Raw genomic sequence first — 142,626 nt, 5'->3', positions numbered from 1 at the left:
GATGTGTGGACAACATGCCTGGAGCAGCACAGAAGGACCACCCTGAAACCATTTTCAAATGTTTTCTCTGCAAGGAGGGAGGAGGTGGGGGCGCCCCCCATTGTCTTTTCCTTCACAAATCCCGTCTTAAGGGTATGGCTGTGTATGAATAAGGTGAGCATGTGACCTGGCTCAGGAACTAAGTGTGTATCATTACAAAAGACTGGCCAGGCTCCCCAGGCAAGTGAGCATTAACAGGTAACCTGCCAGACAGGAGGCAAACAACCACAGGAGATAAACAACGCACTCAGATTTCTGCTGTAGACCGCCCTTTCTGTGATGTAGGTATGATGTATGGAGGGATGGTCTTGAGCTCCAGGGCAGGGAATTTAAAATGTCTATATAAGGCCTTGTGTGCCATTGTTCTGGGTTCCTCCTCCCTCCTGCGTGGGGTCAGTGAGGACCCTGTTGCAACAGTTCAATAAAGATCAGGCTTACCAGCTGCTTTGCTTCTCCGTATTCTCTGCTTGGCCTCTGTTATTTCCTCCGACCGATGGAGAACCTGCAAAGGACTCCACAAGGGCTCTTGTGCCCCATAAGGGAATAAGGGCAGATTTGTGTTTATTAGAGAATGCAGCCACCGCTAGTCCCAATAACAGCTTCTGCCAACTGCACCTCCAGATTCCCATCCAGAAAGCCTTCAGAAAGTCCAAGCTTGGTTGATGGAGAGTAAGTCTGTTACGGAATGACAGACTTGCAGGGTTGGGAGGGGCCCCGAGGGGCATCTAGTCCAACCCCCTGCGATCCAGGAATCTTTTGCCCCCCGGGGCTCCAGCCCACAGCCCTGAGTTTCTAGATCCTCAGGCTCTGACAGCTGATCTGTCGCTCTCTTTCTCTCTCTCTCACCTTCTGGTCTTCTGAGGACGGTGGAGGGCAGAGTGAGACCGTCATGGTTGTGCACTCAGGTTTTTCTCCGTGCCGTCGTGCAGGGGGAGAGCACTTCCTCTGCAGGCAGAAGGTCCCGGGTTCAAGCGCCACATCTGCAGAGAGGGCTAGGAGAGACTCCCTCTCGTGGAATCCTGGAGAGTCACAGCTGCCAGTCAGTGTAGACAATACACTAGTGGAGGGATGGACTAACTCAGTATGAAGCCTCTTCCTCTGGTCCCCTGGCTGGTGGTGCGTCAGGAGGCAGCTGGGCCATCACAGAGTGCACTCCTCCTTTCCATAGAATCCTAGAAGGGACCCCAGGGGTCATCTAGTCCAACCCCATGAAGCACAGCCAATCCTCCTCCCAAGCTGAGGTGATGGTGTTAACGGAGAAATCCGAGGGCTCCCTTGGACAAAAAACAAGGCCACCAGCCAGGAATCCCAGAGCAAAACAGCAGCCAGTAGGCTTGGTCTTGATTGAAGGCTGTCGCCACAGGACTCCCACCTGCCACCAGGTGGAACAAGATGGAAGCCCCAAACAAAAGAGAACCCAAACTTGTATTAGCTGCTAATCCCCATGTTTTGGCGTTTCCGTGCGCTGCTCTGGTTCACCAGAAGCGGCTTAGTCCTGCTGGCCACATGACCCGGAAGCTGTACGCCAGCTCCCTCGGCCAGTAAAGCGAGATGAGTGCCGCAACCTCAGAGTCGGCCATGAATGAACCTAACGGTTAGGGGTCCCTTTACCTTTACCTTTACCCTTTACCTTTACCTAATCCCCATGTTAAAGGTCCAGTCAAACTACATCACACATACTTCATGGTTACATCATGAAAGGGGAGGTCTGGTGGCAGGAATCTGAGCATCCTGGACCCTGCCCCATGGTTCTCCTTGCCCTCCAACAAACACCCATCAAGTGGAACAAAAGAGATATTCACACCCTTTTGTCTTCATCTGGGTTTGTTCTTTCTGGAATGGCTACCTGTCTGGCACTCAGGTATCAGGAGGCCAGGGATTATCCCTCAGGCAGAGGGGCTGCTGAGGAGCTGAGCTCACATGTCTATATGAATTTCTGTAGTTTTCCCCGTGAGCCAGTACAGAGATACATTGATCAGTGAATTCTTACATTTGGTATCGTGGAGCAAAGGCCCTTTGAACAGATAGGAAGAAACTGCAATGAAGTGTTTTGTGGGGACAAGTCACAAAAGTCACAAAAGCGATTGTGCTGATTTTGGTAGTGGGCTGCATGTGCATGATATCTGCTGGAGGGGCAACCCCCCCATACATAAATTCCTGCAACAATGGCGTGTAGAGGCACCCAAAAACATTGGCAGGAAATCCTGCATGTGCCTCTCCTGCCCCTGCTTCTCCCTGGCAGTAAAAAACCCACAACAATAAATTAAGCAGCGCACACTTTGCTGCCTGAGAGTGTTGCCTAATGGTTAGAGCAACCCCGAGAAGCAGGCAAGAGAGGGCTGTCTGGGGCAGCCACAGCCGTTTGCCTGACTGTTGCCACGAGGCCGTTCCTCAGTGCTCCTTGGTGGATCCCATTTGGAGATCCCACAAGCAGGGAAAGTTCTGTGGACAGGAGCAGACTTGCTGCACCAGGTGAGCTTCCACCTGACTTTCCGCAGGCCTGCCTGGGAGCTGCCTGCCTGTCTGCGCTCTGCCTCCCCGGCTCCCTCGCATTTGGGTGACTAACGATGATGAGCCCCGTTGTGTCATCATTAATCATTTGCTAACTAAATAGCCCACAGATTATTTGCTGACACAGACCCCAGCTTAGTCATGGGAGAGGCTGATAACATCTCCTGCAAGGAAGCCAGAGCCCAGGGGCCCAGCCACCCACCTCCTGCCTCCCTGGGGCTTTGCAGGAAACAAGCAGCTGGAGGGGAGGGCGGCAGGGTGCCAGGGAGGGGCTCAGAAGGCCATTCACAAAGGGGGGGGTATTGTTTTGCTGTTTAATTTTAACTATTTGCTTGTCTTTTGACCTTGCATTGTGTCCTGTGAACTGCCCTGAAATCTTGTGATGGAGGGCAGTACCGAAATATAAAGCAGAATAACAATAATAATAATAATTCTGGCCACAGCAGAGAGCATAGGATCAGGCATAGGATCAGGCTAGTGACCTATCTGGACCATCTGTCCTGGTTGCTTTAGCTGAGATTCCTGCATTGCAGAGGGTTGGACTAGATGACTCTTGGGATCCCTTCCAACTTCTAGGATTCTGTGACCAGTATCCTGTTCTTCCCATGGCCCAAGCTAACAGAATGGATTTCCATAAGGACAAATGTCAGGTTCTGCACTGAGGCTGGAATGACCAGATGCACAAATATAGGTTGGGGGGACACCAGGCTTACTAGCTGTCCATGCAAAAAGCATCTCGGGGTCTTGGTGGACCACAAGCTGAGCATGAGTCAACCATGTGATGCAGCAGCAAAAAGGACTAATGCTATTCTAGGCTGCATCAACAGAAGTCTAGTGTCCAGATCAAGCAAAGTCATAGTCCCTCTCTATTCTGCCTTGGTCAGACCACACCTGGAATACTGTGTCCAGTTCTGGGCACCACAATTTAAGAGGGATGTTGACAAGCTGGAAGGTGTGCAGAGGAGGTCAACCAAGATGATCAAGGGTCTGGAAACCAAGCCTGATGAGGAGTGGTTGAAGTAGCTGGGTATGCTTAGCCTGGAAAAGAGGAGACTGAGAGGAGATAGGAGAGCCATCTTCAAATATCTCAAGGGCTGTCCAGTGGAAGATGGAGCAAGCTTGTTTTCTCCTGCTCTGGAGGGTAGGACTCGAACTCATGGCTTCAAGTGACAAGGAAGGAGATTCAGACTAAACATTCGGAATGTAGCAGGAACCCCCCCCCCACCCCAATCATTCTGTTTGTACAAACTTCACACACACACACACACACTCACACACTACATACGCCACATTTCTGTTATAAATTCATAGAAAATCAACCATACATCGGATTTGCACTGTTCCATTTTATTTTACTCCATATGACAAGAACTATCAAAGGGGGGTGGCTTGGTCCTGGTCAGCCATAATCCCTTCACCGTCTCAGCACATCCACAGGAGCCCTGCCCAGTTGCTATGCCAACCCTGATGATCCCAGACAGAAGACAATCAAGATCACAAAGAACTTGCATATGGGAGTGGATTCAGCATGGACTGAAACAAAGGACAATGATCAGATCTTCCCTCTGGGGGCAGGAAACTGCAAACTCCCCTTTGTCTCCTGGAAGTGACTCATGGGGAGGGGGGAAAGGAGGAACCAGCCAGGTGACAAGACACTCAGGTTACCACCAACTCCTCCCTCAACCCCTCCTTTCTGTAATGTATGCATGATGTTTTTGGGGGTGGGCTTGACCTAGAGGAGGGGAATTTCAAAAAGTTTTTATAAGACCTTGCACACTATTTTTCGGGGTCTTTCCTCTCTCCTGCAAGTGAGGGGAACTTTTGTCCAAGGGAGCCCTCGGATTTTTCCGGCAACAGGAAAAACCTTTCTGACAATAAGAACTGTTCAGCAGTGGAACAGACTCCCTCGGAAGGTTGTTGGACTCTCCTTCCTTGGAAGTCTTTAAGCAGAGGCTGGGTGGCTATATGTCTTGGATGCTTTAGCTGAGATTCCTGCATTGCAGGGGGCTGGACTGGATGACCTTTGGGGGTCCCTTCTAACTCCACAATTCTCTGATTCTCGGGTTTAGATTTGACTGGGCAGAGGGAGAGAGAAGTGGCTTCTCCCAGCCCAGCTGCGCTCCTCCTGTGACATTGGGGTGTGGCTGTGTTGTCCCCCTTGTGCAGATGCTGGAGGGGGGGGCAAGGGCAATGGTGAGAGTGGCAGTTGTGTTGCTCTTGGCTGAAAGGCCAGCCTGAATAGGCTTCAGAAGTAGATCAACGCTGACCCTGATCCTTCCTCCAGTCTGTTCTGTGTCATTGGCACAGGATTGGCATGGAGCAACCTCCCAGTGCAGAGAAGAAACTCCACTGGAGCACAGCGCCCCCATGGCATTTGGAGCCTTGTTTTAGAGTCCCGCCCCCAACCAATCTCATGGCCCCCCCTCTCCTGCATCATGCACTTCTATCCTGTTTGAACTCAGAGATACTCCGTCCTGGAGATTTTTCTGTCCATCTCCTGTTCTCTGGCCAGTCAGCTCTCTGCTCCCCGCAGCCAATCCCTATCCAAAAATCTTCCTGTGTCCTGGAGGCCCCTCCCACCTGAAAACCCCTCCCTTTGCCATGGGGCCAATCCAGCCAAAGTACAGAACTATAGCTGGGCTCCTGCTGTGGTCGGCCAACAGCCTGGTAGACCTCTCAGAATCATGCCTCTATTCTGAGCATGCTCAGAGCGGTTTCCTTAAAGGCTCCACCTATGCAGAGCTCCACACCTTCCAGAGGCACCACCTTCTTAAGCACCTTGGGGCAGCGGCGTAGCGTGGGTTGTCAGCACCTGGGGCAAGGCAAGTAATTTGCACCCCCTAACCCCTAACCATGATCACTGCAGATGGTGACAGCAGCCACGAAATTAAAAGACGCCTGCTTCTTGGGAGAAGGGCAATGACAGGCCTAGACAGCATCTTGAGAAGTAGAGACGTCACCTTGCCAATAAAGGTCCGTATAGTTAAAGCCATGGTTTTCCCAGTAGTGATGTATGGAAGTGAGAGCTGGACCATAAAGAAGGCTGATCGCCGAAGAATTGATGCTTTTGAATTCTGGTGCTGGAGGAGACTCTTGAGAGTCCCATGGACTGCAAGAAGATCAAACCTATCCATTCTGAAGGAAATCAGCCCTGAGTGCTCACTGGAAGGACAGATCCTGAAGCTGAGGCTGCAAGACTTTGGCCACCTCATGAGAAGACTCCCTGGAGAAGACACTGATGCTGGGAAAGATGGAGGGCACAAGGAGAAGGGGATGACAGAGGATGAGACGGTTGGACAGTGTTCTCGAAGCTACCAGCATGAGTTTGACCAAACTGCGGGAGGCAGTGGAAGACAGAAGTGCCTGGCGTGCTCTGGTCCAGGGGGTCACGAAGAGGCGGACACGACTAAACGACTAAACAACAACAACAACAACAACCCCTAACCTGCCGCCGCTGCCAGCTTCTTCTTGCTGCTGCCTGCTCTGGTCTGGTGTGGTTCTCTCCCGCGCTCAGCGCTGCGCTGGGCGGCCGCTGCACTGTCCCTCCCCCAGATAGTCCCTCGCTCTCTCTCCGCACCGCACACCTGGCACCCACCCCCTCCACAGTGGGCGGCGACCCGGCGGCTCGGCTCGGATTCGCACAGCCAGCACTGCAGTGAGAGAGAGTGAGTGAGCCAGGTAGGGGCAGAGAGCTGCGAGTGCGAGCGCCCCCCCCAGATGTTGCGCCCGGTGCCGCCGGCCCCCCCCTGCACCCCCCACGCTACGCCACTGCCTTGGGGAGCCCAGATGTCCTGATGTCGCAATCTCGTGTGACGTTCTGATGTTGCCCTATGCCCGGCCTCAGCGATGGGGGGTCGGCACCAGGTGGGCAGCAGGAAGTGCTTTCTACTTTGAGCCTTGTAATTGTTCTGTGATCTTGTGTGAGAGGGAGGGAGATGCCACATAGAGTAGATGAGTTGAATACAGCAGCTTTGATGAGGTTCCCAGGAATGCAGAGGCTCCCCAGAAACTTGGCAGAGCAGATTGAAAGCATTTTTTGGGGGGGTGGGGGCTCAGCTCTGGAACAAAGGAAGAAAGACCATTATGCAGTTATTTCAATCTAGCCAGTTCTCAGAAGAAACTGAAGGCAGATAGAAAATGAAACTGCACGCAATATTAAAATACATTGTACTTCCCATTCTTAACCCCAGACAGAAAGTTAATGTAAAAAGAGCGGGAGGAAAATAATCTACAGCTGTCAAACTAAATGAAGAAGAGTCGTAAGTTAGGGGAATATTTTGTCAAAAACTTTAGACTCCTTCCTTCCTTCCTTCCTTCCTTCCTTCCTTCCTTCCTTCCTTCCTTTCCAGGTGCCTGAAACATAAAGGGATGGGGGCCCTGCACACCTCGACTGGACGGGGACCACCACCACAACAGAAAAAGCCCTGGGCCATGACACTTGCCAGCCACGCTGGGTGGAGTTCAAGGGTCCATCAAATATAAAGGCTGGTTATTGGAGTCTACGGGGAGGGTCACCTCCAGGAAGCTGCTCTTACTGGTTCCCAGCAGGGCCTGAGACATAGAGGGCTTTGATGTCAGCCGCGTGATGCAGCAGCAAAAAAGCAAATGCAATTCTCAGCTGCATCAACAGAAGTCTAGCGTCCAGGACCAGGGAAGTCATAGTAGAGTGGCGCCTTGGTTCTCAAACGCCTTGGTATTCAAACAATTTAGAACCCAAACACTGCAAACCCAGAAGTAAGTGTTTCCATTTGCGAACTTTTTTTGGAAGCCGAACATGCTCCGTTTTGAGTGTCACGCTGAGGTCTGTCTGTCTGTGCTATTTATTTTGTGTTTTTGTGGCTCTTTTGTTTGTGTGACTGTGTGGAACCCAGTTGAGCTACTGACTGACTGATTGTGTGACTGCACTACATTGTTTATTGCTTTCATCTTATGGATCAATGGTCTCGTTAGATCGTAAAATTCATGTTAAATGGCTGTTTTAGGGGTTGTTTTCAAAAGTGTGGAATGGATTAATCCATTTTGCGTTACTTTCTATGGGAAAGTGTGCCTTGGTTTTGGAACTGACTTCCGGAACAGATTAAGTTTGAGAACATTGTACACAGGTTGTACATTGACAATAAAGGTACTATTATTATTATTATTATTATTATTATTATTATTATTATTCTGCCTTGGTCAGACCTTGCCTGGAGTTCCATATCTCTTCTGGGCTCCCAGTTTAAGATAAGGTTACCAGATTTTTTCCAATGAATCTGAGGACACTTATTGTTTGCTACGTACATGTGAATGCTGAGAAAGCAGTCAGTCCAGGGACTGTCCCCGGGAAACGGGGACGTCTGGTAACCTTAGCTTAAGAAGGATGTTGAGAGGCTAGAAGGGGTGCAGAGGAGGGGGGCCAAGATGATCAAGGGTCTGGAAACTAAGCCGTGTGAGGAATAGTTGAGGGGGGGCCCTGTCCTTTCCAGGTCTGAGTCCTCTTTTTTTCCACCTGGGAGCTTTAAAGCACAGACCTGTGTCTGGAAAGTGTGGATCAGCCATGCCTGGAGTTTGGGATGTTTAGCCTGGAGGAGAGGAGACTGCAAGAAGATATGATGGGCATCTTCAACTATCTGAAGGGCCATCTCATGGAAGAGGGAGCAAGCGCCAGAGGGTAGGACCTTGAGAGCCAGTGTGGAGTAGTGGTTAAGAGCGGTGGACTCGTAATCTGGTGAACCGGGTTCGCTTCCCTGCTCCTCCACATGCAGCTGCTGGGTGACCCTGGGCCAGTCACACTTCTCGAAGTCTCTCAGCCCCACTCACCTCACAGAGTGTTTGTTGTGGGGGAGGAAGGGAAAGGAGAATGTCAGCCGCTTTGAGACCCCTTAGGGGAGTGATAAAGCGGGATATCAAATCCAAACTCCTCCTCCCCCCAGCTTTTCAATTCTATGATTTGAACTGAGCTTGAAAATGAATGGGCATCGTAAGGTAGGAATACCCAGCTCTGGTCAGCTGCACCGCAGCTGCTGCTGCTGCTTGCACTCTTTGCCGTTTCTGGACACTTTTCAAGGGCAGCCCCACAGAGAGGTGTTCTGATAGTTTAATCTGGGAGTCACTGGGGGACGCATAACAGAAGGGTCATCGCGAACCAGGTGAAGTCAGAAAAAGACGCCACCTGTTCATCTAGCCAGATCTCTGGATCAAGGATCCCCCTGAGAGATCTGAATCCGATCTTTTGGGACTGAGTGGATCCTCAGCTAAGACACCCACCTGGAGAGATCAAATAGTTCCAGGGCAGACACAGAGTGCATTCCTCTCCTCTCGCTGCCCATCAGGTTATTGTTGTTGCTTCCTAACAGAGAGCCTGCACTAGTTTTATTTTTAAGAAAAGTCACTTTGGGTGGGATTTGGGTGGCAGAGAGAAGCTGTGGCTGCTGGGGGGGGGCAGGGAGGCTCTCCAAGCAGTTTTTCTTACCCAAAAATAAAGGCGTGGGAGACTCGGTGACACATGCTGGCACATAACGCATGGTTAGCCTTTAAGAAACTGCCTTGAAGTGCCCACACAGGAGGAGGAGGGGTCCGGATCAAAGGATGACATTTGTGGGCAGCTGGGACACCAGCCCCTCTTTCCGGGAGGCGTGAGGACGGGGCCGGAGTCCTCTGAACGCAGCTTTTGCTGCCACGGGGCTCAGAGCGAGGCAGCCACTGTTTTTGGAGCAGGGGAAACGGACCAGACCTGAGAGCACCAGATGCAGCCTCACTGGCTCAAAAACGCTGGGACCTGAAGACATTCAGTGAAGATTCGAGAGAGATGAATGAAAGTCCTCCGTCACGAATGCATAGTTCAGCTGTGGAACTCCCTCCCACATGGCCACCAACCTGGATAGCTTTAAAAGACAAATTCATGGAGGAGAAGGATCTCAATGTCTCTGCTCTGCCTCCATGGTCAGAAAACCGCAGGAAACCGCATGACGGCAGTGGAAGCTTTTCAGAGCAGCAGGTGTTGCATTTCTTTGAGCCAAAGGGGAGCAGGGCTTTTTTTGAACCTCTCTTGCAAAAACCGTCTTGGACTTGGGAAGAGACAGGGGCCTGCTAGCCGAGTGGCCCTTCTGCTAGCTCTGCATGTATTATCTCAGCTCTGATGCCTCTCAGAAGGCCTGCCCCCCCCCCCCGTCCAAGCCCTGCCCCACTTTGCTGTGATGACTTCCCAGAGGCCCTGCGTTTGCCCGACAGTTTAGCCCCATAAGCCAGAGGCTGCATTCCTGCGCCATCAATCATTAATGGGCTGCGCCAGGAGGGAGGGTCCCAAGGTGGGAAAGGGAGGGGGGCAGGTCACCCGCACAGCCTGAAAGTGAAGGGAGAATTCATTTTATGGTGATGGATGGGAGCCCAGGGAGCAGACGCCACAACGCCTAGCCCTGAATGGGGCGGACAAGGAAGAGGCTCATTAGCGCTGACCTGGGTCCCAGAGGGCACTGGGGGGGCTGTCATGGTCCGCATGGCATGGCAGGGGCGAAGGGGCAGCCAGGCGGTGCTCTGGGTGTCCGACCAATTACTGGGCATGGAGGGGAAGCCAACATAGGACTCCCTCTAAGCCAGGAGACTTGGCAGCAGGCCTTGATGCCCTCTGTATTATATTGGGGGCCCCCAGACACCCCCTTTCCCCTCTGTTAGAGCACGGGGTCTCGCCCTGGACATGAGATTCTGCAAGTGGTCATGGTGACATTTTGGGAGGAGTGGGACTTGGGGCCACTAGCTGGGATGGGGGCAGAGAATGCGGGCAGGATGTTCTGCTGGTGCCACCTGCAAGCTGACTGTCGCCCAGAACAAGGCAGAGGGATGGGCGAGGGGAGGAGAGCAAGTCCTGGGTGCCCAGGGTTTGGGGAGGGGGGAGAACATACAGTCACACCTCATGTTACGTTTGCTTCAGGTTGAGCATTTTCAGGTTGCGTCCTGTGGCGACCCAGAAGTACTGGAAAGGGTTGCTTCCGGGTTTCACCGCTTGCGCATGCGCAGACGTGCAAAATGACATCACGCGCATGCGCAGAAGCGGTGAATCGCGACTTGCTCACGCGCAGTACGTTCTGCTCATGTTGCGAACGGGCCTCCAGAACGGATCCCGTTCGCAACCAGAGGTACCACTTTACAGTGGTACCTCGGGTTACAAACTTAATTTGTTCTGGAAGTCTGTTCTTAACCTGAAACTGTTCTTAACCTGAGACACCACTTTAGCTAATGGGGCCTCCCGCTGCTGCCGTGCTGCCGGCACACGATTTCCGTTCTCATCCTGGGGCAATGTTCTCAACCTGAGGTAACTACTTCTGGGTTAGCAGAGTTTGTAACCTGAAGTGTTTGTAACCTGAAGTGTTTGTCACCTGAAGTACCACTGCACTGGGAGGGAGCCCAGAGTCACAAAGAAGTCACTCAGGGTCTTTCTTGCCGCTGAGAAAATACAGTGGACGCTCGGGTTGTGAATGTGATCCATGTGGGATGCATGTTTGCAACCTGCAGCGTTCGCAACCCGTGTCTGCGCATGCACAGGTTGCAATTCGGTGCTAGTGCGCATGCGCAAAGCGCGATTTAGCGCTTCTGAGCATGCACGACTGCCGAAACCTGGAAGTAACCCATTCCGGTACGTCCGGGTTTCGGCAGTCAGCAACCCGAAAAAACGCAACCTGAAGCAGACACATTGTGAGGTATGACTGTAGATGGATCCTACCCCAGAGATGGAAAGAAGAAAAAGTACTGACCAGAGAAGAGCGTCAGACCAAGCTGGAGGAATATGCCAAAATGGCAAGACTGACGGGAAAGATCAGAAACCGGGAAGATCAAGTATTTCTAAAAGGCTGGAATAATTTTTTAACATGTTTGAGAGAAACTCTGAACATTTGAAAACATTGGCAGGAATAGAAAGACACTTGTAAAAATAGAAGCCACAGAGAGAAGGAAGGAGGTTTCAAGGTTTGAAAGAAGCGCTTTTTATTTTTGGAAATGTTATGTTTGTTGTGTATAACTTTTATGTAAAACCAATACAAAATTATTATTTTTTTAAAGAAAGAAAAGAGTTGGATCAGCTCACTTCCTCTCTGCACCTGAAGGCAGGCTGCTGTTCTCACGGAAGGAAAGTCAACAGGTGCCTTTGGTAAATAGGAGACGTATTCTGTGGCTCAGTAAACAGAGAGGAGACCCTCTTCCGACAGAGAAGGTGAAGGAAAGCAAGGAGGGCGCCTGGGGGGCATCTTCTGGGAAAGAGGTCTGGGAGGAGGCCACAGATTCTTCCTCCCTTTGGGTACCCAACACAGGGGCCAGAGAGAGAGAAAACTCCTGTTGGCACCACCACGAGGGGGGGGGGATTAAAAGGGGAAGGGGGGCACCTCTAAGGAAGGCTGGGAGGTCAGGGGTTCACAATGCAGAGGAGTGGGCAGGCTGAGGAGGAGGTAGCAGATGCCACCCGTCAGGGGGCAGAGCCCACCATCACCCACCCAGGACTAGGGACACTCTTCATCCTCAGTGCTGGGGGGGGGTCCAGCCCCTAGGAAAGGTCACCACTTCTGTTGGGGGCAGCTCTTGACTGTGACCCCTGACCTCTGGTGTCAAAGGGCATTAGGCAATTGTTTCCCCCCCTCTGTGGGGAGGGGGGCCATCACCTACTTTCAATTACCGATTCCCACATTGCAGGGGGTTGGACTGGAGGACCCTGGGGGGGGGAGTCTCTTCCAAAAATTCATCTCTGGTTGGAAGGTGGAGCACTCTCATCCCATCACCCTACAAAGGGGGTCTCCCTTGGTAGTTTTTAAGGGGGGGTTGGAGGGCCACCTGTCAGGGTTCCTTGAGTGTGGCCCCAGCATTGCAAGGGGTCAGACTAGATGGGCTTTGGGGGTCCCTTCCAGCTCTACAATTCTATGGTTCTAGGAGAAATGGGGAGAAGGGAGAGGCCCACATCTGTGGGATCAGCAGGTGGGTTTTCTGTTGGTTGGCATTGCAAACAAAGGGGTACCCTGAGTAGGGTCCAGTCAGTGCCCCATTGAAAGCAGAATGCTGGGGGTGGACATGAAACAGTTTTGGGAACAGGTTTATAATGAATGGAAAAAGATATTTAAATACACTTTCCCAAAAAAGCCGGAAGCTTTCTTGCTAGGCTTGATGGGAGAGGAAATAGAAAAGGCAGTTCAAAGGTTATTTATGTATGCTACAACTGCTGCCAGAACTTTGTGAGCCCCAAAATGGAAAGTACCAGAATTACGAAAAGTACCAGACGAAGAGGGTGGATTATGCAGAATTAGCAAAACTGACCTGTAGAATCCGAAATCAGGAGGAAGCAAAATTCCAAAAAGATTGGAGTAAATTTATGGAGTACATAAATAATAACTGTAGAAATTTGAAGACTCTGGCAGGACTGAAATAAATCTTACGATGTAGATAGGATTGGGTACAATAAGAAACTGTGGAAAAGTAACTGACATAAGAAAACCTGTTGAAGGGAGGGAAGGAAGTCAATGCTCAGCAGAGTGTGGGGAAAAAATGTGGGTAAATGATGGTTGAATTTTACTGTATTTTGTTTGTTTGTATTAAATGAAACTTTTTTGAATTCTGGTGCTGGAGGAGACTCTTGAGAGTCCCATGAACTGCAAGAAGATCAAACCTCTCCATTCTGAAGGAAATCAGCCCTGAGTGCTCACTGGAAGGACAGATCGTGAAACTTTTGGCAACCTCATGAGAAGACTCCCTGGAAAAGACCCTGATGTTGGGAAAGATGGAGGGCACAAGGAGAAGGGGACGACAGAGGACGAGATGGCGGGACAGTGTTCTCGAAGCTACCAGCATGAGTTAGACCAAATTGCGGGAGGCAGTGGAAGACAGGAGTGCCTGGCGTGCTCTGGTCCAGGGGGTCACGAAGAGGTGGACATGACTAAACGACTAAACAACAACAACAACATTAAATGAAACACCAATAAAAAGCTTTAAAAGAAAGAAAAGAAAGCAGAATACTGGGGTGGGGGCACAGACCCCCCCAGTCGGTGCCCCAGGCAGAGGGGATCCTGCATCCACACTGCACCCCCCTTCCAACTCCGCTCCTGCCAGACCAGATTGGCAGCGTGGCGAGTTTGCCCCTTGAAGAGAGGATCTGGATGTGCCAGGCCTCTGGCCTCGCGCTCCGCCTGCCCCCTCTGACATGCCCCCCTCCCGGCTCCCTTTTGCCATTGATTGCGGTGCCCTCCCTGCGAAGGGTTAAATGACCCAGCAAGGGGAAGGATGCCCCCCTCCCTCCCGCTTCCTGCTGGCAAGAGAGTGAGCCCCCAGGGGACCTTGTGGGGTCATTAAGCTCCCTTTGGGGAAGGGGCCATCTGATGGGGTCTTCAATAGGGGCTGATCCCTGCTCCTTTGGGTTGGGGGTAATTGGGTTTAAGCACCAAACTAATGAGGTGTGAAAACATTTGCACACACAGAATAAACAGAGGGGGCGAGGAAGCCCCGGAAGGAGGGGGGAAGGAAGGAGCAGGCACTCCTGGGAGGAGGAGGAACCTAAGAACAGCCTGCAGAATCAGGTCCAGTGGCCCATCTAGTCCAGACTCCTGTTCAAACACCAGCAATCAGGATTCGAACACAAGAGCCATTTCCCCTCCTGCAACTGGGATTCAGAAACATTGCATTGCTGCCTCTGACTGTGGAGGCAAAGCAGAGCTATCTCGCCTTTTGCATGAATTGGCCTCATTCTCTTTAAACGCACCCAAGTTGGTGGCCCTCGCTGTCTCCTGTGGGAGGGAGTTCCGCAGGCAATGTGCTGCATGATGAAGGACTTCCTTTGTCCCAAATCTTCCATCGTTCAGCTTCTTTTTTAAAAATACATTTTTATTAGTTTTTAACATATGAATTAACATTCATACAACAAAGCTTCACATCTTATACAAGATTTTTTGGACTTCCGTCAACACCTCTGATGATTTTCCGTCCTTATCACTTATTATGCATTTCTTAATTTCATATTACCTTTAATTATCTTTAACTAACAATTCTCCTCATTGTCTTTTTTGCAATATTCCAAATAATTCACCTTACCAAACCGCTTGAAAACCTACTGGCGTGATCCGTTCATCACAATTACTTTTCAAATAGTCCGTAAATTAACTCCAGTCTTCTGAGAATCTCTGATCCCGCAGGTTTCGAATCCTTCCTGTTAGTTTACCTAATTCTGCATAGTCCACTTCCATCGTTCAGCTTCATGGGATGCCCACAAGTTCCTCAGGCCCCCTGGCCCAGCCCTGCCGCCCAGTTTCTCCACCTCAGCCCAGTCAGGCTCAGCTGGGGGCCCCTCTCCCAGCTGGACCATTCAGGGGGCCTCCTGCGTTGCCACCTGACTTCGCTCACCCCACTTTCCTCAGCCGGACTCTGCACCCCTTTTCCTGATTCACACAACCACTTTGAAAAAGTGGAGGGGAGGTGGCAAACAGAGATCAGTGCCCACCCTAGTTTTCTGACTGCATTTTGTTTTAACCAGTTGCAATGTTGTGTTTTTATATTGTTATAACAAGCCCCGGGACCTCATGGCGAGAGGCAGGGAAGGAATTTGATAATAAATAAGATGAAATAAATCAGGCTAGGAATTCAACACCTGCAGGAGGGCAGGAGGTTGTCTTAGGAGACCATTTTGGGAAAAGGCTGTAGCTCACCGGAAGAGCATCTGCCTGGCCTGCAGGGGGTCCCGGGTTCAATCCTGCTGGCCTCTCCAGGCAGGGCTGGGAGAGACTGCTGCCTGGAACCCCAGATGGACAAAGGATCTGACTCAGGAGAAGGCAGTTCCTAATTCTCACCTATGCCCTTGTTCTTCTTCTGCGCACCTGGAGCGATCCAGGCAGGGGAAGGTGGCTCAGGTGCAAGAGACGTTGGGAGGCAGTTGCTGCCCATTTCCCCTCACGCAGCATCTGCTGCTGCCTTGAGCTCCTCCTGCCTGGGATTATTTAATTGCAATTCCTGCACTGCAGGGGGGGTTGGCTAGAGGACCCTTGGGGTGCCTTTCAACTCCACAGTTTTCAATAATAATAATTTATGCCCCACTCATCTGGGTGGCTCCCAATAGAACATTAAAACACAATAAAACATCAAACATTGAAAGCTTCCCTAAAGAGGGCCACCTTCAGATGTCTTCTAAAAGTCTGGTAGTTGTTTATCTTTTTGACATCTGATGGGAGGGCGTTCCACAGGGCGGGTGCCACTACCGAGAAGGCCCTCTGCCTGGTTCCAGGTAACTTGGCTTCTTGCAGCGAGGGAACCGCCAGAAGGCCCTCAGCGCTGGACCCTGGTGTCTGGGGCGGAGAGGCTCCTTCAGGTCTACTGGGCCTTTGAGGCTGTTTAGGGCTTTCAAGGTCAGCACCAACACTTTGAACTGTGCTCAGAAACGTCCAATGGGAGAAAGGCAGGGAAAGCAACATCATAAACAAACACACCTTTAAGCCAACTAACTAACTAATGGGAGTTCCCCGCTTCTGCATGGTCCGCCTGTGCTGAGACTTCCAGGGCATCAGTTGCCAGCAGACACAAAGTGCCAGGAAGAGGGACTGCAGATCCGAATTTGGCACGGCAAATCCATGGGCTCAGTCGTGGGGCAAAGCCCTCATGCCCCAGCCCAGGCGGGGTTGGCACCACGCAGAGCTGCCCTCTCTGACCTTTGACCCGGGAGCCGCCGCCAAATCCGCTCAGATTAGCGACAGGTTGCCCTTTGACCTCCCCGTTTGCTGGCCTGCTGTTCCTGGCCCCAACAGGCCAGGGGGACCGCCAGGCTGTTGCTTGCTTCCCGGGGCTGCTAATGACAGCTAATAGCTCCACTATTCTGGACTCCGCCGGCAGCATAGCTGGACCCCGCCAGCAGCGATCCTACCCAGCCACCTGGGCCTGCAGCGTGAAGCCCTTGGGCTCCCTGTGGCTGCAGTTACAGCTGTCTCCAAAAGGCAAAAGCTGGGCAGGATAGAGCTGGAAGGGACCCCAGCGGTCATCTAGTCCAGCCCCCTGCAATGCAGGAATCCCAACTAAATCATCCGGGACAGAGGAAGCCTCAAAGCAGTTCTTCCTGGGGATTTGTAAACAGCAGGACCACCAGCCCAAGCAGTGGGGCTCCTCTCCCAAAAGGGGGCCAGCAGGGATGGCTGCTTCAGACATGGCTGAGATCAACAGCCTCCACTCGCTGACCCAACCTGGCTCTTGGTGGCATCATCCTTTCAGAGGCAGCAGGGATGTTCCGTGGCACAACGGCAGGGCCCTGCCAGATCATAACAGCCTGCTGGACCCCCTCACACAGCTTTCTTTTGCCTTTGGAAGTCCTTGTTTATTCAGTGCGTAGTTAAACTGTGGAACTCACCGCTGGAGGAGGCAGGAATGGCTTGGAAAGAGGATGAGACAAATTCATGTGGTTTCCCACCACTGGCATTCAACAGCTTCAAAGCCCAGCAAGAGCATTTCCTGCGTAAAAAGGGACCCTACCGGCTGCCAGGCAAAGTCTCCACCTGCCTTCCCAAACCCGTCTGGCTGATTGAGGCTGGAGTCCCAAAGGGAGCCACACTGAGGAAGGCTGGAGCAAGAGTGGGAGAGGTGGGGCAGGGGAGATGGGCCATGGCTGGTGGGCTCCTCCTGGCATCTCATCGCCCGTCTTCATCAGGGCCAGACCCCTGGTCCTCTCTGCCTGTTGGGTGGTGAAGTGGATGCTACATGTGGACATCAGAGAAGTGGCCAAACCCTGGAGACACTCCCCCACCTGCCGAGGCTTGAGGTGCCACTTCGATTTTGAAAAATCCCAGAGACCAACCCAAATGTCACAAATTGTCATTTTGCTCACCAGGGCAAGACGGTTTGAGAATATTATACCGATCCTGGACCGGCTGCACTGGCTGCCAATTAGCTTCTGGGCCCAATCCAAAGTGCTGGTTTTGACCTACAAAGCCTTAAACAGTTCAGGACCACAAAACCTCAAGGACCACCTCTTTCTATATGAACCTACCCAGACCCTGAGATAATCTTCTGAGGCCTTTCTTTGAGTGTCTCCTCCATGAGAGGTCCGGAGGGTGACAACACAAGAACGGGGCCTTTTCTGCAGTGGCTCCATCTGTGGAATGCTCTCCCCAGGGAGTCTCAGTTGGTACCTTCATTATTCACCTTTAGGCACCAGACAAAAGCATTCCTCTTCTACCAGGCCTTTGGCTGTCAAACACTTGATGGCCTTTAAAATGTGTGTGTGGGGGGGAAGTTGCCTTTTTTATTATTATGTTATGCATTTTGTGTTTTTATGTTGTAAACTGCCCTGTGATATTTGAATGAAAGCAGTATATAAATTGATGCTGCTGCTGTTGTTGTTAATAATAACAATAACAGTAACAGTAATAATAAGAGTGTTATGAGTTTGGCTATGTGTATGCCAGCCCCCTCTAATCCCTGGATCCAGCAAGTGTTAAAAGCTAATCAAGCCTTCTAATTCCTGGAATAGCCAAGCTGGCTTGCTGGTGAGGTGATGGGGATTAAGGGTCTGGGTGTGAGATGCCAAATGGGTGGAGCCCCTCCCTCAACAGGCAAACCAGAGCTGAGAGCAGAGAGTAGCAGTGAGGTGAGCTAGAGGAAAAACAGCAAGCTGGAGAGGGAGTCAGAGCAACATTTGATTTCTGTTGGAAGCCAAGGCTATGGTTATGGGAGAAAGAAGACCCTTTTGGGGGTGTTGATGCTGTGAAGCCCTCCATCGTAGACTCAGGTTGTATATGTGTAAATAAGCCATATATTACCTTCCCGCCAGAGCGGTACCTATTTATCTACTTGCACTTTGACATGCTTTCGAACTGCCAGGTTGGCAGGAGCTGGGACCGAGCAACGGGAGCTCACCACATCGCGGGGATTCGAACCAAAGACCTTCTGATCGGCAAGCCCAAGAGGCTCAGTGGTTTAACGCACAGCGCCACCCACATCACCTTGAGACTCCTTAGGTAAAGGTAAAGAGACCCCTGACCATTAGGTCCAGTCATGGCCGACTCTGGGGTTGTGGCGCTCATCTCGCTTTATTGGTCAAGGGAGCCGGCGTACAGCTTCCGGGTCATGTGGCCAGCAGGACTAAGCCGCTTCTGGTGAGGTGAACCAGAGCAGCACCCGGAAACACCATTTACCTTCCTACCGGAGTGGTACCTATTTATCTACTTGTACTTTGACGTGCTTTCAAACTGCTAGGTGGGCAGGAGCAGGGACCGAGCAACGGGAAGCTCACCCCGTCATGGGGATTCGAACCGCCGACCTTCTGATCGGCAAGCCCAAGAGGCTCTGTGGTTTAGACCACAGCGCCACCCACGTCCCCAGGTATAAAGTACATGCCTATAAAATTGCTCTCATGGGGGGGGAGAGGTCCCTACATTCTCCCTGCCTTGCCCCAGACGCACCAGGACTGGATGGCAACCTGTGGCAGGAAGGGCAGGCCAGCCCCCTCTCCTCCTCTCGGACCAGATGGGGCTCTAGAATTAATACCCCCACCCCCATTTGTCCATCTCCAGAGGTAGCCTGACCCCTTCACCTTCCCTGCTCCCTGCTGACCCCAGCGCCCCAGGAGGAGCCCAGGCCTCCCTTGACCCTCCGAGTCGGCCGCCAGCCTCATTAGGTGCCGACACACACAGGCTCAATGACTCCGCGGGGGATCTTTGTGGCGTCCCTCATTATCCGGCCAGGACAAACAGGGCTCTGGGCCTTGGCTTTTTCGGGGGTCTGGAGAGGAGCTGCCTGGAGCCAGAAAGGGGAAGAGGAGGAGGAGGAGAGCAGGAGAGGCAGCACAAGGTGTACCAGGGAGCCAGCGGCTGCCCACCGGCTGAGGCCTCTTCCCAGCGGAAGCAGCCAAGGAAGGGGCAGGCAAAGGGGGCTTTGTGCCCCTGGGGCTTCGCTCGGATCACCTGCCTGGTCCCACCGGAAATTCAGGGCACACACCAAGTGAGATGGACGGGACCTGTTTTATTAAATATTTGGCAGATGAGAGAACGTGGCTTCCAGTTTACAGCTTGCAATTAGACGTGTTCCCAACATGTACAGAATCTCCCAGGTATTTCAACCTTTTCTTTTGTAACATGAAAACACTCATGCCCAGGACTCACATTCGTACATTCAAGTGTGTGCTCCCACGCGCACACAGACAGGCAGACACACAGACATGAAAAGCGGGGAAGTGGTTGTAAACTGGAATTCTTACAAGGGTCCTCACACTGGCCTTCAACTAGCACCCGGACAGATTTGGGTGTGCGGACAAGGAAGCGTCTGTCGTCTGTTGCAGTCCTAGTGATCGCTTGAGATCTAGCCTGGGCTGGAAAACACAGGCCCCCCGTGGCCTCTCCAATGTGCTCACAACTGAGGCCCTGGCAGGAACTCAGGGCTCTGGAAGGGCACAGATCCCCAATGCCCTGCACAGCCCAGCCCTCCCTCACAGCCTGGCTAACTCAGGGGAGCCCCAGCGGCATGGCACAAGCCCTAGCTACCCAGTCTGGCAAGCAGCACCTGAGATCAGGAACATGCCCGCCATGAGCGTCCATGGCCTAGACCCCCTTGATCGCTTTCTGCTTATCATGGCCCCCACTTGCCATCTGGCTGATTCGCCTCCCACCTGGGAGGAAACTCACTCTCCTCTGGTCTCCCTCCTGCAGTTCCAGCAACTAATATCCAGAGGCCTCTGACAGGCATTGCAAAATGAGACCGTTCCTTTTCACTAGCCAGGTATCTGCAGAGCGCAGGCCTGAGGGGTTGCATAGCTGGCAACCTTGGACAGGTGGAACTGGGTCCATGCACAACTGATGACAGCAGCAGCAGCAGCTCCTCTCGGCCACCCCAGCCCCAGAGCCCTGGCACAGTTGCTGCCCTCTAAGCTCCCGCTGCCTCGACTTCCTTTCCGGTCACCTTCCCCACACCTGTTTGCACTTGGCAAAGCTCCCCAGGCCTCGAGTCACTGTGATGAAAGCCCCCGGGCGAAGGGCAGGCTGCCACCAGGGGCCCTGGGCTGGCACAGGCGCCAAGTTTGCCTGCCAAGGCCTTCTCCACCTGGCTGCTGGGTGACTTTGAAAACGCAGGAGGCATCTGCAAGGGGGTCCCTGCTCAGACACTTTGCTTTCTCCCCCAGGAGCCCACCCAAAGCCCACCACCCCCAGACTCCAGGGGCTTGGGGGGCCTGGCACAGTTGCCACCCCTGCTTCGCAAAAAGATCCAGGACGTAGCTTTGCACATGGATGCTTGTTCTGAGGGAAGGTCAGATTCAGGGGCAACAGATGCCGCTGGAGACAGAGTCCAATTGCAGTTCTGGGGGGACGTGATGTGGGAAGATATGAACAGGCAGCTGACCCCCCCCCCAAAAAACAGCAGCTCTGTTGCTGATCCCCAGAAGCAAGAGAATTGGGGGAGCCACTGACCCACCTGGAACGAAAACACAACCAGCCCCTCCTTCCCTTCACCCACGTGGCACCTTCCCTAGAATAGCTCAGTCTGTAGAGCCTGAATCTCACGGTTGTGGGTTCGAGCCTCACAATGGGGGTTGGGCTAGATGACCCGACTCTGCAATTTTATGATCCAGGGTTTCCCTGTTGCTTCCAGGAGCCCAGAGGTGCCCCTGCAGAGGTTAAGGGAAAACTAGTCGCTGTTGGTGTGAGGAATGAAAGGCAAGGAGCAGGAAGACGGGGGTCATAATGGCCGGCCGGCCTGGCCGCCAACACCGTCAACCAATCCCCCCCCCCCCAGCTGGAGCCCCCCAGCCAGAGAGAGCCTTCTGGGATCCCCACTTTGAGCCCCAGTAAGGCATGGAGGCCTTGGCAATGCAGCGGTGAGGCCTGCAGTCCCGGATGGTGGAGGCAGCCCTTGGGTAGCTCCTGCAAAGGAGGCCCCGGCCGACGGGCGGCAGCAAGCGAAGGGTGCCTTGGAAAGAGGCTTCATGCCCAAGCCCCACTTTCAGACCGCAAGGAGATCCTGCTGGACCAAAGGGATCCGGCCAGCATCTTGCTCTCACAGGGGCCAACCAGATACCCACAAACTCACAAGCAGGAGAACCCTCCCCCCTCCTGGTAATTGGTAGCATTATTTATTGGCTACAGGGAGCAATCAATGGTCTTTTAAACTGGTGTGTGTGTTTTGCTTGCTACTATGGTACATATTTTTGAGTTTTTCTATTGTACACCGCCCTGTGATCCTTTGTTATTATTAATAACAATCTTAGGGTGGTGTCCCAAGGCGGGTGTGGGGACGTCCGGCAGGCTGGGACAAATCCCTCTCTTTTAGCCCAAGCTGGAACCCCGGCAGCCGGAGGCTGTTTTGCCAGAACTGCAAGAGCAGAAGCTTTGCACCTGGAGAAGAGGCAGAAACCAGGGGAGCCTCCGAGGTCCAGGCAGAGCAGGAGGCAGTGCTGGGAAACCCCCCAGCAAGCCTGACAAGGGAGCTCTGGCAGAGCTCCAACTCCTGTGACAGGCAGAAGATGGTTGCAGGAGCTTCCTGGCCTCTCCCCAACAGCCCCTGCAGGGAGAAGGGCTCGGCCCCCTTCTCCCACTCGCCTCCCCAGCCCCCTTTTCTCACGGCCAGGGGGATTTCCACAACCGGAAGCAGCCCCGGCTGTCACAGGGGAAGCGAGAGATGCAGAGGCTGTGCAGGCGGCCCTGGAAAACCCTGGCTCAGCCCCACAGAGCTTCCGCCAGGCTGAGACCAGTTGAGGCCTCGGAGGGCTCAAAATGGCAGGCGGCCGTGGGGCTGGCCGACAACCCCCCTTGCCCGCGGCTGCTGGGGAGGCAGAGAGGGTCTACAGCCCCATGGCCACCAACTGCCTCTCCATCTCCTGCCACTCTCAGGAAGACTAAGAGCAGCCTCTGGTAGGCTGAAGCGTCGGCCAGAGCACTTGGTGGCTAAAATGTGCAGTTTTCAAGGTATCGGGGGCGGGGGGCGAAGGGACCACGGAGCACGGCATAGAAGTCACTTTCCACACAGGCTGGCAGCAAGAGGAAGTCCCAGGAGAGTTGAGGGACAGGGACTTGGTCACCATCCCGGGCATCACCGACTGGTGTCTTGGAGTGGGTAATGGGGGGCAGAGGAGGGGGCTCCTCCGGGGGCCAGTCCAAGATGAAACGGTTAAATCTGCTATGATTAAATGGGCACAGGATGTTGGACATAACATTATGTTTGCTGACTGGGAACAGTTGTGGACCACAGGTATGAAATTTACGGCATGTAATGCCCTAAGAGAGAATATTATGAAAATGGTATACAGGTGGTACATGACACCAGTCAAGCTTGCAAAAATCTATCATTTGCCTGACAATAAATGTTGGAAATGCAAAGAAACTGAAGGTACATTCTTTCACCTTTGGTGGACGTGCCCAAAGATTAAGGCTTTCTGGGAGATGATCTATAATGAAATGAAAAAGGTATTTAAATATACCTTCCTCAAGAAACCAGAGGCCTTTCTCCTGGGCGTAGTCGGCCAATTGGTGCTAAAGAAGGATAGAATTTTTTTTATGTATGCAACAACAGCAGCAAGAATACTGATTGCAAAGTATTGGAAGACACAGGATTTACCCACCCTGGAAGAATGGCAGATGTAAGTGATGGACTACATGGAATTGGCAGAAATGACTGGCAGAATCCGTGACCAGGGAGAAGAGTCGGTGGAAGAAGATTGGAAGAAATTTAAAGTCTATTTGCAGAAATACTGTAAAATTAATGAATGTTAAATTGATGTTGGATTAAAATTAAGTGGTATTGGTAAAAAAATTATTAAGAATATGCAAATATGGAGTGATAATGGTTGAAAATACATAGTTATAATAGGTTTAAGATATTGAGTAAAGACAAATGATGGAGGGTAAGGATTTGCTGAAAGGATTTTTAAACGGGAATACAAAAGGGGAGGTGTGAGGAGGTCAAAGAAATAAGGAAATGAGCTGAAAGCTTATTGAAAGATGGATTTAACTTTTAATCTTTTTTCTTCCTTTTTTATTATGTGTGGTTTTTTTCTTTTTTGGTATGTTAAGTTTTGTTTTAAATCTTTTCTATTTTGTAAAACTCTACTTTGTAAACTTTTGTTTTGTGTAAACTTATGTTTTGTGTAAAACCTTAATAAATATTTCATAAAAACAAAGGTGGGAGTGGGCCCAGAGTGACAGGAGGGGCTCTCACCTGGGGGAGGATTCACCTTTGGTGACAATCCTCTCAGCTGCTGCTGTGAAAGGCTATTGCAGGGGCACAATCGGGCTGAAATGAGGGGAGTGGCAAGGGATGGGGCTGGTGGGTTTCCTTTGCTGTCTTTTGCCTCTTTTGCCACCTTTTGCGAGGTGGAGGGTGTCTGGTCTGAGCCAAGCAAGGCCTTTCCTGTGTTTGGCAACATGTCAGAATGCCCCGGGGAAAACCCCTGCTCCGAAACCCCTCCTTTCTGCTGCGTTCACGAAAACCAAAGAAATGCCGCCCTAGACAGTTCTCTGCAGTCAGAGAGACCACCTCCAATGCCCAGGGTGCAGAGAAGCAGACCTGCCCCCCCAAAACCAGCCCAAAGGGGCGGATTGAGCCCAGCAGCCCTCCTTCAAGCGCTGAGGCCTGAACCTTTCAGCACCACCAACCGGGATTTGTGCTTTGCCCAGAAGTTTCCCTTGCAGCTCTTCCTTCCCCAGACACCTCACCAGCCGGAGTCCAGCACGCGGCTCGTCACCAAACCAAAGGACGGCCAGGAGCCCTTTGGGTCAGGGATGCTTTAGCTGTATTTGATGCACTGCAGGGGGTTGCACTAGATGCCCTTTGGAGGGCCCTCCCAACTTGACAGTTCTGTGATTCTCGCTTTGAGCAAAGAACCCAGCAGGTTATTATCACTCCTTTCCTTGCTTGACAGCCCATTCACAATATTTTGGTTGGACTGTATCGCCAGCAAACATGGCTGTTTTCCCCCCTCTCTCTCTGGAACATGGAGAGACATGCAGGGATCCCCTTCCCCACTCCCAGAGAGCCAGGGCCACCGGGCACCTCACTCTGTGCCAACTGGGCTCCAGGGATTATTGCTCTGCCTTCCTTCGCTGCCCCCCCATCCATTTACGCCTTTGGCCCATCCACCAAGAGCCACTTTCCAAACCCCAAACAAGGCCAGTAGTAGAGAGACTGGCTTCTGGTGCCAAGCACCCAAGTGGGCCAGGGTCTTCTTTGTTCAAAGACCAGCTGCTTTTTATGAGTCCTGCAATTCAGGGGGTGGACTAGATGCCCCTTGTGGGTCCCTTCAACTGAGTGAGCTGCGCTGCTGCTGCTGCTGCCCCACCACTTGAAGATTCCGCACAGGGCGGCCTCCAGAGGCTGGGTCTCCCTCCGCCCCACTCCTCTCCTCTTGGCACTGAGCCGGCACAAGACCTTCGGGGACTCCGGGGGGAAGAGCCAAATGGCAGCGCATCCCGTCCCCTGAACATGGGGCACATTCCTCCAGGGTGCTCCCTGTGCAACCACTGTTGAAAGAAGTGGGGGCTGTGCTGCCACATTCATCCCAGTGGGCTTTGTGTGGGCCAGAACTGCCCACCACCCAGGGAGCCATCCATCCCACTTGCCTCCCAGCCTGTCCTGCGTGAACTGCACCCGCCAACGGCCCAGGGAACCCGACATCCATGTCATGTGGGGAAGGCCAGAGGGGCTTCCGCATTCCGCAACAGAGCATTCCGCCCACACTTTGCACAAGGAAACTCGGCCACATGGAATAAGAAGTCTGCTTTTTCTGGGGACCACGCGGGGGGTGGTGGCCTGTGGGTGGTGAGGCGACCGCTCTGCCGGGGAGGGAAGAGGATGCTTCGTGGGAGACATGGCCGGTCTCTGCCTGGAAGCGGCTCTCGACAACGTCTTCTCGTCCAAACTTGAGATGAGGTGCTGCCCAATTAAGCACGGGGGGGGAGACGGATGGAAACAGGACATGCAAACCAAAGGAGATGCCCCCGCCCTCCCCACCCCCCAGGAAGGCCGCCACGCGGTCCGTTGGAAAGAGGCGGCTTCCCTGCGAGTTGCAGTCCTTGCAACTTGACAATGGCAGATGTGTCGGCTGGCGCATGCCTCGTCGGAAGGATGTGGAAACGTCTTGAGAAGAGGAGCTCGCGCCTCTTTACCTGCGCCACAGACACAGAGCAGCCAGTGAGGCAGAGCGGGAGACCCCCCAGTGCCCCTCCAAAGCCCCCCCCCCGCAATGAGCCCTGGGAATTGGAGGGGCTTGTGGCTGGTTTGAGAGCGCAGAGGATTTTCTCAGGCTTGCCTGTTCATGTCACTTCCAACAGTCCCTGAGGTTCCTTGGCGGAGACCCAAGAGCTGTCAAAGATGGTTTCAAACCAGGGGACATTTGCACCGTTGGGAGGGCATGTTCGTGTCCTTCGAAAGCTACGCGCACCTGAGATCCCTTCCAGAGCAGAGCCACAGTCGGGGGCCCTTTCAGCTCCAGGTGGAGAAGGAAAGCTCCGAGAAGCCCTTTTGGACGGGAGGGAGCTCTGCTGGAATTGATTAGGTGGTCACAGGAGTTAAGAGCAAAGATGGCTCTTGGGATCCCTTCCAAATCTATGCTTCCAAGATCTGAAGTTGGGAGCCTCTCCTTCTGCTAGGCGCCAGGAACAGGGAGGGCGGGACTCCCAATACTGAGGGGTCCCCCACATCAAACAACAAATTCATCACCAATGGCTTGGACACCACCTGCACTCAGTTGGGGGAAGCTATGCACCTGTGCACTGGGCAGCCACAAAGGGTCTCTGCTTGGCCCCACAGGGTAAAAAACGCAGCACTGGAAGAAGCCCCTTGGCTACAGCTGTCAGGCTCAGAGCACCATGGTTGTTCTGAGGGGGATGTTCGAAAGTCTCTGAGACCCGAAAGCGGGGTCTCCCTGCCTGTCCTGCCTGGGACCCTGCCTACTGGGGGGCCAGCGTGGCTGGCAGGCAGGCAGTCCTGCAATCTGCCTTCTATCCCTCTGTAAACACAACTGTGCCTACACCTTACCTGGAAAAGAAAAGGGCGTCTGCTCACCTGAATGGCTGGCCAGGGCGGAGTCTTCCGCTTAACCTGCGGGACAAGACAAAGGGCCGGCTGAGAAAGCCAGGAACAAGTTGCGATGGTGGCAGCAGCCGCAAAACCCCACCCAGGCAAGGTTTTATGTTTTTATCTTGAAAGTTCTATACCATGCCTTTGAAGAAAGCACCTGCAGTGGTTTATGTCCAAAAGCATTTTTAAAGAATTATGAATAATAATAACAACAACAAAAGTCATTTTATTATTTATACCCTGGCCATCTGGCTGGCTTGCCCCAGCCACTCTGGGCGGCTTCCAACACATATGAAAACATAATAAAACATCACACGTTAAAAGCTCCCTGGTACGGGGCTGTCTTCAGGTGTCTTCTAAAAGCTGTCTAGTTAATTTATCTCCTTGACATCTGATGGGAAGACAACGTGGACCTCCAAAGACAACTGGGAGCAGAGGGCACATGCTTTTGTGTACATGGGGAACCCTTGGAATCAACCCCTCCCTGCTGTCGGATGCGACTGTACTGCAGCTGGGAAGAACTGGCCAGCCCCCTCGCTCCACCAGGGACCTCCACAAAGACCTGGTGGAAGAAAGAGCCTAAGGGGCAGGAGATGGTGCTGTGAAGCTTCTGCTTCTACATCCCACCCCTGGGGGGGGGGCGCTAACACAAACCTTGCTCTGCACCACCATCTAACGGGGTGAGGCGGGGTGGGTGCTCAGAGGGCAGAGGGAGCTTGTTGCAGCTGCCACCCCCTGGAAACATAAGAAGGCCCGTCATCCTGCCCCATGGCTTGTGAAGAGCGGCGCTTGGGCGTTCTGCACCAACGGAGGCTTTTTCCTGCTCCACACGGAGGGAAGCACCCGTCGTGCCAAGGTGGCATTACCCAACCGCCTTGGCCTGCCCCGCCAACAGGCCAGGGGATTTCCCTCCCCCCCTGATCTTACCTCGGTCCTTCCCGTTCTGGATCTTGTCTTCCTCCTCCTCCTCACCTCCTTCCTCACCTTTTAAAACAAAACAAAGAACCAGCAGTGAGGGTTTGGGCCAAAGGGAGAGTCTCCAGGGAGGGGTCTGCAGGTCAGGCTGCCAGGGCTGTGGGCAAGAGTGATTCTGCTGCCCCTTTCAGGAGACCGGAGGAGAGGGAGTCCTTCTTATGGGGCAGACTCCTTGCTCCCAAGTCCTTGGGTCACGGATGTGGGCCCAAGATGATAAGAACTGGAGCTCAGACGCCAAGCAAGGACATCAAAACATTCTCCCAGGAGGAAAGATGAGAGGACACGGGGGGGGGGGCAACTCTGGCAGGAGATCCAAGCATCCACAGCCCTCCCCAGGGCTGCTCAGGGTGGTCAGCATCAAAGAAGCACGATTGCAAAAGAGGAAATGTCCACATTAAACAGGCCAGGTCCCCCTATAAAAGGCATGCAGTGTCTCAGTCCGTTTCTTAAAGGGCCAGCGAGGGAGTGTGTTGTTGTGTGTGTTCCCTCAGACACCCAGGAAGCAGACTGGGGGGTGGGTGGGTGATGAGGGGCATGAGCAGAAAAGAAGAGGAAGGCAAAAGAAAGAGGAAAATGTCCCAGTAGGTGAAAAGGAGCGACAACTCTGGGGGGAGTGGAATCTGCCTGCCTGGACTCCCAAGGAGGACGGGGCTGGGGGAAGTGCTGGGGAAGATCCACGCCCCCCTGAACCCCCCAGCTGTGCTTGGCAGCCCCAAAGCTGCCCCACCAACAGGCCATCCATTGGGGATCTCCATCGAGCCTCCCAGAGACAAGATGGCAGGCAGCCTCGCTTCCGGAGGGGGGTGCAGAGGACGCAGCCGGGGCCCCCACCTGCTTGCTTGCTGGAATCGAGGCGCCCTGGCGCACCCTGCTCTGATTCCCACCAGGGCACAACGCCTCTTCCCAGGGGTCGGGAAGCTGCGGCCCAAGGCCCTGCCTGCCTGGGCACGGACGCCCGGCTCCAACCAGACTCCTTCTGGCAGAGGTTGCTGCGGCCGGGCTCCCGGCTCCAGCTGTTTCCATGGATTTACGCAAATGAGATCCTTCCAGACACTTTCCAGGGTCCCCTGGCCTGCATCTTATCAAAGCGGGAGCCTGCAGTCTGTTTCATCTGTCATCTCCCCGCACAGCCCAAGAGCTCAGCGCAGCAGCCGCCGGCAGAACAAGCCCTGCTTTGTTGCCGAATGTTATTGCCCAAGAGGCTGCCTTTTCCCTGAGCGAGGAAGGGAGGGAAGCAGGCAGCCTTGCTAAGCCCCCACCCTGATGGGAAGATGCAGGGCTCCATCTTGCCACAGCCGACATCGGCAGCCTCTAGCTCAGCCCAAAGGCACCAAGCGCCCCAGAGGAGACTGCTCCAGCAAAGGACTGGGGAGCAGAGGACTCATCACTGGCCCAGAGGTCATCTTTGCCACAGGCCTGGGCATTTTCCTCACATAGGAAGGCTCCTTCCAGGCCGAGAAAGGCCACAGGGAAGGCAGGGGGTGGGCTTGCAGCCCTTCCCCCTGTTAAGCTGCGCTCCAGAAGGACCAGGAGGGAAGAGAACTTGGGAAGGTGGTGGACTCTCCTTCCTTGGAGGTTTCTAAGCAGAGGTTGGGCGATTCTTTCGCTGAGATTCTAGCATTGTAGGGGGTTGGACTAGATGACCCTCAGGGTCCCTTCTAACTCTACAGCTCTGTGCTTCTATGAATCAGACCTGGGAGGGGCTCCGCAGACACCCAACCTCCCTGCTAAAGCGCATCGGGTAGATAAGCTACTCTTGTATGTATGACCAGAACTTCTCTAGCCCAAGGCCCTTCCAACCTGCTCAGAAGAGTTTCCCCAGCACACCCAGGCAACTTGCTTCTCCATTCTGACAGCAGAGGATTTCTCTTAAATCCAGGAAAGTCTTGGCAGCCACACACAATGAGGCCTGCACAATCGCACGCAATCAAGAGCTGGTTTGGGATGGACCTTTTCCTGCCGGTCCTTGTGGGCAAATGAAACTTCCAGCACAGCCTGACCTGGGCTCCCTCTTTCCTCGCCTCCCCCATCTTTAGTGAGGGCAATGGAAAGGCTTCATCTGCCCTTAGGGACACTGTCAGGTAGAGCTACCCAACTGGCCATGCAATTCTGTGGTTTAATTAGTTTAGCTCCACAGCCTCACCTGGATGGCACTGCTCACTGGAGGGGCCTGAAGGAAGGAAGGAAGGAAGGAAGGAAGGTCAAAGAAGCGGCTGGCTGGGGAGGAGCAGGGCTGTGAACAGGCATGGAAAATTGAGCAAAAAGTAGTGGCTTTTCCATAACTATCTTTGCCCCCCACTTAACAGCCATTTCCCCTGCAAAACCTGAACCCTGCAAAAATTGAGTGGAGCACTAATTAACTGCCTCCATTGCAAGTACATCGTCTCTCCCCGGTTTTGTTCCCCAGAAGCAGCGCAGAGGCATCACGTTCACCCCCTCAGGTCCCAAACCCACCAGCCGGTCAGTCTGCAGGGAAAGCTGGATGGAGGCAGGTGGACCAGAGGCCTCCTTTGCTATATACCTGTTGCAATGCGGAAAGTGGCTGCCTGAGGGTCACAGGTGTTTCTTGGCTATTAGCTGTTTGGTAGCTGGAGAATATGGGGCTCGTTCCAGTGGAGCTCAAAACTAGAGAACAGAAGAACTGCCCCCAGTTCCCAAACAGGGCATTCCAAACTGGAAGCGTCTGCTTGCCCCCCACTCTCCCACTTACCCGAATGAAGCTCCTTCACCAACGATGACATTGTGTTCGTGATCGAATCGGCTGCTACCAGCAAATCGTTACGGAGGTTTCGCCGGGTCCCTGGGGAAGAAATGGAGGTGGTAAGGAACGTGAGGAGCCACACAGGGGCCCCTCTGCCTTGCCCGTGATGTGGAGTCTGAGAGTCTGGACCGGAAATGCCCCTTGCCCTGAGAGACGGTTGGCCTTTCGATGCGGCAGCCAATAAATCCTTGAGGGGAACAGTCTGCACCCACAAAGTCAGGCTCCCCTGGAAGCGGTGCCAGGGGATCCTATCTCTAGCCGCTGCTATTCAGGCTCCTGATTTATTTCTATCCCATCTTTTCCTTCACGGAGCTCAAGGTGGCAGATATAATAATAATAATAATAATAATAATAATAATAATAATAATTAATAATAATAATATATTTATATCCCGCCCTCCCCAGCCGAAGCCGGGCTCAGAGCGGCTAACAACAATAAAAGTAATACAGCATTCTAAAACCATTTCATTTCAAAATCAATTCAAATCAATGGCAACCATTGGGCTAGAGTTCTGTGAGGATTACCGAAGGAGGGGGTCAGACTGCGCCTTGGCCAAAGGCCTGGTGGAACAGCTCTGTCTTGCAGGCCCTGCGGAAAGATGTCAAGTCCTGAGGCCCTAGTCTCTTGGGACAGAGCGTTCCACCAGATCGGGGCCATGGCCGAAAAAGCCCTGGCTCTGGTTGAGGCCAGCCTAACCTCCCTGTGGCCTGGGATCTCCAAGATGTTTTTGTTTGAAGACCGCTGTGGTTCTCTTCTTCCTCATAGAATCCCCACAAAACAGCTTAGGCTGAGAGGGAGTGACCAGCCCAAGGCCACATCAGTGAGCTTTGTGGCCAAGTGGGGATTCGAACCCTGGTCTCTCCCAGTTCTGGAGTCCCGGCACTCTAACCAGACACCACACTGGCTGTCTTTGTGATGCTCAGTGAGGGGGAGGGAGGGCTTGAGGGGGAGGCATTGGAGAAGCCCCTTTAGGATGCAAGGACCAGCAGTGCTTCTCAGACTCAAGATCTTGCACATTTATTTTGGAAAATACATTAGGTTCCCAGGAAGGAAAGGCACAGGAAGCTGTTGTTGCTTTAAAACATTTGATTTCCAAAATGCAAATGGAAAAAATGCATCATGCAATTACTAACAGAAGGTAACGTGTTTAACACATTCCCCCCTTTTATGCGTAGGTAGGCATATATGTAAGGTTAATTGACAACTCACCCAAAATTCCTCTTAGCACTGAGGGGGCTTCCCAAGCGGGGCTGTTTAGGTCCTATTTTTCTGCCTGTGCATTTGGCAGGCGAGAACCCAACACCCAAATTTGCGGAGGACAATGGGAGGGGTAGCTCTCGCTGCAGAATCGGGATTCAAGATGACCTTAACTGATGGGCGAACTGGGCCCAAACTCATGAAACGAATTTGTCTGCACACTATATAAAGGTAAAGGTAAAGGGACCCCTGACCATTAGGTCCAGTCGTGGACGACTCTGGGGTTGCGGTGCTCATCTCGCTTTATTGGCCAAGGGAGCCGGCGTACAGCTTCCAGGTCATGTGGCCAGCAGGACTAAGCTGCTTCTGGCGAACCAGAGCAGCGCATAGAGACGCCGTTTACCTTCCTGCCGGAGCGGTACCTATTTATCTACTTGCACTTCAACGTGCTTCCGAACCGCTAGGTTGGCAGGAGCAGGGACCGAGCAACGGGAGCTCACCCCGTCGCGGGGATTCGAACCACCGACCTTCTGATCAGCAAGTCTAGGCTCTGTGGTTTAACCCACAGCGCCACCCGCGCCCTGCGCACTATATACAAAGGCACAAAATTTCACGCACACAGCTATCAAGTGCCGCAGGGTTCTCAAAACACTCACCTTGTGCAAACGCTTCCTGGACGTCTCCTCCGACACCCGCTAGGGAATCTTGGGGCACGTGAGTTGGAGTGGAGCCAGCGGAGGTGGACCGGACTGGCATGGGCATGGAGCGCCCTGTCCCGTGGCCGGGGGAGGTCGGAGGAGACCCTGCGGCCTGAGCCTGAAACAAGAGATGGAGACCCGTTGAGTCTGTTATCTCCTTCTGAACAGCTTTTCCAAAAGCAGAAGGCGGGCGCCAACCTCAGGAACGCCAAACTCTTAGCTTAGGCAAAAGGACATGCAAGGGGTGCTTTAGCTGAGATTCCTGCATTGCAGGGGGGTGGGCTAGAGGACCCTTGGAGTTCCCTTCCAGCTCTACAATTCTATGATTCTAAATCAAATCGCCCCCAAAAGCCACATTCCCTGGTGGCATCAAACCAACTTGTCTGCAAAACGTGTTCCTAGTTTAAAGCTTGTAGTATTTCCTGTTCCTCAAGTTTTATGCTGGATCATGATTTTTTAAGCGTTTTATGGTTGGGGCTCCTGTTGTAAACCTTTTTATTCTCGCTCTAAGGCCACCAGGTAACCTTTAGTTATGGAGCAGCCCAAATAATAAATAAAAGCAAGTAACAAAAATAGTGTAAGCTGAGTTCTTGGAGAGCAAAATACCAAGATTTTAAGGAATGAAGTGATGCCGGAGACGGCTCTTGGTCCCCAAAGCCCGGCCTGAAATTCAGCGCATTTGCAGCGGGCGTTCAGTGATGCGAAGACAAGAGCCCACAGGGCATCCCTGGGGAGATGTGGGTGCTGAGCTGGTGGCCCACATGGAACAGACACCAGAGAAGGAAATCTTGGGCTGGAGTGGAAAAGGACAGGGTGGGAGGCTCTGGAAAAGTCACAGGCCTGGTGCCCTTCAGATGATCTGCAGAAAAGGGCAGCTCAGGAAATTATGCCTGGCAAGAAGGAAGCGACAGAAGCAAGTGTGCCCTCTCATATAACATTGGAACTCATGGACACCCAAGGAAGGTGGATGTTGGGAGACTGAGGGCAGGTGGAATACAGTCCTTCCTGCAGCACAGCGTTAAACTATGGAACTCTCTCCCACAGGAGGCAGGCATGGCCCCCAATTTGGATGGCTCTGAAAGAGGAAGAGACAAATTCATGGAGAAGGAGGCTACAAGAGCCAGGATGGAACCCACATGAGGAGAAAAGGCTGCTCTGGTGCTCCGGTTCTGGTTTGCAGGTTTCCCAGAGAACAGGATGCTGGCCGGATCCAGAAAGCTCTTCTTATGTTCTGAAGGACTGCAACCTCAATCAGCCCCGGCCAAGGCTTGTCCACAACATCCAGAAGGAACAAGACTGGGGAAGGCATGAGGTCCAGGGGGACGTCTGGGGCCCAGATACATCAATAAACTGGCCGGCACTGTTGTCTCCACGCTGGTCCAATAAGGGACACAAAAGAGAAACCATCTGGACAGGATGGCACCATTGCCATGAAGGTGCAGAAACAATGGAACCAGACGGTGGAGGCTTAATAATCCAAAAGGCGGCACAGCAGCCTGACTGCCTTATTCCTCCTAGGAGAAGCCCTAGAGACAGAAGGGCCTCATGCAGCCCAGCCCTCTTAGGGTCCCTTCCAAGGCTAGGATTCTAGGATTCTATAAAGTTGTGGGGCTTTCCTCTGCTCCTGCCACCCTTTGGACCCTGACCCAAGTCTCCCAGAACCCCCAGTGCCTCCACCTCTACTACATTTACACTCCATTTTCCCTCCAAAGAGCTCCAGTTTGTGCTCTTCTCCCCCCCATTCCACCCTCCCCACAAGCCTTTGAGGTTCGCCCAGAGGGGCCACGACCAAGTGGGAGGGTGGGGATTCAAACCCCCGTCTCCCAGGTCCTGGTCTCAAACTCGATCCACTGCCCCACGCTGGCCTCGGCCAGGCGGCCCCAGGAGCCAGAGGGGAGCGCTCCCTCTCCGTCTTGGTGCCATGCCTAATTTGACATGTGACGGTAGCACTTTGACTCTGTCCCCCTCTCTATGCGCTGAGCTGCACACCGTGTCACACAGACGGCCGGAAGGGCTCATGGCTGTCGAGGCCTCAATGCTTGTGACTAATGCCATAATTACCCCATTAACATTTTACAGGCCCAACACATCCTCTCTCCTTCAGCTTCTGCTCTTGTTTCATCTGGTCTTTATCCTCTTTTACATTCTTTTCTTAAAGAAACAGCCCCCTACCTTTGAACCACATTTGCTACTATGGAAACTGTGTCGTCACCGGAGCGGATGGTGCCTGGCAATGCCCACAAAAGTAAGTCGGGGGAAGTGGGTTTCGACAGAGCTTCGCTCGAAGGATGGCAGGGGGTCTCTCTGGGCCTCGGGGTTTTTGCAGCAGCTCCCCCCACGGCACTGCCTCCCCTAAGACCCAAACAGAAGCCTTTGGGTCTGCTTTCAGACACCCTAAACTGGCCTCTGAGAGGAGTTTGCTCAGGATTTAGTGATCAACCAGATCGTGCTCCATCACAAGCCACATGCCACCACAGGCAGCCCTTCAGGGCAGGGAATCCACAGCAGGGACTCTGGTATCTAGAGGAGCCTCAAGGTCAAACCAGAAGTTGGTGGTGGTGTTTTCCTGCGGCTGCTGTCTTCAAAGGCTGGGGTCTCCTGCAGCCCCTCGTTTGCAGCTTGCCAGCCTGCACTGATGAGGGTCTCCCGGCGACAGAGGGATGAAGGGCTGCTTATCCCAAAGGAGAGCCCTGGGCCCCCTTCTGCCCTTGCGTTGCCTGGCAGTTCAGAGGAGCAACGGAGTCTCTTGGGTGGGGCTGGCGGGAGTTGTTGGGGAAGGCATGGCTCTCTGGCCTACACTGCAGGAGCCCTCGCTCGTTCCAGCTGTCAGCTTTGTGTCTTTGTGTTCCCTATTTAGTATACAATCATACCTTGAGTTGAATGTGCTTCAGGTTGAGCGCTTTCGGGTTGCGCTCTGCGGCAACCCGGAAGTAACAGAGCGTGTTACTTCTGGGTTTTGCCGCTTGCGCATGCACAGACGCTCAAAATGACATCACATGCATGTGCGGAAGCAGCAAAACACGACCCGCACACGTGGAGACGCGCCGTCGCATCTTACATTCCATTCAGGATGCAAACGGGGCTCCGGAACGGATCCCGTTCGCATCCCGAGGTACCACTGTACCCTCAGCCTGGGATTCCCCTGGGGTTGCACAGCCCTCCTGCCTGGAGGGGCAGAGGTGCCAGCTGCAAGGGTCAAATCCCCTGGTGTGCTGCCCCACGTGGCTCTGGGTGACCAAGGAAGGAACGGGCCAAAGCTCTTAGCCTTGCCCACTTTGGCAGATATTCTGCTCCGGGGCCTCTGGGACACTGGGTTTTCCCAGTATTGGGATGCTGCGGCTGAATCGTGAGGACTGCTGTCTTGTGCCCCAAGGAGGAAAAACGAAAGTGGGGCAGGGGGAGGTGCTTGTTGCAGCAGCAGCAGCAGCAGCAGCAGCAGCAGCAGCAATATTTTGACTGCAGGATGAAACCCCAAGCCTGTTTGCTTTGTTTCCCTCATCACCACTTCCTACAAGCAAGTCTGTAAATACACAGAAACGCATTCAAGATTTCACTGAGAAAGACCACCACAATATGGATCCCAGCACGAAAGTGTCCGCAGCAGGGAGTTCCCACCTCCTGTTTTCGCACCCCTTTTCCAACACACACCCTGATGCAGATATTGGGGAAAAGATGCTGGCGGACTAGAGGACAACATTCCTTGATGGCAGGGACCTTCCTCTTTGCCACCAAGAGCAGCACAGACTTAATCTCCTCCAGGGAAAGGTGTGGGCAGCAGCCCTGCCGATCCTGAAACAAAACTCAGCCTGTGGTTGTTACGGCAAAGCGCTCCCCGAAGGTTCCGGCCCCAGATGGGGAAAGGAGGAAGGAAAACAACAGAAAACCTCCTCGTGGGGTTTCTCTTGCAAGATGCAGAAACACAAGGCAGAAAAACCTCATTTTCCTTTTCTGCCAACAAAGGTCTGCTGCGGGTTTTTCACCCACACGCCTCCTGAGATTCAAGGTTTGCAATGAAGAGGGTCTGTGCTTGGCTTAGACAGATTTAAATACCACTCTCATCCCCAGGGGGGATTTTCAACAGCAAAGCAGCAGCAGAGGCTCCCTGGAGAGTCAGGAACGGAAGGGTGGGACTCAGCACCAGAGCACAGACCCAGGAAAAGGCCCAAGGTGCAGCCGAAAGGCTATTGCAGGACGAGGCAGGCAACCCTCTTCCAGCTCTCCAGGCAAGCAGACGAGGAAACTGACCACAAGGATGCCGCCGCTCAGAGGGAACTCTGGGAATGAGGGCAGGATGGAGCCTGGAATCCCAGCCAAATCAACAGCCCCCACACCTGAGAGGCAGAGACCTGGGCCAAAACCCCTGTTTGCAAAACTTCACGTTCACTCCTTGCAGCCAGTTGGGACCCACAGGCAAGACACGGAGGCGTTCAGAGTGAAACTCTACTCCTGCTGTGCCCCCAGACCCACGCTGGCCCTGCAGTCACATGTGGGGTCTCAGGAGCCACGCTGTGGGCCCCCATGCGGGGAATCACTGGGCTGCCAGTGGCAGGAGAGGAACAGCGCCTGCAGAGTGGGGCTAAATTAAACTTTCTTCTAAGGGTTTCTTGCAGCAAAATAGTGGGACACACAACAGCATAGCTCAGCGCCCGCAAAGCTCCATCCTGACACCCTGAGGCGGCTGCCACTGCCCAGGGGAAGCTGGCAGGATCTGCTTTGTGGCACTGCTGCTCTGCCACTTAGCCCAAAAGGCTCCCAGGCAAGCTTACAGAAATCAGTGCAGCACAAATGCATGCTATGCAGAGGTTCACTGCTAAGGGTTCTGCAAATACAGGAAAATCACACATTGCTGGGTGAGAGGGAGACAGGAAGAATCCCCTGTACTCCCAGAGGCTGTGTGCTGAGCAGGCCTTGCCCAGCAAGCAAGGCAGAGAGCTTGAAAGCACTTTAGGTGCTGGGTAACCCTAAGCAGACCTGGTGCAAAAAGAGATTTTAAGCTCTCCAATTTGCTTAGATTTACCGTATTTTTCGCCCTATAGGATGCACCGACCCATAGGACGCACCTAGGGTTTTTTTTTTGGGGGGGGGAATAAAGAAAAAAAATTATTCCACCCCCCCAGCCGCGGCTTCAGCGCGCCCCGCGCTCCGGGCAGCAGGCTGCTATCCGCAGCCTAGGGAGCCCTGCAGGAACTTCCGTGGGCTCCCCAGGCTTGCTGATAGCTTCCTGAAGCCTGGAGAGCGAGAGGGGTCGGTGCACACCGACGCCTCTCGCTCTCCAAGCTTCAGCGAAAGCCTGCATTTGCCCCATAGGACGCACACAGATTTCCCCTTCATTTTTGGAGGGGAAAAAGTACGTCCTATAGGGCGAAAAATACGGTAACTTGAACAGTTTCAGCCAGCCTGCCTTCATCTGCCTATGATTGAAATCATGCATATTAGGTATGCATAAGATGTGATCGTATTGTGTTTTTATTTTTTAGAAAAGGAGGCTTAGGTGACCATGCAGAAGAGAGACCTGTCAAAATCTACCAGCCACCATTTTTAAAGTCTCCAAAGGGGTTTGTGGGCAAGCAGGGGATGAGGGACATGCCCCTCCCTGTCTTGCCCAGTTTAGGGACTGGGATATCTACCTGGCCACCATGCGGAGCCCTGCAGACATTTAGAAATTCTGCCAGATGAAGGAGGTAATAGAAACCTTCTGCAAACCAAGAGAGGCATTTCAGAAATGGAAGGGCAGGGGTGCCATGTTTCTGCCCACAAAGAACAGCAGCTGGGATGGAGCTCCACAGACTCCAGGCGCAGAGAGAAACTTCATGTCAGCAGGGATTCCCAGCGCGCAGCAGAAGCCAGGCAAAGAGGTGGCCAACTGGGCACCCGGAGGCTGCCACCGCCAGCAGGAGATCAACATCACCGCATGAGTGGCCCACGGGAGCAGGGAGAGGTGAGAGGGGCCTCTCTCATTTCAGAATGGGGGGCTCCGTTTTGGAGAGACGACTCTGCCGGCAAAAAAGGTCCTGCAGAGTCAGTGCCAGCGGGTGACCTCAGCTCCTGACAGCGGGCCAAATAAACTCGACTCCTTTGCCATCAGATGGGAGCTGGAAAAGAAATTCCATTACTGAATCGTACTTCCCCCAAGGCCAGAGGAAAAGCTGGTCCAGCTGGAGAATTCCTCGTGGGGGGCAGAGTGCGTCTGCACATACATTTCTAATCAGCTAGCCTTTTTGGGGGGGAGGGGACAGGGCTGGCCCTGAGGATTCCAGTTTCAGAGACCTGAAGTTTACCAACACAGGGCACGATCCACGGGGAATTTCTCTGAGGCAGATGGGAGTTGCACTGCCGTATTCCCTCTTTCGTTTCATCGGGATTTGTGTGTGACGCAGTTTGCGCCCCAAGATGGGCCTCCCCTAGCCTTGGCCAAGCCGTTGCCCCCCAGGTGTCTGGACCACAATCGCCGTCAGCCCCAACAGGGACTTGGAGTGCCAAAGACCTGGAGGGGGTCAAGCTGGAGGAGGCTGGTCTACTTTCTGAGTCTTGCACCCTGGACGCGGGTGGCGCTGTGGGTTAAACACAGAGCCTAGGGCTTGCCGATCTGAAGGTCAGCGGTTTGAATCCCTGCAACAGGGTGAGCTCCCGTTGCTCGGTCCCTGCTCCTGCCAACCTAGCAGTTGGAAAGCACGCCAGTGCAAGTAGATAAATAGGTACCGCTCTGGTGGAAAGGTAAACGGCATTTTCTGTGCACTGCTCTGGTTTGCCAGAAGCGGCTTAGTCATACTGGCCACATGACCCAGAAAAACTGTCTGCAGACAAACGTTGGCTCCCTCAGCCAGTAAAGTGAGATGAGTGCCGCAACCCCAGAGTCCTTCGCGACTGGACTTAACTGTCAGGGGTCCTTTATCTTTTTTATCCTTAATGGTGCTCCAAATCCATTGTCCTGGGTGGCAACTGCAGTTTGCCCCCTCTGGGTAGGGAGAGTTCTAAGCTGTGTTTCAAGCCCCAGAGAAGCAAGTGCAAGGGAGATCCAGCAGAGATCTTCTAATGGGTATCTGAACACAGGGGCCACTTCCCCGCCAAACCACCTGCTTCTCCCCTTGTACTGTCAGTCTGAATACTGAGAGGCCTTGGAGCCAACAGCCGCTCCCAGTCCTGTCCCCTGGCCATCGCGTTTTCACAGGAAATGAGCAGGACCCCAAAGTCCAGTTGTGTGAAGAGCGACTACAGCAGCAGGTCCTGCTGGTTGCGAGGAAGAGGTGACATGATTGACATTTATGAAATAAGGCACGGCACAGAGAAAGCGGGCAGTGAAAAGGCTTGCCCCCCCCCCTGCTTGTAACACTAGGACTTGTGGACTTCCAATGGCGCCGAATGCTGGAGTATTCAGTGCAGGGAAATGAAAGACAAAGTCCAGCAACTGGAGGAACGTGTAGATACGCTCCAAAGAATTAGAGAGCTGGAGCTCTTCTTGGAAGCAACAGAGCACACCGTCTCCACCAAGGAGGAGACAGGGGACTCCCCAGAGAAGGAGGCTAGTTCACCAACACAGGAGCCAGATATATGGAGAAACGTGACTCAAAGAAGTAGGAGGCCCAGGGTTCGCTCTGATTGTTTAGAAATACGCAATCGCTTTGAGGTCCTTTCCCCTAGCATGGAAGACGAAGAGCAGACTCCACTTGAGGATCTCTCCCTCATTACAGTCGATCAGGTATATGAAGACGAGCAGCAAAGGCAGTCCTCAGGGAATGTGCAGGCGACCTTGGAACGGACAGCTCACGGAAGAACCCCGACCAGACCTAAGAGGAGGCGTGTAGTGGTGATAGGGGATTCCCTACTGAGGGGAACAGAAGCAGTGATCTGTGGGCCTGACAAGATGTCTCGGGAAGTGTGCTGTCTCCCCGGGGCTAAGATCCAAGATGTAACTGAACGACTGCAAGGAATCATAAAACCCACTGACAAATACCCCTTCCTCTTGGTTCATGTGGGAACCAATGACACTGCAAGCAATAGCCTCCAGAAGATCAAAAGAGATTACGAGGCTCTGGGCAGGAAACTGAAGCAATTAAATGCACAAATTGTCATCTCATCTGTCCTCCCAGTTGAACGACGTGGCCCAGGGAGAGAGGGAAAAATAGTGGAAGTGAACAACTGGCTTCGCAAATGGTGTAAACAGGAACGGTTTGGATTCTTAGATCACGGAATGCAGTTTCTTGAAGATGGACTTCTGGCAAGCGATGGGCTGCACCTCACAACGGTTGGGAGGAATGTTTTTGCAAAAAATCTCAGAAACCTCATCAGGAGGGCTTTAAACTGACTAATGTGGGGGAGGGAGACAGTGCTCCTGAAGGTAGGAGTCTATCAATTGATGAAGATGATCATCCAAATGTCATAGACCGAATGGAGCAAACAGCACGCAGACCTAGTGGTGGGAGGAAAAAATCCTTAAATAAGAGACACGGGGGAATGATTAATGGACTTCAATGTCTGTACACTAATGCGCAAAGTATGGGAAATAAACAAGATGAGCTTGAGCTCTTGGTACAGCAAACTAAATATGACATAATAGGAATCACTGAAACCTGGTGGGATAAGTCCCACGATTGGAATGTAATAATGGAGGGATACAATCTATTTCAGAGAAACAGACCAGACAAGAAAGGAGGAGGAGTGGCGTTATATGTCAGGGATGTGTATACCTGTGAAGAGATCCAAGATTTAGAACCTCAAAGCCAAAGTGAGAGCATTTGGGTCAAAATTAAGGGAGAGAAGAATAACAGTGACCTCATTGTGGGAGTTTACTATAGATCCCCAAGCCAAACGGAGGACATAGATGATGCCTTCCTGGAACAGATGGCCAAGCATGCAAAAGGAAGGGAGATAGTAGTAATGGGGGACTTCAATTACCCGGATATTTGTTGGATGTCAAACTCAGCCAAGAGCATAAGGTCAAACAGATTCCTCACTGGCCTTGCAGACAACTTCATTGTCCAGAAAGTGGGAGAAGCAACAAGAGGAACAGCCATTTTAGATCTGGTCCTAACCAATGTTGATGACCTGGTTAGTGGGGTAGAAGTGGAAGGATCATTAGGCGCGAGTGATCATGCTCTTCTGAAGTTTACTATACAGCGGAAAGGAGCAGCCAAGCATACTAGGACTCAATTTCTCGACTTTAAGAAAGCCGACTTCATAAAACTTAGGGAAGTGCTTGGTGAGATCCCATGGACAGTAATACTAAAAGGAAAGGGAGTTCATGATGGCTGGGAGTTTGTTAAGAGGGAGATAGTAAAAGCACAACTTCAGGCAATACCAATGAGACGGAAACATGGAAGGTGCCTAAAGAAGCCAGGGTGGCTATCTAAAGAACTTTTAACTGAGTTAAGATTAAAAAAGGATGTGTACAAAAAATGGAAAAGGGGGGAAACCACCAAAGAGGAATTCAAACAAATAGCCAGCACGTGTAGACACAAAGTCAGAAAAGCTAAAGCACAGAATGAACTCAGGCTTGCTAGAGAGGTTAAAAGCAACAAAAAAGGCTTTTATGGGTATGTTCGTAGCAAAAGGAAGAACAAAGAAACAGTGGGGTCACTCAGAGGAGAAGATGGTGAAATGCAAACAGGGGACACAGAAAGGGCTGAACTCCTCAATGCCTTCTTTGCCTCAGTCTTCTCCGATAAAGAAAACAATGCCCGACCTGAAGAATTTGGAGCAAATGATTCAGCAGAGGAAACACAGCCCAGAATAACTAAGGAGATAGTACAAGAATACTTGGCTAGTCTAGATGTATTCAAGTCTCCAGGGCCAGATGAACTGCATCCAAGAGTATTAAAAGAACTGGCAGATGTGATTTCAGAACCACTGGCAGTCATCTTTGAGAATTCCTGGAGAACAGGCGAAGTCCCGGCAGACTGGAGGAGGGCAAATGTTGTCCCTATTTTCAAAAAGGGGAAAAGAGAGGACCCAAATAATTACCGCCCAGTCAGTCTGACATCAATACCAGGGAAGATTCTGGAGCAGATCATTAAGCAAACAGTCTGTGAGCACCTAGAAAGGAATGCTGTGATCACCAATAGTCAGCATGGATTTCTGAAAAATAAGTCATGTCAGACTAACCTGATCTCATTTTTTGACAGAATTACAAGCCTGGTAGATGAAGGGAACGCAGTGGATGTAGCCTACCTTGATTTCAGCAAGGCATTTGACAAGGTGCCCCATGATATTCTTGTAAAGAAGCTGGTAAAATGCGGTCTTGACTATGCTACCACTCAGTGGATTTGTAACTGGCTGACTGACCGAACCCAAAGGGTGCTCATCAATGGTACCTCTTCATCCTGGAGAAGAGTGACTAGTGGGGTGCCACAGGGTTCTGTCTTGGGCCCGGTCTTATTCAACATCTTTATCAACGACTTGGATGATGGACTTAAGGGCATCCTGATCAAATTTGCAGATGACACCAAACTGGGAGGGGTGGCTAACACCCCAGAGGACAGGATCACACTTCAAAACGACCTTGACAGATTAGAGAACTGGGCCAAAACAAACAAGATGAATTTTAACAGGGAGAAATGTAAAGTATTGCACTTGGGCAAAAAAAATGAGAGGCACAAATACAAGATGGGTGACACCTGGCTTGAGAGCACTACATGTGAAAAGGATCTAGGAGTCTTGGTTGACCACAAACTTGACATGAGCCAACAGTGTGACGCGGCAGCTAAAAAAGCCAATGCAATTCTGGGCTGCATCAATAGGAGTATAGCATCTAGATCAAGGGAAGTAATAGTGCCACTGTATTCTGCTCTGGTCAGACCTCACCTGGAGTACTGTGTCCAGTTCTGGGCACCACAGTTCAAGAAGGACATTGACAAACTGGAACGTGTCCAGAGGAGGGCAACCAAAATGGTCAAAGGCCTGGAAACGATGCCTTATGAGGAACGGCTAAGGGAGCTGGGCATGTTTAGCCTGGAGAAGAGGAGGTTAAGGGGTGATATGATAGCCATGTTCAAATATATAAAAGGATGTCACATAGAGGAGGGAGAAAGGTTGTTTTCTGCTGCTCCAGAGAAGCGGACACGGAGCAATGGATCCAAACTACAAGAAAGAAGATTCCACCTAAACATTAGGAAGAACTTCCTGACAGTAAGAGCTGTTCGACAGTGGAATTTGCTGCCAAGGAGTGTGGTGGAGTCTCCTTCTTTGGAGGTCTTTAAGCAGAGGCTTGACAACCATATGTCAGGAGTGCTCTGATGGTGTTTCCTGCTTGGCAGGGGGTTGGACTCGATGGCCCTTGTGGTCTCTTCCAACTCTATGATTCTGTGATTCTGTGATTCTGTGAAAGTCCTTCTTCATGGATGTGTAGTTGAGTAGATGGGCCACAGGGCCGGATTCAGCTGCTCTTCTTATGTCCTCTTCTTGTGTGCTCAACTACAAATTTACTTGTTTCTTTTAGTCAATTTAGGTCTCCGGGGACCTCTCAGATGGCTTAACATGAAATCAAGAATGATGATCAAAACACAATCAGTAAGAAAACTTAGAAGCTTTGGGGTTGTTGCCACCTGTGCCGGGATCAGGATTAGGCGGGGGGCGGGCGTGGCATTTTGCTTCTGAGTGTGGTCCGCGGGAACTGGGCCAATTCAGAATCTGGCTTGGAGGTGAAGTCTGACCCGCCAGGCTCTTTTAAGTAAGCAAGAGAGGCAGGTCGTCGTCCTCCACCCCGATTCTGGCATGGCTGCGGAAGAGGACAGTGGCAGGCGGATAATCCCGGGGCTCAGATGGCTACAAAAATAAAACCAGGCCGCACCGTAACCCTGCAGGCTTCTCCTGAGCCAGGATCCGTGGAAGTCCTGCTATGCAGAGGCCGGCTGCACAGGGCAAGGAAGTCAGGCCCCTGAGAGCCAAATGCCTCGGTGGATGGGCTGGCTGCGTCCCATCGCATTCCAAGTCATTTAGGAACAGAAAACACACTTGGAAATCCAGCTAAAAATAAAGCCAGCCGGCCGAGGTGCTTCATTCTCTACTGCAACGATGCTGGGTGCAGAAGAGGCATGAGCAGAGCTTGAGCGCTCGTTTTCTGCAAGGAAGTCCCACCGAAATCCATGATTGCTGCTCAAGAGCATCTCCTTGAAGGCGGGGGCCAGGATAAACCCAGGCAGCCGGACGCTGGGCTCAGCTGCAGGTGCTGAGCCAGGGAGGAGGCCAGCTTTCATCCCTGGAAGAGGCGGGGGTTCGACTGAAAGAGGACTTGGAGATTAGTTCCCCCTACACACTTCCCCGTTCATGAGTGTCACCAATATCCTGCTTCTTTCTGCGGCTTCTGGCCCAACCTGGCTGTGCACTTGGGGTTCAGACAGGCCTGGTTCTTAACAGGCAACACAAAGGGGGCAGGAGGGGTGTTAGCAGGAAGTAGCTTTAGCTGAGATTCCTGCACTGCAGGGGGCTGGACTAGAGAACCCACGGGATCCCTTCCAACTCTACAATTCTACCCCTTTACCTGAGAAGAGAAGACTCCCTGGAAAAGACCCTGATGTTGGGGAAGATGGAGGGCGCAAGGAGAAGGGGACGACAGAGGACGAGATGGTGGGACAGTGTTGGGAAAGATGGAGGGCACAAGGAGAAGGGGACGACAGAGGACGAGATGGTGGGACAGTGTTCTCAAAGCTACCAGCATGAGTTTGACCAAACTGCGGGATGCAGTGGAGGACAGGAGGGCCTGGCGTGCTCTGGTCCAGGGGGTCACCAAGAGGCGGACACCACTAAACGACTAAACAACAACACCCCTTTACCATCCAGGAGGCCAGACATGGATTCATGATGCCACATCTTTGGTTGACCTCGCCTAGCACTGCCTCCTCTTGACAGCAGTTTCTCTCTCCAGTTTCCCAGCTGAGGTTGTGCTCAGGCCTGCTACCCACCAGAGCCCCCTTTCAACTGGAGATACTGGGGGTCCTCTGGAAGCAAAGTTTGCGCTGCAGCCCTGGGTGATATTCAGCTCCCGCATCCTGCCAGCGCAAGGATTACTGTTAGCACAAAAGGACTCCCCTCCTTTCCCCCCTTCCCAAATCTGCTCTGGAGAGCTAGGGGAAGCTGAAGAACAGGTTTACGGGGGTACGCGGGAGGGAGTGGGGGGCAGAGAGAGAAAAAACTCTGTTGCACGGCCAGAAATCCTTGAGCTACTTGGCACCAGGCTGAAGGCAACCTGTTTGAAACAAGACTGAACAAATTCATGGAGGAAAAGGGCTATTGATCTCCACCAGCTAGGACGGCTCTACTCTGCCCTCCGCAGTGGGGGGCAGCAATGTTGGAAACATTGGAGGAGGGGAGAGAGCTCCCAGCTTTGAATCCTGCTTCTGGGCTTCCCATTTGCAGGTGGTTGGCCACTGGGAGAACTGGACCAGAGGGGCCACACTGGCCTGTTCCCCCAGGGCTCTCCCGACGTCCAGCCTTCCAGCTAGAGAAGTGCTGAGGGTGAGCAGCCCATGCAAGGCAGGCAGCGGGGGGCTCCTATTCTTGGCCCCCGTCAGCTGTGGCTCCTGCCTCTGAAAGGGCCCTTCGTGCTTCTGGTCTCCCCTCTCTGTGCATTGCGGCGAAACTTCCAGGAACAATCCCTGTTACTCCAGCAGCCTCATAACCTTTCTTCTCCCCAAAGCGTTAATAACCCTTTCCCTGCTAAAACTCCCAAACCGGCCCTGTTATCATGGCAACGGAATGAAAGAGGCTCTTCATTCCCACGTAGGCCGCTGTCTCCTGAGCGAATGGAAGGCAGCCAGGTGAGCAGAAGGCTGCGGAGGACAATTCCCTGCTTTCTGCCGCTGATGCTTAAACAAAACAAGCGCCATCACCCTCTCGGCTGCTGCCTTTCGCCAGGGCTGCGCAGAAACGCCTTGGCAGAGGGAAAGGTGCTTGTGTGCGCAGCCAGGAGAGGGGGCCGGAGCATGTGCTCCTGGCACCCGGACAGCAATGTACAGTAGAGGGGGGGGGCGGAGGAAGGGAGGGAAGGAGGCAGGCAGGCAGGCAGGCAGACGTGCACCGTCCATTTCGCATGTTCTATTTTGGGCCTCTGCTGGCACCGGCAGCTCCCCAAAAAAGCACAGCTGTCTAATCAAACACATGGAAAGGAGGGAGGGGAGAAGCAGGCAGGATCGACAGGATTACGAGGCAGAAGATTGCGTTTAATTGCTCAGAATTGCGTAATTCAATTAAAGCGCGCCGGCACGCACGCTCATCCGTCCGGGGCCTTTGCAGCAGCTGTGGTGCTGGGGGAGCCTGTGTGGTGCGGGGGCTGCTGCTGCCGCCGTGGCGGCAGGATGAGGGAGCCAGAAATAGCTAAGATGGCGGAGAACGTCAAGGACAGAGCAGCAGGGCTTGCACGCACACGCCCGAGAGAGGAGCCCGGCAGAAATGCGAAGCAGCTCATTTGGCTTTTTGGGAAAAGGGCCTGCAGACCCCCTACTCAGCCCTCGCTCCTTCCCCTTCCCCTCGGCTGCACGCAACGGTTCCAAGCCAGAGTAAACGAGGCAGAGGCTCCTCCCTTGCAAAGCGGGAGTGGGGCTCCATGGCAGGGAGAAGGCAAACTCCATCACAGCCCTAATGATTAACTTGTGTGAAGCGGGAAGTCTTGACTGTCCAGGAACAGAGAGGGGGTCCTTGGAGGGAAGGGGCCTCCACTGTCCTTTGCCCTCCAGCGGGGCTGCCTGGGCAGGGCATGGAGCGCCCGTCCCGTCAGGGCGAAGGGGCCAAAGGCAGCCCAAGACGTCCAGCCCTGGCTCCACAGAGGCACAGGCCAGACCCTGCCTGGAGAGCACCACGTTCAGAGAGAGTGAGAGCGACCCACAGAAAGAGGCTTGAAACTGCCCCAGAGGAGTCCAGCCAGACAAGCAGGGCAAGCCAAGCTCACCTGAGTTAAAAGCACAAACACATACACAGTTCCTGATTTACAGCCAGTGCTTGAGCTCTGTCTTCTCAAGGGAAGTTTCAGCCTCACCAGGACGACGTCTGTGGGCAAGCAGAGGCCCTGGCCCTGGGCCTGGTGGTCTCTGTGGAAGTGTGGGGAAGCTTGTGGGGTGCCAAACGTCTTCCCAAGGTTCATGGAGGAAGTTGTCAACCTGGCGGCTTCCTGGCACGGCTAGCTATGTGCAGGGGCCTGAGGCAAGGCAGAAATCTTTGGGTACAGGCGGATCAGAGCAAGAAACCAGCCACATGGTCAGCAGAAGCACTTCGGAGAAACGTTGGTCCCGAGTGAGAACCCCGAGGGCGCCTGGGCTCCCTCTGGCTCAGGGTGAACTACGCAGGACAAGGCAGGCTCCGCAGCACAACACCCCTTGCGCACGGGACTGACCATCACTACACACCTGATGTATAGGGAAGTGCCCAATGCCATTGTGGTCAAACTGGGAGCCGCAAGACTGGCCCCCTGTGCCTCCAGGGAGGGAGAGGAGGAAAGGGCATGTCCTTCGGATCAGCTGAGGGGCACCTCTGGGCAGAACCACCCCCCCAAAGCCACTTCTTACATCTCTCCATTTATTTCTGCTGTCTGTTTTCTGCTCCCTAACCAATTCCTGATCCACAAGAGGACCTCCCCTCTTGTTCCATTATTCGGGAGTCTTTGGTGCAGTGCATTCTGAAAAGAATTTGGAAAACCCATGTACTTTATGTCCACTGGATCACCTCTATGTGTTTGTTGACGCTCTCAAATAACTCAAATAGAGAGAAAACTTGCTCGAGCAGAAGCTATGCTGGCTCTGCTTCAGCAAGGCTTGTTCTTCTGAGTAACCTATTGGGAAAAACACACCTCTTCCTCTTCCTCTGCAGCAACATCTGGCCTTTGTGACAGGGATCGAGGCCACTGTATACCCCGCTAAAGCATCTCCAAGGCTAAGCCCACCCCCCTCTACCCAGAGGCTCCAGCCCCCTTCAGCAGCTTGGCTGCAGACCCTTCTTCCTCAGATACTAGGCAGCTGTGCCAAACCCAACATCACAAAGCCCCGTTTGTTCAGAGTTCTCTTCTTTCCTCTTTGTGGGACCAGGAATCCAAAAAAACCACTGGATTCCTCACACAGAGAAGCCATGGGGCGTTGCCTTCAGATAAGACTCCCACCGCAGGGGTCATGTGACGCTTCCTTGCTTCCCACCCCGGCTCTTCTCCCGTGGGATTCAGCAGCTGAGCCCAAGAGGCCTTTCTCTGCACCAATGCTGAGGGTTCCTCCTTCGTCTGCAATGGCCACAGAGCTTCTCAGGAAGGCCTCCTACAGTTCGGAAGCCAGGATGGAGGCTCAGCAGAGCTTCATGGCTCCCAGGCTAAAAGCACCCTGGGATCCAGGCCTTGCTTATTGCTAAGGTTTTTCAAGAAGCGGCACCAGTGGGGAAGTCGGGGCATCTGGTGAGATAAAGGGAACAGCCACAAACCCTGATGAAAGGAGAGGTGGGGAAAGGCTCTGCCGAGAAACCGGGGGCTCCTGGCCTGGAGGACGAGAGGGGCCAATTCCCAGGATCAACTGCTCTTTATGTGGCCACTGAAACTTTTCCCTGGACTTGGTGCCCTGAATGAGTTTGGTCAACACTCCGACTCCAGGCCTGTGATGGAGAGCTGATCCAAACCACGTTTCCAGGTTTCTCTGGACGTGGCAAAGTGCAGTCTATTCAGGATGCATTGAGCCCTTCTGCACGATGATGTCATGGAAAAATGGATCTGTGGGAGCAGATCCTCTTTCCCAAATCTAGTTTGGAACAATAAACTGTTAACTCGGTGCTTGCAGAAACATTCTCTCTCTCTCTCCCCTTCTACCTGCCTAGCGCCTTTACATCACATACAACATACAATCCACCATTTAACTCCCCTTCGCAGCAAGAGATTTGTATGGTTGGAAGGGACCCTGAGTAATCTAGTCCAACCCTTCTGAAATACAGGGATCTCAAAATAAACCCACCTTAAGTTCTATGGGGAGCCTCTCCTCCCACAGCTAGACCAGGGGACACCCCACCCCCACAAGCCAGGCTGCCATGGAAACTCCTTGGGGCTTACCCCGGACCCTGGGCCCTTCCCAGGAGACAGAAATGGGAGTTTCAAAAGTCTGCAGGCAGCTCACTTGAAAGGGACAGCCCATTCTTCCACATTCTGGAGTGAAACGTGTCAATATTTAACTCCGGAGCTTTTTATGAGACCCAGGTGCGGAGGGTGTGCAAGCCTTGGGGGCTGTAATCTCTCCACCCCGGGGGCTATTTGTGATGATAAGCAGGAGAGACAATTCCCGTTGGTGGCTGCTTGATAGCAGCCAGACAGCCCGGCCACGTTCCAGGGGGTCGTTGCAAAGGTCAGTAGCCAGCAGTCACATGGGCAAGAGCCTCTTTGCAATCTGACCAAAGGCAAAGTTTGCTTTGCCTTGCAGGTGGACAGGGGGTTGTTCCCACCAGAATAGCAGGGAAGTGCAAGTGGTTTGGGGAAGTGGCTTTGCAGGGGGCCTGGGAAGGAACTCCCAAAGGGGGCAGGGCAGGTCTCTCCCCTGTGCTCCTTCCATGCCAAGTAAAGGTAAAGGGACCCCTGATCATTAGGTCCAGTCATGGCTGACTCTGGGGTTGCGGCGCTCATCTCGCTTTATTGGCCGAGGGAGCTGGCGTACAGCTTCCGGGTCACGTGGCCAGCATGACTAAGCCGCTTCTGGCGAACCAGAGCAGCGCATGGAAACGCCGTTGACCTTCCTGCCACAGTGGTACCTATTTATCTACTTGCACTTTGATGTGCTTTCAAACTGCTAGGTTGGCAGGAGCAGGGACCGAGCAGCGGGAGCTCACCCTGTCGTGGGGATTCGAATCACCGACCTTCTGATCGGCAAGTCCTAGGCTCAGTGGTTTAACCCACAGCGCCACCCGCGTCCCCCTCCACGCGAAGTAAGACACACCAAAAGGGCCACTTCCCGTTTGCTCAACAGGTGTTGTTAGGGGCTGGCAAGAGGTTGATGGAGTTGGGAGAGGGGGGCAGTGGTTTGTGGGGAACTGTGCCGGCCAGGAGGCTAGAGGCAGAGGCAGGGAAAGCTTCAGAGCTGGAGGATGGCGCACAGGAGGGGTTGGAAGAAGAGGAGGAAGAGGCAAGTGAAGGGCCAGGGGCTTCCCCACCCTCTCCTGCATCCCGTCTCCCAGAACCAGGAGGCGACTTAAGTGGGAAGTTTCCACACAGGCGCAGTCTCTGGCTGTATTTGCGCAGCCCGTCAGGGGAAGGTACATGAACTGGTGGAGGGGGGAGTGGTCCCTAGTTGTGGCAATGGCTCCACAGACAGCGGATCTGGGCATAGCTGCCTAGATGCTACATTGATGTGCGTCGGGATCCGGTGCTGTAGAAGCAGCTGCGTCATCTTTCACAATAAATACAGGCAAGTGCCGATTTAGGCTCATCCGAACGATGTGAGATCGCGTACATGTGCACAGCGCTGAACCCAGAAGTAGCCCCTAAAACATCATTAAGGTGTCATGAAAAGGGGAAGCACTCGACAGATGTGAACGCTCACCAGAAACTATGAGAGATTGGAACTGTGAAGTCGTCAGGAGGCTCTGCGCATTTGAAGCAGGAGGTCAGCCTGGCTTCAACAAGGCAGGAAAGGGTTCATTCTTGTCTTCCAGGCACCTCTTTGCACCGCTTATGGAGATTTTTGCAACAGATGCAGAAAACGTGCTTCTCCTTCCCCAAACCCAGTCTTTGGGGGACCTGCACATCACTGCAGATGTGCCAATCCCCAAGGGAAGCCCCAGCAGGCCAGAGGTTTGGCGCTCCCACCAGCTGGCTTCCATCCTGCTGCACCAGCACCAAAGGCTGCTCGCTTAGGAAAGAAGGATGGCTCCCTCTGCAGGGGATTCGGAGTTAATTGCTGGGCAGGAAAAAGGTGGGGAGGGACCGTCTCCTGCAGACGGTCAGTATTTTGCTGGAGGGCTTCAGCTGCAAAGTCTACTTTTTTAAAAAAAGTATTTTTTGCAGTTAGGAAAGTGATGGGGAAATGCACAAATGTTCAAATATATAAAAGGATGTCACATAGAGGAGGAAGAAAGGTTGTTTTCTGCTGCTCCAGAGAAGCGGACACGGAGCAATGGATCCAAACTACAAGAAAGAAGATTCCACCTAAAGATTAGGAAGAACTTCCTGACAGTAAGAGCTGTTTGACAGTGGAATTTGCTGCCAAGGAGTGTGGTGGAGTCTCCTTCTTTGGAGGTCTTTAAGCAGAGGCTTGACAACCATATGTCAGGAGTGCTCTGATGGTGTTTCCTGCTTGGCAGGGGGTTGGACTCGATGACCCTTGTGGTCTATTCCAACTCTATGATTCTATGATTCTATGATTCTATGAAATGGTTGGTTGGCACCCATCTGCACCAATAAGTGTCAGATAAGCAAGTGACAGAGAAGGTAAAAAAAAGGTAAAGGTAAAGGACCCCTGGACGGTTAAGTCCAGTCAAAGGCGCTCATCTCACTTCAGGCCAAGAGAGCCAGCATTTATCTGCAGACAGTTTTCTGGGTCATGTGGCCAGCAGGACTAAACCGCCTCTGGCACAACAGAACACTATGATGGAAGCCAAAGTGCACGGAAATGCCGTTTACCTTCCCACCGCAGGGGTACCTATTTATCTGCTAGGTTGGCAGGAGCTGGGACAGAGCAAAGGGAGTTCACCCCGTCGTTGTGGGGATTCGAACCTCCGACCTTCCGATCTGCAAGCCCAAGGGGCTCAGTAGTTTAGAACACAGCGCCACCAGGGATCCTTTACCTATTTATCTACTTGCGCTGGTGTGCTTTCGAACTGCTAGATTGGCAGGAGCTGGGACAGAGCAAAGTCTCCGCCCACACAAGCAGACCTGGACAATGCTCCTTGTCACGCAACCTCCACACAAAACCAATCAGAATATTGCATAGTCTCTGGACCGCTGCATAATCGCTGTGCAAGCAAATCAAGACGGATGCTCAACAAGGTGGTCTCTTGGAGGAGCCCCCCACCCCACCTCGGAAGAAACAGCTTTGCTGAGCCAGGCTTGTCAAGGCAGCAGGATTTGTCTGTTTCCATGCGTGGACTCGTGCGCGTGGCCAGGAAGGAGAATGCAAGGATTTCCCAAAGACAGGAGACAATCAGATGCCTTAGGGCAGAAAAGCAACCAGACCTCTGCATTTCCATGTCTTGTCAATCATGCACATTTCATTAAACGCACACAAATCAAACCGGGACTGGCTCGTTAGTCTTACGTTTTGGGAAATAAACACATTGAGAAATTAAGCCGGTGTGCCAAGGGTTAATAAGCCCACACTCTGCGGGAGGCAGGAGCGCCCTCATCCTGCACTGGGCACCCCTTGCCTCCTGGGCACCCAAACCCACCAGGATGAGAAAGTGCCGCACAGAGTCATTTCATGCAGAACCAAAGGGAAGAAAAGATTCACGGGTATCAACTTACTGCCTGCTTCTGCTCCTCTTCCTATAAAGGTTGGGAGTAAGCAAAGGTGTGAGAGAAAGAGAGAGGACAGTTAATCATTATCAGGACGGGGGGGGGGACAGGCACAGGCAGGGATCCCCAAGAGGAACCCCCACGTCTGCTGACACTCAAGGACACCAAGAGAGGAGGCGGAGAAGGACACAGGGAAGGGAGGCAGGAGGGCAGGAGCCGCTGCCTTGCGCTGTGTGAGACCATCACGGCTGCCTCTGGCTTCCCTCCCAGGGATGCTACAGGCTGAGTCTAGGTGCCCCTGGTCCAGCGAGAGAGAGGGAAGGGCAGGGAGTGAGGTCCGGGCTCTGCATGCAGGAAACCTGGGTGGGAAAGAAGACACGTGAGGAAGGGCTGAAGGATCGGGGAACACTCAAGAGGACTGAGCAGGGGACAGGATGTGGGATATCTAACATATAGTCAAACAAACAATTCCTGCTTTGTTAGATAGGCACATGATGGGAGCTGAAGCTCTGCGTATTCCTGTGAGCTTGTCTGTGAGAGACGCTCCCCCTGTGCCCTGACAAGGAGAGGCCATAGCCATGTACTTTCTCTTACCTGCCTGGGCACACTGCCTCACCTCTTCCTCTTCGCTCTCTGCCAGCAAGGTGAGAACACCTGCTCATCTGAGCTCCATGCTCAGACTTAAACTAGATTTACTTATGTCCTTGGAACTGAATTACTATTTTGAGCCTGCCTGAACAAAGCTGCTGTATTTGGTTACTCTTTGACAGGTATTCTGAGTGAGTAAATGTTATTTTTACCTTCTACAAGACTGCGCAGTTATTGTTCTAAGGGGGAAATACCAGGAAAATCCAGGCTGCCTTAAAGCACATTGGAATCCTTAAATGAAAAGGCTAAAAGTAGTCTATCAAAGCTTCCCTGTTAAGCTGCAAAGGGATGCACTCTGCTGAACTCACAAATGTGAGGAAGGAAGGATAATATCTAATAAATATATCCTCTCCTGGCATCTATCCACACCCCAACACAGCAGAGCACCTTTAAGCCCCCCAAAGGCTGTCATCACACAGGAGGAGGGGAAAGACTCTTTCGCTTCTCCTCCTGCTGGGCCTACTGGGCGAAACATCAGGGGGGGACACTTCCCAAGGATAAGCAGTAATGGAACAAGTTGGGGGCAGGGCTGGGGGCTGGGATCTCCCCTGCTAGAGGTCTTCAGGCAGAAGCCAGACAGATATCTGAGCACAAAGGATGCTTCTAGCACTGGATTTCCATCACTGAGCCCTAGGGGGTTGGACTAGAGCAGGCATAGGCAAACTCGGCCCTCCAGATGTTTTGGGACTACAACTCCCATCATCCCTAGCTAACAGGACCAGTGGTCAGGGATGATGGGAATTGTAGTCCCAATCATCTGGAGGGCCGAGTTTGCCTATGCCTGGACTAGAGGACCTCCAAAGACCCACGCCACTGGAAGATGCTGCAGGCAAATCCCTTCTCTGCAGGAAGGGACAAAAGACAACAAGGGAGACGAGGGCAGCCCCTCTTGGGGGCTCCGTTGGCCAAGTATGAAGGGGCTTCTGAATGCTAGAGCAGGCTGGATCTCACACACAGCCCTCTGGAGGTGGTTTCTCCCAGGGCCAAGGCCAGGGCTGTAGCTTATGGGCAGGCAGAGCCCCCGCTTGGAGTGCTGGAAGGCCTGGGTCCAACCCTGATCAGTGCTGCCAGTTGAAAAGGATGGTCTGACTCAGCCTAAGGCAGGACAGAAAGGGCTTCTCACAGGTTTGATGCACAGCCTGCCTGGGAGCTGCAAATGTGGCAGGTGCTGAGGAGGGGATGTCCAGCGCCGGCAGGCCTTACCTTGAGCAGCTTCATAAGCCCTTCCAGTTGCACCATCAGCTCCCGCCGGCTCTCCTGAAGGGCGGACATTCGCTGCTCCAGCTCATCCTTCCTCTGCCTGTTTGGAGAAGGAGAAGCGGCCAGTTTGTCAGAAGGGCAGTTCCGCTGGTATTCAAAGAAGGTCAAGCGGCCTGCAAATACGGCCCCTATCCTTCCCGATCTTCATGGGCAGAATACTTATGCAGCTTAGTGCCTTGCAGGGCAGTTGTGGGGGTGAAGAAAAGCCCTCTGCCTTGGGTAAAGGTGGCACAGAATCAGAGACGGGCACAGCTCTGCCGTCTGTTCAGTCTGCTTGCCACTGCCAACCACCACCAGCAGAAGAACATAAGATGGGCCTCTCTTCCGCCTCCTTGAATTCATCTAATCCTCTTTTCAAGCCACTGATACGATACAATAATCTTTATTGTCATTGTCCCATACAGAACAACAAAATTGGGAAAAAAATCTACACCAGACATTCAGAAACTAATAATAATAATAATAATAATAATAATAATAATAATAATAATAATAATAGATTTGTACCCCGCCCATCTGGCTGGGTTTCCCCAGCCACTCTGGGCGGCTTCCACAAAGACCAAAAATACACTAAGATGTCACACATTAAAAACTTCCCTAAACAGGGTTGCCTTAAGATGTCTTCTGAATGTCAGGTAGTTGTTTATCTCTTTGACATCTGATGGGAGGGCGTTCCACAGGGAGGGCGCCACCACCAAGAAGGCCCTCTGCCTGGTTCCCTGTAACTTGGCTTCTTGCAGTGAGGGAACCACCAGAAGGCCCTCGGAGCTGGACCTCAGTGTCTGGGCAGAACGATGGGGGTGGAGACGCTCCTTCAGGTATACTGGACCGAGGCCGTTTAGGGCTTTCAAGGTCAGCACCCACACTTTGACTTGTGCCTGGAAATGTACTGGGAGCCAGTGTAGGTCTTTCAAGACCAACAAGCCTGCTATCCCAGCTATCCCAGCCTGGTTTGCCCCAAACAACTCTGAGACCCCATAATTCAATACAATATACTCCCATAGAGACTACCTTACACTGTGTTTAAAACCAAAATCACATTTGGATAGAAACTGTTTCTCAGGCGGCTAGTCCTAGTCTTTATAACCCTGGACCTTCTTCCAGAAGGCAGAAGCTGAAAGAGATCATTTCCGGGGTGCGCACTATCCTGCGCTATCTCTGCAGCTTTCTTATGGCACCTGGAAGCATAGATTTGATCCAAGGTGGGAAGAGGGCACCCAATTATTCTCTCCGCAGTCTTGACAACCCTGGACAGCATTGTTTTCCCCCTGACCATCCAGGCTGGCAACCATCCCTGTCTCTTGTGGGAGGGAGTTCCACAGCTGAACTGTTTGCTGCGTGAATAAGTACTCTTGTGCAAGCAACCTCCCTCCTGGGGTCCCGTCCCTCCCCTACATTTTTACCGCAATAGCCTCAGTTCCGCCAGCAACGTCGGATTCTGCTGGGCTTTCTCTGGTGTCGGCTGAGAGGCCTGTTCGTGCTCCAGCCGCAGCCGCTGAATTTCTTGCAGAATCTCTCTGTGCAAGTAAAATAAAGAAACCAGCATTAGCCCTCTTGCTTTCTAAACTCCCAGGGAAGGAATTTAAACAGGGTTTAATATGTCAGTGGAGTCAGCGAACTCTGGACCTGGCTGGGCTGCAATCTGACTGCCTGGCAGGATTCTGCAGCACAATCCACACACACAACCTAATTATTTTTGGGTGGGCTTGTACCATCAGGTAGAGATACATCCTAGGGGAAAAAAATGCTATATCAACCCACCTGTGGAATGCCTAGTTTTGGACAGGTGTGGACCCAAGGCCAGTGGGGAGGCAGAATGGGCTGCCCTCAACTTCCACAGAGTTGTAGAGTTGATTGCGTTTCCACTGAAATGAGGCTGCATTTTAATGTTTTAATGTTGTATTTTAATTGTATTTTAATCTTGTTTTGTAAGCTGTATTTCAAGCAATTGTTTTTATATTTGGTGTTAGCCGCCCTGAGCCCGGTCTTGGCTAGGGAGGGCAGGGTATAAATAAATTTTTTATTATTATTATTATTATTATTATTATTATTATTATTATTAGGTCCCAGGGGTCAATCAGTCCAATCCCTGTCTTCTTCTGATGGAGTGTAAGGATTGCAAAATCCACCAGCTGCATTGTGGGGCTGTCCCCTCGTCAAAGCATCCACCCACAGAACTCCCACCGGGAGGCAGCAGGAATGGAAAGTGTGGAAGGGAGAAGATCTCTTGCTCAGGAGCCAACGAAGGCCAGGCGGCCCCCCCTCCTCCACGCCACCTGAGCCCCCTTACCTGTTCTTGTTCTCCAGCTCTGCTATCAGCTGCCGCTGCTGCTTGTTGGCATCGAAGTTGAACCCCAGGTCTGTGGGTGGGCGTGGCTGTCAAGAGACCCCAAAGACACACACGGCTCAGTGAGGACCCAGCACTGAAACCCACGCGAGCAGCCCCCTCCCCGTCACCAACAGCGGTGGGGAGATGGGGGTAAAGACGGGGAAGGAAATCAGGTTGTCGTTTAATCGTAGAGTTGGAAGGGACCCCAAAGGCCATCTAGTCCAACCCCCCTGCAATGCAGGAATTTGTTTAGGGAAGTTTTTGATGTTTGAGGTTTTACTCTGTTTTTAGTGTTCTCCTGGGAGCCGCCCCTGGGGAAACCCAGCCAGATGGGTAGGGTATAAATGATAAAATTAGTATCATTATTATTTGCCCAACGTGGGGCTTGAACCCACAACCTTGGGATAAAGAGTCTCGTGCTCTACTGACTGAGCTAGTGCCTTGTCCCCAGGGGCAGATCCTCCATAAGAAACATAAGAAGAGCCTTCTGGATCAGGCCATTGGACCCTGTAGTCCAGCATTCTGCCCTCTCTGCGGCCAACCAGATGGATTGATCCAGCTGGCTCGTCTCTGGTTCTTACGGGAGTTGCTACTAAGGAGATGGTCTTTTCAGTGGTGGCACCCTAGTTACGAAATGCCCTCCCCAGAGAGGCTCACCTGGTGCCTGTGTTGTGGTCCTTCCAGTTCCAACCTTTTAAGAAACTTCACCAGGCTTTTTAAAAACATGCTTCAGTGCTTTGTGGACCGGGGGCGCTACTGTTGTCCGCTGTCGATTTAATTTTGATGCTGTTTTAACCTTTTTATGTTCTGCATTTTGATAGTTTATGGTGTGGCTTTTTGTTTTGTTTTTTAACAGAAAAGTTGTACACCACCCAGAGAACCTATTCTTAATGGGCAGCATGAAAATGCTGCGAAGCGTAAGCAAGCAAGCGTACAAGGTTTTCTTTGCTCCAATATGCTGACTCTCTGGGGACACTGGACCCGCATGGCTCCAGCCTGGCATCCAACTAAGTATGTGACTCCCAATCTGAGCGTCACGCCTGTGGTGCAACGTGATGAAATGGACCGGAGGGACACAGACTCAGCGGCGCAAAATGCTCCTCCCGAATTGCTGCAGCATGTTTAGAAAGAAGCCGAGCGCTGCCTGCTCACCTGCCCAGGGAAGCAGCAGCTGGGCATGCCACAGCCATCGGAGAAACTGTTAGCGAGAGAGGGGGCCAGACTGGCTGCTTACCACGTTTCCAGCTTCCGCAGCTAGCCTGGCAGCGTAGCGGGCGATGAGTCGGTGCTCCTCATCCAGCCTGCTGGGGCTGTCCAGGACGCTGCTGGGGGCGGGGAGAGAAAGCCAACAAGCATGAGCGCCAGTCAGGCAAGGCAGCCAGCAGTTGCCCAACACCAGACAGGAGTCAGGGCCTTACCTCCTGCCATGCCAGCGTCAACAGTGGGCAAAGGCTACCGGCTAGTTCCCAGGCCCAAGTCAACCTACCAGTTGCCCAGATTTGTAGGCGCAGATCATCCTCTAGAATAAAACAGCTTACTAGGGAAATGCTGAAGTCGCCCTTTGGGGTGCCTCAGGGTCAATTTGTATGGTAGCCCAAATCTCAGTTGTACGGGTGTATGTATATATCTCAATTTTAACTCATGAGCTATTGCTACGATCTGCTCTGATTGTATATTTTATCTTTATGAACACTGTTTTTATTGCAAGCTGGTCTTTGACCATAATAAATTATCTATCTATCTGTCTAAGCCTTATGTGGCTTAGAACCCCAAAAAGCTCCAGGGCCACCTCTCCCCATGTGAACCAAGCTGGACCCTTCGGTCGTCAACTGAGGCCCTTCTTCATGGAGGTCCAGAGGGTGGCAAATGAGGGCAGGCCTTTTTGGTGGTGGCCCTGCCCTGGCAGCAGGCGGAATGCTCTTTTTAGCAAGGCGGGATCTGGAAGAATCTCTGATGAGTTATTAAACTTTTACTGCTTGTGTTTGTCTTAACTGGTTTTAACACAAGGGCAAGCTGCCAAGCGCTTTGCAAATCTGAAGCGCCACAAAGATGACAAAATGGCCAGAGCAAACTGGGGAACAGGAAGCCGGCTGGAGTCTGCAAAAGGCCTCAGGAATATACGGCTGGTACCAACTTGAAAGAGGAATTGGACAATGGGAGTCTTAAGTTTCAGAATAAGAAATGGGATACAGGGATTGGACTGAGAGCTCAGGCTGAAAATCTGAAGGGGCTTCAGCTGTGGAAAACCAGAACTGATTGGACCCAGCACCAACCAGCGGAGTGGCTGAGTCATTTAGGATGGTTTCCTGTGCGTAAAAATGAAAAGGAAGGAAAATTGCCCTGTTTAAAATGACGTGACAACCAAATGTCCTGCCGAGAGGAAGTGAACCCAACGGAAGATCCATCTTAAACACAATTGGGTCCCGATTTCTGTTTAGGGTGAAGATGCCCTGGGAGGTGGCATCCCCCGAATTCCTCTGGGAAAGACGTCCCCTGGCTGTTGGGCTGTGTGTGAGAAGGTGTGGGGTGAGCAAGTGATGGTGTGTATTCCATTTCCGTTGGTTTTTCCTTTGTGAAAAAGCTGCTCGCTAGGTCAGGGAGGGTGTGCATTTCTGCACACAATGGTGAGCACGCATTTTGCAAACCAGAGCCTCGTGCACCCATGTGCTGGGCTCCTGGGGCACCAACTTCGAAGCAAATGAAAGGAGGTTGTTTCTGAAACTCAAAAGGACGAAACAGCCTTGCTGCTGCTGCTTAACAGAATTTTGCTGCTGCTTCTGTGCTCTTAAGGTAAAGATGAAGGGACCCCTGACCATTAGGGCCAGTCGTGGCCGACTCTGGGGTTGTGGCGCTCATCTCGCTTTACTGGCCGAGGGAGCCGGCATACAGCTTCCGGGTCATGTGGCCAGCATGACTAAGCCACTTCTGGCGAACCAGAGCAGCGCACGGAAATGCCGTTTACCTTCCCACCGGAGTGGTACCTATTTATCTACTTGCACTTTGACGTGCTTTCGAACTGCTAGGTTGGCAGGAGCAGGGACCGAGCAACGGGAGCTCACCTCGTTGCGGGGATTTGAACCGCCGACCTTCTGATTGGCAAGTCCTAGGCTCTGTGGTTTAACCCACAGCGCAGCCAGGCTGCATGTTTTACAAATAGCATCATGGCTCCCTCCACCCCCAAAACAAGGCTGCTTCCTCATTTTGAAACCATGCATCAAGGGGAAATAGTCATTATCGCAGAGGAAACCCCTCACCAAATTTAGGTAGGTAAAATGAGAGCCCCGTAATAAACATGTTTGAACCATGGGCTACAGATGGTTCATTCGGAACTGCTCAATATCTCAGGACTCTCAAACAGCATTTAGAAGCTTTTTTCATTAAGTTGCTTACAAAGAATGCGGTTTTAAAAACTAACCCTCTTTGGGCCATGCGCCCAGATCCAATGCATGCACACGCACCCTTTGGGGCACTGAGTGCTGCAGCCTCATGACCCATCTCCATGTGCAAGTTTCAGTTTATGTAGTGGTCCAGCTAGCTACTCAGGGCTTTGGGCACAGCTGCGCATGGGACTGCCGTGTTCATGGGCTCCCCCTGCCCTCCCCCCTCTCCTAAGACTGACCGTGCGCCGCTCTGGAGCTGGCTCACATAGGCTGCGATCAGGGCATGCTCATCCCTAAGCCGCTTGGAGGGGGCTGGGCTGTAGTGCAACCTGGGGGGGGGGAGAGCAAAGGAGGCAAAACAACACAACAGAAATAAAAAGATGAGGGCATTCGGGAAAATGCAAATGATGGCAAGCAACAATTAAAATAAGGAAACTTAAAAACATTCAAAACATGGAAGGAAATGTGCAGGAACCTCATTGGAAAGAGTGTGGAATCACGGTGGCAAGGAGAAAGAGTTGGATTTTCCCGTATTTCTTCCCCCACCCCAAAGCTGCCCACATCACCTGGTAAAGGTAAAGGTAAAGGGGACCCCTGACCATTAGGTCCAGTCGTGACTGACTCTGGGGTTGCGGCGCTCATCTCGCTTTATTGGCCGAGGGAGCCGGCGTACAGCTTCCGGGTCATGTGGCCAGCAGGACTAAGCCGCTTCTGGCGAACCAGAGCAGCGCACGGAAACGCCGTTTACATTCTCTCTGGAGTGGTACCTATTTATCTACTTGCACTTTGACGTGCTTTCGAACTGCTAGGTTGGCAGGAGCTGGGACCGAGCAACGGGACCTCACCCCTTTGCGGGGGATTCAAACCGCGGGCCTTCTGATCGGCATCACCTGGTACCTGCAGGCAAAGAGCAGCCGCGTTTCTGCAAAATGAGACTCTTGTGCAAGGAGGGAGGAGGAGGCAGCACTTGAGGAGTCCCAAAATGCAAACACTGCCCCAGGTGTGCCTAAGGAGCTCTCCCCGCCCCCCTTGGAGCAAATGGTGCCATAATGAGGAGAGACCCAGGAGCAGCCCCCACCGGCATTCTGCTTCCAGCTCACTTGAGCAGAAATGGAGAGGCCGTTGCTTCTCTTTTTTTTTTTTTTTTTTGAGGAAAAACAATTTTTATATTAATACAAACAAAACATACATAAACAAACAACAAACAATAACAGAACAAAAAACAGGTACCATTTCATATCCTAATTTCTTTAACCTTTCTTCCTCGACTTCCTCTTGCCTCCCGTTTCTGTATTCCAAATTCTTATAATTATTCAGCGAATCTTCCCTTATTTTACTATAAATTTATGTTAATCATCCTTATTCTCTTTGTCTTAACCATTACTAATAGTAACCATTTATTTTAATCCAACATCATTTTAACTGTCATTAATTTTGTAGTATTTCTTTAAATAGTCCTTGAACTTTTTCCATTCTTCTTCCGCCGCTTCTCTTCCCTGGTTTCGGATTCTGCTCGTCATTTCTGCCAAGCCCATGTAGTCCATCACCTTCATCTGCCATTCTTCCAGTGTGGGTAGATCCTGTGTCTTCCAGTACTTTGCAATGAGTATTCTAGCTGCTGTTGTAGCATACATAAAAAAAGTTGTATCTATCTTTAACACCCCCTGGCCGACAATACCCAAGAGAAAGGCCTCTGGTTTCTTGGGGAAAGTATATTTAAATACCTTTTTCAGTTCATTATAGATCATTTCCCAGAATGCCTTAATCTTCGGGCACGTCCACCAGAGGTGAAAGAATGTACCTTCCTTTTCTTTACATTTCCAACATTTATTATCAGGCAAGTGGTAGATCTTTGCAAGCTTGACTGGGGTTATGTACCACCTATAAATCATTTTCATTATATTTTCTCTTAAGGCATTACACGCCGTAAACTTCAACCCGGTGGTCCACAACTTTTCCCAATCAGCAAACATGATGTTATGACCAATGTCCTGAGCCCATTTAATCATACTTGATTTTACCATTTCATCTTGTGTATTCCATTTCAGCAGCAGATCATACATTTTTGACAAATTCTTAGTACTGGATTCTAACAGTTCAGTCTCTAGTTTTGATTTTTCCACCTGGAAGCCTATTTTACTGTCTAATTTAAACACTTCATTTATTTGATGATAATGTAACCAATCTCTCACCTTACCTTTTAGTTTTTCAAAACTCTGCAATCTCAATTTGTCCCCTTCCTTTTCCAAAATTTCCTTTTTTTTTTTATAAATTTTTTTATTGCTTTTTTCCAGAATCTAAATCCATCATCAATAACACAACAAAAGCGGTTTTACAGAAAGAAAAAGAAATTAAACAAGAAAAAATTCATTTTTCGAAGTCTTTTTTTTTTTTTTCATCATCCACTGGACTTCCCCATCTCCTCCATCCCTGCATTCTTTATAATAAATATAAACAGCAAATTAATACCTTGTTTCCTGTGTTTTTGTATTTTCATCTAATTATTCACTCTGAAATTAAAACTTTTCTCGATCATTAACTTTGTTTCTATCAACTCCGAATTTCAATACTGAAGCATATTTACCTCAAACCTTAGCAAATTTTTAACATTCATATATCTTATAATGTTTTTGTAAATAGTCCTTAAATTTTTTCCAATCCTCTTCCGCAGCCTCTTCTCCCAGGTCTCGGATTCTGCCAGTCATTTCGGCTAGTTGCATATAGTCCATCAGTTGTGTGTGCCATTCTTCCAGTGTGGGTAGCTCCTGTGCCTTCCAGTATTTAGCTATGAGAATTCTTGCTGCAGTCGTTGCATATAGAAAGAAGGTTCTGTCTTTCTTAGGTATCCTCTGGCCCACAATGCCCAAGAGGAAGGCCTCTGGTTTCTTCTGAAAGGTATACTTAAATACCTTTTTCAACTCGTTATAAATCATTTCCCAGAAGGCCTTCACCCTCGGGCATGTCCACCAGAGGTGGTAAAAAGTTCCTTCAGCCTCCTTACATTTCCAACATTTATTATCAGACAAATGGTATATCTTTGCAAGTTTGACTGGGGTCATGTACCACCTGTACATCATTTTCATAATATTTTCCTTTAAGGCACTACATGCCGTAAATTTCATACCGGTGGTCCATAACCTTTCCCAGTCCTCAAACATAATGTTGTATCCAATATCTTGTGCCCATTTTATCATGGCTGATTTGACTGTCTCATCTTGAGTATTCCATTTAAGCAGCAAGTTGTACATTCTTGAAAGCACTTTCGTCTTAGGTTCAAGTAATTCTAGTTCTAATTTTGATTTTTCCACCTGGAAACCAATTTTTTTATCTTTTTTAAAGATCTCTAAAATTTGGGCATAGTGAAACCAGTCTCGCACCTTCCCTTTCAATTTTTCAAAGCTCTGCAACCTCCAAGTGTCACCCACTCTTTCTATTATTTCACAGTATTTTGCCCAGCCACCCCCCATATTAAGTATTTTTGTGGCTTTAGCCTCCATCGGTGATAACCACCTCGGAGTCTTGTTTTCAAATAAGTCCTTGTATTTAGTCCAGACAGAAAACAGAGATTTCCTTACAATATGGTTTTTAAACAACTTATGAGACTTTACCTTGTCGTACCACAAATATGCATGCCACCCAAAAGCATTGTTGAACCCTTCCAGATCTAGGACATCAGTGTTTTCTAGCAAAAACCAATCTTTCAGCCAGCAGAGGGATGCAGCTTCATAATACAACCTTAAGTCCGGCAGGGCAAAACCCCCTCTTTCCTTTGCATCTGTTAATATTTTAAATTTTATTCGGGGCTTTTTGCCCTGCCAGACAAACTTCATAATGTCCCTCTGCCACTTTCCAAAACATTCCACTCTGTCCACGATCTGTAGGGTCTGGAACAGAAACAGCATTTTTGGCAATACATTCATCTTTACTGCTACAATTCTTCCCAACAAGGAAAGTTTCAATCTTGACCAGATTTCTAGATCCTTTTTAATTTCAGACCAACATTTTTCATAATTATCTTTAAACAGATTCAAATTTTTCCCAGTCAAGTTGACCCCCAGGTATTTCACTTTATTAACAACGTTTAGTTCTGTTTCCTTCTGAAACCCATCTATTTCTAAAGGTGTCAAGTTTTTTGCCAAAACCTTAGTTTTTTGTTTGTTTAACTTGAATCCCGCCACCCGACCAAACTCAGAAATTAATTCCAATACTCTTTTTGTGCTGGACACCGGCTCCTGTAATGTCAAAACCAAGTCATCTGCAAAGGCCTTCAGTTTATATTGTTTTCCTCCGACCTGTATTCCTTCCACCTGCTGATCCTTCCTGATCAAATTTAGCAAAACCTCAAGGACAGAAATAAATAGCAAGGGTGATAGGGGGCACCCCTGTCGTGTTCCTTTTTCAATTTTAAACTCTTCTGTCACCACATTGTTTACTATCAATTTAGCCTTTTGTTCTGAATATATTGCATCTATGCCATTTTGGAACGCCCTTCCCACTCCCATCCCTTCCAAATTCTTCTTCATAAATTTCCAAGATATATTGTCAAAGGCCTTCTCCGCGTCTATAAATATCAAAACTGCTTTTGTATTCAAATTTGTCTGTAGAAGTTCCAGAACGTCAACAATGTTCCTAGTATTATCTGACAAATGCCTGCCAGGGAGAAAGCCTGCTTGGTCTTTATGAATAACTCCATTTAAGACTTTTTTCAATCTATTTGCCAAAATGTCAGCAAAAATCTTGTAATCCACGTTTAGGAGTGAGATGGGACGGTAGTTCTTAAGTTGAGTCTTTTCAGATTCCAATTTTGGTATCAAAGTGATGAATGCCTCTTTCCACGATTCTGGTGCCCCCTTCCCTTCCATAATTTGATTACATACCTCCATCAATGGCTGAGTCAGGTATTCCTTCAATATCTTATAGTATTTGGAGGTAAGTCCATCTGGGCCCGGGGATTTGCCTAGTTGCATGTTCTGAATGGCATTTTCGATTTCCTGTTGGGTTATTTTATAATTCAGGTCAGTTTGTTTGTCTTGTGTTAGTTTTTGTAGGCCATAGCTTTTTAAAAATTTATTTATTTCAGTCTCCACTTGGGGTCCTTGGGAAAACAATTTTTTAAAATATCTCTGGAAACACTTTCTAATTTCCTCTGGTTTCTGAATACATTCTCCTTCAACCTCTAGATTGGTAACAAAGTTCAGTTTTTGTCTCTTTTTCAGCTGCCATGATAGCAGCTTCCCACATTTATTTGCCGATTCAAATGATCTTTGTTTCATCTGTTTGATTTTCCATTCAACTTCTTGATTTATCAGTTTTGCATATTGTGCTTGATGGAATTTTATTTCTCTCAAAACTTCTTTTGATTTTGGATTTAGTCTCAACTTTTTCTCTCCGTCTTTTATCCTTTCCAAGATCTTGTCCTTTTTACCGTTCCAGAGTTTTTTCTTAATAGAATTCTGCTGTATCAGAAACCCTCTCATAACAGCTTTGCTTGCGTCCCAGATTGTTTTTTTTTCCACCGAAGTGTTCAAATTTAGTTCAAAGTAGTCTTTCATCGTCTTTTGGGCCTTCTTCACTATCTCCTGGTCTCTAAACAATGCATCATTCATTCTCCATCTGAAGGATCCAGCTGGTGTAAGTCTCAAGTCCATTTTCAAGGGGTTATGGTCGGAGCAAGTTTTAGGGCAGATCTCTACTTTTTTGGTCTTGGGTGCCAGTCCTCTAGATATCCAGATTTGGTCGATTCTTGTCCAGGATAGGTGGGCCTCAGAAAAGAATGTTCCCTCTCTACCTAGGGGGTTCTTTGTCCTCCAGATATCAATCAAGTCCATATTGTCTGTGAGTTCAAAAAAAGTCTTTGGTAGTCTGCCATCTTTAGTCACATTTTGATTTTGTGACTTATCCATGTGTGTGGAGACAACCCCATTCATATCTCCCATCAGAATGATGTTATTATAGTCCATATGGTCCAGCATTGTCTCATGCAGCTTCCCATAAAATTCAGATTTCCCCTCATTTGGTGCATAAATTCCAATTATCAAAAATTTTTCTCCTTGTGATTGTATTTCGATCGCCAAAATTCTTCCTTGTTCATCTTTGAACACAAATTTTGGTGCTAGGCTCTCCTTTGCATATATCACGACTCCCCTTTTCTTTTCTTTAGCTGATGAAATAAATTCTTGGCCTAGTCGCTTGTTTATTAGCACTCTTCTGTGGAGCCTAGTCACATGGGTTTCCTGGAGACAAATGACGTCTAGTTGTTCTTTCCTCAAAATGTGAAAAATCCTTTTCCTTTTTTCAGGGGAATTTGCCCCATGGATATTCCAACTAAAAAGCTGCAGAGACATCCTGGATCAGCTTGTTAGCCGATGGGGTTGTCTCCCTTCTCGTCTATGTCTGGAGGTGGATCTTTTGTACCAGGCGTGGGGGGTGGCCAGGTACCTGCTGTCCCTTTTCGAAGGTCCTCCCCGTGATCGTTTAGGAATTTTTCTTGCTCTTCTGCTGTTCTGATTCTCACCTTCTTCCCTTTCAAATTAAAAGATAATCCTTGGGGGAATTCCCACCTGTAAGGGATTGTGTTGTTTCTTAATAATCTTGCCAGATCCTTGTATGTAGTTCTTAAGTCCAACAATTGTTTTGGTATGTCTCTGAAGATTTCTGCTGTCTTTCCCTGTATCACCAATGGGTTTTTAAAATGTAGGCCAAGTATGTTGTCTTTTTCTTGCTTGTATCTCAATATGATCAAGCAATCCCTTGGTTTATCTTTCTTGGCCACTCTTCCCAATCTAAAAGCGGTGACGATTTTGAAGTCTTTCTCTTCTGCCAAACCCCAGAACTTGGATATTTCTGCAGTCAAAAAGCCAGCCAAATCTTCCTTTTCTAGTTCTGGAATATTTCTAATCCTAAGATTACTTTCCCGGTTTTTCAGCTCCGCCATAGACAGATAGGCCTGTTGTTCAGTGACCTGTCTACTCAGTGGTCTTACTTCCCCTCTTAATTCCTCAATCCTTTTTTTGTTTTGGTCTGCTTTCGTGTTTGCGTCCTCAGCTAATTTTCGGTTCTCTGATATAGTCTTTTCAAAATTTCCTATCGCCTGTGTGTTTTGAGCAACTTGGTCTGTCAACTTATTAATCGTTGCTGTAACCTGGTCAAATTTAGCCGCTTGTTCATCAGCTTTCTTATTTAATGCTGCCAGTTGATCCAATATTTCTTTAGAAATAGGGTCTAATCCTCCTGCAGCCATATCCTCCAAAACTGGCTGTTTAAATTGTCCTTCTTGCAGACCTGTCACAATTGGAACAGATGATCTACGTGGCTGCACAGGCAAAGTTGATTGCAATAGTTCAGTTTGTTTTGCTTTCTTGGCAGCCCTTGTTTTTCCTGCCACACTCATTCCACAACTGTCTAGGTTTCAAGGTCAAATTGTAAATCCCATGGGAAAAGCAATCATCCAGGCAAAAAGATTTCCAAAACAACCAGCAGTTCTCAGAGGTTTATATTTCCACAATCCAGCAGGGGGAGCTCCCCAAAAGTTTCCACCATTTAATTCCCAAATATGGTAAAATCCAAAATAAGGGGGGGAAACCCTCTAAATTCACTTTAAACTGCAGATGATAAAGGTTCTTTGCGAAGGTGTGAACAACAGTTCCTTTTTTGTAACTGCAAAGTAGCCCAATGTAACTTTATGTCTCTATACACAGTTGCCACAGTCTGATGTTACTTTGTATCCAGGCAGCCCGTGAGCTGGGGCTTATAACTTTATAATCCACAAAATATAGAGAGGTATAGCACAGTCTCACAATCAAATCCAAACTTGCAGGGTAAGTTCCAACTTCTTTTAAACTCCTTTCAACGCTTCCGCTTTAAAAAAACTTTGCTCAGTACTTTAAACAGGGACGGAAGACTGACTTCCTTTTTAGCGTCTCCCGCTTTCAGCCGAAATTCACCAATTTGATGTCCAAATAAAGCCTCAAATTTCTTACTCACGAGTTTGTTGTTTCCAATCAAATGTTCAAAGAAGAAAGGTCAGCGCTCATCAGCAGCAGCCGCGCGGCTTCGCTTCCGCGGAAAGAGCGATGGATTCACAGCACCGCTACCCCCTCCACGTTCCGGAGCCCCTTACGGGGTCCCTTCTGCGTATCCGAGGTCGCTCCTGGTGCCCGCCGAATCCCACGGCCACGGGCTCACTCTACCCGTGGTTTTCCTAAACGGGTCGTCGCTGTGCCGCAGCGCACGACCCTTTTCCGCGGAGCCCCTCTTCAACAACTGAAGAGGACCGCCATTGCTGTTTCGCGCCGCCTCCGGAAGTCCCTTTTCCAAAATTTCCCAATATCTTGGCCATTTCGACTCCATATTTAGCTTTTTAACTGCCTTAGCTTCCATTGGTGATAGCCATCTTGGAGTCTTATTTTCCAGCAAGTCCTTATATCTAACCCAGACATTTAATAGTGCTTTCCTGACAATATGATTTTTGAAACTTTTGTGCGCTTTAACCTTGTCATACCACAAATATGCATGCCACCCAAAAATATTGTTAAATCCTTCCAAATCCAAAATGTCTGTGTTTTCAAGAAGCAGCCATTCTTTTAGCCAGCAGAAAGCTGCCGCTTCATAGTATAATTTAAAGTCTGGCAGGGCAAACCCCCCTCTTTCCTTTGAATCCGTTAATATCTTAAATTTTATTCTGGGCTTCTTGCCCTGCCAGACAAATTTAAATATATCTTTCTGCCACTTCTTGAAACAGTCCATTTTATCCATTATTTGTAATGCTTGAAACAGAAACAACATTCTTGGCAATACATTCATTTTTATAACTGCAATTCGACCTAACAAGGAAAGCTTCAGATTTGACCAGATCTCCAGATCTTTTTTCACTTCTGTCCAAGTTTTTTCATAATTGTCTTTAAATAGGTTCACATTCTTAGCTGTCATATTCACACCCAGATAGTTCACTTTTTTAACCACAGTCAACCCCGTCTCATTCTGAAACCTTTCTTTTTCAATCTGTGTTAAATTTTTCTCCAATACCTTAGTCTTTGACTTATTTAGTTTAAATCCTGCCAATTGGCCAAACTCTTGAATTATCTCCAAAACTCTTTTCGTACTAGCTTCTGGCTCCTGTAAAGTAAGTACTAGATCATCTGCAAATGCTCTCAGTTTATATTGTTTAACTCCGACCTGAACCCCTTTGACCAACTGGTCCTTCCTAATCATATTAAGCAAAACCTCCAGGACCGATATAAAAAGTAATGGGGAGATAGGGCACCCCTGACGTGTCCCTTTTTCAATCTTAAACTCTTCTGTTACCACATTATTTACAATCAATTTTGCTTTCTGTTCAGAATATATTGCACCTATACCATTTTCAAACCCTTGGCCTACCCCCATCCCCCGGAGGTTCTTCAACATGAAGCTCCAAGAAATATTGTCAAAGGCTTTCTCGGCGTCCACAAATATCAAAACAGCCTTAGTGTTTATATTCACTTCCAACTTCTCCAAAATGTCAATTATATTCCTTACATTGTCCGACAAATGCCTTTTCGGGAGAAAGCCCGCCTGGTCCCCATGAATCTCCTCCATCAAAACTCTTTTCAGTCTCCTTGCTAAAACATCAGCAAAGATTTTGTAATCCACATTTAGTAAGGAGATGGGTCGGTAGTTCTTAAGTTGGGTCTTTTCAGTCTCTGTCTTTGGTATAAGTGTAATGTAGGCCTCTCTCCACGTATCGGGTGCCCTTCTCCCCTCCATGATCTCGTTGCAGACTTCCTTCAAGGGTTGTATAAGCCCTTCCTTCAAAACTTTGTAGTATTTGGAAGTCAATCCATCCGGTCCAGGTGATTTGCCCAACGTCATGTTTTGAATGGCATCTTCTATTTCCTGTGCTGATATCTCCTGGTTCAAAATTGTCTTACTTTCCTGAGAAATCTTTTTCAGCCCATTTTTCTCGAGGAATTGTTGTATGTCTTTATCTTTCTGCGGCCCTTGTGTATACAATTGTCTAAAGTAGCTCTGAAAACAGTTCCTAATTTCCACTGGGTTGCATATGTTCTTTCCCTCCACTTCTAAATTTGTTACCGTGTTGAGTTTTTGTCTCTTCTTTATTTGCCAAGCCAGTAACTTGCCACATTTATCTGCAGATTCAAAGGTCTTTTGTCTCATTTGTTTAATTTTCCATTCTATTTCTTGATTCATCAGTTCCATATATTGTGTTTGGTACAGTTTAATTTCTCTTAAAACCACTTGCGATTTTGGCTTCAATCTTAGTTTCCTTTCCCCTTCCTTTATCTTTTCCAGAATTTTCTCTTTCCTCTCATTTTGCTTTCTTTTCTTTAATGTATTTTGTTGTATCAAAAACCCTCTCATCACGGCTTTACTTGCGTCCCATATTATTCTTTTTTCTACTTTAGATCTTAGATTAATTTCAAAATAATCCTTCAACGTTTTTTGGGCCTTTTTACAGATCTCCTCGTCTCTGAATAAGGTGTCATTCATTCTCCATCTGAAGGAACCAGTTGTTGTTTGCTTCATCACCATCTTTACTGCGTTATGGTCGGAGAGAGTTTTTGGGCAGATTTCCACTTTCTTTATGTTCGACGCCATGTTGCTAGTCACCCAAATTTGGTCAATCCGAGTCCATGTCATTTTGGCTTCAGAAAAGAAGGTTCCCTCTCTCTCTAATGGGTGTTTTGTTCTCCAGATGTCTATCAAATCCATATTGTCAGTCATTTCAAAAAAAGTTTTTGGTAGTCTTCCATCTTTTGTAACTACCTGTCTTTGTGCTTTATCCATATTTGTTGAAACTACTCCATTCATGTCTCCCATCATAATTAGTTTGTAGTCCATATAGTCCATTAAAGTCTCATGCAACTTCTTAAAAAATTCTGCTTTCCCTTCATTTGGTGCGTATATCCCCACTATCAAAAGTTTTTCTCCTTGAAATTGAATTTCAATTGCCAGATATCTTCCTTGGTCATCTTTAAAAATTTGTTTCGGCTGCAGATTTTCCTTTGCGTAGATCACCACTCCTCTTTTTTTTACTTTGTCTGAAGATATAAATTCTTGTCCCAATCTCTTATTTATTAATAGTTTCCTGTGTGCTCTTGTTACGTGGGTCTCTTGTAGACAAATCAAGTCCAATTGGTCTTTCTTTAAAGCATGAAATATATTTTTCCTTTTTCGGGGATTGTTTAGACCATTACAATTCCAGGTTAGAAGTTGCAAAGCCATGATGGGGTTATTTAATTCCTCCTACAGCTCCCAGTTGTTGTTCGTCCTTTGTCGGTGGCTCTGTGTCCGTATCTAGTCTTGAAGGATGTCCTTCTCCTGGATAGGTCTCTTTCTGTAGGTCTTCTTCGTGTTCTCCCAGGAACTTGTCTTTATCACTCACTGTTTTTATTCTTCTTTTCTTCCCCTTGTATTTAAAAGACAGGCCTTGGGGAAACTCCCACCTGAATAGTATGTAGTTCCTCTTCAGTAGTGTCACCAAATCCTTGTAAGGACCTCTTGCATCCAAAATACTTTTGGGAATATCTTTAAAGATCTCAATATGAAAATCTTCAATTCGAAGGGTTGTTTGGTAGTGCAGGTTCAATATTTTATCTCTCTCTTCTTTGGATCTTAGAGTTATCAAGCAATCTCTGGGTCTATTCTTCCTCTGCCTTATTCCCAACCTAAATGCACTCTCTATTTTGAACTCTTCTTCTTTCAAATCTTGCTTCCAGAAGTCAGAAAACTCTTTTGTCAAGTAATCCACCAAGTTGTCTCCTTCCTTTTCTGGCACAAGTCTAATCCTTAGGTTCTTCTCCTTGCGTTGCATATCCTGCATAGAAAGTGTCAGTTCATACTCATCCAGTTTCCTGTACACCGGTGGAAGTTTCCCTTCAACAGCAGTAGCAATTTCCTTGGCTTCCTCAGCTATCTTTCGTGTTGTAGATGAATCTTCCAGTAGTTTCCCAATTGCTTCTGCGTTAGAGTTCACTTTATTCCCGAGGTCAGTTATGCTTTTAGTATTTAAATCAATTTTCCCAGAGATTTCTTCAATTTTCTTATTTGTTTCAGCGCCTTGCTTCTTTAATTCCTCTAAAGAATCATTTATTTTTCCCAATGCCTTTGCAAACGCTTCTTCAGAAGACATTGTTTTCACTTTTGCCTTTGTGACAGCTGCAGTTCCCGAGGCCCCTGATACAGAGGCCCTTCTTTGCATAGAAAGATCAACTTTGTATTGTCTACCAGATCTCAAAGTCGTTTCTTGTGAGTCTTCTTTCTGTTTACCATCTGCCATAACAAAGTCTTTCATTCAAGGTCATTCCCACACTCTTAAGCTGTCAAAAGATAAAAGTTCTCAGGTTTTAAATTCCGCTTGTTGCTGAAACTGTCCAAATCCTCTAGAGGGCGTAAAGTCAGTTCTTAAACTTTAAGTTGTTCCCACACTTCCAAAAGGCAAAAGCCCTCCAAGTCCCTTTCTTTGTAAAAGATCCAAATCAATAGTGTCCTGCAAGTAACTTACTATATAGCAAAATACGATGTTTCAAGTTGAGAGTAGCCGGAGTCTATATTACAGTTACTTTCTAACCTTTTTTGTAACGACCGTCCTTAGTCGGTTCCTTTCCTCCGGCAGTCCGACCCCCAGGTAGATGAGCAGCGGTAAACAGTTCAATCTCCTTTAAAAACAGGCAGGGAATCCCTTTAAAATCTTCTCCCCCCCCCCTCCTGCCTTCTGGGGGGGGAGTTCTTTACTTGGTGTTGGGTTTCTTGGCTCGTAAACTCTCCTGTCAAAAAGTTACAGCTTAAATGCCTTTCGCTTTAATCTTGCTGCAGGACGGAAAGCAGACTTCCTTTTTAATGCTTATCCGTCTCGGTGCCCAATTTCTTTAGTTTTAGTGTCCAATTATTAATGCAAGCTCAATCCTACTCACGGAAAGTTGCTCTTTTTTAATCCAAAATCTTCGGAAGAAGTCAGCGCTCTCCGCTAATGGCGACGCGGCTTCGCTTCGCAGGCTGGGTGAAAGCGACTCTCAGCACCGCTCCACGCACCCTCCGCTGATCTATAGCCTTTAAAAAGGCTATTTCACAACGTCGGGGGGGGGGGCAAAGGTGCCCGCCGAGTCTCCGGTTCACAGGCTACGCGCCTGTGACTTTTGAGGGTCCTTGCTCCGCCGTGAGCTACGGGACCCGAACCCGCGAAGCAGATCTCTCCCGGAGCTCCGGGAGAAATCCGCCATTCAGCGCTGGCGCTAACCCGGAAGTCCTCGAGGCCGTTGCTTCTCTGCCACAAGGCTGAGGAAACAAGATTTGCTTGCTTCCACCTCTCCCAGCTCCGGCCAAGACATGTCCCTTGACACTTTTCGTCTCTCAAGCCGCAGCTCCTCACTCCCTTCCTTCCCCTGTTGTTGTTGTTTAGTCGTGTCCAACTCTTTGTGACCCCATGGACCAGAGCACGCCAGGCACTTCTGTCTTCCACTGCCTCCCGCAGTTTGGTCAAACTCATGCTGGTCGCTTCGACAACATTGTCCCACCATCTCGTCCTCTGTCGTCCCCTTCTCCTTGTGCCCTCCATCTTTCCCAACATCAGGGTCTTTTCCAGGGAGTCTTCTCTTCTCATGAGGTGGCCAAAGTCTTGGAACCTCAGCTTCAGGATCTGTCCTTCCAGTGAGCACTCAGGGCTGATTTCCTTCAGAATGGAGAGGTTGGATCTTCTTGCAGTCAATGGGACTCTCAAGAGTCTCCTCCAGCACCAGAATTCAAAAAAGTTTCATTTAATACAAACAAACAAAATACAGTAAAATTCAACCATCATGCTGTTAGCTTCGAGAACACTGTCCCACCGTCTTGTCCTCTGTCATCCCCTTCTCCTTGTGCCCTCCATCTTTCCCAACATCAGGGTCTTTTCCAGGGAGTCTTCTCTTCTCATGAGGTGGCCAAAGTCTTGGAGCCTCAGCTTCAGGATCTGTCCTTCCAGTGAGCACTCAGGGCTGATTTCCTTCAGAATGGAGAGGTTGGATCTTCTTGCAGTCCATGGGACTCTCAAGAGTCTTCTTGCATTGACGTCCTTCTTCATGCAGTGCACAGCCCACAGGAGGCTACCAATTTAAAGGTAAAGGGACCCCTGACTGTTAGGTCCAGTCGTGGACGACTCTGGGGTTACGGCGCTCATCTAGCTATATAGGCCGAAGGAGCCGGCGTACAGCTTCATGTGGCCAGCATGACTCAGCCACTTCTGGCGAACCACAGCAGCGCACGGAAACGCCGTTTACCTTCCCGCCGGAGCGGTACCTATATATCTACTTGCACTGGTGTGCTTTTGAACTGCTGGGTTGGCAGGAGCAGGGACAGAGCAACGGGAGCTCACCCCGTCATTGCGGGGATTCGAACCGCCGACCTTCTGATCGGCAAGCCCTAGGCTCTGTGGTTTAACCCACAGCGCAACCAGTGTCCCTTAGATGGCTTTAAACCTAGATGGCTTTAAAAGGAGATTGGATAATTTCGAGGAGGAGTGGGGAGTGATATCGATGGCTCCTAGCCAGGATGGCTCTGCTCTGCCCTCCCCTGTCAGAGGCAGCAATGCTTCTGAATCCCAGGCGCTGGAAGCCACAGGAGGGGAGAGGGTGCTCCTGTGCTCAAATCCATTGACTCATCTGGTCATCCACAGGATGATGGACTAGCTGGGGCACTGGCCTGATCCAGCAGGCTCTTCTTCTGTCTGCTCCAAGCCAGGCTTTCCCAACCTGGTGCCACACAGATGTCGCTGGAGGACAGCTTCCATCAGCCCCAGACGGTATGGCCAACGGTCAGGGGTGATGGGAGTTGTAGTTCCAGCTATTCCTGGGGTGCACCAAACTGGCTGCTCTAAACACAGCCTCCTCTCTCCCCGGTGCACAAAGACTGTTCTCCGATTTGGAGCGCCTCCCTTTCCCCAATTACTTTTATGGCATGAGACTATTTACAAGGCTCACCTCTGACCCCACATCATGCTTTAAAGGCATTACACCTCCAAGCTGACTTCAATCGCCGCTTGCAGTGTTTTATGGCCTCGCCATAAAGCTGGGCTTAGCGGCAGTGAAAAGTCATAAACAAGGAGGCCCCCCCTCTCTGTAAGATTCATGGGGGACCTTCCAAGAGGCAACAGCCCGTCTTGAGCAAGACAAAAGGGGAGGAGGAGGAGGGGTCCCCTGCAGGGAGCAAGGCTGCTGCTGAGCCGAGGGGGCATGTGGCTCTTCATCTTCCCCACCCAGACGCCAAACTTTGATGCCTTTTCAGCAACAGATGGAAGACTTTTCACTTGTCCAGGGAGCCTTTTTTTTTTTTTTTAGTAACGGGCTGGGTTTTAACTTAGTGGTTGTGTGCTGACATGTTTCACCCTGATGATGATGATGATTAAAATTTGTATACCGCACTCCATCTGTAAATCTCAGGGCAGTTCACAGCATAAAAATACAAAATACAGAATACATAATAAAAGCAAGGACAAAAACAATGCAAGCCAATGACTCCCCCCTTGATGAACTTCAGGGTGGCAGAGGAACAAGCTCCCAAAAGCCGGCGTCCCCCCAAGGGAAGAGGCTTGGATTAAAGGTTCAGAAAGGGAAAACCAAAATGACCAAGCGAAATGAAGCATCCGCCCCATGAGGAAAAGTTATAACTTTGCGAGCTCTTGGGGAGAGAGAAAAGGTGAGTAGGGGGGGGGCATGGCAGAGGTAAATAAAATTGTGAATGGCATTGAGAAAATGGAAAGAGTGTTTCTCCCTCTTTCATAAGACTAGAACTCATGGGTCAGATTGTGAGAAAGGCAGTTCAAAGGCTTTTTCAGCATCTAAAGAAACTCACTGCTATCTGTTTATCTCCACGCTTTTCAAAATATCCAGTAACATTCAGCACTGGCCTCAGTTGCCTTGTGGGTAGAAATCCTGCCTGATTTTCATGTGTTACATTTCTCAAGACTGTTTTAAGTCTCCTTGCCCAAATGGTTTCTCCCTCTCTCGTAAGACAAAGCAGGAGTTCAGGGATGCCCGAGGCTCCGCTACCGGTTTTCTGGTGCCAGAGTACAAAAGGCCACGACCTGTCTTTGCACCCCCCATTCCGGGGCAACACGGTCGTAACCAGGGCTTGTAACACTCGCCGTGACATCACTTTACGGGCAGAGCAAACACAAAGTGGGCTGCTGGATGCGTTATGGTCTGGCTAGACTCCCGTTTACGAGGCTGTGGGCTCCAGCTCCACCCCAACTCAGGTTGCGTCTCTGGAAGGAGGCTGTGCTTTGCTCACAAGGCGGCATATCTCAAGCAGGCCTCCCTCTGGCCTAGATCAAAAGAGAAAGCTGCTTTTCGGACAGAGGCATGTGGGCATCAGAGCTTCAAGGCTTTTAATAAAATGTGCAATTGGGCAGAGGCAAGGAGAATCTGGACCCTCTTGTCTGGAAATGTCAGAAAAGCAGCCTGTGATATATGGGAAGGGGGGCTGCAGAGGAACAAGCGGGAGAGAGGAAGAAGGAAAAGAAATTTGCTCCACCAACACGCGCCTCCACCTGAATCCTGAAAGAGACAGCAGGAAACAGAGAGCTCGGATAACCTACACGAAACAGAGAGCTCAGGAGCTGCTTGAATGTTCAAGTGTGTGCTTCTTACAGAACGTTCTCGTTCCTCAACCCTGGAGGTGAAAACTGCAAAACTGACGTCAGATCATGGCACAGGCAGGGCAAGTTGTTGGTGGAGGACTGCTGAAGGCATAGCTGCTTAGCAAGGGCTGCTCTGGCAGGGGCAAGTGCCTCTCGCTTCGGGGCAAATTCATGGAGGGTAATGGTTCCTCATGGCTACTAGCCATAATGGCTAGGCTTGGCAGCGATGCTGGAAACCAGAGGAGAGGAGAGCAGCCAGGCTTTCCTGATGCCCTCTGAGAGCGCCAAACGATGTGTGCCTTAGCTTAGGGCCAGTTCTGGCTTGGGCCTGCCAGGGTTGTGCCCTCTCTGATGTTGCCCAATTGCAGCTGCTCCTGCGCCTTCTCTTCCTGACTCTGCCGCCTCCTCCAGGCAGGGAGGAGAAGCTGGAGCAGTGGAAGATGGAGATGTTACTCCCAGAGCCAGCGCCTTCCTGGAGCTCCAGATAATGCCCACTCAAGAACGTTGCCTGGTCAGTAGGTTCCCCTCTTTCTTTTCCTTTCCACTGTGCCCTTAAGAAGTGTTCAAAGCCAGCTCAAACCCAATGGGAGAATGGTCCCTGCTTAGTCTAAGGTAGCTCCCTGGGCCAGGTAAGAGACAAGCACCGCTCGTCCCGGTCAGAATAATCCTTCTACAGTGGTACCTCTGGATGCGAGCGGGATCCATTCCAGAGCCCCGTTCGCATCCTGAAGTGAACGCAACCTGCATCTGCGCCTGTCGCGATTCGCCGCTTCCGCGCATGCGTGTGACGTCATTTCGAGCGTCTGCGCATGCGCGAGCAGCGAAACCCGAAAGTAATGCACTCAGTTACTTCTGGGTCGCCACGGGACGCAACCCGAAAATACTCATCCCGAAGCTACTTCAACCTGAGCTATGACTGTACATTAAACTCACTTAAGGGACAAGATCAAAACAAACGAAGCCTTTACATGCAGGAGACAAAACCATACTGATGGTTAAAAAACAAGCGAAAGGAACTTAAAAAGATGACTCCAATTCATCTTTGCCTAAGAAAGCAGGAAAGCTCTTCAGAGAGTCAATGGGAAACGCCAAATCAGATCTCTCCAGGCGTCAGTTGTGGTTTTATCCTCCTCAGTTGCCTCCTGACATTTGGGAAATGAACTTGTTTCAGGTTCTGCACAGCAGGTCATGGGGCTGGGGGGAGGAATTCAGACCTGAAGAGTGGTGTTTTGGGTGGGGAGAGAGAGAAGGGCTGGTCCCAGCCAACAGGGAACCCCAGTGCCTCCTCCAGGTGGAGAAATGGCTCAGGTGCACCGTGGGGGGAAACCTCAAGCCGCAGAGACACCGCCAGGAATCAAACCTGGTTTGAGCAATATCCAGAACGCTCAGAGCAGGAGCTGCCATCTCCGCTCCTTCATCAACCACCTTCTCTCTGCAGCGCCCCCAGAGGAGCCCCCCATCTCCCACCCCTCACAAACGGAGGGCACATCCCTACCTTTTCGTTGGAGTCGGGGCTCCGGAGGACATGTGGGTCACCATGGCATCATTCATGTTTGCGAGGGGCCGGGAAGGGCTGAAACAGAAAGGTTTTAAGGTGGGTTATGGCCGAGGACCAAGAGATGGTGCAGGGCTGGAGGAAAACCAACCACGGACTCTTCGGGGGCAGCAGCTGGATGGAGACTCTGCCCCCCCCCCACTTCCTTTTTTGCGGTATAATTTTTTATTAGATTTTCCAAACATTTTCACAATGATCCGCATCTCAAATAATTGCATTGTTTCATAAATTGACTTCCCACTCCCACCTCCCCAGTGTTTGTACTCAAATCTTTTCTACTGCATTATGTCTTTATCTGTCAGAAAAAAGTTTCTCTATTTACCAACATTTTACCATTTTCGCTTCTGCCTCAAATCCTGCCCGCGATTTCATTTGACTATAATATTTTTTTTAAGTAGTCTATTCTTCTTCAATTATAAAATTCTTCACAATGGTATAAACTTCTGTCATGTTGCCTCTGACTCCCCTTTTCTCTAACCTAAGAAGTCCCAGGCGCTGCAACTTTTCCTGACAGGGGAGCTGCTGTCTCCCCTGCATCATCTTGGTGGCCCTTCTCCAAACCTTTTCCAACTCTACAATCTCCTTTGAGAGGTGAGCTGAATCACAGACTAAGTGTGGCTGAATCATAGACTGGTATAACGGCAGGGTGATGTTGGCAGTCCAATTTTCAATTCCTTTCCTAATGATCCTTTGTATGGCGCTCGCCTTTTCCACAGATGCCACACACTGGGGCGACATCTTCATCAATCTACCGTATTTTTCGCTCTATAAGACGTACTTTCCCCCTCCTAAAAAGTAAGGGAGAATGTGTGTGCTTCTTATGGAGCGAATGCAGACGGGAGGCTCTGCTCAGCACTCCCTTTAAAGAGCCGCGTGGAGCGTGTGTGCAGCTCTTCGTGGCTTTTCCCTAAGGAGGGAGAAGGGCTGCCCTTGGCCTTAGCCACACACAGCCTCTCCTGGGAAGGGGATGAAGGTTCCCCTTGCCCGGGAGAGGCTATCCCATAAGCCAGGACAGCAAGCAGGATGCTGTGCAGCGATCCCGCTTGCTGTCCTGGCTTCTGGGATTCGGAATATTTTTTTTTCTTGTTTTCCTCTTCCAATAACTAGGTGCGTCTTAAAGAGCAAAAAATATGGTATCTGTTACTCGCCTTTCATTTCAGCAGCTTGGAGGCAGCTCACAAACAAACAAAAGCCAACTGTGAAATGACGAGAATACAACCGAGTGCCTTCTACCTTGCTATAATTTGTGTGCAAGCTGTCCCCGGCAGTGCCAGTCATTCAAGTGCTCAACAAACACACATGTCAAGTCCTGTCCTGCATTTTACCAGCTGCATATTATCAGCTTCCCAGCTGCACAATTCTTTTCCCGATTCCACAGTTTGGGTCCAGCTGCATACTACCAAAAAGCAACAACAAAATCCCTGCCGTCAGCAAACCAAGCCTCTCTCTGCTCCCTCTATTAGGCAACTCAGCAACTTCCTCCTGTTCAGTCCAGTTCCTCTCAAAGTTTCACAGGCCGGTCGCTACCTTGTGCAAGGGAGAGAGGGAAGCACAGCTGTTTGCAGAGTGAGTAGCCAGGTGCAGAAGTTCACTTGCCCTTCTGGGACTGGAGTAAGGACATCAGAAGAGGCTGCTGGATCAGGCCAAAGACCCACCTAGTCCAGCACTCTGTTCTCACAGAGGCCAACCAGATGCATCCATGGAAAGTTTGCAAGCAGGACCTGAGCAGCATAAGAGCACCCTTCTTCCATCCTGTGGTCTCCACCAAACACACAAGGCTCAGAACATTCAATAGGCAACCAGAAACCTGCTTGTCTGCAGCTGCCTCAAGCTGTCATCCAGCAAAGCTTGAAATAATAATAATAATAATAATAATAATAATAATAATAATAATAATAATACTTTTATTGTCAATGTACAACCTATGTACAACTGTTAACAGAGAAATCTGAGGGCTCCCTTGGACAAAAAACAAGGACACCAGCCAGGAATACCAGAGTAAAACAGCAGCCAGTCGGCTTGGTCTTGATTGAAGACTGTCGCCACAGGACTCCCACCTGCCACCAAGTGGAACAAGATGGAAGCCCCAAACAAAAAAGCCCCCAAACTTTTATTAGCTGCTAATCCCCATGTTACACCCCCCAAAAACTACATCACGGTTACATCATGAAAGGGGAGGTCTGGTGGCAGGAATCTGAGCATCCTGGACCCTGCCCCACGGTTCCCCTTGCCCTCCAACAAACATCCATCAAGTGTAACAAAAAAGATATTTACATTTCCCTGTTTCCCAGCCAAGATCATCACACCCTTTTGTCTTCATCTGGGTTTGTTCTTTCTGGAATGGCTACCTGTCTGGCACTCAGGTATCAGGATGCCAGGAATTATCCCTCAGGCAGAGGGGCTGCTGAGCAGCTGAGCTCACAGGTCTATAGGAATTTCTGAAGTTTTCCCAGCGAGACAGTACATTTATCAGTGAATTCTTCCATTTGGTATCCTGCAGCAAAGGCCCTTTGAATAGATAGGAAGAAACTGTGATGAAGTGTTTTGTGGGGACAAATCACAAAAGTGATTGTGCTGATTTTGGTAGTGGGCTGCATGTGCAGGATATCTGCTGGAGGGGCAACCCCCCCAACCTATGCATAGATTCCTGCAACACTATGAAATTAACCGAACCTCCCCACCACCCCAAACACTCAATCTCGTTGCACTCTGTGTGCTTGTCAAACAACATCCTTCTCTTCCCCCACCCCAGTGGTCCCCAAGGTCTGCAAGAATCCCAGGCTAGACCTTCTTCCGCAGGCTAGACCCTCTCGCTGTCCCACATTTCTTGCTGAAGCAACTGCACTCAGGGCAGCAGAATTTAAAAAAACAAAAAACCAGGGAGGGGGGCAATGTGCTTTTGTACTCTGCTGCCTCCAATTTCCAATTTGTAGCAAAATAATGCTGCTGTGGTGTAGGGAAGGATGGGTGTGTGTGTCTGGAGGAATTATTTCCTTGCTCCAGTTGGTATGGGGCCCCCAAAAAATGAAAACATAGTCAAAAGGGGGCTGTGTCACACACTTATCACTAAGCCCCTGCCTCTGCCCCATGGAAGGGTACAAAGACTAATCTGTCTGTGATGGTCTGGGACCTGGGCTCGGACCCGGAACCAGAGGAGACTCAGTCTGCACCAGATCCTTTGCCCCAGGCGGCATCTGAACCAAGTCTGGGGCCTGATCCTGAAGAGTTCCAGTCTGCACAGGTTCCCCTGCAACAAGCACCAGCTGGGCCGAGTCAGGGGCCTGAGCCTGCCCTGGCTCCAGATGCCTCCAGCTGGGCCATCACTTACAGCTGCTCCACTACCGGTTGGGTCAGGGGAGGCTGAGGCGGCCCCTGGGTCTAGTCACCCACCGACATCTCCCGAGCTGCAGAGACTGAGGTCTGAGAGAAGGAGAGACCTGAGTACTCGCAGGAGGAGTGCTTGCCTTCGGGCAAGACTGGAAGGTGAGTCACCGGGGGATCAGGACCGGCCGCTACCCCGACAAAGATAAAAGGCTGTCGAACCCCGTCCCAGGTTGCAGGAGCAACATTGCTGTATGCTAGATCCTGCCTGAGATCCTGTGCCTGACCTTGCCTGGATTCCTGCCTTGGCCTGTCGGACTGTCTCTCAGCAGAACCTTTGGATTCTGGACCGGACCTGGACTGCATTTCACGGGTTACCCCGGGCCCAGCACACCGTCAAAGATTCTTTCCTTGGACTTTTTAAAGCAGAGGTTGGATGGCCATCTGTCATGAATGCTTTAGTTGAGATTCCTGCATTTTAGGGGGTTGGACTAAATGACCCTCGGGGTCCCTTCCAGCTCTACAGTTCTATGATTCGATGAGAGTGCAACTGGCTGCTTGACTGAGCTGAACAGCAGGACCCCTCAGCCAGCAGCAGCCTTGAGAAGAGAACAGAAGAGCAGCCCAGCCTCTGAGCGACAGCTCTGTCCGTCCGTCCAGATTATCAAGCCTACTTCAAGTTTGCCCTGGCATGGCAGCAAAGGGCAAACACAGAACCCAGTGTTGGATGACACTGCTGCCAAGAGGTTAGAAATTGGTGCTGGATATTTCTAACACAAAAAAAGAAAATGAAAAGGAGGAGAGAGAAAGAGATTAGAGAAAAGAAAGCCCACAGAACACTGCACTCAGGGCAGTTTTTAGTAACCTGGAGGCAGCAAATTTCAGTGGAGAGGGGAGGGAAAACCAGTTTTTTTCTTTTTCCTCCCGCTCTTGCCCAGCTCAATGGTGGCAGCACTCCTCCTGACCTCATTTTTGTCTCAAAGGATGAGAGGAGGCAAACAAGCACTTTTGCGTTTCCAGAGGCAACTTCCTTTTGCTCTTTGCAGAGATGTCAGAGATACCCAGAGACTCCACCGGACAAAACTGGGCCGGATCCCTCACCGCCGGTGGCTCTGCTCACTGGGCCAGAACAGCACCAGGCAAGAAGATGGCAAGACGACAGAGGCTTTCTGCGCCTCCCGTTGCCACAGTCTCAAAGCACGCGGTGGCATTTCCCTCCTGAATTAGTTGGGCCGTGAATTATAGAGAAAGCTCTGGCGGCAGAGGCAAAACTGAGCATGCTGTTCCAGGGAGGGGAGGCGGGAACAGATCGAATGTGGGTGCACTTACAAACAGGAGCGGAACAGGCGCATGCAGGCTAATGCAACCCTTGGCTGCAGGACCAGGAGAGTGCCCAGTGCCAGGAAGCAACAATTCACCTCTCTCTTCTGCACTCACGATGGCACCAAGGCACTCAGACGGCTTCATTCTCCATCAGACCATGTCACGTGGCTTCCTGCTGAAACCCTCTAATTTCTGATACCGCAAATAGTCCTTGCACTGTAGCACAAGAGCGCCCCTTCCGGACAGGAGCAGGGGGTTCGAGTCATGATCTCAGAGAAGAAGCCCTGGACAGGGTGGTCAGGGCTGAATGAGAGCTGGGAGGAGCTGGAGGAGCTGCTGGTTGGTGGCCCTGCAGAGGGACCCAGCAGGTTATGGGAGGCTGTATGTGGGCCTTGTGAAATGTTAATAATAACAATAACAATAATTTATACCCCGCGCATCTGGCTGGGTTTCCCCAGCCACTCTGGGCGGCTCCCAACAGAATATTAAGAACACAATAAAACATCAAACGTTAAAAGCTTCCCTCAACAGGGCTGCCTTCAGATGTCTTCTAAAAGTCAGATAGTTGTTTATTTCCTTGACATCTGATGGGAGGCATTCCACAGGGCGGGTGCCACTACCAAGAAGGCCCTCTGCCTCGTTCCCTGTAACTTGGCTTCTCTTTATTTTAATTTTTTTATTTGTACATATTTTATTTGTATATATTGCTTGTTTTATGTTGCTATGGCCGTTGGCTAATGCGAACACAGTTTATCTTATCTTATCTTATCTTAATTTGGCTTCTCGCAGAGAGGGAACCGCCAGAAGGCCCTTGGTGCTGGACCTCAGTGTCTGGGCTGAACAATGGGGGTGGAGACGCTCCTTCAGGTCTACTGGGCTGAGGCCGTTTAGGGCTTTCAAGGTCAGCACCAACACTTTGAATTGTGCTCGGAAACGTACTGGGAGCCAATGCAGGTCTTTCAAGACCGGTGTTATATGGTCTTGGCGGCCGCTCACAGTCCCCAGTCTAGCTGCTGCATTCTGGATTAGTTGTAGTTTCTGGGTCACCTTCAAAGGTAGCCCCACGTAGAGCGCATTGCAGTAGTCCAAGCGGGAGATATCCAGAGCATGCACCACTCTGGAGAGACAGTCTGCGGGCAGATAGGGTCTCATCCTACGTACCAGATGGAGCTGGTAGACATCTGCCCTGGACACAGAATGGACCCGCATCTCCATGGACAGCTGTGAGTCCAAAATGACTCCCAGGCTGAGCACCTGCATTGCGGGGCTGGACTAGAAGACCCTTGGGGGTTCCCTTCCAGCTCTGTGAAGGGGTCACAGTGGGCAAGGAATCCAAGCCAGGGGAGGGACTCAGTGGGTTGCTGCCATGCCATCCCTCCCTGGTCCTTCCTACTGCCTGAAGCGCCCAGTGCCAGCCTTGCCTCCAGCCATGGGGCCCCCTCCCATACCACCAGAGCCTGCCCCTCTATCAGTCTCCATTGCCAAGCCCCCACCCACTCGGTAGGCATCAGGCACCCAGGCTGGATTCAACCCTGCGCTTGCCTAGGAGATGGAGGTGCTTACGTGAGCAGGTAGCTCAGGCCCACACACCTGAAGGAGTTCCCGTCTGCTTGCCCCATCCAAATAAACATGCCACTTGCTGTGCGGAAGTTGCCCCTTTGAAAGGGGAGCCCAGGGGGGAGCCTGTCCCTTGTCCGGTCAATGTCCTGGCACCTGTTGTGTCATCAAACGCTTGCCTGCCTCACTTACAGAATCACTGCAGAGTCAGGAGGGAGCCCTGGGGTCATCTAGTCATTGGCTGCCCTGCCAATCGCTATGGGGCACGGAAACAGGCAGTGGGTCAGCAGAGCCCCCAGACAGAGCACCAAGGCCATTCTGCATCTCATACATTGAGGAGTTCTATATCTGTGCAATGCACAAACACATGCACCCCACAAACAGACAGCCTAAGGGTAGCTTCACTAACGAGACTCTTTCCAGGAAATAAGAGCGACCTCATTTCAAGAAATTATTACATTCTGCTTTATTTTAATTGCTGCTGCCTTTATTAATGCTTTTATATTTCTGAGGGGTGTGCATTATGTCTTTCAAACGGCAACGTTTTAAAATGTTGTTTTTTTGTGTGCACAGGCTTGAAGGGGCAACTGTGCCCTAAATCAGGTAACAAACATATAAAACTTGGGTCAAATTTGGAAACCACCTTGGTTCCCTGGACTCCCCACGTGTCATAGTGGCTGTTTCCCCAGATTCATTCCTTTCCCAAAACTTCTGTTAGCACAGCTGAAGGGGAGGGGGGAGGAGAGAGAGACATGGCTGTGGACCCCCCCCCCCCCGGTAATATCAGGGAGGGAGAAGGCTGCTGCCCCTTATCCAAGCCATCCGCCAGGAGGAGAGCGCAGATTCCCTGCTCCACCCTAAAGGGCCTGGATCACGGCCTCCTGCCACTCAGCCTGGACAGAGACTCTCCATCCATCCATCTTTAGGGAACAGAGCAAAAGCCGTTTTGAGAGTCACATATGTCAGCCTCCCTTTTGATGGAACTCACCAGACTAGCTATATTTCATCGGAAAAGGGCGGCTGGGAGACTTTGGCTCCCAATTATAAAAAGAGCAGAAATCCAATCTGAAAAGGGAGCATCAAACAGCAAATGCTAATCTACATTAATTAGAACAATGCTGCTCAAAACAGCGTGTTCTGGTGCTAAAACTTCTCAGGCAGCTTTATAAAATGCTCACATTTTTTTCTGGGGAGGGGGAAAAACATAGATCAGGGGTGGAGAGAGAAGAAGAGCTTTCATGCATGAGAGGGTCTGGTACAGAAAAAGGCATCAGGAACCACAAAGGAGTGTTTAGATGTCATCGCTCAAGCAATTCTTCAGAGATCAATGGCAAACGTTAAGATAAATCTAGCCACCCGCAGGCTCCAGGAGTTCTTTTGTCGGCCCCTGAACTTGCACGGCCGCAGTTTCAGATGTCTCTCCTCCCGCCCGGCACCCCGAACCCTTCCTGCTAAAGAGGCCACTTTGCTCTCGAAGCATCTCAAGGAGGTCTGGAGAACGACAGCCGCCCAGGAAGCAGCTGGCCCTTGCCCTGCTGTCGAAGGAACCTCCTTCAAAGGCACCAGGCGAGGGAGCGCCAGAAAGCTGCCTCGTCCTTTGCGCCTACAACCCCCTCCCACCCCATAACAAAGAACCACAAAGAACTGCTGGAAAAGCTTGTTTCTTTTCATCCGCCGGGTTCTGAGAAGTTCACTCGGCCAGGGAAAGGTCTCCCTGCAGCGCCCCGAACAAGTGCATGCAAAAGCCCTAAAGCAGCGAGAAAGAGAGAGAGAGAAGCAAAGACAGCAAACCTTCCCTGCTGGAGAGCAAGTGCCTCTGCCTTCCTTTGCCAAAGAGGCATCCAAAGAGGGCAGCAGCCGTGGCCCAGCCCTCTTCCTCCTCCTCCTCCTCCGTTGTCTCTAAGGAAACAGACGTGTCACGTGAGGATCTCCTGCCTGCCAGCCACTGGCTCCCTCTCTGTCTCTTGGGGAAGAGCAGGTACCCCCCAGGAAGGCCTCCCGGAGAGGCAGGTGTACACTCACCTGCACCTCCAGCTGCTCAAGGTGAGAGAGGCACCAGGACCTCCCTGCTACCTGGCTCCAGCCAGAGGCAGCATCTATTTTAAGCCGCTGCCTTGCCTCCCTGCATCTCCACTTTCAAGCATCTCAGCAGCCTGGACAGCTCCTTCTTCCGCTGAAGAATTCATAAGGCACACGGTTACACTGCTGCTACTGAGCTGCCACTGGGTTCTGGGTTGTTTTATTTTATTTTATTGCTGACTCCCCCATCCCCGTCACAACCAGAATCTTCGCCAGGCAACACAGGAGTTTCCCCTTTCTGAAAAAGGGCCCAGCAGATAACTGCAATGCCAGCAAAAAAACCCGCTTCGTTTTCAAAAGCCAGATTTCCTTGACAGCAGAGAAGCTTCTCGAAGGAAACGCACCCTTGGGGCCTGGAGGAGGAGGAGGGGAGCAGGAAGGGGAAGGAAGCAGGGAGAGCCATCAGGTGCCGGGTGGAGGGAGGACATTCACACGCAAAGACAGCATCCCCTGGGGAGACACGCTCACCCCAATTTTGAAAAGCAAACTCAAAACGCAAGCTGGTCCTGCAGGGATTGTGACTGGGCTGGTGCTAGGCTGGAGAGGCCTAAGCGAGGCAAGGCAGGGTGTTCAGACGGGCCAACATTTGCACTGGGCAGGGCAGAAAGGTAGCCTAGACTTGCCTGGGTGCAGAGCCCAGCTTCAGGCTTGCCAGCTCCACAGATGAACAAAAAAGGGCCCCCAAATCTCAGGTCCCAGAGCTAAGGAAGCCCCTGTTTGCAGGCACAAAAGCCAGGCAGATTCCACAGCCTCCCCAAAAGTCAAGCAGTTTGGCAGCTGCAGTTGCGGAAGGTTGGGGAAGGCTGCCTCAATATATCACAGACAGACAGGTACTTGGAAGGGGCCACATAGGGGCCATCTAGTCCAACCCCCTGCAATGCGGGGATCTTTCACCCAACTTGGGACTCGAACCCTTGCCTCTAAGATTCAGAGTCTTGTGCTCTACTGGCTGAGCCATCCTTCAGGGCTACATTACAGGATGACTCTGAAATGAAGGGTGCAATTTCACGAAGGGGAGGCTCTGCATGGGTTCTGCACCAACCAAGACAGCTTCAGACGAGGATTACACAAATTCATGGAGGAGAATAAGGCTCCTGGTGGACACGAGCTGTGATGGCTCCACTCTGCCTCCACAGTCAGAGACAGCCAGGCTTCTGAATCCTGGTTGCTGGAAACCCCAGGAGGGGAGAGGGTTCTTGCGTTCAGATCCTGCCTATGGGTTTCCCTTAGGGGGCACCTGGTTGGTGACTGTGAGAACAGAATGCCGGACTGGAGGGTCCACTGCCTGATCCAGCAGGATCTTCTTCATTCTTTAGACATTAGTAGTAGTAGTAGTAATTATTATTATTATTATTATTATTATTATTATTATTATTATTTATTTGTACCCCGCCCATATGGCTGGGTCTCCCCAGCCACTCTGGGCGGCTTCCACAAAGACCAAAAATACACTAAGATGTCACACATTAAAAACTTCCCTGAACAGGGCTGCCTTCAGATGTCTTCTGAATGTCAGGTATTTGTTTATCTCTTTGACATCTGGTGGGAGGGCGTTCCACAGGGCGGGTGCCACCACCGAGAAGGCCCTCTGCCTGGTTCCCTGTAACTTGGCTTCTTGCAGTGAGGGAACCGCCAGAAGGCCCTCAGAGCTGGACCTCAGTGTCCAGGCAGAGCAATGGGGGTGGAGACGCTCCTTCAGGTATACTGGGCCGAGGCCGTTTAGGGCTTTCAAGGTCAGCACCAACACTTTGAATTGTGCTCGGAAACGTACTGGGAGCCAATGTAGGTCTTTCAGGACCGGGGTTATGTGGTCCCAGCGGCCCCTCCTAATCCCCAGTCTAGCTGCCGCATTCTGGATTAGTTGTAGCTTCTGGGTCACCTTCAAAGGTAGCCCCACATAGAGCGCATTGCAGTAGTCCAAGCGGGAGATAACCAGAGCATGCACCACTCTGGTGAGACAGTCTGCAGGCAGGGAGGGTCTCATCCTGCGTACCAGATGGAGCTGGTAAACAGCTGCCCTGGACACAGAATTGATATGCGCCTCCATGGACAGCTGTGAGTCAAAAATGTCCTGCTTTGCTTCTCAATATTCTCTGGTTGGCCTCTGTTTTTTCCTCCGACCGATGGAGAACCTACAAAGGACTCTATGAGGGCTCTTGTGTCCCCCATAAGAGAATAAGGGCAGATTTCTGTTTATTACAAAACGAAAAGGGTGAGCTGTTTTTCCTGACCCAAATGCAGTTCAAGGTTTCTCCTGCTTGCTTCTTTTTTTTTAAGGGTACCAGAAGGTAAACATCTCTGACGCTCACTCTGTCACATGGACAAAATGACTCCCACGACTAATTTAAACAAGAGAATCTGTAAGGCTCTGCAATTACACCGTAAAGTCTACACGAGATCTCATTAGAGATTTTTTTTTTTTAAGCATGCAAACTCTAGAACAAACATGAAGCTTCATGCTGAGCTTTCTCTTAGGAGGACGGGAAACAAAAGGTCAGCGTTGGCATTAATGCTTTTAAAAAGCGGCGAGCCAGTGGCTGCAACACAGGACAGTCAAAAATGGGACAGTCACGTCCAGCTAGGAAGCTGGTCTAACCCGTCTCTGAGGATTGCAGAGAAGCTGCAAAGGAGATGATACCAGGAGCGCCGTCCCTCTGCTGAACAAGGGGGATTGAGAACTAGCAAATCTATCCCGGGCACCTTTGCATTTTTCTTTAGCTTTATCCTGCAAGATGTCCTGCATCTGGTATGTTCCACTGGCTGTGTGGTGGTGGGAATTTATCTGCTGCCTTTGGTGCCTTACGGACAGAAAGGTGGGGTGGAAAGGATCAATAATTCTGCAGCCCCCTCGGCTACCGGTGTGTTCCCTCTGTGTGCCTGTGGAGCCCGGCAAGGCAGGGACCAGCTCTACAGACTGTCTGATTCTCCGCCAGCCCTCCTTGCCGGCTTCTCTCTGCCCACTTCCTGCCTCCCCTCCGTGCTGTGGAAGGAGATGCCATTTTGCTTCCTGGCAGGAACCGGCTGGCGAGGCAGAGAGGAGGAGAACTTACCTGCAGCCATCCGTCATGGCTGGATTTGCTTTGCGATCATTACACAAGTCCATTCGGGGCCTAATACGCATCAGCCAGAACAAGAAGCTGCATCAGAAGGAAAACGTTTGTGTGCTAATTGCTTTCCCAAATTACCGCTCCGTACTCAGGAGTCCTCGCAATTTGGAGCGCTGCTTTAATGTCAAAATTGCCCGCTCCTTTTAATTTTCTTTTCCTCCCAGAATTAACGCTTGAAGCTTTATGGTAAATAGCAATCCAGGGGAAGAAATTACACGGTGCAATTTGAGTAGCGATTCTAATTGCAAAACAATTTTCTTTCTTCTGAAATGCATCTGTGGCCGCCCACCAGAAACACCTCTCTCACCTGGGGCCAGCCCCAAACGGCCTGTGGTCGCACTGAGACTGCAGAGATTTCTACAGACTTTCCTGGGAGCAAGGCCCATTAAACTCAGCGAGATCTGCTTCCAGGCAAACACACACAGGTTTCACGGTGGTCTTTGGTCCAGAGGCATTGCCTCTGTTCTACCAAATAAGCAGAAATGGCCAGGATAGCTTGGTAACCTCAGCGTTGGATTACTGTAATGCACTCTATGTGGGGCTCCCCTTGAGGCTGCAGCTGGGGCAAAATGCTTGCTTTTGGGGGCAAAATGCCCCCAGCACCTCACTCCTTGCTTTGCGGGATTTGCACTCTGCTATGGGGCCAACTTCAAGACGCTGGTATTGGGACTATATGTGGCCCTACAGAGTGCAGGACGGTGAGAGACTGTCTTATCCCATATAATTATCTCCTAAGGTATATATACTGCTTAATTGTAAAAGAAAAGGAACCCTCAAACTGGTTCATACCCAGTAGGTTGCTGTGGTTTGCAGGAGAGCTTCTCTTGCCATTTCCAAGGAGATCAGAAGCCAGCTCTGCAGTAAGTCGGAGCGGAGCTGTTGGTGTGGCTGCCCCTGTTTTGGGGAACAGCATTTTTACTGAGACATGACAAGCGCACATGGCCGGCACTTTCAAAAACCATTTGGAGGCATTTGTGTTCCCACAAGCTCCCCCAGCTGGAGGAACAGGTTTCTGCCATGGGTGCCTGCTTTGCATTGCTTTCAAAATTCATCGGCTTTTGTTTCCTGTTTTTATTTTCTTATTGCATTTTATACATTGAGATATGTAAGGAAGGCGATAAATAAACAAACCAGCCCAACAGGCAGTGGTGCAGCAAACCCCACCATTCCAAATCCGCCCTTCCAAATTTTCAAAAGTGAAACGACTTAGGGGAAAGGCAGCGATTAACGCTGCCATGTGGTCTCGCTGGCACAGATTCATCTGTTCCATTAGCAAATCAGAATTACCAGGAAAGACCAAATCTAATTTCAGTTCATTTGCTAACTTCTACATCCTAATGTTTAGGTTAAGGTTGCAGCTTCTTTATATATATAAAAAACACCTCTAATTTGATGCTCAATTTACGCAAAACTGCTCATTTATAAAGCATGCAGGATGCTTGAATACAAGGGCTGAGCTTTTGCAGTATTTTGGTAGGAGTTCTGTGTTGCCAGGGACACATGGGCAGTGGCAAAATGTATTCTGGGGGGGGGCAGTCGGGGGGACAGACCAGACGGGCACCAGGGAGGCAGAGATTGCTTGTGTTTGTTACAGGAACTCCACCTATCTGCCGCCCCTGCCAAAATGGGATGGTGGTATAATAATAATAATAATAATAATAATAATAATAATAATAATAATAAAATAAATAAATAAATAAATAAATAAATAAAAAATTATTTATACCCCATCCATCTGGCTGGTAAAGGGACTCTGGCCGTGTGCTTTAAAACAGACCTAGGAAACAACTGAAGCCAAGGAGGTTGCTCTTGATACAGGCATGCCAAGACACCCCCGGGAATAAGGGTCAAGCTAGGAATTCTCCAGGAAACAAACACTCTTTCTCCTGGTCTCTTAGGATCCCACCCTGAAAACCACGGAGCGCTTAACTGGATTTTAGAAAAGGCTGTTCCAACAAGCAGACATCTTTGGGGGGCTACCTAAATCAAAGAACTATATCCCCCTGCCAACACCCTTCCAATCCAATGCAAAACCCCAACGGCCTGACCTCTCTGCCTGCTCCAGGCTTCCTGGAAAACTGCTCAGAGGAAGTCACTGAGACCTGGGCAAAAGGCTGCCTCTTCCGCACTCCTTCCCACCCTGAAGACAAGCAGTGAGAGGATGGGGAGAGCCTCAGGGAGGCGGCAGAGACAGACACAGAATGCAAGATGCCATCACCAGCTTGTCTATACGCAACCTTTCCATGGCACACTGTGCCCAACATCAGAAGAGAACAAGGCGTAAAATGCAACAAACACATTCTGCCTCTTCCGACTCTCCACCCTGGGACTGCTGCCGTCCACACAGGTGCCAGGTTCCCCCCAAGACATCATGCACGTGTCATGCGACGTCACACACCTCCCAACACAGCCCAGGGTGGCGCAGCCTTCTGCTAGCTGCAGTGAGGCCCGGTGGGGGAATGGGAGAAAGAAAGATGGAGGTGCCTTGAAAAAACTAGGAGAAGGAGAGGATAGTAGCACCCCCTCCCCAATATTTGGAGATGAAATTATTGGGTATTGAGGTTGGGTATTGAGGTTGCGACCTCTTTCCTGAACATTCACCCTGATTAATTTGCAGAATGTTTGCAGGGAGGTCATACAATGTTGGCTGCTTATTCAGCATCTATTCCAATCTGTTTGCAGAAACTTTGCAGAACATCATACCACACAAGTGCGAGAGAGCTGCCTCCTCAACCAAGCCCAGCCTGAGAAAACCAAGGTCACCTGTGACTTCTCTTCCAGACCATCACTGCCCCTGCAGCAAGAGGCCCCCACAGACCTTTTCCAATTTAACACCTGTGATGCCACTTTCTGGATTAAATCTGGTGAGCGCACAAGTTCAATAACATTCAACGACATAAAGTCCCGGGCAATCGGACCAGAGCAGGATTACAGATTCCTGCATTGCAAGGGGCTGGACTAGATGAAGCTCGGGATCCCTTCTGATTCTAGGATTCCTGCCAGGTTCTGCTCACCCAGTAACTGCTAAAAAAGTGACTAACCAGATGCTGGTGTTACCTCCCCACATGCTGCTTCAAGGATGCCAGCAAGGCCAAATGCAGAACCAGCCATTTGGAACACAGACACACAGACACAGACATACACACACACACACACACACACACACACACCTGCCACAGTTCTGCCTCTGAAGACAGGACAGCCTCCTCCAAACTGCCCCCCTACAGGCACTCTGGACGACAACTGCCATCAGCCTGGGCACCCTACAGCTGTTCCGGAGGGCAACACACCAGGGAAGGCTGCAGTCAGCCAATCTTCTGCAAGCGCTTGTGAAGCTATAGAAGGAAGTCTCGGAGCTGAGCATCTTTCTACCCACAGCACAACAGCGAAGACCAAACAGCGAGAATCCGCTCCAAGAGAATCAACAAAATGACTCTCAAGGCTCTTCGTACAGATAGCCTTTTCGGGCAGAGACCCTTCCTCTCTGCGTTTCTCTTGGCCGCCCTTTCATAAACCCAGGCACCACGTGTACAAAGGGAGGCAGAGCGAGAGGAGACACTGGCGCAGAATGGAAGAGATACTCACCCTGTGTGGGCCAGGTCAAGGGGCTTCTCTGGCTGCTCCGGGTACACGGGGTGAGGAGGCTCTCGACTGGGTACACAACCAAGAGATTTGCTAATGGCATGGCTCAGCTTCTTGGCAGGCGATTTCTGTTTTTTCCCAGAGAGAGAATTAAACACAGAAATGGGAATTAGCACAGCAAAGTAATCAGTGCAGCACAGCACAGAGCTGAAGAGGAGCTGTGGTCCAGCCTCCCAGGACACAGGGCTCTCCAGGCACAAATGCCAGGCAGCTGCCCAACAATGCCTGGTGTCAAAGGGGGCCTGGAGCCAGGCTCTCTCCCACCCTGCCCACCACCCCAGCCTGATTGCACTGGCTGCCAAATAGCTTCTGGGCCCAACTCAAAGGGCCAGTTTTGACCTATAAAGCCATCTCTCCCCATGTGAACCGACCCGGACCCTGTGATGGTCATCTGAGGCCCTTCTTTGTGGTCTTCTGGAGCCATCATTATATGTCTTTAGGCTCCAGGTGAAAACATTCCTCTTCAATCGGGTCTTTGGCTGCGGGGGGGACGGGGGACGGACGGACGTATTTTTGTTTCGTTATTATGCTATGCATTTTGTGCTTTTATGCTGCAAAGAACTCTGCAATCTTTGGATGAAGGGCGGTATATAAATTTAATAAATCATCACTGCTGGGTTAATATTATGCATGGTGCAAGAGCCCAAAGGCTTGTTGCAACTGCCTTGTCTCCAGGGCATCAAGGCCTTGTAGGGACAAGATGACAGCGTGCTTTTCACTCATAGGATCATGGAACTGTAGAGTTGGAAGGGAATCCAAGGGCCATCTAGTCTTACCCCCTGCAATGCTCAGCAGAGTGTGCCAGAATCAAAAGGGGGGGGTCTCAATTTCCTATCAGAGAAACCAGTGTCTTCTTGTCACTGGTTTTTCTAACCACACTCAGAGAAGCCCAGAAGTTCTTCCCTGGCATGGATTGCAGGCACCAGCTTGTGGTCTCACTGCACGAGAGGCACCTACGCAATCTCTACTGTGATTTTCCTAACCTTGTGGTTGGAAAGATGAGCAGGGCCTGCAGGTGACCTTGTCGCAAGGTGCTCGTTCCCGTTGCCATACTCAAAGGTTTTAAGAGGATGTGTCCTTGACAAGGACTAGATGGATGGGAGGGAGGGGGGGAGGGAGGGAGGGAGCTGGAGCCAAGTGCTGAGGGGAGGCAGAAGCCCTGAAAGCGCTAAAAAGATCCCTTCGCATGTGAGAAGCAACAATCAATTGAGACAACCTCCCCAGACCCATGGAAACATCTGGAGAGACCTATTGGGTTAGAGCTTTTTAATATAAACTGGTTCTAAGTAGTGGTTCACACTTTGAGGCTCTTGGCATCAGGCCCTCTAACAAGGAGGAATTTGCAGATTCCTGGACCCAGCCAGAAGCCTTCTCTTTATTAGAGGCACTAAGGCTAGAGAGGCGAAGGTCCATCATGGATCAGTGGTGGGCTGGGCTGGGCCAAACACCTGGTCTGTAACGCCAGGAGGCCTGAGCCCCAGAAAAGAGCTCCCTCTTTGCCACCACAGAAGAGGCCCCCACAGGCGTTCCTGTTGAATGGTTTCTTTAAATTTTAGGTTTCATTATTGTTTCACAAGATGTGTATGTCTTTAAGGGCCAGAGCAAATAACATGACCTAGTTTTACAGCTGTGAAGCAGTATAGCAGGTGCTGTTAAGTTATGTTAATTTAGCTGTTGGGTAAAGAATATAAAGAGCAGCATGTAGCTCTCTCCGTACCTTGGTGGATGGGTTACACTTATTGATATAAGGTAAAGGTAAAGGGACCCCTGACCATTAGGTCCAGTCGTGGCCAACTCTGGGGTTGCAGTGCTCATCTCGCTTTATTGGCCAAGGGAGCCGGCATACAGCTTCCGGGCCATGTGGCCAGCATGACTAAGTCGCTTCTGGCGAACCAGAGCAGTGCACGGAAATGTCGTTTACCTTCCCACCGGAGCAGTACCTATTTATCTACTTGCACTTTGACATGCTTTCAAACTGCTAGGTTGGCAGGAGCAGGGACCAAGCAACGGGAGCTCACCCTGTCGTGGGGATTTGAACTGCCAACCTCCTGATCGGCAAGTCCTAGGCGCTGTGGTTTAACCCACAGCGCCACCCGCGTCCCTTTATATATAATGTAATTTAGTGTAAAAGGAGTTTTTGTTTTTGATATCTGTTATTAAACCAAGCAAAAGTTACTTTTGCGTTTCTTGAATGTGTGGTCTCCCCAGCATGCCATCTGCAGAGCAACTAATCTGCAAATAGCCAACATCTTTGGTAATGGGCCCAGCTGCTGAGTGGATGACTGCACATTTTTGGACTTTGAGAAAGGTTTGAAAACTCCTTCTCCTGTTGGTGTGGTTCTGTGGGTCTGGAAGAGTTCCAGAATGGTCGACCGGGTTCCAGAAGCCGAGAAAGCTCTGACGTTCCCACAGCTGACAGATGAAAACTGCAGTTCATGGTCGCTTCGGGTGGAGGCGCTTTTGACCTCTCGAGAAGTATGGACCTATGTGACTGATGACCCCCCTGACCCTGTCACTAATGCTTGGTCGAAAGGAGATATGAAAGCCAGGGCGATAATTAATTTGGCTGTCAGCGACCAGCAAGTAGTCTATATAAGGAATAAGAAAACTGCCAAAGAAATGTGGGAGTTGGTGGGACTCCGCAAGGGTCTTCCTATACCTTCTGTTCCAGCTGCCACCTCTTTGGCTCCACTGCCCTCAGCAGAGGTGCCCACCAGGGAGCTGAACTGGGCATCAGGGCATCACGACTGCTGTCAACTGCCCAGGTCACCTCCACATCCCACAGAGTGAGCACAGCTTCAACAGAAGCATCAGCCACGCCAGGAGGAAAATTCCCCAGAGCTTTCTGGAATCCGTCCGCCTCCAGGAGGGGACTGTTAAATAACAGGTTCCCCCCCCCCCCCCAGTACTCCTGCAGAGGGAAATGGCTGCTGAAGGTCTCGACCTCAACAGGAAATGATCTGACCGTGACAATGGGATAGAAGTTAATTCTTGTTGTTGTTGTTGTTTAGTCATTTAGTCGTGTCCAACTCTTTGTGACCCCCTGGACCAGAGCACGCCAGGCACTCCTGTCTTCCACTGCCTCCCACTGTTGGTCAAACTCATGTTCGTAGCTTCGAGAACACTGTCCCACCATCTCATCCTCTGTCGTCCCCTTCTTCTTGTGCCCTCCATCTTTCCCAACATCAGGGTCTTTTCCAGGGAGTCTTCTCTTCTCATGAGGTGGCCAAAGGATTGGAGCCTCAGCTTCACGTTCATGTTAATTCTACCCCTTTCATAGTCACCATCTTGCTGGTGAGTCAACAAGACAAAGTCAAGAGCATGTTCTGCTCACATGCATATACACACTGGGACAGACTTGTGGTGATCATGGCAGCAATGGAGTCCCTGGACTGGGTGACCTCGGTGCAGAAGCTGAGATCCAACCGCAACCATGACCCCAGGGATCCCTCAACACCAGGCCTCCAGCTCAGGCAGGGAGACTTGTTTGCCTGCTATGGTCATCTTCTTTGGCGATTCCTTGTAGCTGAGGATGATTGTCTTCCATGAACACGGTCTTAACAGTGAGTCCGTAAGTGACTGTGGAGGCCAATTCTGGATCCACACGTCCTTCCACAGTGGGGACATTGGTTTCCGGGCAGGAGTTGATCACGGTGAGGGTTTGCCAAGCCTGCCTTCCTCTTAGCACGTTTCTCCCTTCCGTCCTGCGTTCGAGTGTCTTCTAAGCCCACGACACCTTTGGTAAAGGCTGTTCTGCAATTGGAGCGCTTGCAGGCCAGTGTTTCCCTGTTGTCGGTGCTTATACTACATTTTTTTAAAGAGTGGTTTTGAGAGCATCTGTAAGCCTCTTTTGTTGTCCACCAGTTATTTCGCTTTCCATTCTTAAGTTGGGAATAGAGTAGTTGCTTTGGAAGACGACCATCAGGCATCCGAGCAACATGACCAGTCCAATGAAGTTGATGTTGAAGAATCTTTGCCTGCTATGGTAGGGCATGGGCAGAGTGAACACACAAAAATGTTCTAAAATGTAGGGTGGCAAATGCTTGGTTGGAAAGTGGCCAGGGCAGACCAAAGCCACTCACAAGAAGTCCCTCTGGTGGTTTGCCCTCCTTCAGGAGACATGGTACCTCTAAGTCCTTCAAGGCAGGAGGAAGGTAAGAACCATGTACTGACTTAAGAGAAAGGGAGAGCGGCAGATGGAACTGGGGGAACCAACAAGGAACCAGGAAAGCAGGCGCCAAAAAAGTACAGGCACCCACCCACCCCTCTCCCAGTCACTGGGACCAACCAGAAGGATGTCTGGGTAACCAACAGCTCAAGCTTCTATACCCAGAGAACCTGGTCAAGGAAATACACATATGTTATTTTGACGCACTGATTTCTCTTTCCAAAGGCGAAAGTCAAGCGTTCCTTTTCCCACATGGATTTCTTAGGTGCCACTGACCTCGCTAGAAAAACCTCTTTGGAGACGATGGCAGCACAGCACGTGCCGAGGATCTGGGACAAAGCAAGACTTCTTGAGGGCTCCAGTAACATGCTAACCTGCACGGCTGGTGTTATTCTCTGAAAGAATCAAGTGCTTCCGCCAGCAAAAGCAGTTTTGATTTTTTCAAAAAGCAAGGTTTTGAGAGGATAATCTTACTAGCTATGCGTGCTGGATGTTCTTGCTGCTTGTTCAGCTAGGAGGTTTCTGAAGCAGAGCAAGTTGAAGTCAGCTAACGGGACCGTTTCATTTCTTAAGCCTTCTTTTCCTTTCTTTGATGCTCAGTAATTTAAATGTTGTATTTGCCTTGGTTTTAAGTCTTCGTTATTCTTTGTTTTATTATTATATGATCACGTTCTTATGATTCTGCACTATTAGCAGGATAAAGTGTGTCATTTCATGTTCAGGAGCAAAGGACTACTGAAAGCTTCGGCACTAACCATTATGCCAAAACTGCACTTCCCGGCATATGTCTGCTTTTTGTTTTTTAAAAATAAATAATGGCACGGTGTCCAAAATGTTGCAAATCTTATTTGGATTCTCTCAGTTTTACATTACCTAATATCTCCTAAATTATAGTCTTAAAAGACCATGGGGAACTGCCAATACATACTTTCAGCTGGCGAACAATCACAGGCTTTTCTTTTAGCACATACAAAATTGTAGAGTTGGAAGGGACCCCAAGAGTCATCTAGTCCAACCCTCTGCAGTGTAGGAATCTACGTTTCAAAAGCAGTTCACTACACTTTAGAAGGGCAGAGCTGATGGTGGAGGCAGGAGCTGTTTTTCTTACAAGGTATTGTTGTGTGTGATATTATAATAATAATAATAATAATAATAATAATAATAATAATAATAATAATATATTTATACCCTGCCTGTTTGGCTGGGTTTCCCCAGCCACTCTGGGTGGCTTCCAACAAAAGATTAAAAATACATGATGGGCTTTTAGTGTTGTGGCTCCTGCCCTCTGGAATTCCTTCTCCCTTGAATGCTGGGCAGACACAGCCTGCTGCCTCATCTGCACCTCCTGAAGCTCTTCCTCTCCCAAGAAGCCTTTGGAGTTGAGATACTTCCCAGGCTGAATCTTTACCAAGACTGCTGTCAAGAGGCAGCGAACAGGAGTTTGGGGGCAAATGTCACCCATGCTCTGATCCTAACCAGCTCTCTTTCTCCACAACATTAGTCAGGACAGGCTGAGAACACTGCATGTTTCACTGCAGAACAGAGGAGGGATACTAAACAGCTTGCACCTGAGAAAACAGAGGCCCTGCAGGTGGGGGGTTCTGGGGGCACTGGCCAGCTGCTTGCTTGTTCTCTAGGCAGCGCTCTCTCTCTGAAACAACAGGCAGGGAGCCCCGGCATGCAGTATGTGGATTGGGGGGCTCTCTCCCACCACCCGGTCTATTGGCAAGAACTGTTGGGATACTGCCGGAGAGACGGGGGCATCAGGCAGGCCCCCAGCCGGCTCCAGCCACCGGCTGGCGGCTGGATGATCGCTGGTCCCCCTTGGAACAGCAACAATCGGCGACACGAGCCTCAGATACGCTTAGAGACTCGTGAACGCTCTATCAGCAGAGTGTGTAAATCTTCTCACAGCAGAAGAGGTGGACAGAGAAATGTGTAAGCAGTATATTACAGCATTTTATTCAGCAGCAGGAACAAAAAAAAAAACATGTCTCCTTCCCTTCGTCTCCAGCAAAACAGCAGGAAAGCAAAAGCTATATACAAACGGAAGTTCCCAGCAGACTGTGCTGGAAGTAAACAGGCATGTGACACACAAGAGTTTTGCCTGCTCCTTTTAAGGTGGAACGGAACTATATCCTAACAAGAACTGCTGCTTATGTGCATATGGGTGTAGTATTCATATATTAGCTTAGCTTAGCCCACTTCACAGAGCTGTTACATAGGTAAAATGGAGGGAAAGCAAGACATAAATATATGTAATGTCATGCATGTAAAGAAATACTTTAAAAATGAAGATCTTTATCCCAGTCTCTATCTGCACTGGAACTGTTTTTAAGATGTTTTACCATTTGTGTGTTTGCTGCCCTGGGCTCCCTTAGGGAGGAAGGGCAGGATATAAACTGAATAAAAAATAATATGGTTAGCAATAGATTATTTAGAGGCAGATGATGATGATGATAGGGTTGAATTCAACTAAGTCACTTTATGAGCCTAGAGCATATATTATTTTTTTGGGGGGGCAGTTGTACGCTATATTCTAAAGCTCATTTAATAAACTCTGGTGAAATAAATAAAGGAGAGGCCCGTGACCCATGAAAAGTGCTTTTGCTTGCTTGTCCTCCGTGCATGCATTTGCGCTGAGAGCCCCTTGCTCTGCTCTGTCAAAGAAACAGGCTGTAGCCAAGGTTAAAAAATAATCTGTGTAGAGAAGCTGGTGAGAGAATGGAGGAGGTCACTAAACACATCCCGGTTGCTTTGCTTTCTGCCTTAACAAGTGAAAAATTCCACCCCAAGGTGAAGACGGGATTTCTGGCACGAGAACATGAGCAGACCCTGCCCTCTGCTGGAGAAACTTCACATCTTCCTAAAAAATTTAGGAAACCATTTCCAAGAGTGCAATACAGTGAGGAAAATGCTTTATACTGACATAGGAGAGAAGTATATGCAGACCGACTCTCAATTAATTTGGAAGAGGTTCTGGGTTAGCAAGATGTCCTTTGGCTGAGATGCTTGCCACAGACGTTCCTCCAGAGACCCTTTTCTGCAGGCGCTACCAGATGTCAGTACTGTAATGTCTCATTCTCACATTGCATAATGTTGCAGGATGCCTTTAATTACTTAATTGATGCATTCTGCTGTAAAGGACTGAGTTTACTATCTGCAAACGGGCATTTAATGCTCACACCAGAGTGGGGTGCATCTCTGTGGCTGCACCTCAAGGTTGCAACTTCTGCCCTCCCTAAGGAAACCTGCTTGGTGCCAGTTCAGTATTTCATTCTCACACCCTTGCCGATCGGAAGGTTGGCGGTTCGAATCCCCGCGACGGGGTGAGCTCCCGTTGTTCGGTCCCAGCTTCTGCCAACCTAGCAGTTCGAAAGCACGTCAAAGTGCAAGTAGATAAATAGGTACCACTCCAGCGGGAAAGTAAACAGCGTTTCTGTGCACTGCTCTGGTTTCACCAGAAGCGGCTTAGTCATGCTGGCCGCATGACCGAGAAAAACTCTGCGGACAAACGTTGGCTCCCTCGGCCAGTAAAGCGAGATGAGCGCCGCAACCCCAGAGTCATTTGCGACTGGATTTAACTGTCAGGGGTCCTTAACCTTTTGTTTCCTCAACTGTTGAACATTTTCCAAATATAGCCCTTTTCCAGCTGTGCTTCTCTCTTTAGAAAGCCGAGCTCTCGCAAAACTGTCAGCATCTGTTGTGAAGCATGGTGCCACAAAACTGGGCATGTCTTCTTCAAGTGCTGTCTTAGGTGATCCGAGGAGAGAGATATTGCGGATTCCCATCACACCCACAGAAATGATGATGGCATCTTCCTTTGGGCGGTGCATGATGGAGAATCTCAATCCAGGTACTGCGCATTAAACCCATTTTATGCTCAGCTAACCGTAACTGATACATACTGGTTTGCATGCAGAGTTGTGTCAGCGGAAAGACACTCAACAAGGGGAATTCCCTGATCTCTTGCCCTCGCTGCAGCATCCTGAGTGTGCATGCATGAGCATACGCACATGCGCACACATCCAGCCTCTCCCAAATGCTGCGTCAGGTGCAATCTGCTGACTTGATGCAAAACAGAGGGATCTGTTTGCTTGCTTTTTCGTTTTAGTATTTAGCATTTTAGAATTTAGTATTTCACTTGACTGGAGAGTTGTAATGTTCAAATTCCATACAGTAACAAATGGTACAGCCACATGCTACAAAGGGGCGCTCTCTCTCTCCCACACACCTGGATTTAACACTTTGCTTTTTAAATACAACACTTCCCCTATTCATGCTTTGATGCCCCAGGAAATGCTGCCTGTGTACTGTATTTTTCCTACGAGGGCACATCCTTGGAGTTACATTATCTGTTAAATCTCACATTAGGTCTTTTCTCTCCACCACACCTCACTCTGTGAATGTTCACATACAAATACAATAAATAACCATTTCATTTCCAGCCCGTCTCATGCATCTCACAAAGCAGGTTCCACTTAATAGACAGTCATGTCCAGTTTTTAAGGTTCAGCTGCAGCCCCCTGTCCTTCCAGCACCCAGGAAGTGAGCAAGAGTGGAGGACTTCAGAGAGTCAGAATGACTTCTACAGATCCACAGAAAATGATCAGGTTGCTAACAAACCCCAGAAGTCCTTGAGAATTGGAGAATTTTCTTCTCTGAGAAATAGCAGCCTCTCTCCTGAATCAGCAGACATCATTTTTAATCCCCATAAAAAAAGCACCTTATTCTAACACCTTCCTATTAATAATAATAATAATAATAATAATAATAATAATAATACCCCACCCGTCTGGCTGGGTTTCCCCAGCCACTCTGGGCGGCTCCCAACGAAAGATTAAAAATACACTAAAACATCAGTAATTAAAAGCTTCCAGAAACAGGGCTGCCTTCCGATGTCTTCTAAACGTCAGATAGTTGTTTATTTGTTTGACATCTGAAGGGAGGGCGTTCCACAGGGCTGGTGCCACCACCGAGAAGGCCCTCTGCCTGGTTCCCTGTAACCTCACATCTCTCAATGAGGGAACTGCCAGAAGGCCCTTGGTGCTGGATCTCAATGTCCAGGCTGAACGATGGGGGTGGAGACGCTCCTTAAGGTATACAGGACCGAGGCCGTTTAGGGCTTTGAAGGTCAGCACCAACACTTTGAATTGTGCTTGGAAACTTACTGGGAGCCAATGTAGGTCTTTCAAGACCAGTGTTATGTGGTCTTGGCGGCCGCTCTCAGTCACCAGTCTAGCTGCTGCATTCTGGATTAATTGCAGTTTCCGGGTCACCTTCAAAGGTAGCCCCAAGTAGAGTGCATTGCAGTAGTCCAAGCGGGAGATAACCAGAGCATGCACCACTCTGGCGAGACAGTCCGCGGGCAGGGAGGGTCTCATCCTGCGTACCAGATGGAGCTGGGAGACAGCCGCCCTGGACACAGAATTGACCTGCACCTCCATGGACAGCTGTGAGTCCAGAATGACTCCCAGGCTGCGCACCTGATCCTTCAGGGATTTTAAGGATTTAGAGAGAGAGAGAGAGAGAGAGAGAGAGAGAGAGAGAGAGATGCCTATCAATGGCTATGAATCCAGAATAGACTCCTTGAAATTAGGAAAGAATTGTTGGCCCAAAACACTTATTTTCCATTTTAAAAGGCATCAAGTTTCAGAAACCGAGCCTCTGTCTGTATAGCAAGCAAATATAACCCTGGCAGCAGCAGTAGTGCAGCCCAAGGTCTCTGTTATGGAGCACCAGAAATGGTTTTGCACCAAAGACCATTCAGACACATTCTCTCCCCAACCCTGCCTGCTGTATTTCCTACTTTGCTGTTTCTTGCAAAGCCAAGCAAAACAATCCTGTTCTCAAGATGCCCCCCCTCCATCTCTCTCTCTCTCTCTCTGGGATTCAGGAGCTTACCCTCCCCGACCCAAGAGAAACTGCATGACTTGCTGGGCTCCTGCAAGAGGCCCCTGAGTGGCTAATAGGCTCTGTGCTGATATAGAGAACATGGGTGTTCACTGCTGGGCTCCCAGGTCATCTGGACAAATAAAGGCGAGCTTTGATGACAACAGAACGATCTTCAGAGATGCAGGCAGGATCAGTGGTGTCAAAAACATACCATGCAGGTCTCCTTAGAAGAGGACCTGTGGCCATTCCACACTGATCCCTGCAGGACCGACAGGCTACTGGCCTTCCCATGATGGACTGACCTCTGGCGCTGCACGATAGAGAACCCGCAGCCCCAAACGCACCCATGGCAGAAAAGCAATGCGCCTGAGCCGCAGGAGACCAAGAGGCTTACCCAAGAGGAGTGCTCCTTCATCTGATGCTGGTTGCTGTGAGGGCCGCTTGCGTGGCCGCGCCAAAAGCAGTTTTGACAGAGCTGGTAGTTGTGGCACTGCTGGCATCGGTAGCGGAAGCCCATCATGCTCTCACAGCGGCAGTAAGAACACTCCACAGGATGGAAGACTGGGAGGGGGAAGAGGAGGAAGAGGAGGAAGAGGAGGAAGAGGAGTCAGAAGCACCTCCGGAGCAGCAGGAGGCTTCGTCCTGAACGAGGCACACCCCACACGCCCCTCTGCAAAAGGACAAACTCCTAGCATTCCCCACACGTCAAACAGGCGTGTGCTAATTGGGGCGTGTGGCTGCCTGCCAGCCTGGTAAACAGGCACTGGCATCCTTACCCTCGTCTCAGACACCGAAGAAAATATTAGGACCCGACCAGGCACGCCTACACTAGGGGGCTGAAGGTACCTCGGCCCCCTCAGTATTGGGTTTAAGGGGTTCAGCGCCGCTGCATGTTGAGGCAGCCCTGCATGCGCCATGCATTCAGTGGCGCAGGTCCAGTGTCCAGCTACTCCAGAGTGCTTGCTCAGCCTTCTCCATCATGCACACACGCTGTGCACAAGGGCCCCTCAATCTTGGGGGCAGCTTGGCACTTCTGGACCCAGCCTATTCTTCCCATTTTAAATGATTTTTTAAACTAATTTTATTATTGTAATTTTGTGGGACCTTTGGGTGAAGTCTGGGTGAGAAATGCAACAGCAGCAGCAGCACCTAGATCTTTCCTCCAGGACCTCTCTAGATAGTTCCTGATTTGCTATCTAAAATCCCCTCCTGACACTCCGTTGCACCAAGAAATAGATGTCAGGGTGGGGCTGAGCAGAGATGGTAAAGTTATATAAACAGGCTGTAACTTGGAAGACAGTTGGGACAGGCGGCAATTTGTGTGGATGTGTGGCAGGTATGAAGAGCCTGCTGGATCAGGCCAGTGTCCAGTACTGGATTTACATATAAGCTAAACAAGCTATAGCTTAGGGCCCCACTTTCTTGGGGCCCCCAAAAAAATTAAAGGGAAAAAATATGGATGCACATTTCCAAAATATAAGATAAAAAACAAATAAAATAAAACCTACATACAGCAACAGGGTTTTGTGCTGTGTAGGCTCCTATTTTATTATGCGCAAATGGCTTTAGATACCTATGTAAAGGTAAAGGGACCCCTGATCATTAGGTCCAGTCACGGACGACTCTGGGGTTGCAGCACTCATCTCGCTTTACTGGCTGAGGGAGCCGGCGTGCAACTTCCAGGTCATGTGGCCAGCATGACTAAGCCGCTTCTGGCGAACCAGAGCAGCACACGGAAACGCCGTTTCCCTTCCCGCCGGAGCGGTACCTATTTATCTACTTGCACTTCGTGCTTTCGAACTGCTAGGTTGGCAGGAGCAGGGACTGAGCAACGGGAGCTCACCCCATCGCCGGGATTTGAACCGCCGACCTTCTGATCGGCAAGTCCTAGTCTCTGTGGTTTAACCTACAGCGCCACCCGCATCCCATTTAGATACCTATTAGGTCCATAAATGACAATATAGCATATATTCAACACAAAAAACAGTGACTGTTTGTTGTTGACAAAGGACAGCTGGACATATAAAGGGCCCTATTACCTTCAGTAGCTTAGGGCCTCATCAAACCTAAATCCTGCCCTGCCTGTGTCCCATCTAGTCCAGTAGCCAGTTCTCTCTGTGGCCAATCAGATGCCCAGGGGAAGCCTGAGGCACACCTAGAGGCAGTGTGGTATAGTGGTTAGCGTTGGACTAGGACCTGGGAGACCCGGGTTGTGGAGCAGAGAGGCCTTGGGTCTGGCCCTGCAGGGCTCCTCTTAGGCTCTGATGTGGAGGGGCACCTGATGACATAGAAGAGGGGAGCCTCGAGAAATTGAGCTCTCCGGCACAGAAGACACAGGTCCACACATCACACATCCCTATGGGACCGCCTTTCCTGGTCTGCCCCTTAAGGTCCACAAATGGCAACATTTTGGAGGTCCCAAGTCACAAGGTGGTTAGATTGGTCTCAACTAGGGCCAGGGCCTTTTCAGCACTGGCCCCGACTTGGTGGAACGCTCTGTCACAAGAGACCAGGGTCCTGTGGGACTTGACATCTTTCCACAGGGCCTGCAAGACAGAGCTGTTCCGCCTGGCCTTTGGTTTGGACTCAGTCTGACCCTTATGTTTCCCTCCCCTTATGGTCTTTATTCATCGGCTACTTTTAAAATGAGGCTGCATTTTAAATTGCATTTTAACCTGCATTTTAAATAGGTTTCCCCCCGCCACCATTATGTTTTTACTGTAATTTTACTGGTGTTAACCGCCCTGAGCCCGGCTCTGGCTGGGGAGGGCGGGGTATAAATAAAAATAATAATAATAATAATTATTATTATTATTATTATTATTATTATTACTACCACTACTAAAAGGTAAAGGTACCCCTGCCCGTACGGGCCAGTCTTGACAGACTCTAGGGTTGTGCGCCCATCTCACTCAAGAGGCCGGGGGCCAGCGCTGTCCGCAGACACTTCCGGGTCACGTGGCCAGCGTGACAAAGCTGCATCTGGCGAGCCAGCGCAGCACACGGAAACACCGTTTACCTTCCCGCCAGTAAGCGGTCCCTATTTATCTACTTGCACCCGAAGGTGCTTTCGAACTGCTAGGTTGGGAGGTGCTGGGACCGAGCAACGGGAGCGCACCCCGCCGCGGGGATTCGAACCGCCGACCTGACGATCTGCAAGCCCTAGGCACTGAGGCTTTTACCCACAGCGCCACCCGCGTCCCTCCGACTACTACTACTATTATCCCACGCTTGCCATAGTGAGCCCCTGGGCTGCAGTGCTCCTCAGCAGAAGGAAAGTCCTGCAAACAGAGATCCACTTACCATTTTCGACGTGGGCAAGTCTGTGCAGGAGAGGCAGCCATACAAGGCACTGGGGCGGCGGGTCAGCCATTAACGTGTCTAAAAACATGTTTAGCATGACCTTTTTCTGTGGAGAGAGGTCAAAGTGAGAGAAAAGCCAACTGCGGTCTGTTTCAGAAAAGACCGGTGAAGTTTCATCCTCCAAACACACAGCACTGCCAGAATTGAGGCTGTCTTAAAAGCTGATTTCAACTGTGCAGTTAAACACATGCTCAAATCTCTCTCACTATTTAATATTTTATTTAGAATATTTATCTCCCAACTTTACAGACCCCAGACTCTCTCATAAAACAGCTTATGGAAGATTCTCACAAAGCCATTTCCAGAGTGGTGGCTGTGTTATGCTGCTGCAGAAGGACAGGAAAATGTCCTACGGTGCATCTATTGGTCTTCAAGGTCCCACAAGACTTTGCAATCTTTAGCAGAAGAACCACAGTCAGGTGTAGCAGCAGGAACAGAAGTAACACAGGGCTGGAGCCAGACCTAGGCTTCAACCCTGACTCCACTTACCCATGAGTAAACTTGGGCCGCTCTGGGCTCCACTGGAGAAGGTGTGGGACATTAGATCGACTGATAGATCTTCTAAGTAGGCATGCTTAGACCAGCAGCCTTAGCCTGTCAAGGGTTCTGCCCCATTTATTTCACGGGGGCTGAAATGCAAGTAACTTCAGCAGAACCCAGAGGACACCCCTTTGTCTTCAACTGGGCACTTTCCTCTCTGGAGCCTCACAGGGGCTCATATGAGGCTTCTCCAGGCTGCGTCACCCCTTCCCACCAGGATCAGTCAGAAGGAGCAGGCGATGCAGTTTGTGGGCTTGAGCGGCTGTGGCAACCTCCTCCTCACGTCTTGGACGTGGACCCCAGGAAGGAAGGAAGGAAGGAAACTGCTTGTGATTCGTTTGCACCACACAAGCTGCCCCTCCTCCTGAGAGAGAGCCCCCTTTGCATCCTGTGGGACAGTGGGTGGAGTGTCTCTCCTGTGGACAACTCACAGCTCCCCTCTATGGGAAGAGCTTGGTGTCAGTTGTGATGGCACAGGGTGCCTCCTGATTCCCCCACATGCCGTGTTCTTCCAGGCTCCCTCTCTCTGGAAGCTCCCTCACTCCGCTGCCCTTTCGGGAGTGCTCCCTGCATCTCAGATAAAGAGCAGCATGGAGAGTCTCCAAGTCCTTTCACCTTCTCCTTCCAGAAGTGGTTTTAGCTTGAAATGGGTGCAGGGTGCAGAATACTGGGACGGCTCCCTCAAGGTCAATGCCCCTTCCAGGTCATCGTCAGATCTCCAGTTAAAAGCCACCGTCTGCCTGGAATCTCCCCCACCCCCCAGCCAAGGTTTACCATTAGCTCCCATTGATCAGGAGAAATAATAATGATAATAATTTATTTATACCCCGCCCATCTGGCTGGGTTTCCCCAGCCACTCTGGGCGGCTTCCAACAGAACACTAAAATACAATAACCTGTTAAACATTAAAAGCTTCCCTAAACAGGGCTGCCTCCAGATGTCTTCTAAAAGTTTGGTAGTTATTTTTCTCTTTGACATCTGGTGGGAGGGCGTTCCACAGGGCGGGTGCCACCACTGAGAAGGCCCTCTGCCTGGTTCCCTGTAACCTCACTTCTTGCAGTGAGGGAACCACCAGAAGGCCCTCGGGCTGGACCTCAGTGTCCGGGCTGAACGATGGAGCTGGAGACGCTCCTTCAGATATACAGGACCGAGGGCGTTTAGGGCTTTAAAGGTCAGCACCAACACTTTGAATTTTGCTCGGAAACGTACTGGGAGCCAGTGTAGGTCTTTCAAGACTGGTGTTATGTGGTCTCGGTGGCGGCTCCCAGTCACCAGTCTAGCTGCCGCATTCTGGATTAGTTGTAGTTTCCGAGTCACCTTCAAAGGTGGCCCCACATAGAGCGCATTGCAGCAGTCCAAGCGGAAGATAACTAGAGCATGCACCACTCTGGTAAGACAGTCTGTGGGCAGGGAGGGTCTCATCCTCAACCTCCCCCTTTCAAAAACTTTACCTGCTGGGAGAAACACGTCCGCACAGAGTTTTCCGTGTACCCAAAGGAAGGCCCTTCAAACACAGCTGTGGGAAGTTTCAGAACCTCTCTCAGAAACTGGTCAAACTTTGAAAATATCATCAGGCCGTTGGAATCCGACATCTGAGAGAAGATATCTAAAAAACGCAAATCAAATTCGGATTAACTGTAAACGCTGCCCTTGTGGAAAGGACACAACAATTACACCTACTTTTAAATCATTTCATGGGGGGGGGAGGCAATGTTTGCACCACAAGACTTTAAATAGGCTGTCAATGGCTCCTGGTCATGAACAGCCAGAGACAGGCAGTCTTCTGAATACCAGCTGTTGGAAACCATAGAGGGAAAAGTGCTCTTGTGTTCAGGTCTTGCTTGTGGGTTTTCCACAGGCATCTGGCTGGCCACTCGGAGAACAGGAGGCTGGACTAGAGGGGCCATTGGTCTGATCCAGCAAACTCTTCTGATGTTCTTTGTATACACCTTTTTATCACACTCCCCAAAAGCAAGTGACTTTTTGTCTTCTGTGCACTGAGAATTTCCCTCTAAACATGACAGGCCAATTTCTCCTTGGAGGAGGGGATAACACCTTTAGCAAGATTTCTAAACTTCTTTTAAAAAAGGGACTTGAATTCTCAATCCTTTGCTGCACTCTGTCAAGTACTCCTGGAGGAGTGGCAGAAGGGAATTAACCGTGAATCTTACAAGGTTTGACACAAGCCAACCTAACACAGCAGTACTTGAGTGGAGAATGGAAGAACTATTCGCCTGTATCTAGAATGAAGTTAAGAGGATAACAGAACGCCAAATAGTCCTGAAAGCACAGCGCACAAAGCTTGGAGAAGAGGAGCTCCACATGCGGAAGGATCAAGGCGGTGATGGTGAAGCATCTTGGCTCTGCTGGTGGTGGAGCGGAGGAGAAAGACAAGGCAACTCCAACACTTCTTCTATGAAGGAGAAGGATGTAGAAAAAGGACCTTCTGCACACTAGCTGCCAAAACGTTCTGGTTTAGACAAGCCTACCCAGATGCTTAGAAATGCCGGTGTGAATTTTAATCTGCTAACTTCTTATATGTTTTAATGTACAGTGGTACCTTGGTTTATGAACTTAATCCATTCCGGAAGTCCATTCTTAAACCAAAGCGTTCTTAAACCAAGGCACGCTTTCCCATAGAAAGTAACGCAAAATGGATTAATCTGTTCCAGACTTTTAAAAACGACCCCTAAATAAGCAATTTAACATGAATTTTACTATCTAACAAGACCATTGATCCATAAAATGAAAGCAATAATCAATGTACTGTACTATAAAATAAATAAAACAGTGTTTGTGACCCAAAAAGTTAGTTAACTAGGCTGTTTGTAACCCGAGGTACCACTGTATTGTAACTTTTTCCTTATTTTATGGCTTTATAATTTTGTAAACCCCTTTGATGTTTTTGACACTCAAGTGGTGTATACATTTCATGAAATTAATAAGCAGCAGGCCGGGAATCTGTAGGTTCTACAATCAGAAGGACTGTAAGAGAGCGAGGAAAGTTGATCAGGGCAAACAGAAGCCAGGATGTCTGCTAGTTAAGCAGACAAATTGTGGATGACATAGTGGAAATAGAAGATCAAGAGTACACCCAGCCAGAGCAGAAAACAAGGCTCCTTTTGACCAATACTTCAGATGGACAGCCCGTGGCCACCGCCTGATCCTGTCAGCCTTGTTCCCTGGCCGCCTCTGATCTCAAGGAGCTCCGAAACAGAAGCTTCAGTCTGGAGGGGCAGCGTGAGCTCACAGGGTGCCAGAAAAGCCCAAAGAGGGGTTCAAGGAGAGGCATCCAGCCTGACTGTCAGGCAGCGCGAGGAAGCAGATCTTGAGTGCTGCTGAAGGGCAGCTGAGTCAGCAGTTATCTAATGTTAAATTATTTTCAATGCTAGGAAAAGAGGAGAGGGAAGAACAGCCTGATTTTGAACCCCAGGCATCAAAACGTTTCAGGCTGACCCTGTCTGGGAATTTTATTCTTGAAGAGAAAATTAGCACCACAGTATTGTATTGTACTGTATTTTTAAAATTTAATTTAATTTAATTTTTATTTTATTTTAAAGTGGGGTGGGGGATAAAGAATGATGTCTGCAGTACCTATTGGAACTCCTAGTCCACAGCCAGGAAGAAGTTATTTATACACACCCAAGGACAGAACCCAGTCAAGTCCTGCTCTCCAGCAGGTGTGCCGCGAACTGAGCAGGCAGAGTCAGTTATTTGCAAAAGGACATTCAGGGATTGGAAGGAGAAAGCAGAGCCAAGTCCCCGGGCGAAGGAGGCTTAGGAGGGCGTCAAATGGAAGACGGCAACGAGAGAAACTCTGGTGGGCTGGAACTGGGAAAAGTGAAGGGTTGCGGCGGCCAAGGCAGCAGAAGAGAGGCCTGCCCAGAGCGGGAGAACAGCTGACTCCCATTCACCAGGGAAACCCCCAAAAGTGTTCCCAGTCAGCACCAGGCCTTCCTGAAGGCAGATCCAGCAGGCAAGACCAAGGAGAGAAATGGCAGGCACTCTCCCCTGCCCCACATTGCTACTCTCAGCTGAGCCTCAAGTCTTCAGAGAAACGTTTTTCTCATTCTCACATAACTCCAGTGATACTTGTGCTCAAGGGTCTGATCCAGCAACTTGATTCAGCAGACTCTTCCTGCACTCTTGTTACTGAACAGGTAAGCAGAAGAACACAAAACAAAGGATAGCTTCTACAGCTGATGGGGGGGGGCATTTTTTTACTTTTAAGGACAGGATAATGCAGTATCCTTCCACCTATCCCGAATTATCTCCTTAAAATACTCACATCTCAACTTGTCCAGAATCTTCCCACCGCACATGGTTGCCAACATGGCTTTTATGGAAAACACCGTCAACTTTCCGTGGCCCTCACTGTAAAAAAACAAACTGCAGTTCAATCAATCAATCAATCATTTTATTTTTATGCTGCCTTTCCAAACCTAAAACCATGCTCAGGGCAGCTTGCAACCCAGACGCTGCAAGTTGTGGCAGGAGCAAGTCTATGATCCATTCATGCACAGACACAATTTATTCAGCAGGACAACACAAAAGCAACATTCAGGAAGTGTCCAAGAAGGAAAATTGCCCCACATTTTCCTGGCTGGTCATGGGGTGGAACATCTTATGCAAGATGTGTGGGGGAGAGAGAGAGGGAGAGGGGGAGAGGGGGAGAGGGGGGAGAGAGAGAGAGAGAGAGAGAGAGAGAGAGAGAGAGAGAAGGCTTCCGTTAGCTGCGCCCAACAGAGGTTATCGGAATAATGAGATGTGCTGAGATGTTTTTGCCTGCATCCATGCTGTCAAACGTGATTCTATTGCCATAAAGGAAAGGGGCATGCTTTTTAAACACTCCTAGCAGAATGAAGATGCACAAAGGTCCTCAGCCGATTGACACGCAATTATCCTAAGAGGATGACAGAATGCTTTCCACCTGAGCAAAACAAGAGGCCTTCTGATAAGAGACGCCTCTTCTGCACTGACTGGACTACTTTGTACACATAGGAAGGCTATAAAGGAAAAGGGACTTCCAAGGATGCTATCAGCCCCCAAGTCTCAAAATATTAAGTAAACAGATCTTGTGATACGTTATTGTACTTCCATCACGACACAACTTGTCCTCCTCTGGTCTACAAAGTCTTCTGCCTCCCAACTGCAACCATTGAGGAGGAAGAGGAGCAGATTCTACCTGAGAGGGCAGCTGCAGAAAGACAGAGAGCTCCCAGCCAAAACACCAGCAGAGTCTTCCCTGCCAGTAAAACCAAGTTTTCCATCTCTCTTGCCCAAGAGTGCACACTGTTCCAACACGCACAGCAGAAAAACGTCAACAGCTGCCAGCCAGGTGAAATGAAGCAAAGCCTATCTTGAGGAGTTTTTGGCTCTCCTGCTCTTGGCTGGGATTAGAGGCTTGCACATTGCTCCACAATGGCCTAAAATTGGGGATGAGGTTGATTACTGGAGATTCACAAGTGGAACTGCTGCTTCACCTTCATATTCAGTCCCAAGGAAAGAGGCCAAAGGGACTAGGAAGGGGTGGGGCTGGTACCCACAACTGGGTACAACATGCTCTCCCCTGCAGTGGCACAGAATGCGTAACTTGGGTGTGCAACTCCATGGGGAAACGTTAGCCTGAGCCAGCCTTTGGCAACAACCGCTGCAGCAATTTCCATCCCCCCAGCAGCTTGTGTAAAGGCACCTTTGGAGAGAGGTTGTGAGGAAGGCTCCTTTTAGCCTCATGGAATTGGACTGCGCCATTTTAAAAATGTAGTTTTTGAATCCACACATTCAGATGAAAAAAATCCCATCACCCTCTATAACCTTTCAACTGGTCAGATTTCTTGGTGTGCGGAATCCAAAACTGAGCAACAGGGTTTGAAGTGTGTGTGTGTGTGTGTGTGTGTGTGTGTGTGTGTGCTGCAGAGTGACTTGAGTGTGAAAATGGCACTGGCCTTTTTCAGCTGCAGGGTCACATCCTAGACTCATGCTCACTTTGCAGCAGGAAAATTCGCTCCGTTTTTAATTGCTGACAGAGCAGATGACTATAGCACATGAGCTCACAAATCTTTCTCGATCTGCAGCCTGAAGGAAGACCGAGACACCACAGAGGGATAAACCACCTTGCTCAAAGAAGGGCTCTGAGGATGAAACACGGGTGTGATTCTCTGTCAAGGGCCAAAGCCTGCTCTAGCCCCGGGGTGCCCAAGGCCTCGGGCTCTGCCCCAGCCCACACAATGGCTGCCTGGAAGCAACGCAGCCTGGAGGAGAGAGAAGACCCTGACCTGTCATATGCTGCTATCATGAAGTTGAGGAGAAGGCTGATGGATTGCTCCACGCTGATCTGGTGAGTAGAAGGAAGGCGTTTGTTCAGCTGGTAGTAGATGGAGGAAATGATGGTTTCTAATCGAGACACATTGATCTCCGTATTGTGATCCAATGTGTTAAGGCCATTATCTCGGAAGGCTTCTATCATATTCCAGATATCCACAAGGTGAACTGGAAGGGAAAGGGGAAAGACAAGTTTTACTCCTAACTGATGCAAGTTCGGTTGCGTTTTTATGAAGCATCCCTACCGTAAAACACAGCGACGTTTCCAGGAATTTCCTTCTACAGGCACAGCTCATGTGGGTGGCTGGCTGGATGGCTATCCTATCTGCTGGGCACTGAGGCAGCATGAGCGTGGCCACGTGCATAAGTATATTTTGGCAGACTGAGGATGCATTGCATCAACTTTGGGGGGTGCATTTTGGCTAGGAAACAGGACAGGAATACAGTCAGGTGAGTGGCACCCCTTCCCTCTTGGTCGCACTAAACAAGGCCAGACGCTGCAAATACAGCATCTTGTCTGGATTCAATAGCTGTGTGTTGCTGCCTGCCTGCCTCCCCCAAACGCATTTCCCTTGCTTGGTAAACCTAAAGCTAAGCCACAATTGCTTGTTTTCCCATTACCAGATGTCCCCATAGTGCGGTTTCCGCAGATACAGCAGCCCCTGGTGGCAAAACACAAAGAGAAGCCCCTTGAGAACAGCCAGGCTTTCCTTATTCTAACAGGGAAGGGTGGAGAGGGCGGGGGGGGGGCTGTTAGTCCACTGAACTCTGTTTGCAAGCAAGCAAGCAAGCAAGCAAGCAAGCGACTGCCCCCTTGCATGGAGGGGGGGGGAGATGGAGGATGGGCCAACCACCCAAGGGTGGGGTGTGGATGGCAGGAAAAAACACAACACTTACACTCTCTAATGATCTACATGGAAGAGGGCAGGGTAGGGTCTTTCAGCTCCACTGGATCAGGGCCCCAACCCTTTACTTTCTACCCCAAATACGGCCATGCCACATGAAGATCTTGCCACGGCCCTTGCATTCTCTAGGACACGATTCCCTGCTTCTTTTTTATCGCTTAGGTGACTTCCAGATGACATGTTGATTGAGCACTCATCCTGAATTGGTTACACAGCATCCTCTGCCTATTGAGTGAGTAGTTCTGAGTCTTTTGTGTCGAGCGATTGTTATTCTGCACTTTCTGGGAGGAAAGTTGCTCAGGCAGCCCAAACCCACTTGAATTGTGTAACCTGAATTTCCCAGGATGCCACTCCATCTCTCCCACAAAATACTGGCTGTCTGGAAGCGGCCTCCTCATTTTTCTCTGTGCCACGTGACCCTGCCCAACAGACTCTTCCTGTGACATTTCCAAACTAACAAGAACGTGCTCAGTGCCAGAGAGTCCAATTACACACACACAGAGAGAGTGAGTTTCCTCCCACCAGGCTGTTTCCTTCTCTCAACATCATTTCTAAGTCACACGGCCTTCTCCATGCCTCTTCAACACACCCCTCTCTTGCACATTGCCCTGTGGTTTATGCACAGCTACAACACTTTACTCCCGTCTGAACACTGCCCTTCACTTGGCCATTCAAGCTTTCTGTGTGTGATCTTCAAGCATGTACTTCAAAGCACCAGATTGTCCCCTGGCCAGAAGAAAGCGCATCATGGGATCTTCCAAATAAAAGCTAGTCTTTGTGTGCCTCACGTGGATCAACAGGAGCACATCAGCACATGACAACACGGACATTGTGCAAAGGAGGTGGAGGTACAGAAAGCTTTTCCCAGCTTGGCATTACCACTTTTAATTTTGTCTATCTTTCCCCCAAACGATGCAAGGTTTGGGTTGATTATTTGTTCTTATTGTGAGCTGAGTCGGTGCAATACAGAGGAGTTTATGCGAAGATAAATCTTGACATGTGAACTTATCGAAGATGTTTCTACAGAGGGTGGAACTTTTCACTTACGATTACATCGTTTTTGCACAAATCTCAGTTTGCAGGCAGTCCGATACGTTGACAATCTGATGACGTCGAAGTTCTGAGCCCCTGTGAATTAGAAGCAAGAGAGTTCTTGTCTTATAGTGGGAAGAGGCCTTGGATCACATCCCGGCACAGAATCCATTTCTCAACTGCACTTTTGGCCTAGTTTTCAAGACAGCTGGTAATTCTGTGTCAGAACTATTAATTTCCTTCACTTCCTTTCTGAAACATTTCCTATGAAATAACTTAAAATGCCACAACAGTGAAAACATCAATAAAGCATATATAACACTACATCATGCCCTACGTCAATCACCCACCCGTAGCCCCAGTACTCCTCCAATCAGTGGGTGACCATTTGTGGCGTTTTTGTTGGACCTCTAAAAGGTCTTGCCCAGGTGTGCATTCTGGAGTTCTTACCTGCTAAACGTTATAACAATTCATAAACTTAAAAACAAACAAACGTTTTCTCAGGAACATTTAACTAACCTGTTTCTGTGATTGCCTTTAGGATGTTGATTAAACAATATTTTTGTTCTCCTAGTAATGCTTTAAAAATAATCTATCAGTATTTGAGCAATAAAGGAATCCTGTCCTTTAAGGCCCCACAACATGTTGGCAAACAGCCTCAGAGCCTTGCCTCTCTCTCTCTCTCTCCTCTCATTTCTGCAGCTACCCTTGGCAATGCCAGCAGCCTCCCCCTAGATGGCATTTCCCCAAATATCTCAAGGAAAATGGTCAGGGACGGAAACTGAGGATCAAGCATGGAACAGGGAGCTGGATTCCCAAAAGCTGAGAGCTAAGGTAGACCCTCGTCCCCAGAATTCAACCGATGCTTCTTTAGGGTATCATGGGATATGAGATGAGTGAACCACTAGATGTTATTTGAAGACTGGAACGTGTGAAGGTATAAGCTTCACAAACACCCCTGGTCTTTGAAATGTGACACCCCAAAACTCTCAAGTGGAACCAATTTAGTTAAAAATTATTATTATTAAAATAAAAAACCCATGTTATTATTCTGTTTTACAATTTCAAATAAACATTTTACAAACTTTAAAATATCCAGCGACTTCTCTTCTCTTTCCATGGTTCATTTTAACATGCTTTCAAAAGACTGCAGAACGTTATTCTGTGAAGTTGTCAGCTACAGCAGAGTTCCACTTACTCATTTCCATAAACAGCTGCCTCTTCTCCGCCATCGTTCTCCTCCTCTTCCCGCTCTCCTCAATCATCCTAAGGACACAAAGTGAGAGGTTCAGCCCCAATGGCTTCTCTAGCTAAGCCAGCCTGCAGGGGGCGGGTCATGAAGTTTCCCTATTAATCTGATCTAGAAAGTCACACAGGAAACAGCGCAGAGAAACCACTAGGCAAAGTGAACTATGCCAATCACTTTGGTAGTCTGAGATCTGGGGTGCACGCAGAGCAGGGGGGAAAACGCTAGCAAGATAAAGAAACCTCCTCCTGCGATTTTGTTTTAAATACAGGCCCAGGCACAAGTGGGAAAGAAGAGGGCAACTTTATTTTGCAAAACAGGCTGGCAGGAGTGAGATGGTTGCTTTTGCTTTAGGAAATAAAAATGACACTAAAAACTTCTGCCACCTCCGTTTTGCAAACAGCACCGACTTAGAAACAGGCAGCTCTCCATTGTGGCTCCTTCTCCAGCATTGTGTCTGAGTAATTCTGATGGTTCCCTTGCTTATGCTATGTTAGCTTTCCATGTCAGCCACCAGAAAAGCTACTGGGATGACAGCATTTTTGCATCTGTTTGCAAGGTCTACATTGAAAGTGCCGGAGGTTTCAATGGGAGCAGGTGTGCAGCTCCTCTCCCACTGACTTGGACGAACCTTTTCTTTCCATTCGGGACAACTTTATCACATGAAGCCCAGGAGTGGAATTCCTATTTTCATGGAAGGAATGCAAAACAAAACAAAAAAAACCTGTTTGGCTATGAACATATGGCCTGCTTGCCCTCTCCCGCTGACTTCACTGCTCAGTCAGTTCTCTGAAAGACGACTCTTAGCAGGATCAGTGGAGTCTTAGATATGGCAAAGAAGAACTAGCCTTGCCCTTTCTGTCCAGTTGCCTTTCACAGAAGTCCTGGTATTCTAAACAGTAGTAGCAGTAGCCTAAATGCATTCTCACATGTGCCAAGAGTTTTTGGAATGCTAAATTTAAAAAGATAATGCAAATTCTTTGCTCGTTATTTTTCTGATGTAAGAAACCAGATGTGGAAAAGTAAGGTGCATGTCAAAATGGAAATGTAAGGTAGAAGTCCTGGTACGGGAAGGGGCTGACGGAAGCGTGCCCTATGACTTCTGCCTCGGAAGGCAGGATTAGCTAAAATAATTTAAAAAGTTTAAAAGTCACATGCCTGGGTAGCCTTACTGGTGATCCCAGGGAGGCATAATAGAATAATAATAAATAATAAATAATAAATAATAATAATAATAATTTATTATTTATACCCCGCCCATCTGGCAGGGTTTCCCCAGCCACTCTGGGCGGCTTCCAACAAAACACTAAAATACAATAACCTATTAAACATTAAAAGCTTCCCTAAACAGGGCTGCCTTCAGATGCCGTCTAAATGTTTGGTAGTTATTTTTCTCTTTGACATCTGGTGGGAGGGCGTTCCACAGGGCAGGCGCCACCACCAAGAAGGCCCTCTGCCTGGTTCCCTGTAACTTGGCTTTTCGCAATGAGGGAACCGCCAGAAGGCCCTTGGAGCTGGACCTCAGTGTCCGGGCAGAATGATGGAGGTGGAGACGCTCCTTCAGGGATACTGGGCCAAGGCCGTTTAGGGCTTTCAAGGTCAACACCAACCCTTTGAATTGTGCTCAGAAACGTACTGGGAGCCAGTGTAGGTCTTTCAAGACCGGTGTTATATGGTCTTGGCGGCCACTCCCAATCACCAGTCTAGCTGCCGCATTCTGGATTAATTGCATTTTCCGGGTCACCTTCAAAGGTAGCCCCATGTAGAGCGCATTGCAGTAGTCCAAGCGGGAGATAACCAGAGCATGTTTACTGGGGCAAGGGTGCCACACCAAGGAGCTGCTCTCTTGGCCAATACTACAGGACCTATTTTAACAGGTTTCGCTCTTCTTGGAGCTCATCAGCTGTAGGTAACGGCCTATTTTGCAATACTTTCTCAACGGGAATGTGATGATCGGATGGTCAGGAACACGGAGCTCCATTTGCCTCTAAGCCCTACTCAACCCCACCTTCCAAGGACACAATGTATTACAACATGCATTATCTTTGAAATTTGAGATGGCTGTTGTCCAACATTTGATGTGCAAAAATAAAAATAACCAACTGGCCAGATTCCTGGCCAGGTGTAGGCGGAAACAGCTGCCTGGCCACATTTGCCACTGGTTTGTGTCTGAGACTCTTAGTGGCAGGTGTGAGCTCCTTTTGAGTAAGAACTCAGGGACTAGGTCATCAGCCTCTAACACAGTTTTAGCATGTGATATACGATAGCAATGTAAGCATCATTAAGTTCAACAGGAATTCCTCCCAGGTAAATCTCTCTCTCTCTTTCTCTCTATCTGCAGTCTGTCTGTCTTTCTTTCTTTCTTATTTATTTATTTTAGTTGCCCTTACTAACCCAAAATCCTTAGTTATTTGAATGCAATCGACAATACTAGGCAATTACACTTCTATATACACTTAAACTCTTTGTCTGCATTAGATTCCTTGGCCTTCTACAGCATGTGAAATAAACTGACCACTATGTTTGGAAATACATACAGCAAAACACACATACGCACCCCAAGCTCGGAAAAAGTTGTTTCAATCTGTACATACTTTTTGTTCTCCTAAGTCAGAGGAAGAGAAATCCCTTTGGCCAGTAGGCCAAATCTTAATCTCCTCAACCTCTTGTGGACCAAGTTTGACAGCTACCTGATATCATAGTGACACCAGGAGATACTGCACTTAGAAGCCTCAGTTGTCAGGATTTCAAAGTGCAGGTTTGAAGGAGAACCATGGAGGTTGTTAGAAAGCCCTGTGCTGCGCTTTGAAGACCCAGCAACCAAGCCTGCAAAATGTAGCACTGGGAGGTAAAAGAGGTTTCCATGATTAAACGGAAACTATGTCCCCTTCCTTGAGCAGTGAGCTGAGAGGTGGCTGGGTGGGATCAGGCTTTGCTCCAGAAAAGAAAGAACCAGGAGCTCACTTTAAGCTCTTGATTTCCCTTTGAAGCCCTGCCCTCACCTGCCCACATTTGATGTCAGGTCTAGTGTCAAGTGTAGGGCAGGCAGGTGTGGCTTCTTGGAGATGACTTGCGGAGCCAAATGGGGAGACCTGCTGGGCCAAGGGCATGAGGTTCTCCACCGCTGGCCCTAAGGCCATGCAGGATGAGGTAACCGGAAGGACAAAAACAGAGACAGCTGATGGTTCAGAAACCAGTTAGGATAAAGCCTGAGATGGAGTATTTTCATGGATATACAGTGGTGCCTCGCAAGACGAAATTAATTCGTTCCGCAGGTTTTTTCTTCTTGCGAGTTTTTCGTCTTGCGAAGCACGGTTTCCCATAGGAATGCATTGAAAATCAATTAATGCGTTCCTATGGAGACCGCTTGCCAGGCTGGCGGTGCGGAGAAGGGCTTTTCTCCCCACCGCAAGCCTTCAGGACAGGTACAGGAACAGAGGGGAAGGCGCGCAGCGCTTCTCCTCTGTTCCCGGGGCTTGCGGTGGGAGGAGGGTTTTTCCTCCCCACCGCCAACATTCAGAACAGCATTCTGAATGTTGGCGGTGGGAAAGAAAACCCTCCTCCCACCGCAAGTCTTCAGGACAGCCATCCGAAAGCTGGCGCGGGGAGAAGGTTTCTCCGCCCCACCGCCAGCCTTCGGAGGAGCCTTCCAAAGCCTGGCAGCGGGAGGAGGTCTCTCTGCCCCACCGCCAGCCTTCGAAGGAGGTCCGAGGACAGTGGGGAAGACGCGCTGCGCTTCCCCGCTGTCCCGGAGATTTCCCTATGGGCTTTCATCTTGCGAAGGAAGCCCATAGGGAAATTCGTTTTGCGAAGCGCCTCCAAAACGGAAAACCCTTTCGTCTAGCGGGTTTTCCGTCTTGCGAGGCGTTCGTCTTGCGGGGCACCACTGTATTGTCTAATGTGATAGGCGTCCAAAAGAGGATTGTGCAGAGTTCAAAACTTTAATAAGGCTTTGGCATCTCCTCTTCCTCACTGGAGTCTCCTGTGTCCTTGGCAAAAGCTCCTCCCAAGGATTAGGAGGATCACCAGGAAAGGTGTGGGACGTGGCCTGAAGGCTGCAGATGAACACCGAAGGAGATATCTCTGGCACAAAAGGAAACATATTCTACCCACACAAGCACCTTTTGAATCCATGCCAATGTTGAGCTCAACAATATCCAGATTCCAGACACTCCTTGATGCACTGATCTCTCAGGCTCCTTCCACCACACAAGAGTGGAAAGTGCCATGCATCCCATTGCCACCTCGGCTAAACAAATGTTGCAGGTTCTTGTGTTGCTTCTTGAAGGTGGTGATTATAGATGGCACACTGCCTATAACATTTAATATACCCTGACTTTTACAGATGGGTGGATTTTTGCCCACTGCAATAAACTTCCTTTTCTGGTATTGGAATTGAAAGATAATTAATGAGTACATTTGTAATTGTTGTTTGAATAAAAGTGAGGCACTTCCACTTTTTAATTCCATATACGTATGTACCATACAGTATTACTTTACTGCATTTTATATTCTTAAACTAAACTGAGTTTAGCTCTAATAGGAAAGATATTTCAATATTTCCCAAAATATATGTTTTCCAAGGCTTTATCTGGTGGACTTATCCCTAAGATTCCCCCTTCAGCCATATCAGCCAAGTATCAAAATAACTCTGCTTTCTACTTTTCACAGTACAGCAGCCACACAGCTCTGGAAAACAAGGCAAAGCTCCTACATTTGTACATTTTTTTAATGGAATTACATGGGAATAGAGTAATGCCTGCTGAGATTTCACTGTTTAACAATGTTTTACTCATTTTACCATTTTAAATTATTTTGCTGCCTACCAAAAACATAGGAAATTGAACAGGATACAACAGATACCTAGGATGGTACCCATTTCTCTGCGTGCTTAGATCTGCTGTCACAATTGGGAATTCTATTTCTTCCCCATCCCGTGTGTTCCCCCAAAATACACCCTGGGGGGGTCCCACATCCCTCCAGAGCAGATTTTGAGGGAGGGCTGCCGAGCACAGGAGAGGAAGCGTCCGTCTGTGGCAACAGTGAAGCACAGATCACACCGGCTTAGTCCACAAAGTAACCAAAATATTTTACACCGGACAAAAGTTTTTTATTCATCATTCGGGGCGGGGGGCACACAGCACGATTCTGATGCGACTTTGCAAATTTAGATTTGAAGAGACACACACAGAGAGACATCACATTATTTTGACAAGCTTCATTATTTCGCCAGAGAGAAAAATTACACAGATTCAAACCTGGAGTTCAAGTGGGCTGACGCAGACAGAAATTTTCACACCCTCAGGAGTGCCTCTGTGCTGTAACTCAAAGTTAACCAATCCAGATACACGTACAGCGAAACCTTGGTTCATGAACGGCTTAGTTGCCGAACAAATCAGCTCCCGAACATCGCAAACCTGGAAGTGTTGCGGTTTGCGAACGTTTTTTGGAAGCCGGATGTCCGGTGAGGTTTCCGCTTGAGTGCAGGAAGTTCCTGGAGCCAATCGGAAGCCGCGCCTTGGTTTTCGAATGGTTTTGGGAGTCGAATGGACTCCTGGAACGGATGAAGTTCGAGAAGCAAGGTACCACTGCACTATGCTGGACATTTAGCACTAAACTTGCACTTAGCATGTAACTATGGCTCCTGTTCATCTTATCTAGGACAAAGCAGAAGGGAGAAAATAATAATAAATAATAATAATAATACCCTGCCCTTCTGGCTGGGTTTCCCCACAGAGCTCACTTTTTGTGCACGATTCTGAGCCTGTTGTGTAGGCTGTGGAATCTTAATTACACCTTCTGAGCTTACAGAACATTTAGCTACAGCACGACCAAACTCTTTAAGAGATAAATTCTATAGTGTAACCCCTGCTCCGAGTACACAACTGCCATCTATTCTCCTACACAACCTGTAGGATGTGAGCAGCACATCAGCTGACACCACTACGACTCAGTTTTGCAAAACTACTACGGTATAATTTTCTTCCCACAAGGGCAAACCTCTCCTAGTCCAATTACAATTCACTGCGGACAGAACGTGAGATTCTACTTTTAGGTTACATCTGCATATGCTGTTGCTCTGGAGACCTTCCCTGAACAAACACACGAACAAAAGGTAGAGCAACAGGGACTCTGCCCCTGCTTGCTCCACTAGGCAAGCCAGCCACTCCCCCTTGCCAACTCCCCACCCGTTACAACTCACCCCAATCCTCACTATCTCCCCACAGCTTTTGCCACCCCCCATGCTGCCCGTCCCCCACGCGGAAGAGGGCAGCCACATGAATTGCATACATTCTTACGTACCTATCTTTGTTTTCATTTTTATTAAATCTGCACACCACCCTCCATCCCAGAATCATGGGGCAATTCACAGCATAAAAATGCAGAATGAGAACACAACATATATAATAAAACAAGAACAAAAACAAACTAAGAACACTTGTGCCACGTTTTCATATACAGAGCTGGGGGCAAGGCATCCCACCTTCGCTGCTTTTCATTTCTTTTCAGGCAATGGCATTGTTTCAGTTCTGCAACAAGCGTGCCATAGAGCTGCATGGGAAACTATCATGGCTTACTCTTTCAGCACAACAGAATTCACATGGGCAGCTACCAACTCTTCCAGAGACAGCCAAGTCTGAACCAAAGGGATCAACGTGGGTGTGCTTAGCAAGAGAGATTCTCTCATTATGGAACTGAGATTTCAAATAAGGCCACACAATCCTCTAATCCAGGGTATCCAACAAGGCAACCACTAGATGCTTTGGACTACAACTCCCAGCATCCCTGACCGCTGGCCATGCAGAGTGGGACTAACGGGGACTGAAGCCCAACATATCTAGAAAGTGGCTATCCTAACTCCAATGTATCTTCTTGACAATGGAGAGTTACCAGTACTTGTCCTAGCTGGGTCCAAGACTCTCTAATATTGCTATCCTAAACTTGCCTCTCTCATGCCAAGGAGGCCTTTCTGTCATTTTGGTCAGTGGCATGAACTTCTATGGCAATAATAATAATAATAATAATAATAATAATAATAATAATAATAATAATTTATTATTTATACCCCGCCACTCTGGACGGCTTCCAACTGAATATGAAAAACAATACAGCATAAGACATTTAAAAACTTCCCTAAACAGGGGCGCCTTCAGTTTTATTTTAAAAGTAAAATAGTTGTTTATTGCCTTGACATCTGCTGGGAGGGCGTTCCACAGGGCAGGTGCCACTACCGAGAAGGCCCTCTGCCTGGTTCCCTGTAAGGGAGGGCGTTCCACAGGGCAAAATAACACCTGAGTGAGATTATATTCTCTACCTGAGGCCATGCATTCTGTTGAACTCCAAAAGAAGATGCAGGAAATCCAACAGTTACAAGTTCCCCACCCCAAATCTGTTATTACGCCAAAGACTTCACTCTCTCCTGGGTAAGAGACTAGTCCAGTAATTCCTCATACAGCCTAATGAAGATTTACTGTAGTCATGTGAATCTACTGCGCACCTAAATTTTCAAAACCTTGAAACCAATAAAGTTTGCTGGCGAATGTAAATGCACCATCAAATCTAATGCGCACCCTAATTTTGGTGATGTAATTTGGCCAAAACAAGTGACATTTGAGTAAATATGGGACAACAAAAAGCTGATCAAGTCGCAACTGCCTTTTGGAGCACAACACTTCCTTTTCCTAAGAGCAATATTCATTTCAATCTGGCAAGTTTTGCCCACAGCAATCGTTTGACTTAGCCTGTTTGGCCTTTCCTTGCAGTTTGCAAAAAAAGAAGAAAAGAAAGGCTTTTGATTCCCTTAAATGGCAGGCCAGGACAACTTTTCTTTTCAGGAGATGGTCATTCTCAAGGAAAGCAACGAGGTGGTTTTAATGCAGGAGGGATCAAGGCAGAAGACAGCAGAATCAAGGCGAGAAGCGACTGCAGAATAAGCCGCAGGTAGAGCGAAACAGCAGGATCAATGACATGGCATGCATGTTCTGCAGGCGGAAAGCATGGGCTGCTATTGAGAAGTAGGACTGTGGACAGCACAGATCCACTTAAACCAAGTTTGTTGGGAAGGACCAGGGAACAACCCCAAAGCACAAGTCAACAAGAGGAAAAGGGTCATATTTTCTTTTTTAAAAAATTGATCTGAATTGCCTCCAGCTCTGAAACTTATTACAATGCAATACTGGAAATGACTTTTTAAAATTTAAGTGGGGGATGAAGAAGAAGAGATCACATGTCGCGGTTCAAGCCTGGTCAAAAGCAAACTTTTAAATAAGCTGACTGGAAGCTTTTCTGGTTTTGCAGGCACCATGCACAATATGCTCCCTACAGCACAGCTGCTGCTTCCACTGCACAGCCTCCATTGAAATTAATGGAGGCTGCACAACAGCACTTGACAAACTGCACCTGCCTTCTTCTAATGCAAGACCGTGTCGCCATTGCATTTTCAGCAACAGCTTTTCTCCTCCTCCTCTCCCCTCTTCAGTAAAAGAAAACCCCCACGTAGCAATGCAGGCAGTTGCTGTTTATGAATAACAGAGCTGTATGCTGAGAGAACATTAGCTCTGAAAGGAAAACTCTGTTTATCTCACCCCAGTTCTGCAGCAGAACAGATGGAAGCAGCCGCAAACAGAGAGCGCCAAATCCTCTGGGTACCCCCCCCCAATTCCTGGGCCCATGGAAAAAAGCAGCACAAACCAGAAGATCTGGCTGCTTGTTTTCAATTTGTGTGTGAACTCTACCAACCCATAACTCTCCACACACCCTTCCCTAGCACACAACCACTTTCCTCCCTCCCTCTCTCTGCCCAGCCTTTGCATCAAGACATTCAAGCTGCAAGGGCAGCGAGGATGAGGATAGGGAGCTACAGAGCTCCATCTCCCCGAAAAAGAGCCTGTCAGGAGGGCCCTTGAGGAGCAACCCTGGCATCTGGTATCATTCAGGCATTTTAGACTGTGCTTATTGGGTTGTTTTGGTCTTGTGAGCCATTTTGAGTGCTTCTCTCTGGTTATAACACAGAAAATAAGTTTTACAGATAAAATTAATTTTTAAAAAACTCCTTCTCCACCTTGTCTCCTTAGCTTCCCAAATATCAGAAGGCTCAGGAAGTGTGCAGTGTTCATCAACAGAACCTGACATACAGTCTCTCCTTCCTCAAGTGATTCTAAACACTGACCATCCCATCTGGTCTGATCAAAAGGGGCTCTTCTTATGTTCTTATGCGAGGTCTGGGGAGTGGTCTCAGAAGGCTTGGGAGAGTAGTTAGCCACAATGTGTGGCTACCACAGAGTGAGAATGTGGCCACCATCCTGACGCAGCAAACTGCAGAGGCCAGCTGCCCACAGTAGCTTCAGCTTCTGGCGACTGGAAGAACGTAAGTGGCAAGTTCCTATTCCATTTTCTGTACGTTGTTTTATATACTTATGGAATCTGCATTAAACCTACTCTAACCTTTATAATCTAGCATTTCACAGCAGTTTGCTCACAGCTTCATATGACCACTGCTTCCATATTCTTTTCCTTCTCAAGTGTGTTCTTTGGGAGACAGAACCAGCAATACAAGACTTAAGGCTAGAAGAAACTGCCTTAGTACCAAGACACCAATCTCTGAGACTGGCTCCTAAGAAGTTCAAGATGTTTTTTCCAGTTTGATGCAGGGCCTTAAACGTGATCAAAGATTGCCTCAACATCACACAAGAGCTTAAACCTTCCCCCTATGAGTTGCTGCCATTAAGCTAATTCTAGGAGGCACACAGCCTTAGGATGACGTACCCTTAACCTTTCAGCATGATGAAATGCACTATTCAGTCCCACTCTTTCACAATCCATGCCAGTGTATAGCCAAGACAATGCTGCCCATTACACTTGAGTATGGCTTTGCCAAAGACATTTCAAACATCTAAATGTCAGTCCTTTGCCCTTCCTGAAGCCATTCTCCCAAGTTGTATACATGAAAGCTTCAAGCAGTTCTTCAGACCCTGAAGAGTGAGCCCTATGGCCAGAGCGGAGCAAGTGCAGCTCAGCCGGTCAAAGCAGCATTTTAATGCCTACAATTGACCTGCAGAGCTACTAACTTGGTAAACACATTATGAACTTCACTTTGGACAGAGCTGAAGAAGCCAACCTATTTCTTTTTATTTATTTTATATTGCTGTCCTTCTCCATACGCCAACACAAGGCAGTGTACAATTACTATTATTCATTTCATCTCCACATTGCTTTATATTTTAAAGAAACTTAATCTCAAAGCCGTTTACAACTTACATTAAAACATCAAACAACCCAGAATAAAATATTACACAAAAAGGCAAATATAGACAACACAACTAACAGAAAACTAAAACATAATCTCAAAGATTTCAAAATAAAACATTACAAAGGAGGTCAAGTGCAGAATGCACATTTAACACAGCAAAGGTAACCCAAATATATATATATATATCTCAAACATTTCGAAAGAGAATGTTACAATTATAATCAATGAAACAGAACTCAGTCCACTAACATTTACACTCAAAGGCAGCAACACTGAAATATGGAATAAATTTCAAACTCCAAATACTACCTGTCCTTTAAAAAAAGCAGATCTCCCCACACATTTCCTTGCACTGAGGGAGGTGGAGAGATCAACTAATCATGCAGATAAACCTGGCTTGGTGCCTTTTTTAAAAGCACTTGGGGCCAATTCGGATTTCTTTTTATGCAATTCAGCAGCAAGACTATTAATAGTGTCAAGTACAACAGTCATAATGTCAGACTCCCCAATCAAAATGCCACACAAACAAAATATGCTCCATTGTCAGGGTATTATGAATTCAATGAAAGGTACCTGTAAACACTGCATGGGAAAGTATGTAGACCTTGTGAGCTGTAGGTTGGTCTTTTATTTTTACAATGAGATTGTTGGGATTCAAAAAAACTCCCGGTAGCTTTCAATTCAAAATGGGTTTCTATGGTGCATTAAACAAAATATTTAGTCCCCTTTTACATACTTATTTTGAATATGTATATGTATATTTTGAAATTATAGTCCAACTGTTTGTGAAAATAGGGGAAGACAAAATAAAAGAAGGAAACAACAGAACTGGACTAAGGAAAAGCTTTAGACGTTAAAGCAAAAACATGTGTAACCAATTAAAAAACAATTACAAGGGCTGCTATGCCATCCTATGAACACTTACTTACAACATTAATAAATAACAACAACAATAATAATCAGGATGGAACAGATGCTGTTGCTTTTCTACATGGTCAATTGAACTTGCTCTCTTGAAAAAGCCTATTTATTATTTAGCAGAAAGGCCAGGCAAACACACGGAGGCTTGGCCATTGCATCATGTTGAGTGAAAGTCCTGCCTTCTGGGCAAATTGTGGACATTGAGTCCACATGGCATTTGGGCTTCCTCCTTCCCGGAGATGTGGGATTTCAGGAAAAAATTAACTGGAGAGTTTCTCTGTGCCAATTAGGGTAATTTTTTGGTGCCCCGAGCATGATCTGGTTTAACATGTTTATTTTACTTTGAAACCGCCACACTTGCCAAATACCATTGCTCCTAATGAACTGATTAAATGAACAGTTTTCCACAGAAAACAAAGCAATGGAAAAGAAATTCCTTCCACATCACTGCTGCCTGTGGTGAACCATTTGCACAAAGCAGCAAGGTCAATTTATACCACTTGCAGTACTGGAAATCCACATCTCAGAAGAGTTACACAATCTGACCAGATCACCTTAGAACGCTCAGGCGAGTCATCCATGTGAAATCACAGAAACCCACTTACACACATATTCTAGGCTCAGATGCAGCAACGTCCATCCTCCATCATTCAAGACAACCAGCTCAGGAATAGGACGGAAGTTCATCTGCCTTGTCTTAAGCTGCATCTGGAGAAGGGCTGTGGGAACTAACTCAAGCAGCAGCCGGGAGGGAGGCATTGAATGTGGCTGGAGCATGATCAGCACATGGATGGGGAACAGGGCAGTGTGGGCTTGCTGGAGGAGGAAGGGACCCCCTCTGCTGCAGGTGGATTAATAATAATAATAATAATAATAATAATAATAATAATAATAATAATAAATTATTATTTATACCCCGCCCATCTGGCTGGGCCTCCCCAGCCATTCTGGGCGGTTTCCATAGAAACCAAAACTACAGTAAAATATCACATGTTAAAAACTTCCCTGAACAGGGCTGCCTTAAGATGTCTTCAGAATGTCAGGTACCGTATTTTTCGCTCTATAACACGCACCAGACCATAACACGCACATAGTTTTTAGAGGAGGAAAACAAGAAAAAAAATATTCTAAACGAAACAGTGGATGTATGATTTTTGTGGTTCATGCTGTGGCCACAGACATGTGATCTGATAGTGAGTTTGGAGTAGCCCAGTGCAAAAATCCTGAGGATCCATGTGGATCTATGCTTTGTAAGCTCGTTTTTGCACCACTGCGGCCCCAGGCAACAGTGGGTGCGTGATTTTTTGGTGCAAGCTGTAGCCATGGACATGCTATGTGATCTGATGGTGAATTTGGGGTGACCCAGTGCAAAAATCCTGAGGATCCATGTGGACCCGTGCTTTGTAACCACATTTTAAGTGGGGAGGGAAGGAAAAGCACTCAAGGGACAAGGAGCATGCGTGGGGTGTGTGGAGAAGGATGCTGCTAATAATGCAGAAGAGGGGTTTAAGGGGAGAAGGAACATGCGTGGGGTGGGTGGAGAAGGATGCTCCTAATAATGAAGAAGAGGGGTATAAGGGGAGAAGGCTCCTCTCCTCTCCCGCTTTGCTCCTTTAAAGCAAGCAGGCTCTGCTTTTCTCCCTCCGCCCCGCTCATCCCCGGCTTAGCGAGCTGAAAAACTTTGCTGCTATGTAGCAAGCTGAGTGGGGAGGAAAGAGGGACAGAGAGCCTGCTTGCTTTAAAGGAACCAACCGGGCAGGAGCCGCTTACACTTGTGTAAGCGGCTCCTCTCCTCTCCCGCTTTGCTCCTTTAAAGAAGCAGGCTCTCTGTCCCTCTCTCCTCCCCACTCAGCGGCTCTTCTCCCGCTTTGCTGTTTCAAAGCGAGCCACGGAGGAGGGAAGGAAGGGGAACCATGGATCCTCTGCTCACGACTGCAGCAGATCCCCCCGCCACCCGTAGGCATTCCCTCCATAACACGCACAGACATTTCCCCTTACTTTCTAGGAGGAAAAAAGTGAGTGTTATGGTGCAAAAAATACAGTTGTTGTTTATCGTTTTGACATCTGCTGGAAGGGCGTTCCACAGGGCGGGTGCCACCACCAAGAAGGCCCTCTGCCTGGTTCCCTGTAGCTTTGCTTCTCGCAATGAGGGAACCGCCAGAAGGCCCTCGGAGCTGGACCTCAGCGTCTGGGCAGAACGATGGGGGTGGAGACGCTCCTTCAGGTCTACTGGGCCAAGGCCGTTTAGGGCTTTAAAGGCCAACACCAACACTTTGAATTGTGCTCGGAAACGAGCTGGGAGCCAATGTAGGTCTTTCAAGACCGGTGTTATATGGTCTCAGCGGCCGCCCCCAGTCTAGCTGCCACATTCTGGATTAGGGATTTACTGATTTACTGATCCCTGCACATAGTTAAGCGATATTATTATCAATGGGCTCTTAGGTCACAACACGGAAGCACCAGCAGAAACTACAAGAGGAAGAGCCTGGATGCCAACAGTGAGATTTGAGTTGCAGGAGCCTCTTGGCTCTCTGGACTCCCACCAATCACAAGTCTTGCATGCCTCAGCTGCCTCCCACTTCCCACAGCTCCACCTTCCTGTAGGCCAGGGATGAGCAAACTGTGGCCTTCCAGAGGCTATTGGATTCCAACTCCCACCAGCTGCAGCCATCATGGCCTCAGTTCAAGGGTGAAGGGAATGGAGCCCCGCAACCTGTGGAGACCCTAGTGTGCAAGGAAGATGGAGGACCTGTGGCCCTGCGTGAGGGGGTGCTCCAGTGCTTTTTTCTCCTTTTCTCTCTCCAATATTCCACTGTTAAGATTGCTGCTTTTCAGGAAACTGCCTCTTTCCCTCCCTTACCTTATACAGGTGACCCTGGTGTTTCTTCAGAGAACCCTCCTGCCTCCCCTCTTCAAGCTTTGTTACCCACCTACCTTTTTCCAAGGAAGGTCCTCTGCTCTGCTGCCTAGTCTGCACCTTTTTCTCAGCCCTCTTGCTTCTGGCCTCCCTGTAGTCCCTTATGCTTCAAGGCACCATAGACATATAACGGCTCACAGGGTCTCAAAGGTCATCCAACCCAAACTCCCTCCAATTCATGAAATTCACAAATGCAGCATCACAATCAGTGTTCAAAATTAGCCTGGCGCATTTTGCACCTGGCTGCCGGCCACTTGCGACCAAGTGAAGACGCCTGGGTGCCAGGATGGCACCTGAAATCCCCACCATCTAGAGGTGCATGCCTGGAGATCCTTGGATCTTGATACACACTAATACCTCACACATTAATACTTCATCCCATAGAATTCCATCCATTATACTTTATCTGCACAATGAGATTGTTTCTGTGCAAGCCTGAGCAGGAGCAGTGAAGAATGTTATAGCTAATTACTGTAGCTTGTCTTCACTTATCCCACTGCCCTGGTCACAGCTGTGAAGAATATTCTTACGCTATGAATGGTCTGTGTTACCATCAAGAAAAAGAGGTAGGGATAGGCCAATATATATGAGGACTGTCCCTGGATCAAGTCAATTTTCTTCTTTAAGTTCTCAGTTGTTAACCTAGCTCATGGTTGTCATCTGAACTAACCATGTGTTTAGCTGGCAATCAATCACAGTCAGTCCAAGAAAAAGAAGACTTTAGAGCCATCTAACCCCAAAATGGCAACAAGACATTCTGTTTTGGCAACTGCAACGTTCGTTTAAGAGTCTATCTCAACAGTGCACATCCACTCAAGATTGCAGAAGTTCAGGGCTGCTTTTCAGTGAAAAGAAGAGCCCCAGGGCTCCGTTTTGTCCATTTACATGCAAGGTACCCTTTGTCCCAGGATGCAGTGCCTTTCCCCAAAGGCAGCAGAAGCTAGCCAGGCAGGCACAGTGCTGTCCCTCAGCAACTGGTGCTGATTCACCCAGGTAAAGAACCCAGGAATTCAGTCCGGGCTCAATGCTGTACAACGCTGGGCTTCAACGGGGCCCTGAACTTTACAGCCCAGCCTGGAGTGCCTCAAAACCAGGCAAAGCTGCTGCTATGTTACAGGGACCATCTTCAGGAAACAAGCTCTTCCATGGCTTGGAGACCTTGCTTGCCCACAGGGCATTCCTGGCACTTATGTGGAGTCACAGATAATGCCCAATCTTCTTCCATTTCTTAGCCACCTGCACCCCTCCACTTTTGTCCCGAAAGCCACTTAGACGAAAGACGCAACTATTGGGGGGGGGGTCATCTGCCTGGCTTGGGTACCGTAGGAGGGACCAGCAACAACCCGAGAGCCTCGTGGCCCCTTAAAGCAGGCATAGGCAAACTCAGCCCTCCAGCTGTTTGGGGACTACAACTCCCATCATCCCTGACCACTGGTCCTGTTAGCTGGGGATGGTGAGAGTTGTAGTCCCAAAACAGCTGGAGGGCCAAGTTTGCCCATGCCTGCTTTAAAGGCTAAGAAACGTATGGCGGCGCCCAGAAGACCCGCTCAGCGCCCACCGGCCTGCCGCTCCCGGACCTCGCAGGAAAGACCTGCGATCCGCAGCAGAGGCGCACGGGGGGAGGACCCTCTGGGGTGGTGAAGCCACGCACACCTGGGAGCCTCGTGGCCCCTTAAAGCAGGCACACTCGGCCCTCCAGCTGCTTGGGGACTACAACTCCCATCATCCTTGACCACTGGTCCTGTTAGCTGGGGATGATGGGAGTTGTAGTCCCCAAACAGCTAGAGGGCCTGCCTTAGAGGCTAAGAAAGGCATAGTGGCCCCCAGAAGACCAGCTCAGCTGCTGCCCTCCTCCCTCTCCTCCCAGAAGCCGCCGGGCCTGTCGCTCCCGGACCTCGCGGGAAAGACGCACGGGGGGGGGAGGGTAATAATAATAATAATAAAATAATAATAATAATAATAATATATTATTTATACCCCGCCCATCTAGCTAGGGGCGCTCCCAAGGGGGGGGGAGAAAAGGGTTCCCTGGGGCCCAGCAGAGGAGGCGCCCTCCCTGGCGGTGAGAAGCGCGGGCTGTGAGCCGAGGAGGCGCCCCAGGCCAGTTCCCGCCCCGGCGCGACCAAGGACGGCGCCCCCTCAGGAGGAGACCGGGGGGGGTCTCTGGGGCCCAGGGGCTCCTGGCCGCCGCCCGCCCCCACTTACTTCTCGGCCGGCCCTTCTCCTCCCGGCTCGGCTCCTTCCCCTCAGGCAGCGGCGGCGAGAGGCTCGCGCCCGAGGCACGACGCGGCGGCCCACCAACCCGCGCTCCCGCCTCCTCGGTGGCGCGCCGACCAATCCGGGCCTGGGCCGCGGAGAGCCGTCCGCGCCGACCAACCCGCGAGGCGTCCCTGGCCGCCCGCCGCCAATGGGGAGGCGAGGACCCGGCCGCCGAGCCACGCCCTCCCCCGGCGCCGGCCGCGCCAGGCGGGAGCCAATCGGAGGGCGCGAGGGGAGGGCCCAAGGGCCGCGCTCCCTCCTCCTCATCCCCAACCTCCCAAGGGCGAGCCGGGGCGCATGCGCGAGCAGATGCCCGGCCAACCGCCTCACGCGCGGCCTTCTGCGCAGGCGCAGCCGGCGCCCGAACCCCGTTGCCATGGTGACAGGAAGCGACGGTCTCCCCGTCTCAGGCCGCCCCGCAGAGCGCATGCGCAAAGGGCTCTGCCGCAGGACCGAAGGCCCCGCCCCGCACCACGTGACGAGCTCCCCGCATGCAGAAAGGTAGCAGGTCAGGGAAAAGGAGCCCGTCCAAGAATTCTGGGAAGTGTAGTTCGCCGCTCAAGCAGGGCTTCCAGGCCCAGCATTCTAAATAAAGCTGCTGCCACAGCTGGATGGAGCACAGCCTGAGCTGCCCATAATAATAATAATAATAATAATAATAATAATAATAATAATAATTGTTGTTGTTGTTTAGTCGTTTATTCGTGTCCGCCTCTTCGTGACCCCCTGGACCAGACCACGCCAGGCCCTCCTGTCTTCCACTGCCTCCCGCAGTTTGGTCAAACTCATGCTGGTAGCTTCGAGAACCCTGTCCCACCATCTCGTCCTCTGTCGTCCCCTTCTCCTTGGGCCCTCCATCTTTCCCAACATCAGGGTCTTTTCCAGGGAGTCTTCTCTTCTCATGAGGTGGCCAAAGTCTTGGAGCCTCAGCTTCAGGATCTGTCCTTCCAGTGAGCACTCAGGGCTGATTTCCCTAAGAATGGATAGGTTTGATCTTCTTGCAGTCCATGGGACTCTCAAGAGTCTCCTCCAGCACCATAATTCAAAAGCATCCATTCTTCGGCGATCAGCCTTCCTTATGGTCCAGCTCTCACTTCCATACATCACTACTGGGAAAACCAGAGCTTTTACTATACGGACCTTTGTTGGCAAGGTGATGTCTCTGCTTTTTAAGATGCTGTCAAGGTTGGTCATTGCTTTCCTCCCAAGAAGCAGGCGTCTCTTAATTTCGTGGCTGCTGTCACCATCTGCAGTGATCATGGAGCCCAAGAAAGTAAAATCTCTCACTGCCTCCATTTCTTCTCCTTCTATTTGCCAGGAGGTGATGGGACCAGTGGTTTATAAATTTATTATTTATACCCCGCCCATCTGGCTGGGTTTCCCCAGCTACTCTGGGCGGCTTCCAACAAAATATTAAAATACAATCATCTATTAAATATTAAAAGCTTCCCTGAACAGGGCTGCCTTCAGATGTCTTCTAAATGTCAGATAGTTGTTTATCTCTTTGACATCTGGTGGGAGGGCGTTCCACAGGGCGGGCGCCACCACCGAGAAGGCCCTGTAACTTGGCTTCTTGTAGTGAGGGAACCACCAGAGGGCCCTCAGAGCTGGACCTCAGCATCCATTCCGAGCCAACAAAGCATCGCCTTTGATTCCCAGCTTGCAGACCTCCCCAAGGTGTCTGGGGCATTAGCAGATCAACTCTGCTGAAATAAATTAAGGTCTTATGGATATAATAAAGGTTCATAAAGGTACCAAGACTGGCCAGGCTCCCCAGGCAATCCAATCAAGTAAGCATTAACATGTAACCTGCCAGACAGGAGGTAAACAAGGCACTCAGATTTCTGTTGTAGACCGCCCTTTCTGTGATGTAGGTATGATGTATCTGGGGGGTGGTCTTGCGCTCCAGGGCGGGCAATTAAAAATGTCTATATAAGAGCAGACACACCTGGGCTCTGGGTCCTCCTCCTTTCCTGCGTGTGAGGGGAGCACCCTGTTGCCAGAGTTCAATAAAGATCAGGCTTCCTAGCTGCTTTGCTTCTCCATATTCTCTGCTTGGCCTCTGCTATTTTCTCTGACCAATGGAGAACCTGCAAGGGACTCTAAAAGGGCTCTAGTGTTCCCCATAAGGAAATACGGGCAGATTTTCGTTTATTACACTGCCATGTGGGCATCCCTGGCACACGACTGCAGTGCCAGGAGCAAGCAACTGGACTCGACAGCATTCCCATTATACCAGCCATTGAAACCCTCATAATTTAATTAATCAATTTAATTTCCACCTCCCCTTCTCTCCAGGGAGCTCAGGGGTGTGTGCATGGTTTGCCCCCTCATTTCGTCCGCACAACAACCCTGCAGGCTCTTGCATGGCCAAGTGGAGACCTGAACCCGGAAGCCTCAGTTTTTGTTCTTTAAAGCACTGCGGGGCTCAATGAACTATTTCCTAGAGGACACTCCAGAGCAGGGGTCAGCAAACTTTTTCAGCCGGGGGCCGGTCCACCGTCCCTCAGACCTTGTGGGTGGCTGGACTATTATTTTTTTTGGGGGGGGGGGAAATGAACGAATTCCTATGCCCCACAAATAACCCAGAGAAGGCAGCCCTGTTTTGGGAAGCTTTTAATGTTTGATTCATTACAGTATTTTAATATTTTGTTGGAAGCCGCCCAGAGTGGCTGGGGAAGCCCAGCCAGACAGGTGGGGTATTTTTATTTTATTTTATTTTATTTTATTTTATTTTATTTTATTTTATTTTATTTTATTTTATTTATTTATTTATTTATTTATTTATTTTTATTATTATTATTATTATTATTATTATTTTAAATAAAAGCACACATTCTATTCATGTAAAAACACCAGACAGGCCCCACAAATAACCCAGAGATGCATTTTAGATAAAAGCACACATTCTACTCATGTAAAAACACAGATTCCTGGACTGTCCATGGGCTGAGAAGGTGATTGGGCTGGATCCGGCCCCCGGACCTTAGTTTGCCTACCCATGGCCTAAAAGGGGGGTCAGCAGTGGCCCCGTCCACTGTGGTGGGCTGGACTATATTTTTTGGGGGGAAAGTAAGAATGAATTCCTCTGCCCCTTTGTCCGTCCGTGGGCCGGATTGAGAAGGCGATTGGGTCAGATCTGGCCCCCGGGCCTTAGTTTGCCTACCCCAGCTCCAGAGTATAGACTCCCAGAAAGGGGGGTGGGGAGGGGAGATATGCGCTGGTTTGTCTGAAATTTCTCCCTGGGGTGGGGGGCAGCCCACTTCCTCCCAATGGCTAATATTGCCTGATTCTCTTGCCTACCTGAGGAGCTGGAGGAGCCCAGGGGTTTTCTGCTGGTGCAGATTCTTCCAGGAATGCAGCAATGCCTTGGACTCTTTCAGCTTTCTAGGTCATGCAGAAATACGCTGAACAATGCTGATGTTGCCCCTGGTGAGACTCCCGGGTCTTGCATGAAAAAATAATGATCTGGGCGAGATTGACCCAAGAGGGGAGAGAGGCTGCAAGGGGAAGTGGAGCTGAAAGTAACAGACACTTCTGTAAAGTTTCGTTGCAATATTTCGACATCCCCTTGCAATGGTACGTTGGACTCCGGTTACTCTTGTCCTCTATAAATCTTGCCATTTCGTTTTTGTAACTTTATGAAGAGTGGAGACAATATGTTTTATACCTTGAAGGCATGCATTCTTCTTGGGAAGTTCTGACGTTTCAAAAACCTAATGAAATATTAAAGCGAAGTGCTGGATGGGAGTCCTTGTCTTGGTGAATAATGGTGGGGAGAACAGAGATCGGAAAGGACGGTGCATTTCTGAAAGTGATAGCTGAGGACGGGCAGCCTTTGGGCTTCAGGCCCACTTGCTGTGGCCACATTTGATGCCTTCACAAATGACAAATTGGAGAAGGGAGGGATGTGCCGAAAAACCAAGCAGGAGGAAGGAAAAGCGACGGTGAAGACTTTCAAAGCATGTGAGGAAGAGCCATGAAGGAGGCCGGGGTGCTGATCCACTGCCGGAGCTTAATGAGTGGGCGAAAGAGAATCCGCTTGGGAGTTCTAGCCAGGGTCAACGGGGTGAGAAGGCAGCAGACCAGCAGCCTGCAGGAATTGCTCTGGGCAATTTGGCCCATCAAAGCTGGGCAAGGATCAACAACGTGCAGGAAGATGCTCTCAGGGCACAGCTGGCCCTTGAATCTCCCTCTTTTGATTGCACTTGGCTCAATGGGGCAGGTGGGAGTGTCACCAAGGTCAACAGACCCAGCATGGTGGCCCCAGACAGACCTTCAAGAGCACAGCTGGCATTCCTGACATTTGCTTTATTCATTCATTAGGAGAGATGCTCGCCTGTATCTTGTTCCTTCCAATAATCTGATAAGCAATCGTGCCACTGTATTCTGCTCTGGTCAGACCTCACCTGGAGTACTGTGTCCAGTTCTGGGCACCACCGTTCAAGAAGGACACTGACAAACTGGAACGTGTCCAGAGGAGGGCAACCAAAATGGTCAAAGGCCTGGAAACGATGCCTTATGAGGAACGGCTAAGGGAGCTGGGCATGTTTAGCCTGGAGAAGAGGAGGTTAAGGGGTGATATGATAGCCATGTTCCAATATATAAAAGGATGTCACATAGAGGAGGGAGAAAGGTTGTTTTCTGCTGCTCCAGAGAAGCGGACACGGAGCAATGGATCCAAACTACAAGAAAGAAGATTCCACCTAAACATTAGGAAGAACTTCCTGACAGTAAGAGCTGTTCGACAATGGAGTTTGCTGCCAAGGAGTGTGGTGGAGTCTCCTCCTTTGGAGGTCTTTAAGCAGAGGCTTGACAACCATATGTCAGGAGTGATCTGATGGTGTTTCCTGCTTGGCAGGGGGTTGGACTCGATGGCCCTTGTGGTCTCTTCCAACTCTATGATTCTATGATTATTCTCCCTGCTCCTACTTTGAGCCTCAATAATTAGTAACATGCTTTTCCAAAACTCTTTATCATACAGGCAAAAAGATTTATATAGCTTTTTCCAAAATGGATATTAAAAATATTTATATACTGCTTTTCATTTTTTTATAAAAAAGGAGCGGTTACAAGCTCTCTGCAGACTGCAAGCTCACAATGAGAGAGAGAGAGAGAGAGAGAGAGAGAGAGAGAGAGAGAGAGAGAGAGGGTCTGCCGCAACATGGCAAAAGGGGAAAGGGGCGGGAGGTATGTCCTTTGGCCCTTTGTAGGCTGGGTGAAATGAGGATGAAAGAGGAGAGCGCAAAGTATGGTCTGAAGTCAACATCAAAAAAACGAAGATCGTGGCCACTGGTCCCATCACCTCCTGGCAAATAGAAGGGGAAGAAATGGAGGCAGTGAGAGATTTTACTTTCTTGGGCTCCTTGATCACTGCAGATGGTGACAGCAGTCACGAAATTAAAAGACGCCTGCTTCTTGGGAGAAAAGCAATGACAAACCTAGACAGCATCTTAAAAAGCAGAGACATCACCTTGCTGACAAAGGTCCGTATAGTAAAAGCTCTGGTTTTCCCAGTAGTGATGTATGGAAGTGAGAGCTGGACCATAAAGAAGGCTGATCGCCGGAGAATGGATGCTTTTGAATTCTGGTGCTGGAGGAGACTCTTGAGAGTCCCATGGACTGCAAGAAGATCAAACCTCTCCATTCTGAAGGAAATCAGCCCCGAGTGCTCACTGGAAGGACAGATCCTGAAGCTAAGGCTCCAGTTCTTTGGCCACCTCATGAGAAGAGAAGACTCCCTGGAAAAGACCCTGATGCTGGGAAAGATGGAGGGCACAAGGAGAAGGGGATGACAGAGGACGAGATGGTGGGACAGGGTTCTCGAAGCTACAAACATGAGTCTGACCAAACTGTGGGAGGCAGTGGAAGACAGGAGGGCCTGGCGTGCTCTGGTCCAGGGGGTCACGAAGAGGCAGACACGACTAAACAACACGGTTGGGAGGTGAGGAGGGCTGGGAACTGCAGGGGCAGAAGGATCTGGGCCTGGGGCTGATGTGGGAACAGAGAGAAGACTACAGCATAGAGAAGCAGAGGAGGCGACCAAGGAAATCAAGCCCAAAAGGGATGAAACATGGACCACAGAAAAGAGCAAGACCAGCAGCAGGTCTGCAAATGGAGAGAAGAAATGGAGATGAGAATTCGCAAAAAAGATGTGCATGGCAGGACCAAATAAGACCAGTGTGTCTGCTTGTGGAATTATTGGGAGAAAGAGCTGAAAGAAGCTTCAAAATAATAATGGCAGAATTTCACTGTGTCGTGAACAAAAGGGAGATGAGACAAAGTGGAATCCAAAATAACCACAAGAGACAATGACAGCCAAACCTAAAATTGAAGGGAAAGGAGGAAACAAACTGATAATGAGGCCAGACCACAAGTTCTGTGTTCCAGAGATTTTGTCCAAAGATGAAACGGTAATTTATTAATAGCTGAAGAAGGGGACAGAGAGGAAACACGAAGCTGAATGTCGGCAGCATGATAAGGAAGGAGGGAACTACTGAGGTTAAAAGAGGGGAGGATAATGGTGACCTGAGGGAACAGATGAAAAGGAAAGAAACAAGGCTGAGCCCCCCAACCCAGATCTTTTCCTATTTTTTTCCTGGTTCATGGTTCCTTTTAACTGATTTTATGTTCTGCAACCACTTAGGAAAGTGTTAAGTGGGACATAAATGGTTGAAATAAATATTTTGCCAGTGGCCTTTTCTAGAAATCCAGAGGCTGCGTCTTCATGTGTGACCCGCTGGTTTTACTAGGGTTCCCGTATCTTGAAGAGCAAACAAGAGGGCAGTCCGAGCTGGGGGAAGAGGCACACAGGGCCACTGCACCCTATTCAGGCTGGCAGCAGCCACGGCTTGCAGAGCCGCTGCTGCTCCCAAGGCAAAACCCCAGATATTTCCTTTAAAATGTAAAAATCTGTCCAGATGGGCATGTTGTCCCCCCGAAAGAGGACATGTCTGGGTTTTACACTTTTAATACTGGAGCTTTTACACTTGTACTGTTCTCTCTCAAAGCGTGAATTGCTGCCACATGATTGCACTGTAATGATTAAGTTTTCAGCCTTTTTTATTTGTCGTTTGGCCGATAGTATTGATCCTCACCAGATCCCTGCCCTGCTCTTTATTACTCCAGAGCTGCTGCAGGGATTTCCTTTCCAGCAAGGCACCTTCCAACATAGAAGCCCAGAAATATCTTGGCAAAGGGCTCCTGCAGCAATTCCTGCAAAGCTTCTGCCCCAACAAAGCAATTTGAAAATGCAACAAAGGGGAACATTCAGCCCAGGGGTTGTTCAAAAAGGCCACCCACCCCACAACACAAAATCCGTGCATTGTAATACGTCTGCTCTGTGCAATTTTAAATTTCACTGCGGCAACGCCATGTAAAACTTGGTTCCATCTAAGTGGGGTGGAGAAACACACAGCGTTGATTGCAAGATGTGCCTTTACCCCCAGATGTGCTTGGCACATTTCCAACCAATACATTCTGGGGTCTGCGCCCAAGTGGCTCCTTCCCCATACAACCTAAAAGGAACAGGGAGTTTTGAAAGAAACAGAGCCCCACAAAAGCCTTTGCGCAGCCGCCGCCCCCCATTCAGTGGGGTTTGCACAAGGGAAATCCTTGGATTGTGCCCCATGCGCCAGATCCATTTGCCTCGCTGAGCACGATCCGGCCCTCAATACGTTTCCATGTGAACATACACACAATGTGCACTTCGGAGGCAGATGGATGGCCTACTCATGGCCATTTGTGACACAAGGCAGCCGTTGTAATTTGAAGCTGCCCTAAATTGCTTGTGCGGTGAAGAGGCTTTTCGGAGTACTGCCAAGCCTGGGAAGAAATTATTGTTTCAGGACAACTTCCGGGCAGCGGCATTGATGAGACTGGGCTCTCAGAACGTATCCAAATGTGTTCCAAGACCACCTCCACAACAGGAACTTTGATTTGGGTCACAGGAAAGATCAAGGTGGGTGGGGGTCAATGTCCCAAGCATGTTCTTGCAACCCGCCCCCCAAGAGCCACTGCCTCTGTGCGATACCAGCAGTTTTTGCTCGACACGCTTTCGGAGGGCAGGCAAAAATGTTCTCCCACCTGGGAGCCTTCCTTGACTGCAAGGGCTGGAGGCCTTGGAATTAGGAGAGGTGGGTGGAACTTCAAGGTGATTGGGAAACCACTGTATTTTAGCTCAGGAGAGCCGGCTGAAGCAGCTCCCAAACCACTCTCCATCCCTGCTCTCAAGTTAAATCTCCAAATTGGCTCCATCATGCTCCACTTCAGGCTTCTAGTCGTTATGACACCCCTCTCCCGCAACAGGTTCTCTACTTCTTTGCCTCTAGAGCAGTGCTTCCCAAACTTGGGTCTCCAGCTGTTATTGTACTACAACACCCATCATCCCTAGCTAGCAGGACCAAGGTCAAGGATGATGGGAGTTGTAGTCCAACCGCGGCTGGAGACCAAAGTTTGGGAAACTCCTCTGCCTACGCCAGCAAACCTGCCTGCTTTTTCAAAACCTGCTGTCCCATTCAAACTTCTCTCCAATGCCTCACCAAGAACTAGATCACTAGATTCTGCCACACTGTTCACCACCAGTCCCTCCCTCCCTCCTCCATGTAGAGAGCATCTAGAAACTGTTAGGATACTGATGTTCCGTTCCACCTAAACAGATGGTTGGAGCTGTTGTATGTCTGTTTACATTCCAGCACAGCTTGCTGGGAACTTCCGTTTGTGCCTAGCTTTTGCCTTATGCTGCTTCTAGCTCTTGGACATGAAGGAGAGCAGACGTGTTTTCTTTGTCCTGATCTACGCTGAATAAACTGCTTGTAAATATGCTTTACATGTGTCTGTGCACCCTTCCTTCGCAAAGAGTTTGTGATCTCTGCTGGCTTGCGTGCTCAGCTTCTGAAAGGCTTCTGAAGCTCTAAGTTGCAGTTTTGATGCAGAACCGAGGACTGGAGTTTGACTGGCAACGGGCCGGTGGGCTGGAGCCAGCTGGGGGTCTGCCAATTGCCCCTGTTCCCTTGGGAGCATCGCAACAGAAACACGCTCTGTGTGGTGCAAACTGCTGCTGCCGAGATGTTGGCCTTGACACAGGAATTCCCAACTCTGGTGGGCCTTTGGGGACGCCACTCTTCCTCCGATTATCCTCCCCAAAAGGGTCGTTGTGAACTTCAAGGATGCTCTAAACACCCACCGCCTACCGTCCCAGGAACGAAAGGGGAAATGGGGAAAGAGAACACAAAGCAAAGCTTCTTCCTCTTCAGGATTCGCAATTTGCTTCCCAGAAGTCGGAGGCAACCATCAAACCAGTTCCAAGATTTTAATATCCATTTGTTTACAATAAAATGTAAAATAAAAGAATATATGAAGTACATACAGAATATTTACATACCTATATTTATTTCAAATACTTAAAACTCTTAAGTAAAATATTCTTTTCTTTCTATATTATTTGTGAAAAAATATGAC

The 142,626-nt window shown here is 49.6% G+C and overlaps 1 protein-coding gene across 8 annotated transcripts; it reads right to left on the bottom strand.

Annotated features, from left to right (window-relative positions):
• Positions 1–24,533: 24,533 nt before the first annotated feature.
• DTNB (dystrobrevin beta) lies at positions 24,534–133,234 on the bottom strand. 8 transcript variants are annotated; one of them, XM_053383871.1, is made up of 21 exons: positions 133,128–133,233; positions 116,774–116,841; positions 115,591–115,671; positions 113,593–113,806; positions 111,606–111,691; positions 108,769–108,923; positions 106,718–106,823; positions 103,809–103,975; positions 93,295–93,419; positions 78,263–78,340; positions 60,401–60,490; positions 58,016–58,106; positions 56,743–56,828; positions 55,856–55,969; positions 54,396–54,492; positions 52,554–52,574; positions 32,117–32,276; positions 30,212–30,301; positions 27,454–27,510; positions 26,512–26,547; positions 24,534–25,613 (listed from the first exon to the last, which is right to left on the bottom strand). In XM_053383871.1, the coding sequence occupies exons 2-20, from the start codon at positions 116,838–116,840 to the stop codon at positions 26,543–26,545; spliced, it is 1,890 nt and encodes a 629-aa protein (XP_053239846.1). In that variant the 5' UTR covers position 116,841; positions 133,128–133,233; the 3' UTR covers positions 24,534–25,613; positions 26,512–26,542. The 8 variants fall into 8 exon arrangements, with proteins under 8 accessions (XP_053239846.1, XP_053239840.1, XP_053239843.1 ...); XM_053383865.1 differs by lacking the exons at positions 24,534–25,613; positions 26,512–26,547 and adding an exon at positions 26,733–27,088 and having other exon boundaries at positions 133,128–133,234; XM_053383868.1 differs by lacking the exons at positions 24,534–25,613; positions 26,512–26,547 and adding an exon at positions 26,733–27,088 and having other exon boundaries at positions 58,016–58,103; positions 133,128–133,234.
• Positions 133,235–142,626: the final 9,392 nt, after the last annotated feature.

Source organism: Podarcis raffonei, chromosome 3 (assembly GCF_027172205.1).
Source record: "Podarcis raffonei isolate rPodRaf1 chromosome 3, rPodRaf1.pri, whole genome shotgun sequence".
Classification (NCBI taxonomy): domain Eukaryota; kingdom Metazoa; phylum Chordata; class Lepidosauria; order Squamata; family Lacertidae; genus Podarcis; species Podarcis raffonei.
The sequence above is the reverse complement of the archived record's forward strand: the minus strand, read 5'-3'. Positions and strand labels throughout refer to the sequence as shown.

Coding starts and splice junctions, on each gene's coding strand:
- DTNB (XM_053383865.1), bottom strand. CDS start 116,840: ATGATTGAGGAGAGCGGGAAGAGGAGGAGAACGATGGCGGAGAAGAGG. Junction 56,829..58,015: donor CTGCGGAAGCTGGAAACGTG/GTAAGCAGCCAG, acceptor GTCTCTTGACAG/CCACGCCCACCCACAGACCT. Junction 27,511..30,211: donor GGTGAAGGAGCTTCATTCGG/GTAAGTGGGAGA, acceptor TTGTTTTAAAAG/GTGAGGAAGGAGGTGAGGAG.